Source organism: Triticum aestivum, chromosome 5D (genome assembly GCF_018294505.1).
Source record: "Triticum aestivum cultivar Chinese Spring chromosome 5D, IWGSC CS RefSeq v2.1, whole genome shotgun sequence".
Taxonomy (NCBI): Eukaryota; Viridiplantae; Streptophyta; class Magnoliopsida; order Poales; family Poaceae; genus Triticum; species Triticum aestivum.
In genome coordinates, this window is record NC_057808.1 from 397590413 (window position 1) to 397734591 (window position 144179).

Consider the following 144179-nt stretch of genomic DNA (forward strand, 5'->3'; position numbering starts at 1 on the left):
AAGTTTCTACGATCTGATCGTGGAGGTGAATATTTTAGTTACGAGTTTGGTCTTCATTTGAAACAATGTGGAATAGTTTCGCAACTCACGCCACCTGGACCACCACAGCATAATGGTGTATCCAAACGTCCTAACCGTACTTTATTAGATATGGTGCGATCTATGATGTCTCTTACCGATTTACCACTATTGTTTTGGGGTTATGCTTTAGAGACGACTGCATTCACATTAAATAGGGCACCATCTAAATCCGTTGAGACGACACCATATGAACTGTGGTTTAGCAAGAAACCTAAGCTGTCGTTTCTTAAAGTTTGGGGTTGCGATGCTTATGTGAAAAAGCTTCAACCTGATAAGCTCAAACCCAAATCGAAGAAGTGTGTCTTCATAGGATACCCAAACAAAACAGTTGGGCACACCTTCTATCACAGATCCGAAGGCAAGACATTTGTTGCTAAGAATGGATCCTTTCTAGAGAAGGAGTTTCTCTCGAAAGAAGTGACTAGGAGGAAAGTAGAACTTGATGAGGTAATTGTACCTTCTCACGAATTGGAAAGTAGCTCATCACAGAAAACTGTTCCCGTGATGCCTGCACCAACTAGTGAGGAAGCTAATGATAATGATCATGAAACTTCGGATCAAGTTACTACCGAACCTCGTAGGTCAACCAGAGCACGTTCCGCACCAAAGTGGTATGGTAATCCTGTTATGGAAGTCATGTTACTAGACCATGACAAACCTACGAACTATGAGGAAGCGATGATGAGCCCAAATTCCGATAAATGGCTTGAGGCCATGAAATCTGAAATGAGATCCATGTATGAGAACAAAGTATGGACTTTGATTGACTTGCCCAATGATCGGCGAGCCATTGAGAATAAATGGATCTTCAAGAGGAAGACAGATGCTGATAGTAGTGTTACTATCTACAAAGCTCGAATTGTCGCAAAAGGTTTTCGACAAGTTCAAGGTGTTGACTACGATGAGATTTTCTCACTCGTATCGATGCTTAAAGTCTGTCTGAATCATGTTAGCAATTGCCGCATTTTATGAAATCTGGCAAATTGATGTCAAAACTGCATTCCTTAATGGATTTATTAAAGAAGAGTTGTATATGATGCAACCAGAAGGTTTTTTCAAATCCTAAAGGTGCTAACAAAGTGTGCAAAGCTCCAGCAATCCATCTATGGACTGGTGCAAGCATCTCGGAGTTGGAATATACGCTTTGATGAGTTGATCAAAGCATATAGTTTTATACAGACTTGCGGTGAAGCCTGTATTTACAACAAACTGAGTGAGAGCACTACAGCCTTTCTGATAAGTATATGTGAATGACATATTGTTGATCGGAAATGATGTAAAATTTTCTGAAAAGCATAAAGGAGTGTTTGAAACGAGTTTTTCAAAGAAAGACCTCGGTGAAGCTACTTACATATTGGGCATCAAGATCTATAAAGATAGATCAAGACACTTGATAAGACTTTTGATGAGTACATACCTTGATAAGATTTTGAAGGAGTTCAAAATGGGTCAGTCAAAGAAGGAGTTCTTGCCTGAGTTGTAAGGTATGAAGTTGAGTAAGACTCAAAAACCCGACCACGGCAGAAGATAGAGAGAGAATGAAAGTCATTCCCTATGCCTCAGCCATAGGTTCTATAAAGTATGCTATGCTGTGTACCAGACCTACTGTGTACCTTTCCATGAGTTGGCAAGGGGGTACGATGGTGATCCAGGAGTGGACCACTGGACAACGGTCAAAGTTATCCTTAGTTACCTAAGAGGACTAAGGAAATATTTCTAGGTTATGGAGGTAATAAAGAGTTCGTCGTAAAGAGTTACGTCGATGCCAGCTTTTACACCAATTCGGATGACTCTGGGTCTCAATCTAGATACATATTGAAAGTGGGAGCAATTAGCTACAGTAGCTCCATGCAGAGCATTGTAGACACAGAAAATTTGCAAAATACATGCGGCTCTTAATGTGACAGACCCGCTGACTAAACTTCTCTCACAAGCAAAACATGATCACACCTTAGTACTCTTTGGGTGTTAATCACATGGCGATGTGAACTAGATTATTGACTCTAGTAAACCCTTTGGGTGTTGGTCACATGGCGATGTAAACTATGGGTGTTAATCACAGGGTGATGTGAACTATTGGTGTCACATGGCGGCATGAACTAGATTATTGACTCTAGTGCAAGTGGGAGACTGAAGGAAATATGCCCTAGAGGCAATAATAAAGTTGTTATTTTATATTTCCTTATTAATGATAAATGTTTATTATTCATGCTAGAATTGTATTAACCGGAAACTTGATACATGTGTGGATACATAGACAAAAACACCATGTCCCTAGTAAGCCTCTACTAGACTAGCTCGTTAATCAAAGATGGTTGAGTTTCCTAACCATAGACATGTGTTGTCATTTGATGAACGGGATCACATCATTAGGAGAATGATGTGATGGACAAGACCCATCTGTTACCTTGCCATAATGATCGTTAAGTTTTATTGCTATTGCTTTCTTCATGACTTATACATATTCCTTTGACTATGAGATTATGCAACTCCCGGATACCGGAGGAATACCTTGTGTGCTATCAAACGTCACAACGTAACTGGGTGATTATAAAGATGCTCTACAGGTATCTCCGAAGGTGTTTGTTGGGTTGGCATAGATCGAGATTAGGATTTGTCACTCCGACTATCGGAGAGGTATCTCTGGGCCCTCTCGGTAATGCACATCATGTTAAGCCTTGCAAGCAATGTAACTAATGAGTGAGTTACGGGATGATGCATTCCGGAACGAGTAAAGAGACTTGCCGGTAACGAGATTGAACTAGGTATGAAGATACCGACAATCGAATCTCGGGCAAGTAACATACCGATGACAAAGGGAATGACGTATGTTGTTATTGCGGTTTGACCGATAAAAGATCTTCGTAGAATATGTAGGAACCAATATGAGCATCCAGGTTCCGTTGTTGGTTATTGATCGGAGATATGTCTCAGTCATTTCTACATAGTTCTCGAACCCGTAGGATCCGTACGCTTAACGTTCGATGACGATTTTTATTACGGGTTATGTGTTTTGGTGACCGAAGTTTGTTCGGAGTCCCGGATGAGATGACGGACATGACGAGGAGTCTCGAAATGGTCGAGAGGTGAAGATTGATATATTGGAGGATAGTATTTGGACACCGGAATGGTTTCGAGACGTTTCGGATATTTATCGAAGTACCGAGGGGTTACCGGAACCCCCCGGGGAAGTAATGGGCCATAGTGGAGAGAGAGGGGAGCCCACAAGGGGTGGCGCGCGCCCCCCATGGGCTGTCTGAATTGGACAAGGGGAAGGGGGCGCGACCCCCTTTCCTTTCCCCCTCTCCCTCTCCTTCCCCCTTTCCCCCTCCATGAGAAGGAATAAGAGGGGGGAGGCGAATCCTACTAGGACTGGGAGTCCTAGTAGGACTCCCCCCTCATGGCGCGCCCCCTAGGGCCGGCCTCCTCCCTCTCCCTCCTTATATAAGTGGGCAGGACACCCCTTGGAGACACCTCAATTGTTCCAAGTCGTGTGCGGCGTCTCTCTCCACGGTTTACTCCTCCGGTCATATTCACGTAGTGCTTAGGCGAAGCCCTGCGCGGATCACCTCAGCATCACCGTCACCACGCCGTCGTGCTGACGAAACTCTCCCTCGACCCTCTGCTGGATCAAGAGTTCGAGGGACGTCATCGAGCTGAACATGTGTTGAACTCGGAGGTGCCGTACGTTCGGTACTTGGATCGATTGGATCGCGAAGACATTCAACTACATAAGTCGCGTTAACCTAACGCTTCCGCTTTCGGTCTACGAGGGTACGTGGACACACTCTCTCCCTCTCGTTGCTATGCATCTGCAAGATATATCTTGCGTTATTGTAGGATTTTTTTGAAATTGCATGCTACGTTCCTCAACAAAAAGTTCTAATTTTTTTGTGACATACTTCCACCAATGTTTGTTGCGCATGCAAAATTTTATGGCGAAATCACATTTGTGAAAGGCGTGCCAAAAATAAAATAAAATCAGAGTTCCAAAATTCTTTTGTAAGTAACATTTTCAGAGTATCGATTTTGTTTTTTTACCACACCTTCCACCAAAATGATTTTGCGACGAAATTTTGCATGCACAACAAACATTTGTGAAAGTATGCCAAAAAAAATTCAGATTTTTTTGAATTATTTTTGAATTTATTTGATGTTACTGTTCGTACCCGGAGCAAATGCTCCTGGGTGTAGAAACTCCACGTCCGTGAAGCAGAGAGTACTTCCGAGAACAATGAGATAGAAGAACAGAAGGAACACTTTAAGGACAATAATAACGTTTAGTACCCACTTATTACATGAACTCTATATCGAAATATCTATATCATAGAAACGGGACCCAGAAGAAAACATATAATACTTTAGCTCTATAACGAGAATACACATATATGAGAAACAATATACGCTTGCAGATCAACGGCTCACAATCCGCGCCCCCCGCACTTGCGTGCCGTAAACCCTCTCCCGTGCTTCCGCAGGACAATATTCGGAGATGAACTTAACAAAGCCGCTTGCCATATTCAAATGGGCAGTCCTCCTCCTACGTCGCCGCCGCTGCGCCCATGGAGTGACCGCGACGGATCGACGAGCAGCGGCCAGTCTCTTGGCGCCATGCGGCGCCAGAGCGAGAGGGCCATCGATCATCTGCTCGAGCGCGGGCAGCAGCCAACAGTCTCTCTCGTTACCATCCGCTGCGGCACCGTTTCACCCACGAAACGAATATATACGCGTGCGTACTGCGTACATGCAGCAGAGCAGAGCACAGTCCAGCAGCCGAGCTCTCCCCCGTGCCAGATGGAGCCAAGCCTCCGCGACTCCACGAGGCGGGCGAAGGAATCGTTGCCGCTGGCAGCTGGCTCGCCGCAGCGGCGCGCATGTGCTGGCCGGCCGGCCGGTTGCGGCAGAGAGAGAGCAGCAGCAGAGAGGGAGAGGGAGAGGGAGAGGTCGGAGACCGTGATGGCATCCTGGTTACCCGGACCGGCTCGCCCTGGGTAAGCGTGCTGCGCAGCGCAGGATGGTTACAAAACACCATAAATGCCCGCCATTAATACCAGAAGGTGTCTGTGCCCCCCACCCAACCCAACCCAGCCTCATCTCGCCACTGATCCACTCTACCCTGGCTAGCTGTGCTACGTCCCTAGCTGGACTGCCGGAGGGAGAGAGCGAGGGTGGAGCCGAGCACCGCAGACGCACAGATACAGATGTAGTAGTATACAGAGGCACAGACCACAGTATAGAGAGAGAGAGAGATGAAGGTCTGTACCCTCGCTTAAACACTATCGCCTACCCGGGCTCCATCCCCCCTTCTCTCTTCTCCCTCACCAAGAACACCGCCGCAGCCACCACGATCGATCTCTTCTTCCGTCTCGTGTGCGCTGGAGCGGCGGCTGGGGTGGGCGGTGGGCGCCATGATCCGATGAAGGAGGAGGAGAGGAGGGGATAGATAGGTGGCTGCGTAACAAAGGGTCCGGATCAATGTACAAGAACCAGCTGCAGGAGCTGGCGCAGAGGAGCTGCTTCAGCCTGCCGTCGTACGTGTGCACGCGGGAGGGGCCCGACCATGCGCCCCGCTTCAAGGCCACCGTCACCTTCAACGGCGAGACCTTCCACGGGCCCACCTGCTGCACCACGCTCCGCCAGGCCGAGCACGCCGCCGCCGAGGTCGCCCTCGCCCGCCTCTCCACCCGCGGGCCATCCACCTACCTCACCGCCAGAGTCCTCGTAAGCTGCTTCTTCTCCTCCTCCTCGATGCGCTTGCTTGCTCTGCATGTGTCGTTGATGATGCCAGTGGGGTACTCAAAACTCAACTGTGTTGGCTGGTGTGTCGTTGATGCCAATGGCGTGCAGGACGAGACCGGGGTCTACAAGAACCTGCTGCAGGAGACGGCGCACCGGGCGGGGCTGAAGCTGCCGGTCTACACCACCGTGCGCTCCGGCCCGGGCCACTCGCCGGTCTTCGCCTCCAGCGTGGAGCTCGCCGGCCTCAGCTTCTTCGGCGACGCTGCCAGGACCAAGAAGCAGGCGGAGAAGAACGCCGCCATGACCGCCTGGTCCGCCCTGAAGCAGAGTAAGCAACTCACCACGGCCCTCCCAATTCGCAATACCACCGGATCTTGGTAGATCACAGCTAACCATTGGTCCCACTGTTCCTGCTGCAGTGCCGGAGGCGCGCAAGGAGCCCGGCAACGGCTGCGGCGGCGAGGAGCAGGAGCACGTGGTCGTCGCCAGAGTGCTCGCCGCCCTGAAGCAGCGCTGCGACGGCAATGCGGCGTCGCCCTTGCCGAAGCAGCACTGCGTCGCGGGCTCTTCTTCCTCTGCACCGAACCCGTCGCTCTACAGACACCAATGGCTGCCTCTGAGCTCCCATGCCGCACACCCAAGGACGCGCCACGTGCAGCCGCAGCCGCAGCCGGCCGGCCCCAGGATACTGCCCCCGCTGCACATGCTGCAGCGACCGGCGCCGTCCACCTCCCGTCACGGCGGCGAGCTGGAGCGGCAGAGGAGGATCGATGCGGCCGAGCTGGTGCAGATGCTGGAGAGGGCCATGGTGACGAACAGAGAGGAGGCAATGCCGTCGGCGCCGTGCTACTACCCGCACGTCCCGGCGTACCACCACGCCGGCGCGGCGCCAAGATACTTCGCCGCGGGCGGGTTCCACTCGCCGGCGATGGCGGTGAGCGTGCGGTCGGTGATCCCCGTGTGCTCTGCGCCGCCGCAGCCGGCCGCGGCCACCAAGGATGACGATGACCGGAGCGACCCGGCAGCACCTGCGGAGCACTAGGCAAGGGCGCGTGAGCTCGCTCGCGGCCGCCAGCTTTTGAAGATGAAGAAGACGAGGAGAGATTCCGACGTTCAGTAGCTATATGATGAGATCAGTCCGGTTCTAGAAGGGAGTTTTGATCGCAAGTTCGTTCCTCTGTCTAAATTTGTGTAAGTGATCGATCACCTTTTGCTCCCCCTCTCTCTCCGGATGGCGAAGTCGCTAGGTGGTTTAGATGGAGATGGACATATGAATGAATATAGCTCTACTAGGGCTCCAGTAGAAGCCATGATCGATCCTTCCTGTGTCAAATACCTAGTTCATCACCATTTTCCTTGGCTCTGCCTGCCTTCACATGTGTCCTGTGGCTCGTTCGTTGCTCGATCAGTCCATTTCCCTTCCTTTTAATTGCGTCAGAAGCTAGTAGGAGTAGGATTACTTGAGTGCTTCTGATCTGATCTGATCAAAAATACAACCACACCATTGCCATGGACCATGGACGGACGGATGCTGCCCTGCTGCCGCAGAGCATCAATTAACCGGCCGTGCATTGCTTGATAAAAACTCTTTGCTTTGACTCTGCTCACGCGCGCATGAATGAGGGCACTGTTGCAAGCACGCATCCGAGGGAGACGACCGATCGGCCCGAGTGAAAGCACCGGCCGTACTCATCGACACCCTTATCAGGAGCTGCGCGCGCGTGCAGGAAGCTGCTTGCTGGTGCTTGGCAAAGCGATTTGCTTCCTGATTATGCACGCCGGAGGCATTCATGGGAGGAGACGGGTGCAGATTTCTTCGCATGCACAATGAGTGCCTTCATGGCGGCCGATCCTGACCGCCGAGCGAGCAGACGGGACGGCGCCATGACGCCACGGAGAGAACAAGTGGGTTGTTGCCATGGCAAGGCACGGGGGGCCGGCCATGAAGGAAGAGGGGCGACGAGAGAGAGAGAGAAGGCTGTGGCGTGGTCACGCCTCACGCATACAGAGACACAGAGACACTGTATTTCTTCAGCTGTGGACATTAATTGGCATGGCGCAGACATTTATGGCCTTGCGAGGGAGGAGATGAGATGGGTGGCAGGCATGCCTTAATGGAGGCCAGTGGCCGTTTAGTGGGCACTGCCTTGCTCCATCAATGCCCCCATCACTCCATCAGTAGGAGCATTGCTGCTATAGTCCACACAATAAAACAGGAGGAGAAACTACTGTAGTTCTACGTACGTCGAATTTGATCGAGCCTCACATTTACCCTGGGAAGGAATCTTGTGGAGAAGGAGCTGTGGTGTAGCTTCTGCGGGAGAGAGCAGCAGCGTTGCTTGATGGACCCGGACACCCGAGATCCATCCAGCGACGCTCGGTTCAGAGCAGAGAAAACGTTGCATAAATGTGAACCAGCAAGAGTGAGTTCAGTTCAGAACAGCAGTACGTACAGGATTCACGGCAGGACCGGCCGGAGCACGATCTATCTATAGACAGGAGCACGTCGCGTACGTGTGGCGTAAGCGAAGTGTCGACCCGGCCGTGGAAGAAACGCCACCCCAGGCCCCAACATCTGTTCGCGGGCGGATCGGAGCGGGCGGCAGGCCCACGGCGTCGACGCCCGGCCGGATGTTCGCGTGATCGCGTCTCGCCCTTGGCGCCGGCGCACGTACGCTCGCGGCGGCCGATGCCCCGTCATCCTCGTGGCCCGAACCAGCTCGTGCCGCTCGCCGTGCGGGAGGGATCGGTCCATGGATGCGTGCGTGCAGCCGGGCACGTGCGCGCCGGCCGGCCGCTTGGATCGGCGCGCAGGTCAGCCACTGCGTACGGCGCGAGCTCACGCGCGTAGTCAACCGCGCCGGCCATTTATGCCATTATGTTTTTCCGCGAGGAAGCGGTTGCGCGGCGGCGTGGGCTGTGACCGATCGGTCGCCGTATTTAAGGCGGCAATGACGGTGGTGGCACCTGGCAGCCTCCCGCGACGCGCACCGACGACGAACGGACGGGCCGACAGAGGTCGATCCTTCACCGTGCGAGCGGAGCCAACGGCTGACGTACTCCCTCCGTTTCAATTTACCAGTACTACGCGTATATCTCAATTTTATTATCGTAATATAAATTATATAACACAAAAATTATACCATGTGTAAATAGAAAATCTGAAGTTTATATTGATATGTTTTTTTTAATATACTAGGAAATTGCCCGTGCGTTGCAACGGGGCATATTCTAGTAGTTAAATACCAATCATGTCTAACATATATTGTTAGGATTCTCATGCACATAAGGTGGAATTATCGATTTCTTTTTTCCTGGCAAGTCACTTTTGTGTGGTTCAGTATCAATGATGACTTACATATATCATTATATCATTAGGATTCTCATGCACATTAGGCAAAATTGTCGGTTTCTTTTTTACCGACAAGCCTCCTCCTCTTATACCTACTTTTTTCTGCCTCTTCAATCCAAGCTTGACAACACTATTAATGTAGCATCCGACTTACACCCCCCACTTTGCAGTTTTTCCATTTCTCTTCTCCTTTCATAATACTCTAACAATAGCAACTATGTAGAAGGAATTAGCGTATTTAGAGGACTCCTTTATGCCTACATACCACCTCTCCGACCATGACTTCTCCAGCACTTACATGTTGCCACTCTCTCCCAACATTCCCTTTCTTCTTCCCCCGACTCCAATGAGACCGTCCCAATCCGAAGTTTTATGCCCATAGTTTTCATTTACATGTTTGCATTACTTCCAAACATTTTCTTCGTTGTTTTTATTTGCAAAGATTGGCCATCAAAAGTGAAATTAGCATACTACACATGAACACGTGTCATAAAAGTTAGTATAGTCGACACTACAGAGATAAAGTAACTTGACAAATAGAAGATCACTCCTCAAAAAATGGCGACTAAACTTACCGCCTCCTTGAGCACCTTTCACATCATATCCTTTCTACCATGTTGAGGGGCACTTCAAGGTGCCAATCTTCCCCGGAGCTCCTCCGATCCACAACAGAATTACATTCTCGTATGAAGGATCCCGAGGAAAACCTGAGCCCAACCAAAACTGGTAACTATGAATATATCACCAACATTGATGATGAACTGAAAAAAATATTATGATACACACATTTCTAGGAAATATAGTAAGCCACAACTCTCAAGAGATATGTAAAATATGCACAAGGATCATGCTTCTCGCTCCCATGCATGAGATTCTCTGAATCAAATCGAGAACTCGAGACAGATCACGTCATATATCTTTTTCATGCCACAACACATATATAGTAACCGCCAATCAAGTGTTGGCTACCTATTATATATATAGCTTGCTCTTTGTTTGTACCAAGTGATTACTTATCAGCTTGAAGTTAAATTCATCAAATGTGTGCATGATTTGTCACTTTCAGTTTTGAGGAATGTCATACATCTTACTCAATGCTTATTACAATCGGAGGAGTGAAAAATCATGAAATGTTGAGACAACGAACTCTGCCTTGCGGACTATAAATTATGTACTCCGTCAGGTTAACTGATCATAGATTTCTTGTTCCGTTATCCACTTCTGTAATAGTTTTAATTTCTATTATGGTCAATTTTAGTGAGAATAAATTTGTTCTATTATTGTCCCACACTGGTGGCAAACTACTACATTACTAAAAGCTGAGGGAAAGCTCAAAAAGGTGAAGAAGGAGCAGGCGTTGAAATTGGTATTGCTCTAATTCTTTTCCTCACACCAGAACCCAGGCACCGAGCCATATAAGACTTCAATTGGCAGAAACAACCTGATCATGTATTAGTACCGCATGCACAAAATGCCACAGCCTCCAGAGAAATAGAATTAGTTTGCCACAAAACTACAAGATATGCAGCATCTAGAGCCACCTATTTGAATAGCATACATCTCGCTGTCCACAAGAAACAACAAGTCTCCCTCACATATGTGAAACTCAAAACATGCCACGCGGCCCATGACGAGAACCAGGAAGTCTCTCTCACCTGATGTAATCGACGATGTGTAGCTGCTCCTCGTTGGTTTTGCCCCGGTTCTCCCCTCCCTACCCACCTCCTTCTCCCCGTCATCAGCGGCCGCGGGCAGCAAAGGCAGTGACCTGCAGCTACGCCCGGTAGTGCAGGAGGTGGTGCCCATCAGAGGGGTAGAGGCGACGACGGCGGCCATGGCGTGATGGAAAACGATGGTGATACAGGTTAGCCTAATTCGACAAAATCTACGGTGCGGGAGGGAGACCGCTGGGCTTAAGTTTTTTCTTTTCTTTTGGGAGCGATAGAAAACCGGATGGGGACGATAGAAAACCGGATGGGGAGGAAGAGTTCGTCGCGGTGGAGCGAGGGATCCGGACGTAAGAGAGAAAACCGATGAACCGTTGGGGGGGGGGGGGAAGAAAATCGCTACGGGGTGGAGGGGATCGCACGAGAGGTTGGACGAAGAGGAGCTAACGTAAGAGGGGAAACGGAACACTACATTTCTTTTAGGTAGTAGAGAAAGAGATGACTTCTATTAAGTTGGTCAAATCGACGACCTAAAGGTATGTGCACGCCTTGTAAACTGAGAGAGAATCCGAGCGCGGTGGGCGGGTCTGGCGCTGGGTGGAGCGTTGCGTCTGGGTAGCGTGGGTTGCGTTTAGAGGTTTCTAACATGATTCGCAGGGCTTTGGCCACCACGCCAAAGGATGGATACCCCCCCTCCCCGCGCTATGCTGATGATCTTGCCCAATTCATCAGTCCCTCACCGCAAAATCTTAGTTTTGTGAAAACAGCTTTTGACATATTCGGTGAAGCCTTTGGATTACGGATCAATTACAGCAAGTCTAACAAGATCCTCATCAGGCAAAACGAGCTGGATAAACAGAGAGTGAAGGTGAAGCTGCAATGCAAAATTGGATGCTTTCCCTGCCGCTACCTAGGCCTTCAACTTGGGATAAACTAGCTGACTAAAGCGGGGTGGCAGCCCCTCATCGATCAGGTGGATTCATTCAGAAGTCAGGAAGGCTAATCCTCGTCAAATCAGTGATCGCAACCAAGCCGATTCATCATTTACTAGTTCTTCTGGGCCGCGAAAGACAAGATCAACGGCGGTCAATGACTCGTCGCCTGGAATATGATTTGTCGTCCGACTCACTTTGGATGCCTCGGGATTAAAAACATGAGCTTAGAGGCGCTCGCGCTTCGAGTACGTTGGGAATGACTGAGAAGATCAGACCCGAATAGGCCTTGGCAAGGCCTGCACATGATGATGGACGAGCAAGCTCGAGGGGTTTTTGATAGCTTTGTCAAGATCACGGTGGGTGATGGATCGAAAGTGCTATGCTGGAAAGACCGCTGGATCCATGGCGTTGTGGTAGCGGACATTGCCCCTCTCCTATTGCAGTCTGTCAGGACCAGAAACCGCAACAGAAGAACTGTCCAGCATGCGCTCATCGATAATGCTTGGACAGACGACGTCCACGGCGAGCTATCCTTTCTGGGCCACATGCAAGTCTGAACTTTGCCAAGCCATCGTCACAGTTGACAGGAATACGGAGATGCCGGACCGTTCTGAGTGGCCTTGCGACGTGTCTGGGAAATACACTATCGCATCGACGTATAAGGGCATCTATAGCCGGGCGCCTCAAACCCGCCTCATACGCCCAGGCGGGCCGCCCGGTCACTGACCGGTCATGATTTTTTGACCGAGACGGGCTCCTTAAACGGGCCTCAAACGCCCGGGCTGACCGGCGCCCCTCATATCTAGCCCAAATATGGGGCGGATACGGGGGCGCCCGGGCACGCCCGCCACGTCGGACCCGACAGCCCGACCCCACCGCAAATTGCACCAAATCCACCCCAAGACCTGCCAGATCCATTTGTTATCTCCTCTCTTCTTCCTCCTCTGCGCCATCCGTCTCGCAGCTCCGTCGTGCACGCGCTCCGCAGCCGTTCCTAGCCTCTGCGCCGCCAGCTCTGATAGGGAAGTCCTCTCTCCCGTCCTCGCTGCGGGGGACGTCGTCGCCAGGCCGACGCCACCGTGGTACGTCCGGCAACTCTCTGGCTCCGCCTTGCGCTTGATGTGTTCGACACATTGTCCGACCGGATTTTTTGTGATTTCATTAGGGAAAACGATGGATTCCGATGCTTCATCGAAGGAGGAGTATGGACTAACGGAGCTTGATCAAATGATTCAAGATGGGTTCTTCGATTCCTCGGATTCGGATGAAGAAGTGGACATGATCATGCTCATGAGCATTCAAGAGGAAATGAACCGGTAAGTGGAGCATATTCTCAACTTCAAGGGCTCAATCAAAGGGAGAAGAGTGGTCAACCGTGATAGGGTGTCCGGAGCAAAGCTACTGCACAAGGACTACTTCGCTCCTAATCCTACTTTCTCGGATGAACCATGGTTTCGTCGCCGTTTTCGCATGCGGAAAGCATTGTTTTTGCGTGTTGTGGAGGGAGTGGAGGCACACGACGACTACTTCAAGCTCATAAGGGATTGCTGCGGGCATTTCTCTTTCTCTGCCAAGCAGAAGTGCATGGCTGCTCTGAGAATGTTTGCACTTGGTATTGCTGTAGATGCCGTTGGTGAGATGGTCAAGATGGGGGAGAGCACGTGCTTGAAGACTACTGTCAAGATTGCCCGCACCATGATGGAGGTGTTTGCACCTGAGTATCTCAGAGAACCAAATGCGCAGGACAAGGAGAGTTGTTGGCTATTGGTGAGGCAAGGGGGTTTCCAAGAATGCTCGAATCAATTGATTGCATGCATTGGCAATGGAAGAACTGCCGCAAAGGTTTGCGGGGAATGTATCAAGGTCACACCAGAGAGGCCACGATCATATTAGAAGCAGTGGCATCACATGACTCATGAATTTGGCATGCTTTCTTTGGAATGCCGGGTTCTCGCAACGACATCAACGCGCTTCAACGATCTCCGGTGTTCAAGAGGCTTTGCAATGGGAAATTACTGCCGTGCAACTACACCGTCAACGACCGAGACTACAACATGAGATACTATCTTGCCGATGGTATCTATCCTCAGTGGGCGGCGTTTGTGAAGACCATATCCGAACCGCATGGCAATAAACAGAGCCACTTTGTAACAATGCAGGAAGCGGTTAGGAAGGATGTTGAGAGGGCATTTGTTGTTCTTCAAGCTCGTTGGGGAATTGTGCGGAATGCTGCAATGATGTGGGAATCAGAAACTTTGTGGCAGCTGATGAGATGTTGTGTTATTCTGCACAATATGATTGTCGAGGATGAGGGTGATGTTGTAGCCCAAACCAATGATTTTGAAGCACCTGAAGAACAAGTTAAAATCCTGGAAGATCAAAATGCGGCTCAGCTTATGAACTTTGTGCAGATGCATCATAATCTTCGAGATCATCAGGTGCACATGCAGCTACTCAGTGATCTTGTGGAGCACATATGGACCCACAATGGAAACCAAGGAGCTAATGCTTGAGTTGTGCACTTAAAATAAATTGTATGTAAACACTATCTATGCTTCATAACAACATTTGTTATTTACGTGCGACATTGTCTTTTATGATTGACGTGCATGGATTTAAAGGTCCGGATTTAAGATATGTGGATGCCAGGAGGGAATACGAGGGCCCGTCCAGATACGCTAGCGGGCGCGCCGGCAAACGTATAGAGTGTCGGGTTTGCTAAGTCCGGTTGTAGATGCTCTAAGAGACTCTGTATGGGACACACCCAGTCCATCATAACTGGCTGCATTTGGCGTAGTTGGGCGCCACTAAAATGCAAAATTTCCATGTGGCTAGCTACCCAATACCGCTTATGGACGTCTGATCGTCGGGCATGCCATGGATTACAAGATGCCCCAGCACGTTGCTACACTTGCCTACAAGATGAAAACAACTTTGACTCTATCCTCGCCCACTGCGTTTACGGAAGAGAAGTATGGCATTCTTGCTTCCAAGCGCCGAGTATCAACACTCAAGGCCCATCCACAGATACAACATTCTTAGACTGGTGCATTGGTGCTATAGTCCACACAATAAAACTGGTGCCTATTCACTTTGGCTCGTAGGTGTATATGCATTCATTGTCTAAATGCATATTTAAAAAAGTTAACAAAATCAAGAAAAAACCCCGCGTGTAAATCCGGGCATTGTATGTGCATGCACCAAGTTTCGATGAAAAAGGACATTTTTGATGGCTTGTGTAAAAAAACATTTTTCGATACTTGATTACAGCTATTCACGAGACATTTTTATCTTTTTTATACATGCCACAAAAAAGGTCCTTTTCACCGAATTTTTGTGTGCGAACATAGGATGTTCGGATATACACGAGGTACTTTTTCTTGAATTTTTTTAACATTTTAAAATGTGTTTTATATACATATTTCATAACAGGTGTATCTACACCTAGAAGCCAAAAACGCCGCTCTCATGCTATAGTCCACACAATAAAACAGAGAAACTACTACTGTACTGGTACTACGTCAAATTTGATCAAGCCTCACATTTACCCTGGAAAAGAATCCTGTGGAGAAGGAGCTGTGGTGTAGCTTCTGCAGGAGCAGCAGCGTTGCTTGATGGACCCAGACATCCGAGATCCATCCAGCGAGGCAGCGACGTTCAGTTCGGAGCAAAGAAAACGTTGCATAGATGTGAACCAGCAAGAGTGAGTTCAGTTCAGAACAGCAGTACTACAAGATTCACGGCACGGCAGTACCGGAGCACGATCTAAGTTTTTTTTTTAGGTGAACTAGGGATTTTTATTCATGATGAACCGAAGAAGAAATACAAGTAATGTCCGGTAGGATCCCCAGCCACAAGTGGCGACCTGCAGGGAGCGATGAAGCAGCCTTAGCAATGGCATGAGCTTCAGAATTTGCTTCCCTACATTCATATCTATAACAAACTCTAGCAAAATCTCTCATAGTCTCTTTTATCTCCTCTAAGACAAGGGCATAAGAAGAAAGCACCCGTCCATTAATATCGGAGACGACTTGCAGGCAATCAGACGCGATGATGACGCGTGAGATGTTGAGATCTTTGGCAAGAGCCAGGGCTTCACTGCATGCATGAGCTTCGAGCCCTGCAGCGTCAACCAGGTCGTCAAAAGTGACTGCTGAAGCACCCAAATAATTTCCGTCCTTGTCCCTGCAAATCGCCGCCGCTGCACCTGCTCTGCCATTCCGCGAAACAGCTCCATCTACATTAATCTTTGCCGCTTCCTCTCCAGGAGAAATCCATCCCCTTGATCGCTGTTGAGGCAAACGTATATTAGCTGCAGGTTTCCTAACAGAGACGATGTCGAGGTCTTCCAAGTAGCGGTTTACAAAGCACATTGTGGACATAGGACTCTGAAATTCATCATCATGTATTGCCCTCCTCCTTGCCCACCAGATAGCCCACATAGTGACCAAAACCCTTGCCAGTTCTTGCTGTTTCAAGGAAGCGAAGAGCCAAAAAAGCCACAATCTGGGATCTTCAGTTCGGTTGGCCATCAAATGTTCAAGAGTCTCCTCATCGCCCAAGGCCCACACACATCGCGCCATATGACAATCAAATAGAGAGTGCCGCCAAGTATCCCTCTCTGCACCACATAGTGAGCATGCCGTCGTGTCTGCCATCTTCCTGGCATGTCGTGCAGTTCCTGTAGGCAGGGACATATGAGACAGTCTCCACACAAAAATCCCGACTTTCGAGGGTACCTTAACCTTCCACAACGAAGACCATGCCTTCTTGTCCCGTTCCTGGTTCGAGTGGCTTGCCCTGTGTTCGAGCCAATCCTCTCTCTGGAACTTGATCCCATTGATCATTCTGTATACCGATCGGACTGAGAAGAAGCCCTTTCTGTCATAGTGCCAAGCCCAGAAGTCTGGCTGCACCCTGGAGCTCAAAGGAATATTCAATATCACGTCAGCATCATGCGCAAGAAAGTGGTCATTAATCACTTGCTTGTTCCAGGTCCTGGAAACAGGGTCGATAAGTTCTGAAACTAATTGAGGCGGGTTTGTTGAAATAGGACAAATTGGCTTGAGTTTGTAATCACGCGGCAGCCAATTCTCCTCCCACACACGTGTGTCTGTTCCTGAACCAATCCTCTTAATGAGACCAAGTGCAAGGATGTCCCTCCCCTCGAGCAATGAACGCCACACCTGAGAAGGGTGACGACCCAAGCCTGCATCCAGAATGTTATCGTCTGGGTAGTACCTTGCTTTCAAAACTCGAGCAGTAAGTGTATCAGGTTCTTGAAGCAAGCGCCACACTTGTTTTGATAATAAAGCAAGGTTGAAAAGCTCAACATCCCGGAAGCCCAGACCACCCATGAACTTTGGTTTGCACATAGTTCTCCACGACACCCATGCCGGTTTCCTTTGTCCCTGCTTACTGCCCCACCAAAACTTCCGGAGAAGGCCATTGATATGTTCACATAAGCCACGGGGAAGCTTAAAACATGACATAGAGTAAGTCGGAATAGATTGGGCAACTGACTTGATCAAAACCTCCTTCCCTCCTGCCGACAAACACTTCTCCATCCAGCCCTGAATGTGCTTCCAGATCCTATCCTTCAAGTACCGAAAGCAGCCCTCTTTGGCCTTCCCAACATCAGTTGGAAGGCCTAGGTATTTTTCAGCCAAAGCCTCATTCTGAACATCAAGCATGTTCTTTATCTCAGTGCGCTGTGTAGCTGGAACCATTTTGCTGAAATAAATAGCAGACTTTTCGGTATTAATGCGCTGGCCAGATGCCTCGCAATATAGCTTCAAAAGATCACGGACCTTTTCTGTACTCGCACTTGTAGCTTCAAAAAACAAAAGGCTGTCATCGGCGAACAACAAATGATTGATTGCTGGAGCCGTCGGCGCAACAGTCAGTCCCTGTACTCCAACATTTTCTGACTTTAGCAGACAAGAAAGTCCTTCCGCTGCCAAAGAAACAAGTAGGGAGAGCTAGGATCCCCTTGACTTAGTCCCCTCAAGGGCCTGAAATCATCCATAATGCCACCATTAAATAGAACCGAAAAAGAAACAGACGTAACGCACCTCATGACGGTCTCTGTGAACCGAGGGCTTATCCCTAGCTTAAGCATAACTGCCTTAAAAAAAGGCCACTCTAGGCGGTCATAGGCCTTCATCATGTCTAATTTTAGGGCACAAAACCAGTTGCTCTTGATTCTTCTTGACTTCATGTAGTGTAAGCATTCATATGCGGTTATAAAATTATCCGTGATAAGACGGCCGGGAACGAAAGCCGATTGCTCTACAGAAATGACCTCTGGGAGAATAACCTTCAACCTGTTAGCTAAGACCTTCGACGTGATTTTGTATATCACGTTGCAAAGGCTTATAAGCCGAAACTGTCCTAGAATTTTTGGACTTGCTATCTTGGGAATAAGAACGATGAACGTGCGATTTATATCCTCCGCTGAATCTTCTCCATTGAGCACCCATATGATCATACCCGTGATCTCATCTCCACACAACTCCCAATGCCTCTGAAAAAAGTGTGCCGAAAACCCATCAGGGCCGGGAGCTTTAGTGAGGAACATTTGAAACAGAGCATCTTTTATTTCTTCCTTTGTATAAGCAGCATTTAGGCGGATATTCATGACAGCATCCACTCGAGATGGTATATGTGAGAGTACCTCCTCCATACCAATAGTTCCCTCCGAGGTGTACAACTGCTCGTAAAAGTTGCTCGCCATACCTGCAAGCTCCTCAGGATCGGTACTAAATGAGCCGTCATCCCTTTGCAACTGCGTGATGGTGTTTTTAGCCCTCCTCGCGCTCGCCTTCTTTTGGAAGTACTGAGTGTTACTATCTCCTTCAGAGAGCCACCGGATTCGTGATCGTTGACGCATCATTATCTCCTCCCTGTATGACACCTCGACAATGCGATCCTGGACCTTTTTCTCTTCTACCCCCGGTCCAACACGCGTCGGTTCAGCTCTCAACTCAGCCAGCTGCTTGCGCAGCTCTCGTAGCTCCTGGCGGACCGAACCGAAAGTTGTGCGTCCCCAACGCTTTAGCGACACCGCGACATGAGACAGTTTTGCAGCAAGCTCACTCACATTGGTGGCTGGCTGGTCCACACGCCATGCTTGCTCAACCATTGCAGAGAACGAGTCCTCCTGTTCCCACATACATTCGTAACGAAAAGGATTCTTTAGGGCCACCCTTAGATTGCTAGATTCCAGCTCATTCAATAGAAGAATAGGGCTATGGTCAGATTTCGCAGCTGTTAGATGTTCAAGCGAGGCAAAAGGAAACCTGGATGACCAACTAGGGGTAGCCAGGGCCCTATCAAGACGAACTCTGCAATAATCCCCACCAACAACTCTTTTCTCAAAAGTCCAGTCTAAACCCTTATAGCCAAGATCCGCCAGCTCGCAAACATCAACTGCTTCTCTAAAACCCGCAATCTGTGCACTGTCTCTCTCATTTGGGCCCAGCTGCTCCTCGGGCCTCAGGATCTCATTGAAATCACCTATGCACACCCCTGGTAAAGTGTTTTCTCCATGAAGAAACTTCATTGTATCCCATGTTTTATACCTCAGACTTCTGTTTGCCGCTCCATAGAAACATGACAGCCGCCAAGGTTCTTTACCCGTCTCTGTCACAACTGAGTCAATGTGATACTGAGAAAAGCTTTTTATATCAAGATTAATAGAATCCTTCCAGTACAAGCAAAGACCTCCACTTCTACCACTACTAGCTACTGCAAAACTACTAGAAAAACCTAGACTACCCGCCAAACCTTCCACCATGTACTTCGCAAGTTGAGTTTCAACAATACAAAGCAGCGTCGGCGCACATGCCTCCACTAGATCGCGGGAGCTCTCGAATCGTCGTGGGGTCGCCAATCCCGCGGCAGTTCCAGCATAGAGTCCTCATTGAGCTCGGCGGCTCTCCTCTAGGGAGGCCGCCAGAACAGAAGTGTCCATGTCTTCCACCGCATTCTCTCCATCCTGCCTTCTCCTTTTCACGATAGGATCCTTTTCCGGGGTAGATGCCATCACCCCACTTGTGCTCCCAGCCCCATTCTCCAACAGTAAAACTGTATCAGCCACCTTGCCCGCCAAGTTTGGTAAGTCCTGCCCGCGGACGTTAACGGTTCCATCAGCTGAGACCAACCTCTTACACGCAGACTTGTGATTTTCCGAGGGGTTCTGGCTGTACTCAGCTTCTTCTGCATAAATAGCATCAACAGGGGCTCCCCTCCCTGCAGCCGCTCCTCCTCCTCTGCCTTGACGGCCCCCTCTAGCTCCTCTTCCTCCTGTACTGCCTCCTAAACCTCCTCCCCCTCTACCTGCTCTCCCCTCCATGCCAAGCCTCATTCCTTCATTGCTCCACACCAGCCAATCCCCCATTCACATGACTCAATCTCGTGAATACCGTCGCCACACTCCTCCACCGTATGCCCAATCAGACAACAAAAATAATAGAACACTGGCAGCTTGTCATAAAACACGGGGTACCTTTTGCTCTTTTTGATTGTGATTGGCACGAAACGTGCCAAAGGCTTATTGATATCCACATAGACTCTGACCCTTAAAGTGCTTGCCGGATTGATCTTGCCCTCGTTCACAACCACAGTAAACGGTGGTTCCCCCACCTTAGCTGCCACCTTCTCTGCAAGTTCCTTCTTCGCCATTAGCCCATCCGGCAAGCCCTGCACCCTTGCCCATAATGGGATCTTGTTTAACTTGTACTCATTCACATTGCTGAAACCATCGTACTCATGTATGATAATTGGCGCAACGTTGCGAGAAAGCCACGGGCCTCCTTCCATGATTCTCTTCCAATCGCCAAGACAATGACACTGCACCAGGAAAAGGTTCGGGCCCTTAATGTTGAAAGTTACTCCTTGTGCCGACGACCACGCGTTCCTCATCTGCTTCAGAAGCGCAGCGTGGCTGAACGGCTTGGTTGTGTAAACCCTAAAGAGCCCAAGCCAGTGGACTCCTTTGATCAGTTCCTCAACCTCTCCGGACAGGTCCAAATCATCTCCTTCTTCCCCATGGAGCTGCAACCCCGCAAACTGATCTTCCAGATCCGCCTCCGGGCCATACGACTCCCAGGCTTCCTCCTCCCCGAGATTCTCCTCCTCCTCTCCCAAAGCACTAGCAGCCCTCCTGTGATCCGCCTCCCTCCTCACGTCCTGCGATCCCCCTGGTCGTCCATCTGTAACTCCTACTCCCGCTACTCCCGTCTGGACTGCTTCCCCCTTCCCTAACTCCCTCCTATCTCTCGATGCGTCTGGTAGGCTCGCCATGCAGATGGATCTTCGATGGTGGAACAAGATTACGATCTCGGACACCGGATAGAACCCGCCGCCGTGATAGATTTACGTGGACTCCGAGCGTCGCCGCCGGGGGAAAAGTGGTACTATTTGCATGGTTCCGGAGCACGATCTAAGTAGAGAGGAGCACGTCGCGTACGTGCGGCTTAAGCCAAGTGTCGACCCGGCCGTTGAAGAAACGCCACCCCAGGCCCCAACATCTGTTCGCGGGTGGATCGGAGCGGGCGGCAGGCCCACGGCATCGACGCCCGACCGGATGTCCGCGTGATCGCGTGCGGTGATTATGAGCACCCACCCCACGTACGCTCGCGGCGGCCGATGCCCCGTCGTCCTCGTGGCCCGAACCACCGTGTGCCACTCGCCGTGCAGGAGGGCTCGGTCCATGGATGCGTGCGTGGAGCCGGGCACGTGCGCGCCAGCCGGCAGCTTGGATCGGCGCGCCGGTCAGCAACTGCGTACGGGCGCACTCGAGCGCGTAGTCAACCGCGCCGGCCATTAGAGCATCTTCAGCCGCGGCCCAACAGGCACTCCCAGGCGCCTTTTAACGCCCCGGCGCCGAAAAATCCCCCCACTTGCGTCCCCAAGACATCGAAATCCGCCGGCTCGGTTCGTTTTTGGACCCGACGATCGCAGGCCGAGCCCAGCGCACTGGGGGCGCTCGGGGGCTCCGGCGCAAGGGGAAAACACGCCTGGGCCACACTGTCAGGCAAAAAGTTAAGTCAATCGTCCAGATTCGCCTCCCACCCCCGCGCGCTCGGCCACCATCCTGCCGATCCCGGCGCTGCCCACCGCCCTGCACCGCTAGATAGACCATTCCCCGCCGGAAAAGAGAGAAGGTTTCGCCGCGGCAGCCTCTCCACCACCGTCCGGGCGAGTTTTCCGGCGCTCTGGCCGCCCAGAGCGGTATACCGGCGGGTGTGCGCCCACCACGCCCGTCAGGTGTTCGGCGATTTGTCTACTCGGCGATGGACTCGGACGACGAGGAGGCGCTCGCCGTGCTGCTGGAGGAGGAAGCCGATGCCGACATCCAGGAAGAGGAACATCTCATGGTCCTCACCGCCCTCGCCGGCCTGCTCGCGAGCAATGAAAAGCCGCGATGAGGTGGCTTGGCGCCGGGGCGGCTGAAAGCAAAGAACCGACATCGTCTGGAAGGCTATTGCATGCTCCACTCCGACTACTTCGCCGACGCTCCACTGCATGGCGACAAAGTATTTCGGCACCGTTATCGGATGAGCCGAAAGCTTTTCCTCAGGATTGTGAATTCCATCCGGGAGTTCGACAGCTACTTCAAGTGTAAGAAGGATTGCACCGGCAAACTTGGATTCACCTCAATCCAGAAGTGCACGACAGCTATGAGGATGCTTGCAGACGGAGCTCCCGGTGATTCACTCGACGACTATGGGCGCATGGCCGAGTCCACGACCATTGAGTGTTTCTACAAGTTCTGCAGGGCAGTGGTGGCAGTGTTTGGACTGCAATACTTGCGAACACCCAATGCGGAAGACATTGCTCGGATCCTAGCACAGAATGCAGCAAGAGGATTTCCTGGGATGCTTGAAAGCATCGACTGCATGCATTGAAAATGGAAGAACTGCCCATTTGCTTGGCAGGGGATGTACAAAGGCGCCAAAGGCGGTTGCAGTGTGGTACTTGAGGCGGTGGCCACACAGGACCTCTGGATTTGTCACTCCTTCTTTGGTATGCCAGGAACTCACAATGACATCAACGTGCTGCAGTGCTCCCTTGTCTTTGCCAAGCTTGTTGAAGGTCATTCTCCTCCGGTGAACTTCGAGGTCAATGGGCGGCACTACAACAAGGGGTACTACCTAGCTGATGGCATCTATCCGAGATGGTCTACATTTGTGAAGACTATCTCAAACACTGTTCCAGGAGGCAAGAAGTCCCACTTTGCGAAGGTTCAGGAGGCTTGCAGGAAGGATGTCGAGCGGGCATTTGGTGCGTTCCAATATCGATTTGCTATTGTCCGGTACCCTGCTCAGACCTGGTCGAAAGATCATATGTGGGAGATCATGACTTGTTGTGTCATCTTGCACAACATGATCATTGAGAGCGAGTAGGAAGAGCCAGTGTTTGACACTGAACCATACTACAGGAAGGGTCCTCTTGCCCAAGTTGATCACCAGCTACCGACAACCTGGACTGCCTACCTCAATATGCATCAGGAGATCCGAGACGCACAGGTGCATCAACAACTGCAGCAGGATGGTGGAGCACCTATGGAGGCTCAAGGGCAACGCCTAGCTCGTCGTGTGATGAAATATGAATTTTTATTTGTTGAACTATATAATTTGTATTGAACTATTTGTTATTGAACTATTTGATTTCTATTGATTTTCTGTGATGAACTATGTGATAAAAAATACTTCTGTTGAATTCACGCTGAACCACGGTGAATATGGGCCGCTTCGCGTTGATATCGGGCCATTTTTCATCGAAAGTGGCCGAAAAGCGGGCACATTTACGCCAAAAATGGGCCGATATCCGCGCCTGGGGGCGATGGCAGGGTGCCCAACCGCCCCAGAGCCGATTATACTGCTGGCTCGCCCCAGGCGGCGATTTTTGTGCCTCATGAGGGGCCAATGGCTAGAGATGCTCTTAGCCCATTATGCCATTAGTATGTTTTCCCGCGTGCAAGCGGTTGCGCGACGACGTGGGCTTTGATCGGCCGGTCGCCGTATTTAAGGCGCTCCTGACGACGTTGGCACCTAGCAGCCTGCCGTGACACGCACTGACGATGACTTACGGGCCGACAGAGGTCGATCCTTCACCGTGCGAGCGGAGCCAACGGTTGGCGTATGTATCCGAGCACGGCGAGCGGGTCGGGCGCTGGGTGGATCGCTGCGTCTCGGTAGCGTGGGCCGGCTAATCCGTTGATGAGTGCTTTGCAACACGAGGCATGTTGCGTTTAGAGGTTTGTAACAACTAACACTAGTAGAATGCCAATACGTTGCTACGGGCTATAATGTATATAAATCAATTAAATAAATAATTATGATTGTCTTCAAGGTTGAAGCTCATTTCTTCCTCATATGCTCGGGCGTGTTTGACCATCAAACGAACGCCCCGTGGGCTCCCCAAAATTCAAACCCTCTGGACAGTCTAGGATCCCCAAATGTAGACCATGTGGGGGAGAAATGTTGTTGTCCGGACTGTCTGTCATGTTATTTTCAACAGAATAACCTAAACCCACGACGCACCCTTCCCTTTTCATGTCGAATCCTCCCCTTTTTTCAGTTTCCTTTGTAGCACGACATTTCTTGCTGGAGCCATCTCCTTTAAAGTAGGATGACGCCTACCTCACTTTCACCATGACACCCTCTCTCCTTCACTCATACTTCCCCACGAACCGTCAAGGAGGAGTCCTTACGCCAACTACCTCGCTCTCCGGACTGATCCCTTCCCATCGTCTCATGCCGATTTGCCAATGCCATCAAGGGGAAGGAGGTGTGTGCCTCACATGATGCCCCCCGAGCCGAGAAGACAGATCCGATGTCTTCCGAGTCATTGCCATATTGTAACATACAGTTGAATGTCTTGCATTACCATGAAACAAAAATATGATGATGTCCATTTTCTAGCATGCAACTATTACCTCACCGTGTCCATTATTAACTCTTGAAGCAACCAACCAATGCATTTACCCTTCTATCCTAACAATAAAATTGTACTGACTTGATGAAAAAATACATGAACCGGTCGCTCATGCAATTCACTACAAAGTCATCTCTAATGAATGCAATTTCCCACATTTTCTAAAGTAAAGAAATTATTCCGCTCAAACATCCTTAACTGAATAGACCAACACCAACCCCTATCCATATCCACATCTTTTTTATTTTTGAAACGGGGCAAAAGACTTGCCATTTTCATTGATTAAGAAGAAGAGAATTGCCTGATTAATTGACGGAAAACCGGGCTAAAACCGATACATCACAACCCACATGACATGGGCACCACCGGCCAACCTGGCCACCTGTTGGGGAATGTAGTAATTTCAAAAAAAATCCTACGCACACGCAAGACCATGGTGATGCATAGCAACGAGAGGGGAGAGTGTTGTCTATGTACCCTCGTAGACCGTAAGCGGAAGCGTTATGGCAACGCGGTTGATGTAGTCGTACGTCTTCACGATCGACCGATCCTAGTACCGAAAGTACGGCACCTCCGCGATCTGCACACGTTTGGCTCGGTGACGTCCCATGAACTCACGATCCAGCAGAGTGTCGAGGGAGAGCTTCGTCAGCACGACGGCGTGATGACGGTGATGATAAAGCTACCGGCGCAGGGCTTCGCCTAAGCACTACGACGATATGACCGAGGTGGATTATGGTGGATGGGGCACCACACACGGCTAAGGGATCAATGATCAACTTGTGTGTCTACGGGGTGCCCCCTGGCCACGTATATAAAGGATGGAGGGAGGAGGAGGCCGGCCCTCATAGGGCGCGCCCAAAGTGTGGAGTCCGACTAGGACTCCCTAGTCCTAGTAGGATTCCACCCCCACATGGAATAGGAAAAGGGGAAGCGAGAAGGAGAAGGAAGGAAGGGGGCGCCCCCTTTCCCTAGTCCAGTTCGGACAGTCCATGGGGAAGTGGCGCGGCCACCCTTGAGGCCTTTCTCTCCTTTCCCGTATGGCCCATTAAGGCCCAATACGAATTCCCGTAACTCTCTGGCACTCCGAAAAATACTCGAATCACTCGGAACATTTCCGATGTCCGAATATAGCCTTCCAATATATCTATCTTTACGGCTCGATCATTTCAAGACTCCTCGTCCTGTCCTTGATCTCACCCGGGACTCCGAACAACCTTCGGTCATCAAATCACATAAACTCATAATACAAATCGTCACCGAACATTAAGCATGCGGACCCTACGGGTTCGAGAACTATGTAGACATGACCGAGACACGTCTCCGGTCAATAACCAATAGCTGAACCTGGATGCTCATATTGGTTCCTACATATTCTACGAAGATCTTCATCGGTAAAACCGCATAATAACATATGTTGTTCCCTTTGTCATCGGTATGTTACTTGCCCGAGATTCGATCGTCGGTATCACCATACCTAGTTCAATCTCGTTACCGGCAAGTCTCTTTACTCGTTCCGTAATGCATCATCCTGCAACTAACTCATTAGTCACATTGCTTGCAAGGCTTATAGTGATGTGCATTACCGAGAGGGCCCAGAGATACCTCTCCGACAATCGGAGTGACAAATCCTAATCTCGATTTATGCCAACTCAACAAACAACATCGGAGACACCTGTAGAGCACCTTTATAATCACCCAGTTACGTTGTGACGTTTGGTAGCACACAAAGTGTTCCTCCGGTATTCGGGAGTTGCATAATCTCATAGTCATAGGAACATGTATAAGTCATGAAGAAAGCAATAGCAACATACTAAACGATCAAGTGCTAAGCTAACGGAATGGGTCAAGTCAATCACATCATTCTCTAATGATGTGATCCCGTAAATCAAATGACAACTCATGTCTATGGCTAGGAAACTTAACCATCTTTGATTCAACGAGCTAGTCAAGTAGAGGCATACTAGTGACACTCTATTTGTCTATGTATTCACACATGTACTAAGTTTCCGGTTAATACAATTCTAGCATGAATAATAAACATTTATCATGATATAAGGAAATATAAATAACAACTTTATTATTGCCTCTAGGGCATATTTCCTTCAGTCTCCCACTTGTACTAGAGTCAATAATCTAGTTCACATCGCCATGTGATTTAACACCAATAGTTCACATCGTCATTTGATTTAACACTCTATAGTTCACATCGTCATGTGACCAATGCCCAAAGGGTTTACTAGAGTTAATAATCTAGTTCACATCGCCATGTGATTAACACTCAAAGAGTACTAAGGTGTGATCATGTTTTGCTTATGAGAGAGGTTTAGTCAATGGGTCTGCCACATTCAAATCCGTATGTATTTTGCAAATTTCTATGTCTACAATGCTCTGCATGGAGCTACTCTAGCTAAATGCTCCCACTTTCAATATGTATCCAGATCGAGACTCAGAGTCATCTAGATCGGTCTCAAAGCTTGCATCGAGGTAACTCTTTACGACGAACTCTTTATCACTTCCCTAACCGAGAAATATTTCCTTAGTCCTCTAAGGATAATTTTGGCCAATGTCCAGTGAGCTACTCCTAGATCACTATTGTACTCCCTTGCCAAACTCAGGGCAGGGTATACAATAGGTCTGGTCCATAGCATGGCATACTTTATAGAACCTATGGCTGAGGCATAGGGAATGACTTTCATTCTCTCTCTATCTTCTGCTGTGGTCGGGCTTTGAGTCTTACTCAACTTCACACCTTGCAACACAGGCAAGAACTCCTTCTTTGACTGTTCCATTTTGAACTTACTTCAAAAACTTGTCAAGGTATGTACTCATTGAAAAACTTATCAAGCATCTTGACATATCTCTATAGATCTTTGATGCTAAATATGTAAGCAGCTTCACCGAGGTCTCTCTTTGAAAAACTCCTTTCAAACACTCCTTTATGCTTTCCAGAAAATTCTACATCATTTCCGATCAACAATATGTCATTCACATATACTTATCAGAAAGGCCGTAGTGCTCCCACTCACTTTCTTGTAAATACAGGCTTCCCCGCAAGTCTGTATAAAACTATATGCTTTGATCACACTATCAAAGCGTACATTCCAACTCCGAGATGCTTGCACCAGTCCATAAATGGATCACAGGAGCTTTGCACACTTTGTTAGCAACTTTAGGATCGACAAAACCTTCTGGTTGCATCATATACAACTCTTCTTTAAGAAATCCATTTAAGGAATGCAGGTTTGACATCCATTTGCCAAATTTCATAAAATGTGGCAATTCCTAACATGATTCGGACCGACTTTTAAGCACCGATACAAGTGAGAAAATCTCATTGTAGTCAACACCTTGAACTTGTCAAAAACCTTTATCGACAAGTCTAGCTTTGTAGATAGTAACACTACTATCAGCGTCCGTCTTCCTCTTGAAGATCCATTTATTTTCTATGGCTTGCCGATCATCGGGCAAGTCAACCAAAGTCCACACTTTGTTCTCATACATGGATCCATCTCAGATTTCATGGCCTCAAGCCATTTCGCGGAATCTGGGCTCATCATCGCTTCCTCATAGTTCGTAGGTTCGTCATGGTCAAGTAACATGACCTCCAGAACAGGATTACCGTACCACTCTGGTGCAGACCGTACTTTGGTTTACCTACGAGGTTCGGTAGTAACTTGATCTGAAGGTTCATGATCATCATCATTAATCTTCCTCACTAATTGGTGTAGGCATCACTGGAACTGATTTCTGTGATGAACTATTTTCCAATTCGGGAGAAGGTACAATTACCTCATCAAGTTCTACTTTCCTCCCACTCACTTTTTTCGAGAGAAACTCCTTCTCTAGAAAGGATCCATTCTTAGCAACAAAGATCTTGCCTTCGGATCTGTGATAGAAGGTGTACCCAACATTTTATTTTGGGTATCCTATGAAGACGCACTTCTCCGATTTGGGTTTGAGCTTATCAGGTTGAAACTTTTTCACATAAGCATTGCAACCTCAAACTTTAAGAAATGACAACTTAGGTTTCTTGCCAAACCATAGTTCATACGGTGTCGTCTCAACGGATTTAGACGGTGCCCTATTTAACGTGAATGTAGCTGTCTCTAATGCATAACCCCAAAATGATAATGGTAAATCGGTAAGAGACATCATAGATTGCTCTATATCCAATAAAGTACGGTTATGACGTTCGGACACACCATTATGCTGTGGTGTTCCAGGTGGCATGAGTTCGTGAAACTATTCCACATTGTTTTAATTGAAGGCCAAACTCGTAACTCAAATATTTGCCTCTGCAATCAGATCATAGAAACTTTATTTTCTTGTTACGATGATTCTCTACTTCACTCTGAAAATCTTTGAACTTTTCAAGTGTTTCAGACTTGTGTTTCATCAAGTAGATATACACATATCTGCTCAAATCATCTATGAAGGTCAGAAAACAATGATACCTGCCGTGAGCCTCAACACTCATTGGACCGCATACATCTGTATGTATTATTTCCAATAAGTTAGTGGTTCGCTCCCTTGTTCCGGAGAATGGAGTCTTAGTCATCTTGCCCATGAGGCATGGTTCGCGAGCATCAAGTGATTCATAATCAAGTGATTCCAAAAGCCCATCAGCATGGAGTTTCTTCATGCGCTTTACACCAATATGACCTAAACGGGAGTGCCACAAATATGTTGCACTATCATTATCAACTTTGCATCTTTTGGCATCAATATTATGAATATGTGTATCAACACGATCGAGATTCAATAAACCATTTATTTTGAGTGTATGACCATAGAAGGTTTTATTCACGTAAACAGAACAACAATTATTCTTTGACTTAAATGAATAACCGTATTGCAATAAACATGATCTAATCATATTCATGCTCAACGCAAACACCAAATAACATTTATTTTAGGTTCAACACTAATCCCGAAGGTAAAGGGAGTGTGCGATGGTGATCTTATCATCCTTGGAATCATTTCCAACACACATCGTCACCTCGCCCTTAACTAGTCTCTGTTTATTTTGCAACTCTTGTTTTGAGTTACTACTCTTAGCAATTGAACTAGTATCAAATACCGAGGGGTTGCTATAAACACTAGTAAAGTACACATCAATAACATGTATATCAAATATACCTTTGTTCACTTTGCCATCCTTCTTATCCGCCAAGAATCTAGGGGCAGTTCCACTTCCAGTGACCATTTCCTTTGCAGTAGAAGCACTCAGTTTTAGGCTTGAGTCTAGCTTTGGGTTTCTTCACGGGAGTGACAACTTGTTTGCCATTCTTTCTTGTAGTTACCTTTCTATTCCTTTGCCCTTTTCTTGAAACTAGTGGTCTTGTAAACCATCAACATTTGATGCTCTTTCCTGATTTCTACCTTCGCCGATTTCAGCATCGCGAAGAGCTCGGGAATTACTTTCGTCATCCCTTGCATATTATAGTTCATCACGAAGTTCTAGTAACTTGGTGATAGTGATGTCAATTACTATCTTATCTGAAAGATTAACTCGCACTTTATTCAAGCAATTGTAGTGCCCAGACAATCTGAGCACATGCTCACTGGTTGAGCTATTCTCCTCCATCTTGTAGGCAAAGTACTGTCAGAGATCTCATACCTCTCGACACGGGCATGAGTATGAAATACCAATTTCAACTCTTGGAACATTTTATATGCTCCGTGGCGTTCAAAACATTTTTGAAGTCCCGGTTCTAAGCTGTAAAGCATGGTGCACTTAAAATATCAAGTAGTCATCATACCGAGCTTTGTCAAACGTTCATAACGTCTGCATATGCTCCTACAATAGGTCTGTCACCTAGCGGTGCATCAAGGACATAATTCTTTTGTGCAGCAATGAGGATGATCCTCCGATCACGGACCAAGTCCTCATCATTGCTACTATCATCTTTCAACATAGTTTTTCTCTAGGAACATATCAAAATAAACGGGGAGCTACATCACGAGCTATTGATCTACAACATAGTTATGCAAATACTATCAGGACTAAGTTCACGATAAATTAAATTTCAATTAATCATATTACTTAAGAACTCCCACTTAGATAGACATCCCTCTAATCATCTAAGTGATCACGTGATCGATACCAACTAAACCATGTCCGATCATCACGTGAGATGGAGTAGTTTTCAATGGTGAACATCACTATGTTGATCATATCTACTATATGATTCATGCTTGACCTTTCGGTCTCAGTGTTCCGAGGCCATATCTGCATATGCTAGGCTCGTCAAGTTTAACCCGAGTATTCTGCGTGCAAAACTGGCTTGCACCCGTTGTATGTGAACGTAGAGCTTATCACACCCGATCATCACGTGGTGTCTTGGCACGACGAACTGTCGCAACGGTGCATACTCAGGGAGAACGCTTATACCTTGAAATTTAGTTAGAGATCATCTTATAATGCTACCGCCATACTAAGCAAAATAAGATGCATAAAAAAGATAAACATCACATGCAATCAATATAAGTGATATGATATGGCTATCATCATGTTGTGCTTTTGATCTCCATCTCCAAAGCACCGTCATGATCACCATTGTCACCGGCTTGACACCCTGATCTCTATCGAAGCATCGTTGTCGTCTCACCAACTATTGCTTCTACGACTATCGCTACCGCTTAGTGATAAATTAAAGCAATTACATGGCGATTGCATTTCATTCAATAAAGCGACAACCATATGGCTCCTGCCAGTTGCCGATAACTCCGTTACAAAACATGATCATCTCATACAATAAAATTTAGCATCATGCCTTGACCATATCACATCACAACATGCCCTGCAAAAACAAGTTAGACGTCCTCTACTTTGTTGTTGCAAGTTTTACGTGGCTGCTATGGGCTGAGCAAGAACCGTTCTTACCTACGCATCAAAACCACAACGATTTTTCGTCAAGTATGTGTTGTTTTAACCTTCAACAAGGATCGGGCGTAGTCACACTCGATTCAACTAAAGTTGGAGAAACTGACACCCGCCAGCCACCTGTGTGCGAAGCACGTCGGTAGAACCAGTCTCGCATAAGCGTACGCGTAATGTCGGTCCGAGCAGCTTCATCCAACAATACCGCCGAATCAAAGTATGACATGCTGGTAAGCAGTATGACTATTATCGCCCACAACTCACTTGTGTTCTACTCGTGCATATAACATCTACGCATAAACCTGGCTCGGATGCCACTGTTGGGGAACGTAGTAATTTCAAAAAATTCCTACGCACACGCAAGATCATGGTGATGCATAGCAACGAGAGGGGAGAGTGTTGTCTACGTACCCTCGTAGACAGTAAGCGGAAGCATTATGACAACGCGGTTGATGTAGTCGTACGTCTTCACGATCGACCGATCCTAGTACCGAAAGTACGACACCTACGCGATCTGCACACGTTCGGCTCGGTGACGTCCCACAAACTCACAATCCAACAGAGTGTCGAGGGAGAGCTTCGTCAGCACAACGACGTGATGACGGTGAGGATGAAGCTACCGGCGCAGGGCTTCGCCTAAGCACTACGACGATATGACCGAGGTGGATTATGGTGGAGGGGGACACCGCACATGGCTAAGGGATCAATGATCAACTTGTGTGTCTATGGGGTGCCCCCTGGCCACGTATATAAAGGATGGAGGGAGGAGGAGGCCGGCCCTCATAGGGCGCGCCCAATGTGTGGAGTCCTACTAGGACTCCCTAGTCCTAGTAGGATTCCACCACCGACATGGAATAGGAAAAGGGGAAGGGAAAAGGAGAAGGAAAGAAGGGGGCGCCTCCTTTCCCTAGTCCAATTCGGACCAGTCCATGGGGAAGGGGCGCGGCCCCCTTGAGGCCTTTCTCTCCTTTCCCGTATGGCCCCCAATACGAATTCCCGTAACTCTCCGGCACTCCGAAAAATACCTTAATCACTCGGAACCTTTCCGATGTCCGAATATAGCCTTCCAATATATCGATCTTTACGGCTCGATCATTTCGAGACTCCTCGTCATGTCCTTGATCTCATCCGGGACTCCGAACAACCTTCGGTCATCAAATCACATAAACTCATAATGCAAATCGTCACCGAACGTTAAGCATGCGGACCCTACGGGTTCTAGAACTATGTAGACATGACCGAGACACGTCTCCGGTCAATAACCAATAGCGGAACCTGGATGCTCATATTGACTCCTACATATTCTACGAAGATCTTCATCGGTCAAACCGCATAACAACATACGTTGTTCCCTTTGTCATCGGTATGTTACTTGCCCGAGATTCGATCGTCGGTATCACCATACCTAGTTCAATCTCGTTACCGGCAAGTCTCTTTACTCATTCCGTAATGCATCATCCCGCAACTAACTCATTGGTCACATTGCTTGCAAGGCTTATAGTGATGTGCATTACCGAGAGGGCCCAGAGATACCTCTCCGACAATCGGAGTGACAAATCCTAATCTCGATTTATGCCAACTCAACAAACACCATCGGAGACACCTGTAGAGCACCTTTATAATCACCCAGTTACGTTGTGACGTTTGGTAGCACACAAAGTGTTCCTCCGGTATTCGGGAGTTGCATAATCTCATAGTCATAGGAACATGTATAAGTCATGAAGAAAGCAATATCAACATACTAAACGATCAAGTGCTAAGCTAACGGAATGGGTCAAGTCAATCACATCATTTTCTAATGATGTGATCCCGTTAATCAAATGACAACTCATGTCTATGGCTAATAATAACCATTTATCATGATATAAGGAAATATAAATAACAACTTTATTATTGCCTCTAGGGCATATTTACTTCACCACCGACATGGAACAAGACACGACGGCACATGCCAACGGTTGGCCACACGCGCAAGCAACCGACTTTGACGACGAGCAACACAAGGGAAATATGCAGGACTTGCGCCGATCATGCCCACCGAAAACGGCCACCGAATGTCTGTTATCGTCACCAGTGAACACGCTCCGACGCAGCTCCGACTTCAAAGCAACCCAGCTACCACAGAAGAGCACCTCGGACACGCCGGGAAGAACCGACTACCGAAGACCACGCCACGACCCAAGCTCCTCTCAACGCCATCATCGTTGCCAAACAGAAACCAGCGCCCCGCCTCAGCCTCAGCAAACCACGCGACGAAGATGCCGCCATCGACGACGAAGATGCCATCATCCTCCAGACTCTCAGTCGTAGCCGGCTCCGAGACGATGCTCCCAAGGAGGAGAAAGACGCGAAGACGCCTCCATCGCCCGATCCAGCGGATCTGAGGTTTCCCTCCGGAGCCCAAGCCGTGGGGAGAAGGTTGAGCACCTCCACGACGATGCTTCCAAGAAAGACCGTGGGACCCGCGGGCGCCGCTGTCGCCGGCTCCGGTGAAGACCGGAGCAAGGATTTCTCCCGGAGATGTGCCGCCCACGAACCACCACCCCTGCCGAGGCCGACTCCAATCTAGCCACGGGACCCCTCGATCCGCCGCGTCCAGAAGCGCTCCGCCCCCTGGCCAAAGGCGCCACCACCGAACCCGGGGCCGCCGCCCCAGCAACCACTGCCCACCACCGCTGACGACATCACCACCAAAGGAGCCTGACCAGGCCCATCGGTCCGGAGCCCACATCACCAGATCCAGAGGCAAGGGAGGGCCTGACCAGATCGGAGACCTTGCTCCGGTCCTCGCTGCGAAATGGCCGGCAGACAGAGAAGCCATCGGGAAGTCGCAGCCTCACGCGACGCACAGTCCTCCGCCGTCAGATGTGGCCGGAGTCACATCGAAGGATGGGGAGGGGGGCGCCGCGGTCGCTGGGCCCCAACCACACTGCAAGGCATGGCCACGCTGACGCCGTGCAGCAGCCACGCGCCGCACCGCCAGCTCGAGCCACCGCCAGGGGAAGCCGCCGTCGCAGGGGCTCCAGATCCGCCACCACCTCCTGCCGCCGTCGGACAAGAGGAAGAGGATCGGGAAGACCCCGCCGCCGCCGTCCGCCGCCTGGGCTTAGCCCGGCGGCCTCCTCCGGCGACGGCGAGGGGAGGGAGGGGGGCGAGGGGGCGGCCCGGCGGCGCGGACGAGGGCTCCGCCTGAGTCACCAGAGAGGCGACGTCGGGGGACAAGTGGTAAGATGTTTTTTGCTATTCCGGCTTCATATCCACATCTGTTGCATAGTATAAGTGAGAGGGTCTAACTGAACTGTCAGCTCTCACCGGCTTGTTATTCACAATCTTTACAAAATCCAATATATATATTTATTGAAATATGATGCCCAAGAACAATCATGGATCAGATGGTTATGGTTGTATCTGATGCCGAAAATACTAACGCCCCTGTCCAAACAAAAAGAGTTTCCTTATTCAATAATTTTGTGGAGCAAGTATAATCCAAATAGAAATACGTACCACTAAAACTGATGAATAGTGAGCATGAACTGGAGGTCGGATGAGCCGGAGTTTTCTTGGAGCTAGAGTACCACCATCAAACCATATCATAACCGTATTATGTCATCCAATGATCCAGCACACTGGTTGAATCCATCCTGATTGATGTTATTGCTGCTGGATCGATGTCATCCTTGCCTAAAGAGCTGCATCTCAACCGAAAGTTTTCTCGTTGAATCCATGCCTTCCTGCCTATAGAGTCGCATCATGATCTGAAGTTCTAGCTTAATGCCCCCCTAAAGTCATATTTTCCTTTCCAGAAAATTAACCTAATAACCCTACATCTAAACGCAAAGTGTTCCTCGTTTTGCATTAGATATAACTGGAACCATCACACGTAGGTGTAATTGGAACGAATAAACAAACCGTTGTATCTTAAGAACGGAGGAATGGCCCTAATTCATGTTTGCAGACCATGTCATCACTTAATTTCCATTATATATATAAAAAACAGATGTTGAAAAATAGTATACCTATACTTCACAATTTGAAACAAATAAATCCAAAAATATAAATGGCAAATGATTCTACATAGCAAACCTCAGGACATGAGTGACCTCACCATGTTACATGAGACCTAACTTTTATTTTTTGCTTATGATAGGCTTAGATTCAGAGCACGGCCAACAATTTGGAATAGTTACAAAGTAGTACTTGCAGTCTTCATCCATGAGCCACAAACTAATGTTCGTTCAAAATGCATGGTTCCTCCTCTGACTTCTGCATCTTCACAAACAGAACAAAATCACATGACATCTCCATGTTACTTGTAGTAAGCAAAATAATAGAAATTGCAAAAAAGAAAAGATTTCTAGAAAATAAATATATATGCAGTGCAGAAGCAGAGGAACCAAGATTGCTGGCATGTGGATCTTTGCTGCTGGCTTTCATGAGGTCGCCTGCATTTCTTCTTCCTCCTACTTTCTTGCTGTACTTGTCCTAAACAAAGGGATGCGTACCCAACCACTCAGTCTAGTACAATAACAATAACTTGGAAATACAGAACTACTACATATATGTCAGGAAGGGGAAAACCACCCAAAGGCAGATGTACACATGTAGCAGGGTTAACTAAATAGGAGCCAAAAAGTATACTGAAATATTATGATTAGGAAGCACTACAGGCTAATTTTTTTAAGCATTTACAGTAATATATCCACCTACTTTCTCACAGATAGTTACTTAATCAAATCAAGGATGGTTAAGAACTTGCAGATTGCCCATTACTAAATTATGCAATGTTATTTATTTTTAACTTATTATTGAATTTGTTGCATTTGAGAAATATCACCGCCAAGTCGAAATCGCACAATGGCACTTAGAGCAGAAAGGTCTAAAATTAAGAAGTACACAATTTGCAGAGATACTCTCGCCATCTTGTGAAATTTATGTGGCCGGTGAGGCAGAGGACGACATCGTAGTGCTGCTAGAGCTCTGTACACTCCTTCGCTACATTGTGCTTGCCCTTCCAGGCGGAGGCTAGCTGCCCTTGTGCATCCACATCAGTCTCCGACCTTGTTACAATAAATATATTAATGCCCATGGCTAGAGAGGGAAATAAAATATATATCTATTGCAAAGAAACGAACTATCACCCCTCCATCCAAAGAAATTTAGCAAACCATAGTCTGGTTCTGTTAAGGAGCCATGTGACTGGAGAGACAAATTTCTGATGAAAGGAAAGATGGCCGTGTGACTCACCTCTCATGGTTGAATTGTGCATCCCTACCTTGATCACCGGCGTTGCCAAATAAAGATACCTTGGGGGGAGAACAGTGTTACACATGCTCCAAAGATACCAAGAGCTCATATTCTTCCAAATCACCTTCTCATTTATCGACCTTGGGGGTCAACGGGTAATCTTGAGAAGCTGAAGTCTACCTTGTGTGTGTACGAGGTAGCTTCCGGGCAAAAAGTGAACATGCACAAATCCTCCATGTTTTTGGGGAAGAGGTGCTCATCGAGGCAAAAGGAGGATCTCAAGAGGGCAATCGGGATTGAGTTGGAAGCTTTAAGTGAGAGATACTTGGGTCTACCAATTGTGGTTGGAAGAGCAAAAGATGGTGTTTTTAAATATGTAATAGAGAGCTCGAAGAAAAAGGTCATCGGATGGAAGGGGCAGGGCTTGTCTAAGAAAGCTAGGGAGGTCTTAGTGAAATCCGGGCTGCAGTCTACCCCTACGTTTACCATGAGTTGTTTCCACCTCACAAAGAAGATGTGTCAGAACTTGTCTTCAATCTCCTCAAAATTCTGGTGGGGTGCGATCAATGGTGAGCGGAAGGTACATTGGGTTGCTTGGGACAAGATGTGTGCTGCAAAGAGAGTGGGACGCATGGGCTTTCGAGATCTTGAAGCTTTCAACCAGGCCCTTTTGGCGAAACAAGCATGGCGTGTGCTGCAGGTTCCATCATCTTTATGTGCAAGGGTGCTAAAGGCTTGCTACTTTAGCGATGGGGGGATCTTGAATGCAAGCTGCCCGACGGTAGGATCTTACACCTTCCGAAGCATCATCCATGGGCGTGACTTGCTGCGAGTCGGCCTTGTATGGAGGATCTCGGGGATGGCAAGAAAGTCAACATTCACCATGATCAATGGATCCCGAGGAAGGGGAGCTTGGCACCACTGGGTGCAGAGTTTGTCCCGGGACTGATAAAAGTAGGCCACCGGCTGGACCGGTCTGGTTCGAGGTGGGATGAACCGAAAGTGGATGCTATGTTCTCTAGTGATGATGCAAGAGATATCAAACAGATCGATGTGGGGGGGGGCCGGGTGTTGAGGATTGCCTTGCTTGGAACTTCACGAAGAATGGACAGTTCACGGTTCAACCAGCCTACCACCTGTGGATGGAGACGAATAAGACTAAAACGGCTAGGGCGGAGACCTCCTCATCTGTTAGTAACCACAAGAGTTGGCTGGCATTATGGGATTCAGCGGCTCCAGGGAAGGCCAAGATTCACATGTGCCGATTGATGAGGAATGAATTGCAGTTGGTCATGAGCTGCGCAGGAGAAGTATCAATGCCGGTGTGTTTTGTGCAGCCTGTGGGCGGGAGGAGACTTTATACCATCGTTTTTGGGGATGCCCACACTCGGTCTTGTTCTGGAAGAGATTGTTCTTGGAAACGAGAATGAGGGTGGTGACCCCACCATGTCAAGCAGATTCCCGGAGTGCTCTAACTCGATGGCTGACGGACTGGTTTGCTGAAGCCCATGATGATGAGCGATCGTTGGTGATTCAACTTGTTTATGCGCTTTGGCTCGCTAGGAATGAAGCCAGGGTTGGGAAGCGGATCGAGGAACCCCATGCAATAGCTAAACGTGTGCTGACTCTAACGGAGGAGTGGAAGCGGACTCATGTGAAAACCTCACCACAGCCGAGGCAACATGATCGGTGCAGATGGGAAGCGCCAGAGGAGGGGTGGGTGAAGGCCAACACCGACGGGGCTCTGTCCATGCATCGGGGGAGAGGTGGTGCTGGAGTCGTTCTACGAGATCATAATGGTGGCTTCGTGGCTGCCGCGTGCCACTCCTATACCCATGTGGTGAGCCCCGAGATGGTAGAAGTTCTTGCATGCAAAAGTGCTATTCGACTAGCCACAATGGGTAGTAACATAGACTAGTAACATGCATGCAAAAGTATCTATGTTACTACCTCTATAGTAGGGAGTAACATGTTGAGAAACGTAGCATGCAATTTCAAAAATTTCCTACGCTCATGCAAGATCTATCTAGCAGATGCATAGCAACGAGAGGGGGAGAGTGTGTCCACCTACCCTCGTAGACCGAAAGCGGAAGCGTTTGTTAATGCAGTTGATGTAGTCGAACTTCTTCTCGTTCTGACCGATCAAGCACCGAACTGTCGGATTCTGGGTTCCGGCAAACCCTTGAGGTTCGAACTCTGGGGTGCGCACGAAGGACTTTCTCCCCTAGCTAGCTCGCTCAACGATCTCAAGGCCTAGCTCGTCGAACCCAAGGAACAAGAGACAAGAGACGCGAGAGTTTATACTGGTTCGGGCCACCGTTGCGGTGTAATACCCTACTCCAGTGTGGTGTGGTGGATTGCCTTGTAGGCTGAGGATGAACAAGTACAAGGTAGGAACAGCCTCCTGAGGAGAGGTGTTCTTGAGCTCGGCGAGCTGATGCGTATGAGGGTGGTATCGATGATCCATCCTTTTCTATGGTGGTGGCTAGTCCTATTTATAGAGGCCCTTGTCCTCTTCCCAAATGTTAGGCGGGAAGGGATCCCACAACGACCAATTTTGAAGGGAGACAACTAGTACAAGCTATCCTGACAAAAGGTGGTCTTCGCCTGCCAAAGGCTCTGGTGGTGATGTAGCTGTGGGCTCCGCGATGACCTCCGTCCTGCCTTCCTGCTGGTCTTGGTCTCGTTGCACCAATATGGAAACCTTTACCTGATGCCTCGGGACTCCTGCCCGCGCTTGCCTCTTTAGCACCAAAGAGGAAACTGGTACACTGCGCCCGCTGGCGCTCGCCTGGCCTTGGTCGTCACGGCTCACGTCACGTGAACCTCGCGAGGTGCCCCCTGCCTTGATATCTCCGCTCCTCGGGAACCAGCCTAGCGAGGCCGCTCCCAGGAAGGTCTTGGCGTCATCCGCCTCACGAGGCTTGGCCCCTCGTGAGGGTCTTGAGCAGTTGCTGATGAAGCTGGGCCGTACCGGGCCGTTGGTGGAGCCACGCCGTGGGCCGCAGGCTGGCAAGTCTGGGTACGCCCGTTCCCAAGACGCCGACAGTAGCCCTCGGGCCCAAGGCATGCTCGGACTTGGCTTCGAGGCGAAGCCAAGGGGCAAGTGCGGAGTGCCGCGGGCCCCAACCGCCTGCGGCCTTGGTCGACGCGTGGTGATTGATAGGTCGTGGGCGTCTCTGCTTCCCCACGCTACCTCGGCAACCGTTTGACTTGACGAGACTCTGCTGCATGCAGAAGAAAACCCTCATTACCTGCGATCGTGGAGGCCGGCGGTTGGCCTCGTTCTGGCTATAAATGAGGAGAGGGGCGGAGCCTCGTCGCTCATCTTCTCCTCCATTCCGCCTGCTTCTTCTTCTTCCTCCTTGCTTCACGGCCTTGCCGCGACACCCATGGCACCGATATGGAGGTTCTCCGCCGCCGAGAAGGGAAAAACCCCCCGCGAAGAGCTAGGGCCGCTCCCGCCGAAGAAGAGGCTGGCCCGCCCTCAAGACGACGGCGACGAGGCCTTGGTATGAGCGGCCTCACCCTGGCTACCCGCTGCCCTTGTACGCCCAGGCGCAAGGCTCCGGAGGAGGAGGCAGCAGCCTGCACCGCTCGCGCCACGGTCCCGGTGGCCAGGTCATGGTGGCGCGTGCCGCTGGCCCACGAACTCACGCCGAGGGCTCCTCGCGCGAGCTCGTGGTGTGGGCGGCGATGCCATCGTGCATGTGGATCCGAATCCCGTAGTTCTTCGCCAAAGTGATGCCGTCGAGGGGGCCGCTAGAGCTGTGGCTGCAGCATGCCGAATGCAGCACCCCGACGATGGGAGCGGAGGTCGAGGTCGTTTCTCCGGGTAAGATCTTCATGACCCATGGATGGGGCGAGGTGGCCCGCGCCTGCCGCACGGAGGGGGCCCTGCCATCCATTTCGAGTATGATGGCACCTCCATGCTGTTCTTCAAGGTCTTCTACGTGGAAGGCTGTCGCCTGGAGTGCTGCCCTGGAAGGGGCCGCCTGGCCGACGCTGAGCCCGCCCTTGGTCCTACCGACAGCCCCTCCAGCAGCAGCGACGGCTCCTGGGAGTCCAGCGGCTCTCCCAAGCCCGACGAGACTCCGGAGACGAGCGATGACAGCTACGTGCCCCCGAGCTCTCGTCGTGCCCGGAGCGCAGCAACGGTGTCCGCTCGTCGTCGTCGCTGATCTGGATGGGGTTGACGTCGGCCTCCCATGGCCCACTGTTGATGATGGCGTCGGCGGCGACACCTGTAGATACAACTTCTGATAGTCTACTTCTTTTGTTCCCTGCGAGGAATTGAGATGAACCCCATGGGGGTGTGTAAAGAATCCGCAGTGCCTTTAGTGTCAATATTATTCTCATTATGAAAATTTATGATTGCGCGTCTTGCTTCGGCTTGGTCCCCCCTTTCCATCCTCGCGGTAGCTTGGCGCTCTACGCTGACAGGTCCCAGTCCCCAGGCAGGCTTCAGCCGTCACTGGTATGCCAGGTTGCGATGCCATGGTCAAGGCCAGGAGGTGAGCGGCCCGAGGTCCGGTAAGAGCACTACAAAAAAAGAAACATCCGTGACATTTTGGGCCGAACGAATTTTTTTTCTGTCATACTTATGACACTTCTATGACGATAATTGTGACAAAACCCGGTATCATCATAGACGTGGTGGGCTCCTACTTCTATGACAAAAAATCATGACAGAAAATGGGCTTTTCGTCCTGGGCGGGCCGGAGACACAGCTGCATGACATTCTTTGGGCCGTCCATGACGGAAAAAACCATGGTAAAAGCGAGGGCGAGGAAAATATCGGGGTGTTCCCGGTTACGGTGGGTGGTCGGGGCCGAGCGATGCGCGTTTCTCTCGTATACGCACGCGCGTGGGTGCGAGACGTTGGGCTCTAACTGAACCCGAGCGAGGCGTTGGGCTCTAACTGAACCCGAGCGATTGCACTGCAGGCTACGCGTTACTGAACCCGAGCGATCGATCGATGGTTGTTAACTGAAGCCGATCGAGCGATTCCTCCGCTACTGCTGCTAACTGAAGCCCATCGATGCTGCCTCTGGATGAACAGTGAGCATTGCTGGGGTTTTTGGCTGAACAGTCCCCGGTGGGGTGGATGAACAGGACCCCGTAGTGTTGCCTCTCGATGAACAGGACCCCGATCGATCGAGCCGGTTGGGGCTGGATGAACAGGACCTCGTGGAGGGCTGGATGAATAGGACCACCCCGCGGAGGCCTGGATGAACAGTAGACGGTGGAGGGCTGGATAAATGGTAGCCCGTGGAGGGGTGGTTGAACAGTAGCCCGTGGAGAGGGCTGGTTGAACAGTAGCCGGTGGAGTAGCGCGTGGTGGAGCCTGGATGAACAGGAGCCCATGGATGAACAGTCGCAGGTGGAGGCTGGGGGAGGTCGACGGTGGATGTACAGTAGCCCGTGGAGGCTGGAGGGGGTCGATGGTGGAAATGAACAATATCGCGTGGAGTCCTGTTTTGCGGTACGCCACACCCCTCCCGATGAACAGGACCCCCTGTGACCGTAGCGCTCCAACACAAGTCTGTTTCCTCCGTTTTGCGGTACGCCACACCCCTCCCGATCAACAGGACCCCCGTTTCGACCGTAGGAGGTCCGTTTCCTCCGTTTTGCGGTACGCCAGACCCCTCCCGATGAACAGGATCCCGTTTCGAACGTGGCCGGTCGAACACAAGGCCGTTTCCTCCGTTCTATGATACGCCAAGCCTCCGGATGAACACGACGACGTATTCCGTTCTGACCCAGCCGGTTGCCTTCCCATGAACACGACGACGACGCTGTTTCTCTGTTTTGACCCAGTCATGTACACGAGCCCTGGCCATACGTACGCGCGAGTAGGCGTTCGAGACCCCGCCCGTATGTACGTACGTGGCCGTATTTACTTTCTTGCACCCTGGCCGCTGTACGTACGTGTACATGCTACGTGCGCGCCTCTACTACGACACGTGCGCGCCTCTACTACGACACGTGCGCGCCTCTACACCGACTAGTATGTACGTACACGTTCGCGACCAGAATGACAACGCTACGTACGCTTCGACCAGGTGGGTCCCGACTATCAGGCATTTCCTTGCGTGCGAAGATGTAGCTGGTGGGTCCCAGCAGTCAGGGGGCGAATCGTTTTTTTGCCCGGACGCACTTCCTTGCGTGCGAAGATGTCGCTGGTAGGTCCTAGCAGTCAGGGGGAAATGTTTTTTTCACGAAATACGGTTGCCCGTCCGGTGGGTCCCTGCTGTCAGGTGGAGGAATCATTATTTTCCGCATAATAAGGAGGCACTTCCTTGCTACGGCCGTGGACCCAGCTGTCAGCCTCTCCACGTACAATCCACATCCGATGGAAGCCGTTCCTTGACCATGTTGACCACGCCGCGCCGAGAGCACCAGGGCGGTGGACGACGGCGAGGCCTAGGAAGGGGACGACGCGGAGCCGGGGAAGACGCGGCAGTGGATGCCCATGCGTAGAGGAGTATGAGGGTTCACTGGTTCAATGCGGTGTGAGGCTGCCGTCGCTGCAGAATAACAGGGGTGTGGGTGAGTAGAGGGATGGCCTGGCCAGCGGTGGGAGTAGTAGGGGCGGTGAGGCCTCCGCAGTATCGCAGCCGGCCACGGGAGGCAGGAGCACGAGGCACGACCGGCGCTGCTTTGGGCGGGTGGAGCAAGAAGACCAGAGGTTAAAGAAGCACTACGGCCGTTGGATGGACATCGTACGGTCACTGGAGCTAGAATCGTTCATATTGACTAAGTTGACAAAGCCCTCCGTCCCCATCAACTTAGTTGGCCCACAAGTTAGCCTCCCACTATTGTGGGTCCCAGCTAGCAGGGGGTATTCATTTTTTGTGCGTAATAAGAAGGCACTTCCTTGCGTGCGAAGATATAGCTGGTGGGTCCGACCTGTCAGCGGTGGGAACGTTTTTCACGAAATACAGAGGCCCTTCTGGTGGGTCCCAGCTCTCAGGTGGAGGAATCATTATTTTGCACGTAATAAGGAGGCATTTTCTTGCGTGCGGCCGTGGACCCAGCTGTCAGCTTCTCCACGCACAGTCTACTTCCGATGTTGTCGTTCATTGACCATGTTGACCACTCCGCGCCGAGCGCATCCAAGGTGGTGGACGACGGCGAGGCCCCGGACAGCAACAAGCCGGAGATGGGAAGACGCGGGAGTAGAGTCCCAGACGGAGAGGTGTACGAGGGTTAACTGGTTCTGGTGCGGTGTGGTTCGGCAGTCGGTGGAGAAGAATAGGAGATGTGGAGGGGTGGAGGGATGGCCTGGCCAACGGTGGAGTAGCGCTTCACAGCGAAGCGTGCTAAGCAGAGCTGCTAGCAGCAGGAGGGGGGAGCAGGTGGTCCTGGTGGCGCTGGAGGAAGAAGACGAGAGATTGAAGATGGATGCCGGTCGTTGGATGTAAATCCAATGGCTAACGATGTCAGAATCATTTGTTGACTAAGTTCACAACGACTTGCATTGGCTTCGACCTATTGGCCCACATTTCAGCCTCCAAAAATGTGGCACGTATTCAACCCATTTTTTCAGAATTTGCAGTCTTTTTTTGCAGGGTAGAATTTACAGTCCATTTGACCTCTTTTTTTGAATTACAGTCCATTAGTTGGGCTGGGTGAACAAATAATGTAGCGTCCATGCGGTCATTTATATTTTTCTAAAAAATTACAGGCCATTTGCACTTTCTCGAAATACACGATTTTGCTGGGCTTATTCTAATTATAATGTTGGGGTGGGCGCAGCAATGTTATCAAAAAATAAACAGGGGCTGAGCATTTTGTTATATATATATATATATATATCTAAATAATAAGTGATTTATTATTACATTGGTCCTTAAATCTTACCAAGCTTTTGTACACAATCACCAGGATTTTCGTTGCCAAAAAATCCAGGATTTTATTGTTAAGAAATTATTTTTATAAGTTAATAAGATGCGGGATATTATTTTCTTACATATGTAAGTATCTGTTAAATATATGATGACAATAACAATAATAGATAATAACATACAAAATAATTTAAATATATATAATATAGTTAGAAGAGAAACATAAGTTGGACCAGGCGTTCCTATTCTTATATAGAAAAATAGAACAGACCTCTGCGTTTTCTTCAAAAAATAAATACATAAATTGGGCTGCCGATGTTTCAGGAAAAATAAAACCTCGGATGGGAGGCCCATAGGCCGGTTGATACATGACGGCCCTCAAGAAAATACAAACAGGCCTATGGACCTCCCATCCGAGGTCGTGGGCTGCGCATGTTAAAAAAGAAAGCCTAGACGGGGCAGCCCAAAACCCAGCTGATACTTGCTGCCCCAGTGATAATAAATGATACCTGCCAGCTCCCCGGCTTCGTTGTGAATTTATCTCCTATAGTAACTACGTTGAAGCACCTAAAAATGTAACTATGTTGACAAACCCATGGGCCCCAACATCAGTATAGCATTAGGAGGAAGTATTTTTTCGATGAGGCGCTTGCTTGCGTACGGCCATAGACCTGGTGGGTCCCGACTGTCCGCCTCTCCACGTACAGCCCTCTCCAGATTCCTCTCGTTTATTCAGCATGTTCACAACGGCAGACAGCGGCGTCGCGGCGAGCGCACAAAGGCGCAGGAGGAGATCCGACCACCTGAGGAAGTGCCTTATTAGTAACGAAACAACTGAACTAGCCTAGTGGCTGAGTGACACTACGCGACAGCTGTTCCGCCCGGGTTCGATTCCACCTGTGCAGAGAAAATATCTCCAAATTTTTTGCCTCTACCTTTATTGACATGTGGGTCCCAATTGTCATCTACGCACATCACGTCCAACACTTGCCAAAACTTCATCCCTTGTTTTCTCTGTTTTTCGCACACTCGACATTGCGTGGGCATCTTGAAAATAGCATATCTTTTTTACTGTGCATCATATGAAGATGTGCTATGCATGAATGTTGATCAGCATGATGTTAACTGGCTGGTAGTTCCAGTTTCGACCATGAATAAAACTTCCAGCATGATGTTAACACTGTTTGAAAAGGCCGTGTTAATATAAATGCTCTGCCTCTGAAAGTTGCAGTTTCTTATCTGAAACTGAACTTGGAGTTTCTTATCTGAAACTGAAACTTGCAGTTTCTTCTCTGAGAATCACATTGTCTGCTTTTATACTCCTATGAAACTACATTTTTTAAGTGCTAAAAATAGATCTCTAGAATTCATAAAATACTTCATATGCTCAATACTGCAAATCGGAAATTCAAAAGACATTCATATCTGAAAGTACTCTCAAAATACACAACACAAAACACAATTCACAACCTGCAAATACTAACAACCCTAAGCTCCTCCTGCCAATTCACAACCTGCCCGACTATTGGTCTGGGGGGGGGGGGCAATCCCTCCTATTCCTCGGCGACAGACAGCCGCCCTGTGAGACGATGTGAACGGCGAGGGAGAGGATGGCGGGGAAGCGTCGTCGGGCCAACTATTTTTCTCCTCTTGCAGTTGGGTTCGGTCGACGAAGACTCCACCGGCTCGCTCTGGCACGACACCCTCACAAACAGCACCCTGTAGATGCTCGATCCTTCAATCTCTGGTGGATGCTCCATTTGGGATCGATACTCCCACCACCGCTCCCTCACGATTGGATTCGGTGAATCTGTTTGCTCCATGGCCCAGAGGAGCAGCTCTATGTACTCCCGCGTGACTCCCTCCGGGAGTATCGCCGCCTTTTCGCTCTGTTGCAGATATTTGGCCATGGATGTCGCCGTCGCCGCTAGTTGGTCCTTGTTGTCAAACCAAGACTGTATCTCCAACATCCTAGCTAGCTTCACAGGGTCGCCGTCTGCGATCCTCATGTATCGGTTGTACTCCTCCATCGATCTACTTCTCCACAGCACCTTCACTCGTCGGCGGTGGTTTTTGAATGGAAGAGGAGAGGAGCAGCGCTGGTTTTGGTTTAGAACGGGAGAGGAGCGACGCTGGTGTTGGATTGGAATAGGAGAGGAGGGGCGGTGGTTTTGAAATGGAAGAGGAGAGGAGCGGCGCTGGATTTAGATTGGAACAGGAGAGGAGCGGCGGTGGTTTAAGAGGAGAAGAGCGGAAGAGCGGCGCTGGTCTTGGAAGTATTTTTTTGTTTTGCGTATTTTGGGTTAAAGTTTGACCATGTACTGTATTTGACAAGCAAAATGTGAATGCATGTCACCAAAAATTGTATCGTTTGGTTCGTATCTGAATGTACTTTCAAATTATATTATTTTTGCAACGTATAACATATATTTTATTTGCGAAAATCATGGTCAATTATGACCCAGAATAAAAGGGAGACTAGTTAATGTGGGGTCGCTTTCTTAATTGAAGGGTAAATTGATTTTGATTTTGATCCAGTCACAGCGCGCCGGCCCTCTCGTCCAATCCTAAATCGCTGCCGCACGCTCCTCTCCCTCTTCTCCATTGCAAAACCACCTCCTCTCCTCTCCATCATCTCCATTCCAAAACCACCGTGTCGCCTCTCCCTCTTCTCCATTGCAAAACCACCTCCTCTCCTCTCCATCATTTTCATTCCAAAACCACCGCCTTGCCTCCCCTCTTCTCTATTGCAAGACCACCGTTTCTCCTCCCATCTTCCAAAGCTAGCACCAAATCAGGCAGATCGCCGGCGGCGACCAGGCAAAGTTAGCCAGGTTGAAGGAGATCCTTACTTGGTTTGACAATGAGTGGGAGATTTCGAGGACGGTAGGGTTTAAGGTAAGCTTCGCACTAACCTAATCTTCCACCTGCTCATGCTTACAATCAGTGTGACAGCTAATGAAAATCATGGTTACAATCAGTCTCCGAGTACTACGCCAATCACCCTTAAATAGCTCTGGACCTTTGGGTCAAAGTTGTGACACTGTGTACAAATAAAGAAAAATAGATTGGTGCTTCTTTCAGAAAAGAGTACTCCCTAGAAAACTGCCAATATAAGCTACTAGTATTTGGTTAGAGGATTTGCTGCCGAGAAAGATCCGTCCACAGAGAGCGCCACACATCGCACTGGTGGTGGTGGATGCCAATGCGTGCATGGAGCATGGTTGGTGTCGGTAATTTTTACTTGGCACACCTCGCACTCTGCATATATGCCGGTTCCATCCGTACATTTGTGCAGTTCCACCAAAATGCAGCTGAATAACCCTGTTTGCACAGATAATGAAAAAGCGTGATTACATTATAGTGGCACTAGTTGATGAAACACGCAAAATAAATAGAAGAAAATATTGCGATAGTATCATAGTATGCCATGCTGCGAGGGCGAGATGGGCCCTGCGACGCCTCATACGGTACGCCACGCCTCATACTGGAAATCGTCCCAAGTCTCCCCGATACACCTTCTGCCAGTGATGAACATCAGTGTACAGCGGTAGTACAAGGAGGGGCCTTGAGACATTCAAATCTCTATTTTTGTGCAGATCAACTAAAATTAAGCACCCCAGTTTGCAGAAACGCTTAAACATTAACAATGGGACTAGTTGATGAAACATACATTAACAAAGAGAAGCACTTTCTTTATCTACATTGGAAATGAAATGATAGAGAGGACACTCGCTCTATTTTAACTGTATTATTACTTCATTTTATCAGTGACACTAGGGTCGAGCAGGTGGCAAACGAGGTGTACCGTGCGTCGCAAGGATGAAGGCCGGGGGTGCTTAGACTGGGATGCTGAAGCTGGCTCTTTCAGTCCCTATCTTCCCCCTGATGTTTCTGTGGTAGCATTTGGGTTGTAATCCAAACTTGGTCGAGCTGGTGCTGCGTCCCCCTACCTGCCTAGCTTATGTGGCGAACTTGTCTCCTGCTAGTACTCAGTCCGTTCTAGTAGTAGTTGCATAACTGCCCGTTTACACTGAGATGTTGTCGGATAATGGTTCTCTATGGTTGGGTTTCTTTAATGAAATCGGAGGGAACCCCCTCTTTCGATATATAAAAAAACAGTGGCACTAGCGGTGCCAAAACATTGCCTCAAATTAATAGTGCCACTAGATTAAGGTGCAAAATAATAACATTACTGCTTTATCATGGCAGTGCCAAAACAGTAGCACAAGAGCAGGATCAACATGCAGGATCTTTGGCAAACGGTCAGACCAAAAAGGAACATACCTCGTGATGGGAACCATATCTGCAGTCAACGCCATCGTAGAAGGGATGACACCAGTCACCAACATGGATGATTCAATTCATGGGACCTTTTGGTGCAGTTCACCTAAAATGAAGCAATGTCCCATGAGCTAGCAGCTTCTTCTTCTTTTTTTAAGAAAAGGGCTCCAGCCCCGGTTCCATTTCCATCAGAAAACGAAACCCACAGAGCTTCTTCTTCATTAGTTGCAATAAAATTGAGCAACATCAAGGTTGGTCGTGAAGCTCCTGGAGAGTAGGCGGACCAGGACAGTTGCATCTCTAACGAAAAGAAGCAACTTATCTTAATGGGAAATTTAGCAGGACATGAAAAAAGTGCCATTGATTCATATTACTGGAGGCATTACATTGAAAACAACATTGGTTTAACGTGTCCTTACTTTTAACAGTGCGACTGCTACATTTTACCAGTGGCATTACATAAGAGCGGCTCGGGGCAACAAACATCAGAAGAGGATATCTGGGTTGGTCCCATTTTTGTTCGGTATATAGCCACCTTATACTGTGTGAGGCTAGCAAATCTAGTGCTGGACTTACTCTGTTGACTTGTCCCCCAGTCCCCACTTTCTTTCCTTTTTCAACCAATAGATCGGGTTTATATTGAGTTTGTACTGCGTTCCCTTTATTTCCCTATTAGACCTAGAGACCAGTTGGATAGCCAGTCTCTGCTACTTTTCGCCCCCATTATTTCCTCTTTCGACCAAGTCCTAGATTCAGGTAACAAATCTTCCCCCACCCCACCCCCTTTCTTCCTTGTTTGAACCAAGTACTACTAGATTCGAGTGCATGAACTAGTTTTACCTCTTAACAGTAAAAAATTAGGTGGTTTTTGAACAGCCGATCGATCCTATCTACACGAGGGGGCCCTGAGAAATAGTAAAAGATACAAATGCAGCGACGTCAGAAGCCCGGGAAGTAGAGCAAGGCCGGTTTCGAAGGAAGTTATACCTGAGGGTCGCCGGGATGTCGCTAGGTGGGCGGCGGGAGGCCGGATCAGCCCACACTACGGCAGCGAGGAAGAAGGGGTGGGAGGCCCTCCCTCGCTAGCGATTCTTGGGAGAGAACGGCAAGGCACGCTAATCGGGACACGCCGGCAGTGGGTAAGAGCCGTCGCCGAGGACGACCGCGTGAACTTTGCACCTTCTCACCTTCCCCGACGGAGAGGATCCAGCTGGATCTGTGACCAGCGGTGAGTAGAGAGAGAGAGTGTGTGGCCACTGCTGTCGTGTTTAGATCGGGAGAGGACGAGACAGTGTGAAGAGAGCAACACTAGTAAGCAAGCGCGGAGGCTCCTGCCTATATAGTGGAGTACTAGTTTTCTTTTGTCTACCGGCCGGAGCCGGCTTGACCTCGGCAATGACTGTCGAGAAGTCTTCATGCACGTGCCCCGGAGGCGCAGTTGTCGTCATTTTGATCTGAAGCACCGGATTATAACATATAACACGAAAAAATGCCACATGACAAGAAGTCATAACCTCACTGCCCAAAGGAGACAAGATGAATCCCGACGGACAAACTAGACGAGGATCAAAGCTCAAATTAAAGATAAACTCGTAGAAAAGGGGTCCGTCGATAGATGTCCTAATTAACATAGCCGGCTTGACCTAGATGGCAGCCGAGTAGTCTTCGTGCATGTGCCCCCAATGACTAGCCCAACTCAGTTGTCCCTGTTTAACCCTCGCAGTGATCCGAAGCACATGACACCTAATTTTGCGAGATGACAAGAAACCTTTTTTTATATTTTTCACCAGAACTACAGCCCTGTACAACACAGCCTGCACGATATGTAGACGATAGCCAATCCAGGCGTGTCTACTGGAGTCTGGTCACATGCATGGACGAACCGATCTTTCGTGTCTTGCAGGGATCGTCCAGGTACCAACGTATGTACTTCTATTAACTCACCCGACTTGCGGGGCCGGGGAGTGTGCCTATGGTCGGTTCTCAATTGCGGTCCCACATGTGTGTGCAAACGCAATATGACCCGCGTTCCATTTGGAGAGCGGCGTGCCAGACCGACCGACCATCTGGGGTGCGACGCGAACGCGATGGGCGTACTGTATACTCCGTACATGTGTACCGCCATTTTCTTGAGGCTTTGCTCCATGGCGCAATCCATGGATACAAAATTAGTATACTGTACTATTTAAAAGTCGAGGGCGGGGCTTTTCCCGCGCGGTAGGCGGGGCAGTTCCGCCTAGTCGGTTCGACAGAGACGCGAGAAGATGAGGGAGTAGGCTGCTGCAAACGTAGGGCTGTGTGATTTGACAGTGAGTTACTGCTGGACAGGTGGGGCCCGGTGATTTGACTTGCCATTATCATTTTAACTTCGGCTCTACGACCGGCTTAAGTCTCCCTATTCCTGACCACCTCCATACAGGTGCCTCTCCCGATGCTCCACCATGTAGAGGCTGGCTCTTGCTTGAGAGCCCACTCCTCCACTTTTTCCTTGCCTCTTTCCCCCACATATGCAAAAATGCCATGTAAAGCGGGCTTATAGCCCACTATTGTACTTGATCCTATAGGTGCTAAGCCTGCCACATAGGCATAGAGTCTGATGTGGCAAGTTAATTAAGAAGAGATAGACTAGTTTGGTGACCCCAGAAAGAAACGGTGATAAGCGCGTGTACCTAGATGAAGCAAACTTAGCAACAAAAAACTAAGCACCTATGCATTGGGAATTTGAGTTGCTAAACCATTTAATGCCCATAGCACCTCATCTAAGCACCATTTCATTGGAAGAGGTCACTCCTTGGCAAATGCAATAAATACTACGAAGAAAGAGATAGAGAGAAGTAAACAAAAAATACTCTTATAGCTAACCTTGTTGTATGAGTGATTAAGTGATGACTATGTATGACATGCCAACATCAGATAGCCTAACGCACCGTGTTAAATCTCCAAGGGCGTGACCGCGCGAGCGAGGCGACGGTCGTGGTAGGCGCGACCATGATACGGGCTGCTGGCAGCCCTTGGATCTGAGATCGAACGGTCGCATGCTAAGTTGCTGAAAATTTGCAGAATAACCCTCCTGGATAGGATATTCACCCATAGGTCTAGAATCACGCCATGCAATCGTTCGATCACAGATCCAAGGGCTCTCGGAAGCCCGTATCATGGGAGAATGGAAAGCTTCATATCACCTGTAATTTTCCCGACGCTTGACATGACATCGAAAGCCATTTAATTGGGCGTCGAGTAGACATGACATCTAATTGGGCCCCCATACTATTGTGCATGAATCCATTTATCCACCAGACAAGCCACTACCCTGCCATTCACACGCGCCCCCACTCGACATTTTTACAATCGATAAACCGCTCCTAGTCGTCTCATCCTTTCACATTACGGCAGTTCCACTAATCCTAACCCTCCTCCCAAATCCATGGCATCCCAAATCTCCATGATCGGCAGTGAGTACAAGGTTAGAACCATCACCGGTGATGAGTTCAACGTCATCTACACCCGTTCTTCCGCAACGGTGAAAGAATGCCTTGCTCGCTTCAAATGCATGTTCGAAAACTCAAATGACGAGTGGTCGCTGGGCTAGATGTTGAGTACACCACAGTCCTGGGAAGCGAGAAGAAACTAAAGGAGGCAGAGAAGAAGAAGCCCACCGTGATCCAGGTTTGCGTGCATGACTTATGCTTGGTCTACCACATATGCCATGCCGACGTTGAGTGCAAGGAATTTAAGAAGTTCCTCAAGGGCGGCCGAGTTAAATTCGTTACTGTAGACTTAGGAATGACAAGGAAATCCTGGGTCGGATAGGCCTCGTTGTAGGCGACCCCTTCGACCTCCAGAAGGAAGGCCTGGTGCCCTCCCTTGATCAGCCTTCAATGCTGACCCTGGCAGGAGCCATGGTTCATCCTTTGTACGGTGAACTGAAGAAACCTCCGCACACGTTTCATCGTGCATGGCGGTGGACTGTACTAGATATAGACCACATCCACTACGCTCCAATGGATGGCTACCTTTGTTTCAATATCTACAAGGGTTGGATGAAGAGCAAGAGCCAAGTGTGCAGTTCAAGCAAAGATGTATCGCCCAAGAGGAAGAGGGACAAGGACGAAGTCGAGGACGTGGATGAGGACTCCGAGTAAGGTGGCAGTGTTGTTGCTCATGGTGGTTCTAATGCAGTGTCTACCGGATTAGTTGCTTAGTTTAATTTCTAGTGTGCTTAGTTTTATTTGAGGGGTGTGTTGTGCTGAGCCCCCAGCAGAACTATGTTATGTTTCTTCTCGTTATATTTCGTACATTTCATCTTTTAGTTGGTATAGTACTACCACTCGTTTCTTGACATTATATACGTACAATATATATGGCCAACATCATATAGCCAGCAGTTTAGTTGTCAAAGAATTTCAGGGTGCTTAGTTTTGCCAAAGAATTCCAGGGTGCTTAGTTTTATTTGAGGGGTGTGTTGTGCTGGACACCATTAACTTATCATTGTGAGAATCGGCTTATTTTGTCATGTAACATGGTCAACGGGTTTGACGTGAAAATAACAATGTCTAATGGCATTTCTGAGCAAACATATAACTTAACGATGGCATTATTTAGAGATCTAATTGCATTTTTGAGCAGGCATCTCACAGATCGATGGCATTTTTTGAGTAGTTGTAACTTCTAATGGCAAAACTGAGTAGTGATACACAACTAGTGGCATAAATAATAAGAACCCAAGAAGTAAATAGGTATGCTAATTTCTTTATTTCTTTATACCTTTGTGTGCGAAACAATATACGCTGCCTCCCCCCGGATTTTCTTTACAGAGGCAACATAGAACTATATGAGTGCCTTGTTAAATTTTGGAATTATTCTGGGTTCGTTTGGCCTTTTTTATACATTAATTGAGTTTCTGGTCATTTAATGTGCATAATTCAAATTTGAACTACAAGCACATGCTCCCGTGCACCAAAGTTGACTGAAAAATTACATGTGTGTCCTCGGGTGAATTTCTAGGTCCCATGCAAGAAATGGGAATGAAATTCAAACATCTGGGCATCGTGGTTCGGCCGATAACATTGAGAAGCTTGGTTTTAAAATTCTTGTAAATCCAAAACACGCCTGAAAATCATGAAACTTGGCATGGTGTCATGTCATGGTACTACCATGCTGTGGTAAAAAAATTTGCAGAATAGGAACAAGTTTTTGTATAAGTTTCTTGCAAACCGGAGCTTCTCTCAAGAAGGCTCGTGGTTCTGAGAGGGAACGTGTCACCTTTGTGTGCATAATTCAAATTTTAAATACAAGCACATGCTCCAGCACCCCTGATCACAAGCGTCGTCGCGACGGGCTGACGCTCGCGGCGGTTGGCGTGGAGGAGGAGAGTGTACCATGGCCGCAGCACCCCTGATCCTTCCTCCACTGGCATGCAGTGGCTCGATGGAGCGCCGACCCGAGGGCCCTGTCGGTCGCAGATCGTCTTTGTTGGCGATGGCGATGAGGCTCCGGATGGTGGCTCTCCATTCATCAAGTTTCTCCGCAGCAGGAGGGAAATCGAGGAGCAGCTGCGCGCGCCAAAGGTTCTGCTGGTGTGGGTGGTGGCGAAAGCTGCATGGACCGTGGGGCGCTCCGACTTCTAACCATGTTTGAAGGAGCTCCGTCACGGCCCAGCGGCTGCGTGCCACTTTCGCCAGCGCTTCGGCGGGTACGCAGGCCCCCTTCGTCTTGTGGATGAAGCACAGGGCTCTTCCCACGACGGCGTCCAGGGTCATCAGCATGGTGATGCTGCTCGTCGCGCGCACCGTGGGAAGAGCGCGCTGTGGGCGCCGGGACAGGCGTCTTGGAGGTCGCTGCACCGCCTGTGGGTGGCACAGCAACGTTTTTGGAGGGCCCCGCGCCGCCTGCATGGGGCCTGGCCCCGCCTTGGGGTTTAGTGGTGCGCGGCTCGTCATTCGGCGTACGAACAACAGCGCTCGCCAGGCTATGATCACCAGGGCGATGCTGATGCTCACGGGCTGCTGCCCGAGTTCTGTCCGCGACCGGTCCGCTGCTCGCTCGCACCGGATCGGTCCGCTTGGCTCCTGACGAGCCGACCACCGTGGTTGCCTTCTTGGGAGCCATGGCGATGGAGAACTGCGTTACTGGCTGTAGAACCAGATGCTCACTACTCCGCGCCCCCTACCTGGCGCGCCAAAGATGTCGGTGTGAAACGACACCTATGGGATCAAGGGGATCCCTTCTACGTTGCGGGGCGCTGGAAGTGGTGAGGATAGCAGGATCGACAGTCAGTGCAAACACACGGGTCGTTTACCCAGGTTTGCGCCGCAGAGACACATAATACCCAAGTCCTGCTTTGGTGGTTGTATATCTGAGTTCTTGAGGAGCTCGAACTAGCTACAGGGAGCGTAACTTGTCCCAGGGTTCGAATCCTTCTCCTGGATGCCTTGGGTCTCCTTTTATAGGCAAAGGGATCGCCACAGTGGTACCAGGAGGTGGCATCGAGGTACTGTGGCTAAGCTTATCGCTAGCCATTACGGGACAAAACGCATTTAATGCGCCGCCGACGTGTCCCCCTTGCTTTACTGCCGCTTCGCCCCATCTTAACACGCGCCTCGGCCAGTGGTGCATGCGGTGCCATGTCGGCAGGCAGGCAGCTGAGGTGGCGCGGTGGTGGAGCCTTCAAGAAGATCTGCATGTACCACGTAAGCACGTGATGAGTTGGCGAAGGAGCCCTTCGTTGACACGCAGGTGCCTGCCCGGCTGGTGGGCTGGCAGCTGCATGGGATTGGCGGTGGAAAGCTTGGCGGGCGCGGGCCTGGCTGTGGCCTCGCGGATGCTCCCGGCAAGGGCCTTGCCGGGGCCCCGGCAAGGGTCTTGCCGTGGCGTCGCGGTTGTCCCCGGCAGGGATCTTGCCGGGGGTCTTGTGGTCTTCCTCGGCAAGGATCTTGCCGAGGCTTGTCATATCTTACTCTTCTGATCAAGAGTGTAGTTCCTTGTCTTCACAAAGATCTGCATGCCATCATGGAGGTGCCTCCTGAGCCCTGACCCAATGCAATGGTGTTGGAAGCCGTGGGCTCAAGGCTGGCTCGCTCCATTGGTGTTTGGGGCTGGCTGCCCCGGCAAGAGTCTTGCCGGGGCCGCGGAGGCTGCCCGGCAAGGACCTTGCCGGGGAAACCTGCTCCGTCCCTCTGCTCTTTGTGGTCTTGGTCTTGGCGTCGCCTTGCCTTGTCTTGTGCTTCTGGTTCCACCTCGGTTTACCTCCCTTGCCTTGCCAAGTGTGGCCGCGGCGCATGGCTCTGACTGCCCGTGCACAAGTAAAGGGGTAGAAAAGGAGAGCCCCTACTTTTGTACACCAACAAAGACATCGATCAGATGTTATGTGACAGGAAGCCGAAGGACTGAGGAAGTCCCTGCAGAATTCACATGCATACTTTCTGGTGCAACAGCAAGTGCTGGAGGATTTAAGCACCAAACAAGAGAAAGTTAATAAGCTTGCTAAGCATCTTGCTAGCATTATGGGGTACCCAGGATATTGTTTCTTGAGCTCTTCTGAAGTGGTTTCAGTTATGGACTTGTTTTGCTGCGGCGTTTATATGCTGCTTTGTTCCCTATATTTGCACTGGTGGCGAACTTTGATGCCCAGTGGATGTAATATGTGTAATAGTCGTGATAGCCTAGCGTAAGTTGCTTGCCTATTTATTTCCTTATTGTCTTGTTTATTTGTTTTCTTGTAGTCAGTGCAGTTCTTTTTCCGCGGTTTGCTAGTGGCCGCAATAACCTATTTTTTAAAACTAGGCCACATTAATTATGGGCTACATATTTACTGTAGTTAACATGGGCCTCCTACCGGCCGTAGAAACAATGGGCCTTCTAAGGGCCGTAGAAACAATGGGCCTTCTAAGGGCCGTAGAAACAATGGGCCTTATACGGGCCGTAGACACAATGGGCCTTCTACGGGCCATATCATCAATGGGCCTTCTACGGGCCGTATGATCGGTTGGCCAAACATGGGCCAATAACAAACCACATTATGGCCGTAAATGGGCTAGAGTTGAAATCGTCCGTTCATGGGCCGACCATAATGGGCCGTCGTTAATCGGCCGTATTTGATGACGCTATGAAAATGGCCCAACGTATTAACGGGCCACAAACGAGTCGACTGTAACCACAGGTTGAATTTGGCCCACAAGCAGAAAATGATAGTAACGGGCCGAAAGTAAACGAATGCTGGAAATGAGCCCAAGAATAAATGGGCCCTGAGAAGGCCGAAAGATAACATGGGCTGGAAACGGCCCAATGGAATAATGGGCCGTTAATGGGTATAAAGTGATACACTGTTCATTACGGGCCAGTTTTACCACGGGCCGTTAATGGGCCGAGGGTTACTAAGGGCCTCATATGGGCCGAAAGACGTCATGGGCCATACATGGGCCGGAAGTTAAAACGGGCTAGAATTATATTGGACGGCCCAGATGACGCTACTGGGCCTAATTCGGATAGGCCGTAAACGGGCCCTAGGTTAGCGGGCTGTAAATGAGCTATATGCGAACAGGACGTTAACAGGCTTGCCGTGGGCCGGCCCGCCACCTTTTGACCAAGTCAAACGGGCCGGCCTTTTCACAGGAATGGGCCTCTGTTGGGTCGTGCCACATGTCGACGTATCATAGGCGCTTTGGGTCCAATGAGGGGATGACATCTGTCCCAACAGCGAGCCGACACGTGTTCCCTCCAGCCAATGATGATTTTACACGTGGAAAATCCCCATTGGTCGGGGCTGTTAACGGGTTATCGGATCCAAAACCGGACCCGATAGCTTAACGGTGTTCGTTACGGTGGATGCCACGTGTCCGTCACCCTTGACGAAAGCACTTCTGTGACACGTGATTTATCGTCATGGAAGTGGACACTTCCGTGATGATAATTTTGCTAATGTCATGGAACACTTCTACGACAGCACAGGTATGACTATCTTGATTCTGTCATAAAATTGTCATGGATGTACATGCATGACAGAAAACGTGACCTACTATGACAAACACGTATCATCACGGAAGTGTATTTTTTTGTAGTGGAGCTCCTGAGGCGCGATGCTCAAGGGGCCCCCTTTAGCGTGCAAGCAACTCCCTGAAGGCAGGAAAGGAAGGTGGCGTCGCCGTAGCAAGGCTGCAAGAGCTAGAAATCCTGTGTCTCAGCACTGTGCTGGCTCGAATGCGTGACTTATCTTTAGCGATCCTGGGTTGATTCCTTGTGTTGCGCCCGGTTTGTGCGTCTGTGGTGGTGGTACTACTAGGTCAGGCTCACGCCAGTTCCCCCCATTTTTTCATGCTCTTCTAAGTGCTATACGTTCTCGGGTCCTGACCCTCGAGCAGGGCTCAGCTGCCGCTGGTATGCCAGGTCGTGATGCCGTGGTCAAAGCCAGGGGTGAGGGCTGGAGAGTCAGTAAGAGGTTCTGAGACGCGATGCTCAGGAGCCCCCCTTTCACGCGCAAGCGAATCGCATGAGAGAAGGAATGAGCTGACGGGGCCTCCCATAGCTGGTGCTCCAGAGATTCCTGCGGGTTAGTTGAAGAGGAAATATAGCTCGTAATCATGCTGGCTGTCCTGCTGTTGATCGTCCCACAAGAAGATGAAGGCACTGAGGATCTGGTGAGGTGACATGCGCGGGGCGGGCCGCGAGCCAGAGCTCAATCTCTCAGGTTTTATCAACGTTGCCGGGACGGACCCGAGCACAAGAGTCGTGCAACATGTGGAGTCCTCGTCGCAGGGTGAGCAAGAGGCCGGTTAGCAACGCGGGATGCCGCGAGGTGCAACACGTAAGCGGGCAGTGATCATAGGTAACTTATGCAAGGAGGCAAGCTAGTTCGAATAGATGTAAGAATGATACATGCCACAAGGACGGACCCATGCGGCCTGGGGATGATGCAGCCCGAGGGGCGCCCCCAACAGAGTAAGCTAAAGATGCAAAAAGATACATGCCGCAGGGACAGGCCCGTGCGACCTGGGAATGATGCAGCCCGAGGGGTGTTCCCAGCTGAATGAACCGGAAAATGTCACCTGGCATCATTGTCAAAGGGGTGTTGGGGTAGATGAAGACATGTGTTGAAGGAGTCGCTCCTCAAGAGCCGCCAGGGTCCTGAGCCTCAGGAGGCTCTGGGGGCCTGAGCGGTTCTTGAAGAACCGTTGCCATCTCTGCCAGGACTGCGTGATGCCTGGCCTCCTAAGCCGCCAGAATGCTTCGCAAGTGGTGCTGGAAGGTGACAGCTGCGTTCGGCAAGTCGAAAGGCATGCGAACGTAGCTGTGAGGTGGACCCTCGCACCGACCAACACGCGAAGGCCAGAAACACTCCTGAGATGCGGCCCTGTTGAGCCTTGGGATGTGTACGCAAACGTGCAGCTCGTCGTCTGTGCTAGGACAAGGAGCTGCGTGATACGTCTCCAACGTATGTATAATTTTTGATTGTTCCATGCTATTATATTATCTGTTTTGGATGTTTAATGGGCTTTACTATGCACTTTTATATTATTTTTGGGACTAACCTACTAACCGGAGGCCCAGTGCAAATTGCTGTTTTTTTGCCTATTTCAGTGTTTCGCAGAAAAGGAATATCAAACGGAGTCCAAACGGAATGAAACCTTCGCGAGGATCGTTTTTGGAACAAACGCAATCCAAGAGACTTGGAGTGGACGTCATGGAAGCAACGAGGTGTCCACGAGATAGGGAGGCGCACCCAGGGGGTAGGTGCGCCCCCACCCTCATGGGCCCCTCGTGGCTCCACCGACCTACTTCCTTCGCCTATATATACTCTTATAACCTGAAAACATCTAGGAGCACCATGAAACACTTTTTCCACCACCGGAACCTTCTGTACCGGTGAGATCCCATCTTGGGGCCTTTTCCGGCGCTCCGCCGGAGGGGGAATCGATCACGGAGGGCTTCTACATCAACACCATAGCCTCTCCGATGATGTGTGAGTAGTTTACCACAGACCTTCGGGTCCATAGTTATGAGCTAGATAGCTTCTTCTCTCTCTTTGGATCTCAATACAAAGTTCTCCTCGATTCTCTTGGAGATCTATTCGATGTAATACTTTTTGCGGTGTGTTTGTGGAGATCCGATGAATTGTGGGTATATGATCAAAAATTATCTATGAACAATATTTGATTCTTCTTTTATTTTTTATACGTATGATTTGATATCTTTGCAAGTCTCTTCGAATTATTAGTTTGGTTTGGCCTACTAGATTGATCTTTCTTGCAATGGGAGAAGTGCTTAGCTTTGGGTTCAATCTTCCGGTTTCCTTTCCTAGTGACAGCAGGGGCAACAAGGCACGCATTGTATTGTTGCCATCGAGGATAAAAAGATGGGGTTTATATCGTATTGCTTGAGTTTATCCCTCGACATCATGTCATCTTGCTTAATGCATTACTCTGTTCTTATGAACTTAATACTCTAGATGCATGCTGGATAGCGGTCGATGTGTGGAGTAATAGTAGTAGATGCAGAATCGTTTCGGTCTACTTGTCACGGACGTGATGCCTATATACATGATCATGCCTAGATATTCTCATAACTATGCACTTTTCTATCAATTGCTCGACAGTAATTTGTTCACCCACCATAGAACATGCTATCTTGCGAGAAGCCACTAGTGAAACCTATGCCCCCCGGGTCTATTTTCTATCATATTAATCTCCCGCCAATGTGCTATTTTTGTCACCGTTTATTTTGCAATCTTTACTTTCCAATCTATACAACAAAATACCAAAAATATTTATCTTATTTTCTTTATCAGATCTGATTTTTGCAAGTGGTCGTGAAAGGATTGACAACCCCTTTATCGCGTTGGTTGTAAGGTTCTTATTTGTTTGTGCATGTACGAGGGATTTGTGTGTAGTCTCCTACTGGATTGATAACTTGGTTCTCAAAAACTAAGGCAAATACTTACGCTACTTCACTGCATCACCCTTTCCTCTTCAAGGGAAAACCAACGCATGCTCAAGAGGTAGCAAGAAGTATTTCTGGCGCCGTTGCCAAGGAGATCTACGCACAAGTCAAGACATACCAAGTACCCATCACAAACTCTTATCCCTAGCATTACATTATTTGCCATTTGCCTCTCGTTTTCCTCTCCCCCACTGCACCCTTGCTATTTTATTCGCCCTTTTTCCGTTCGTCTCTTTTCACTTGCTTTTTGTGAGCTTGTGTGTTGGATTATTTGCCCCGATGGCTTTACCTAAAAACGTTGATGCTCACCTTAGAAGGTTGGAAGAAATTGAAAACAACATTAGAAGCTTTATGACTTTGCAATTTGAGCATAATAATTTGTTCAGAAACGAGCTTAAGGAACAAAAAAGTTTTATGGAGTACATGAATAAAGAGCTTGATGATATGTCTAAGGAATTTTATGTTTTGAAATCTCAGTTTACCCATCTTGAAAATTTAGTAGGCCAAATTTCGGATAAGCAAGCCACCTTAGTTAATAAGATGGCCGCCAAGTCGGAACAGCTAGAGGGTAATAATAATGATGAAGATCTAAAAGTGATTGATGTGTCCCCTATTAAATCTTTGTTTTCCAATATGAATCTTGATAAAGATGGGACTAGAGATGAGTCAAATTTAGTTAGAAGGCGTCCCAATGATTCAGAGTTTTTAGATCTTGATGCAAAAATTGGTAAAAGTGGGATTGAAGAGGTCAAAACTTTACATAGCAATGAACCCACTATTTTGGATTTCAAGGATTAATTATGATAATTGCTCTTTGATAGATTGTATTTCCTTGTTGCAATCCGTGTTAAATTCTCCTCATGCTTATAGTCAAAATAAAGCTTTTACCAAACATATCGTTGATGCTTTAATGCAATCCTATGAAGAAAAACTTGAATTAGAAGTATCTATCCCTAGAAAACTTTATGATGAGTGGGAACCTATTATTAAAATTAAGATTAAAGATCATGAATGCTATGCTTTGTGTGATTTGGGTGCTAGTGTTTCCACGATTCCTAAAAATTTGTGTGATGTGCTAGGTTTCCATGAATTTGATGATTGTTCTTTAAATTTGCATGTTGCGGGTTCCACCATTAAGAAACCTATGGGAAGGATTAATGATGTTCTTATTGTTGCAAATAGGAATTATGTGCCCGTAGATTTCATTATTCTTGATATAGATTGCAATCCTACATGTCCTATTATTCTTGGTAGACCTTTCCGTAGAACGATTGGTGCAATTATTGATATGAAAGAAGGAAATATTAGATTCCAATTTCCATTAAGGAAAGGCATGGAACAATTTCCTAGGAAAAAATTAAATTACCATATGAATCTATTATGAGATCCACTTATGGATTGCATACTAAAGATGACAATACCTAGATCTATCCTTGTTTTTATGCCTAGCTAGGGGCGTTAAACGATAGCGCTTGTTGGGAGGCAACCCAATTTTATTTTTGTGCCTTGCTTTTTGTTCCTGTTTACTAATAAATATTTCATCTAGCCTCTAGTTATATGTGGTTTTATGTTTTAATTAGTGTTTGTGCCAAGTAAAACCTATAGGATCTTCTTGGGTGATAATTATTTGATCTTGCTGAAAAAGTCAGAAACTTTCTGCTCACGAAAACAATTGTTAAAAATCACCAGAAAGTGATAAAATACTGATTCCAATTGAAGTAGATCAACAATCGAATTATATAGGTCGTCCTATTTTGGTAGATGTTTCCGAGTTACAGAAGTTTGCGCTGGATACAGATTATTACAGACTGTTCTGTTTTTGACAGATTCTGTTTTTCGTGTGTTGTTTGCTTATTTTGATGAATCTATGGCTAGTATCGGGGGGGGGGGGGGTATGAACCATAGAGAAGTTGGAATACAGTAGGTTTAACACCAATATAAATAAAGAATGAGTTCATTACAATACTTTAATGTGGTGGTTTGTTTTATTTCGCTAACGGAGCTCATTAGATTTTCTGTTGAGTTTTGTGTTGTGAAGTTTTCAAGTTTGTGGGTAAAGATTTGATGGATTTTGGAACAAGGATTGGCAAGAGCCTAAGATTGGGGATTCCCAAGGCACCCCAAGGTAAAATTCAAGGACAACCAAAAGCCTAAGCTTGGGAATGCCCCGGAAGGCATCCCCTCTTTCGTCTTCGTCTATCGGTAACTTTACTCGATGCTATATTTTTATTCACCACATGATATGTGTTTTGCTTGGAGCGTCTTGGATGATTTGATTATTTTCTTTTTAGTTTACCACAATCATCCTTCCTGTACACACCTTTTGGAGAGACACACATGAATCGGAATTTATTAGAATACTCTATGTGCTTCACTTATATCTTTTGAGCTAGATAATTTTGCTCTAGTGCTTCGCTTATATCTTTTTAGAGCACGGTGGTGGTTTATTTTATAGAAATTATTGATCTCTCATGCTTCACTTATATTATTTTGAGTGCTTTTATAACAGCATGGTGTCAGGACCCCGATTCTAAGTCACACCGATCTAGCCTGTAACACCTCATATCACTTTGCGGCCTCACGCACGGTATTCCCATGGGTGTCGCCTTACCATGGCCCGGGACCGTTTGCGCCTTTTGGCTCACATATATGATAGTGTCGCTAGCATCCATATGACAGAGAACCCGGGCCGACATGGCTAGTCGTGAACCCAAAGCGGCACTAACTTACGGGGACATGCATACATGAATCAACATCGAGCATGTCGGTCAATAGCGTGTGAATCCGGGCTGTAGCACTGGGCTAACAGGACTCCGGGAACCCGGGCTGTAGCAGGCTAGGCAGGACTCCGGATGTCACCGCGTGACATTTCCCCAAAGGGACAGACACAGGAACGAAGTGAAACACATGCCGGCCAGTCAAGTGTTCCGGAGCAGTAGTGCTGGGCTAGCAGGACTCCGGTGAACCGGGCTGTAGCGGACTACTATGGCTCATGGAAGCACAAGACTACATTTCCCCATAAGAGTGGCTACCAAGGATAAACAACTAGATTGTCGGATCCCACACATACCAAGCATTTCAATCATACACACAATATGCTCGATATGTGCAAATACAACATGGCATCACAACAAGACTCTACGGCTCAGAGTATTTATTCACTAGGCTCCGAGGAGCGAGATATTACAAACATGGGTCTCTCGACCCAGCATTCAGAGCATACAAGTCAAACACATGCGGAAGCTTAACATGTTTGAGTACAGACAACTATAAATGAAAAAGGCTGAGAAGCCTGACTATCTACTAGATCCTGCCGAGGGCACAAGATCGTAGCTGAGGTAACAAGCTAAATGTCGAAGTCCACGCGGAACTACTAGCGAGACTGAAGTCTCTCTGCAAAACATAAATTAAGCAAACGTGAGTAAAAATGTACCCAGCAAGACTTACATCAGAACTAACTACTTATGCATCGGTATCAATAAAGGGGTGGTGGAGTTTAACTGCAGCAAGCCATCTTTGACTCGGTGGCTATCCTGAACTACGAATGCTGGTAACTCTTTTGAGGTGGCGCACACGAGTCCACATATTCACCATATCAATACACCACTATGGATCCGCTCCCGTCTCCCTACGAGAATGCCATCCATAGCACTCACGCTTATCTTGCGCATTTTAGAGTATCCACTTTCACTTGTCTATGAACTGTACAGGCAACTCAGAAGTCCTTTACCGCGGACACGACTATTCGAATAGATGATGTTAACCCTGCAGGGGTGTACTTCTTCACACACGCTCTCACCACTTACCGCCGTTTACACGACATGTACTCGGCAACCTTCAAGCGGAAGCCTAACGTGGGTGTCGGCCACAGCCTACCTAAACACTCAAGTCTCTAGTCCAGGTTTATCGCCTATTCAGGTTCCATCCGCAGGGAGTCCGGCTGAGGTTTCCACATACGGCCCCGAACGATGTGTACAGGGTTCCGCGACACCAAACGGGCGCCCGGCATACCCGGCCACGTGCCTACCGCATCACAGCCCACCCCTCGGGTCAGCGCTGCCCACGGCCTCCAGCATACTACAAACACCAGAAACTACTTGCAACTCCTGGACAGAGGACAAGGGTGATTAAGAAGCCGAGAGGGTCCATTGGTTTCAGGCCCAATGCGTGGTGGTAACTGTTTCATGGATCACAAACACAGAACTCAGTTCCTGAGGACGGCTTCAGTGAGACAACCCACCATGTACTCCTACATGGCCTCTCACCGCTACCTTTACCAAATCGTGTTCACACACTTAGCTCACACACAGTAGGACATGTTCATCACTGTTCCAATTCATCCCTGATGAATCAGACCTGACACAACTCTAAGCATAGCAGGCATGACAAACAAGCATGAATGAGTAGGCACATCAGGGCTCAAACAACTCCTACTCATGCTAGTGGGTTTCATCTATTTACTGTGGCAATGACAGGTCATGTAGAGGATAAAGGGGTTCAACTACCGCAGCAAGTAACAGATGAATTGTTGTTGTCCTAATGCAGTAAAAGAGAGCAGGAGCGAGAGAGTGGGATTGTATCAGAATCAACAAGGGGGTTATGCTTGCCTGGTGTCGGTGTCAAAACCGGCGGATCTCGGGTAGGGGGTCCCGATCTGTGCATCTAAGGCTAATGGTAACATGAGGCAAGGGACACGATGTTTTACCCAGGTTCGGGCCCTCTCGATGGAGGTAAAACCCTACTTCCTGCTTGATTGATCTTGATGATATGAGTATTACAAGAGTTGATCTACCACGAGATCGTAGAGGCTAAACCCTAGGAGCTAGCCTATGATGATTATGATTGTCCCTATACGGACCAAACCCTCCGGTTTATATAGACACCGGAGGGGGCTAGGGTTTACACAGAGTCGGTTACAAGGAAGGAAATCTAATATCGGGATCGCCAAGCTTGTCTTCCACGCAAAGGAGAGTCCCATCCGGACACGGGACGAAGTCTTGAGTCTTGTATCTTCACGGTCCATCAGTCCGACCAGAGAATATAGTCCGGCTGTCCGGATACCCCCTAATCCAGGACTCCCTCAGTAGCCCCTGAACCAGGCTTCAATGACGATGAGTCCGGCGCGCAGTTTGTCTTCGGCATTGCAAGGCGGGTTCCATCTCCGAATACTCCAAAGTATCTGTTGTAACGCCCAGTGTCCGGCTTCCCATCAATGTTGCACTCCTCGGCTTCTGTACCTTAATAATGGAAATCTCCACGTGTCGAGCGAATGCGAGAAGTCGGGGCATTTTTGCATTTGCCACCCTGACCATGTTAGTAAATCGTCTATTAAAGAGACGGGAATCCTCAGATCCAAATCACACCTTCTTCCCCAAGCGAGGAATCACCAGAGCGCACCCGAAAAGACCATCCTATCAGGGCCGGCCACCGCAGCTCCTCCTCTCTCTCCAGCAGCACTAAGACAGGCGAGTGGGTGAAGTGTACCGTATCCCACGGTCGATTAGTGGAGTTGCAGACCCAGGGGTTCCTCCCGCCCGCATACATGGTCCCCGTCCAAGCCGGACTAGCCACCTACAATGGAGGGAAGCAGGCGGAGAGTTTTTCCAACCCATCCAAGGGGAGCAGGTATGCCTTGTCCCTTACTAGCTGAGGGGGCTCGGATTTCCGATCCATCCATTCCTCCGAGGGCTCCTGGAGTACTACGGCCTCCAGCTGCATAATTTTACCCCCGCCTCCATACTACATATCGCAGGTTATGTCGCCCTATGTGAGCTATTTCTGGGCTGCGAAGCTCATTTCGAGCTATGGAAGAGGCTATTCTGCCTCGTCCCTCGCAATCAGGAGGGATCAATATATCAAGTGGGCGGAGCCGAAATATGGCGCATCATCGAAACCGGATACCTGTCCGGTACCCTGAAGAAGATGTCCGAAGACTGGCCTTCGGAGTGGTTTTATATAGAGGACGTCCCCCTTCCGGACCCTGTTAGGATGGGCCTCCCTGAGTTTGCTAATGCCCCGTTGAAGAAACGCCACAGCTGGCGCCCTTGGAGCCCCCAGGCGGAAGATAGCAGAGAAGTCCTTTATCTGATGGGCAGGATAAGAATGCTGGCCCAATCAGGACTGACAATAATCGAAGTTATGTCAATATGTATAATGCGGGGGGTGCAGCCACTTCAGTATCGGGGAAAACCCATGTGGCACTTCAATGGAGAAGACGATGCCACCCGCTGCGGTCGTAAAGGTCCGGACTCCGCCACTGCTCTGGCGGAGATACTGTCCGGTCTGTACAAAGGAGAGGAAGAGGAGTTTGCCCGTATCAAACCAAGGGATGGATTTTCCTTGTACAACCCCCCAAGCTTGGTGAGCCGCCATCTTTTACCCAACTCCATCCATTCCCGCATTCCTTATCACAAATATTCACCTTGCTAGTTCATAACAGGAACTGCGAAGGGCCGTGAAGGAGGTTCACAGCCCGGCTCCACAGCCAGAGGACCCCGACAGGGCCCTCGACCTCGGACTCGAAGAAGATCCGAAAATATTCGTAGAGCTCATCGACAAGACGTTTTACCAGGCAAGCCGTGACGGTACTCTGGTGCCTATCATAGCCGATTATCCCGGCCTACTCCCTGCATCGCATGTAAGTGAAACCGGAGTCCTGACTTCCAAGGAGGATCCTTTCTTTGCACTTTACCCACCGCACATGTATTGCGTTTCACAGGGAAGGCAATCGGGGTGCCGCGCCGAACCCGCGATGACTTGCCAACAAGGGGCACCGAAGCCGGGTAGGCTTAAGAGGAAGGCGGTCAGGACCGAGACGCCGTTACAAAGGTATGATTTAAAACCTGCTCCGTAATCGTCGTCTTTAAAATATAACAATATCCTTTGTCCCCGGCAGAAAAAGTGACCGCCGGACTGTAACCGGCGACCCTACCCACCACGTCTCCACCAGCCGAACTCCAGAGCCGGACTCAAGGGCGGAAGCCAACGTGGGGACAACGCCGGACCGTCCTCCTACAGAGGATGCGGATAGAATATCCGCCACAAATTCCGAGGTGGAGAGCGCCATGAATCACAGGCACCGTCGGGCCGTACTCCGCGACCCAAATTTCTCCGAAGAGGCGTTTAATGCCTTAAGCTCGGGAGAAGCATACATCCGAGCTGCTCAAGGTGGACTTGCTAGTGCCACAGATCAGTATTTACAGGATATACAGGTAAGAAAAATCTGACGAATATGTATATCAGTAGCCCCTGAGACTTGAAATAGTTGGCACAACTGATTTAAGGATCATTGTATGCCCAGGTTGTTACAGAGAAGAATACCCATTTGTCTCAAGAGCTGGAGGGGTGCAAAGCCCAGCTAAAGGCCGCTCTTGCCAAAATCGAGGAATCCAAGAAGACCTCTTCTGGTAATACTTGTCTTTGAGTCACAAGAATGTAATAATGTGTTCCAGTTAGTCTTCGGCATGTTCGCAAACCTAACAATAGATTATGCAGGCAATCCCGGAGTGAGTCCGGAGATAGCCCCAGGGGATGGGCCACATGTTCAACGACAGCTAGAGGCTGGTGAACGCATGCTTGCACGGGTTATTCAAGAGAAAAATAATCTCCAAGATGCCCACACCCGGCTGGGCGTTGAACTACAAGATGTTCGGGCCCAGCTTGCTGACTCCGTGAAGGAGAATAAAAGGCTTCGACGTGGCATTTTTAGTAAGTGCTCAAGCGAACCTCTATACAGTTCGGCGAAGAAGCGGGTTAACAAAGTTGTGTCTGTAGGTATGCTGACAGGCCGCCCCGAAGAGGAGATGCCCGGGTCCACGGGCGATTTACTGCAGGACCTCTCACAGCTACACGAACAAGTCCGGCAGGTGATGCAGGGTATTGCCCAAGCCTTGTGGCCATCCGCCTCCCTGCCAGGAGGTATGGAAGAGCTATTAGAGATGCTCCAGGGAGCGCGGCGGCACTTCCAATTGTGGAAGATGTCAGCCTGCCGACAAGGTGCAAGGGAAGCCTGGGCCATGGTGAAGACGCGCTACAACAAGCTTGACCCGAACCATATGGCCGAAGTCGGACCGGCGGGGCCAGATGGGCAAGAAATTCCCGTGAGTCTGGTGTATGACCAGGTAGCGTTAGCCGCAAAGTATTCCCAACAGGACTGCAAGCTAGATAGCCTGTTGGACGGTATAGAGGAAGAATACAGTCAGTCCAAGTGACTATGTAATTTAATGGACATATGTAGTCCCTAGCCGGATTAAAAATCATTTGTCATGGCGGACCTTTTCGCTTCAGCCCCCGGATCCGACAGTCCGGGGTGTACCCGAATACCCGCTTAGTTATGCAGAACCGGGGTATGCATGGAAACCAGGCATAGGGGTCATAAGTGCGTGAACAGACAAGTACCCAACTAGTTATGTTATATTACATGGGTAGTAAGAAACATCTTCCAGGGAGAATAGTTCCGTTAGGGGTTCCTTTCCCTGGGTACGCATGCATCGATGTACATGTCCGGATTGCGAACAGAAACGCAGGATACAAAACATCTGGGGATTCACGTTGTAATAAATGAAAGAAATATCTTTTGTTCACCGACCGAATATTCCCTTAAGAACGCTAGCTTTCGGCTTCACCCAGTCTGAGGTACACATCCGGCTCAACCGGTAGTAACAATCGCAGAGGTGCTCCCCTTATGCCCTAGCTGAATTAACGGGAACATAGGGCATAAGCACAAGAGCCAGGCAACCCAGCATGGCCACATCTTAAGTCATATCGATGCATATAATGGTGAAGAAAAGGCACATGGAGAAAGAACGCATATGTGATAGGCAATATGCCATGAAAGTAATTATATTTAGCTTCCGTATGGGAAGCCCCCAGGTATGGTTTGCACACATGGTGCGGCCGGAGTAATCCGAACATCCGCACTGTATTGAATACATTGTGTGAAAAAAGAAAAAAGGCGAGAAAGGAAAGAAACAAGGGAGGAGCATAATTGAAAGGGGCGGGGTTAAGGAGACGGACACTGAGTTCGACACTTAGGCGTAGAATCTCCGGAGTCTGGCCGCATTCCATGGGTTCGGCTCGAGTCTGTTATCGGAAGCATTACGTAGGCAGTACGCTCCTCCGGTGAGAACTTTATCAATAATGAAGGGACCCTCCCATTTAGGTTTGAGCTTGTCCTTCTTCTTCTCCGGTAGGCGTAAAACAAGTTCGCCAATATTATAAGTTTTGGCCCGCACTTCTCTGCTTTGATATCGTCGAGCCTGCTGCTGATAGAATGCGGAACGGGCTTTGGCGATGTCGCGCTCCTCCTCCAGGGCATCTAAGTTGTCCTGCTGATCTAACTCGGCTTCCTTCTCTTCGTACAGGCGCACGCGAGGTGAGTCGTGTATTATGTCGCAGGGTAGTACTGCTTCTGCGCCGTACACCATAAAAATGGTGTGTATCCGGTGGTGCAATTTGGCGTGGTCCGCAGCCCCCAGAGTATGGAGTCGAGCTCCTCGACCCAGTGCGTGTCCGATTCTGTCAAGGACCGCACTAGTCTGGGTTTGATGCCGCTCATAATGAGACCATTTGCACGTTCGACCTGGCCGTTTGTTTGGGGATGGTAGACGGAGGCGTAATCGAGCTTAATGCCTATGTTGCCGCACCAAGTTTTCACTTCATCGGCTGTGAAGTTTGAGCCATTGTCAGTGATGATGCTATGGGGGACGCCGTAACGGTGTACAACCCCTGATATGAAGTCTATCACTGGTCCGGATTTGGCCGTTTTGACTGGTTTGGCTTCTATCCATTTGGTGAACTTGTCCACCATGACCAATAAGTATTTTTTCTTATGGCTTCCCCCTTTAAGAGGTCCTACCATATCCAGCCCCTAGACCGCGAAAGGCCAAGTAATGGGGATTGTTTGGAGAGCGGTAGGGGGCATATGGCTCTGATTAGCAAAGAGCTGGCAACCGACGCAGTGTTGGACAAGGTCTTGTGCATCTGCTTGGGCTGTCGGCCAATAGAAACCTGTACGGAAGGCCTTGCTGACAAGTGCCCAAGCCGTAGCGTGGTGCCCGCCGAGTCCGGCATGGATTTCTGCCAAGAGCTTCCGCCCTTCATCTTTGGAGATGCATCTTTGAAGCACTCCGGTTGCACTTTTCTTGTAGAGTTCTCCTTCATGGACTTTGTAGGCCTTTGAACGCCGCACAATACAACGTGCTTCATTTTGGTCCTCGGGGAGCTCCTGCCTATTTAGGTAGGCCAAGAAAGGCTCGGTCCACAAGGCAATTACAGCCATGATTTCGTGGGCCGAAGGTGTTATTTCGGTGGCAGAGCCCCCGATTACATCAGATGGTTCAGAATCTTGGGTTGTGTTCGGAGCCAGGCTAGCGTTGCCGGACTCCCCTTCCCATACCACGGATGGCTTGAACAGCCTTTCCAGGAATATATTAGGTGGGACAGGGTCGCGTTTAGCGCTGATGCGGGCGAGGATATCCGCCGCTTGATTGTTTTCTCGAGCCACATGGTGGAATTCGAGCCCCTCGAACCAGGCTGATATTTTGAGGACGGCATTACGGTAGGCCGCCATTTTCGGATCCTTGGCATCAAAGTCTCCGTTTATTTGTGATATTGCGAGGTTTGAATCCCTGCGCACCTCTAGGCGTTGAATGCCCATAGAGACTGCCATCTGAAGACCATGTAATAGAGCCTCGTATTCGGCTGCGTTGTTGGAGTCTGTGTATAATATTTGGAGTACGTACTGGACCGCGTCCCCGGTGGGGGAAGTCAGGACTACACCTGCCCCCAATCCAGCCAGCATTTTAGAGCCGTCGAAGTGCATGATCCAATTAGAGTACGTGCCGTACTCTTTAGGGAGTTCGGCTTCTGTCCATTCGGCGACGAAGTCGGCCAATACTTGCGACTTAAGGGCCCGCCGTGGTTTATATGTTATGTCGAACGGAAGGAGCTTGATGGCCCATTTAGCAATCCGTCACGTGGCATCGCGGTTGTTGATTATGTCGTTGAGGGGTACTTCAGAGGCCACCGTAATCGAACACTCTTGAAAATAGTGTCATAGCTTCCGGGATGCCATGAAGACTGCGTACGCTATCTTTTGATAGTGTGGGTATCGGGATTTGCATGGAGTGAGGACGGTGGACACATAATATACCGGCTTTTGGAGTGGGAACTTGTATCCGTCTGCTTCTCGTTCGGCGGTGAGCACTGCACTTACAACCTGATGTGTCGCAGCTATGTATAGTAGCATAGGTTCGCCAATATTTGGTGCTGTCAGGACTGGATTACTGGCCAATAGGGTCTTTATTTCGTCCAGTCCAGCCGCAGTTGCATCCGTCCACACGAAGTGTTCGGTTCGTCGAAGAAGGCGATAAAGAGGCAGTGCTTTTTCTCCTAATCTGGAGATAAAGCGGCTTAATGCAGCCACGCATCCAGCTAGTTTCTGGATATGCTTGAGGTCTGTTGGTATAGCCAACTGTGACAGAGCTCGGATTTTTGCCGGATTTGCTTCAATTCCTCTATTGGAAACAATGAAGCCGAGCAACTTCCCGGAGGGTACGCCGAAAACACATTTTTCCGGGTTTAGCTTGATCTCATATGTTCGGAGGTTATCGAATGTAAGCCTCAAGTCATCTATCAGGGTTTCGACATGTCTTGTTTTAATGACCACGTCGTCCACATATGCCTCCACTGTTTTGCCGATTTGCTTCTCCAGGCATGTTTGAATCATGCGCTGATAGGTTGCGCCGGCATTTTTAAGCCCGAAAGGCATAGTGTTGAAGCAGAAAGGACCATATGGCGTTATGAAGGCCGTTGCGGCTTGGTCGGGCTCTGCCATCTTTATTTGATGGTATCCGGAGTATGCGTCGAGAAAGCATAGTGAATCGTGTCCTGCAGTGGTGTCGATGATTTGGTCGATGTGAGGGAGGGGGAAGGGGTCCTTGGGGCAAGCCTTGTTGAGGTCTTTGAAATCGACGCATATGCGCCAGGATTTGTCCTTCTTTGGTACCATTACCAGATTTGCCAGCCAATCCGGATGTTTGATATCTCTGATGAATCCGGCCTTGAGTAGCTTGGCTAGCTCTTCTCCCATGGCTTGCCGTTTAGGCTCTGAGTAGCGCCTAAGAGTCTGCTTGACTGGCTTGTATCATTTCAATATATTGAGGCTGTGTTCGGCCAGCCTGCATGGGATGCCTGACATGTCCGGAGGATGCCAGGCGAAAATGTCCCGATTCTCGCATAGGAAGTCTCGCAGTGCGGCGTCCATTGTGGGGCTCAACTGTGTCCCGATGGAAGCCATCTTCGTGGGGTCCGTTGGATGGACCTGAAATTTGACTATCTCATCTGCGGGTTTAAATGAGGTGGACTTGGGTCGTTTGTCGAGTATCACATCGTCCCTGTCCACTGTGGCGCGCAGCGTTGTTAGCTCTTCGGCTGCTAGGGCTTCGGATAATGCTTCCAGGGCTAGTGCTGTAGTTTTATTTTCGGCGCGGAGTGCGACGTCCGGATCACTGGCTAGAGTGATGATTCCATTGGGTCCGGGCATTTTAAGCTTCATGTACCCGTAATGTGGTATAGCTTGAAAGCTAGAGAATGCGTGCCGCCCTAAAAGGGCGTGGTATCCGCTGCTGAAAGGAGCCACTTGGAATGTGATTTCTTCGGACCTGTAATTCTCCGGGGTGCCGAATACCACATCGAGTGTGATTTTTCCCGCACACCGCGCCTCCCGACTAGGGATGATTCCCCTGAAGGTTGTGCCGCTCTGTTCGATGCGGCTTTTATCAATTTCCATCTTGTTGAGTGTTTCCTCATAGATCAATTTTAATCCGCTTCCGCCGTCCATGAGTACTTTAGTGAGTCGGAAGCCGTCCACGATTGGGCTAAGGACCAAAGCGGCTGGTACCCGGACTGTATGGAATTGAGGTTCGTCACTAGAATTGAAAGTTATAGCAGTGTCGTTCCATGGATTTATTTTTGCCACATGGCGGATTTCGGCGATACTTCGATGAGCTCGCTTGCGCCTATTATTTGAGGCGAAAGTCTCGAAGACTGTCAATACTGCATTGTTATCTTCGGCGAGATGTTGTTCTTCTTTATGATTTACCAGAAGATCCTCGCCGCTTTTTGCTACCTGCCGGAGTATCCAACATGCTCTAAGGCTATGCGTTGGCATAGCGTCCGACGTGCTGTGAATTTTGCATGGCCCATCGAGCCATTCTTCCAATACGGTTCCACGCCCTGGGGTGGGCTTTGGTTTTTTGGGAATTGGATCGGGTAACTTACGAGAGTTTGCCCTGTTAGTTCAGAGGAAGGGTTTAGTGAGAGCCGGATTGTCCAAAAGTCTGTTTGGGTTTTCCAGGCGCTTTCCATCGCACAGTACTTCTGTACTATGGCTGCTAAGTCGGCAAAGTGTACTATGTCACGGCGACTTATAGCATTAAGGATCCCCTTGCTCGTGCAATTTTTGCAAAAAAGCGAGATTGCATCTTCCTGGCTACAGTCCTCAACCTTGTTCATCACAAGGAGGAATCTGGCCCAGTAGCGATGTACTGTCTCTTGGGGCTCTTGTCTTATATGGGAGAGACGGCTTAAGTCTGGGTGGGCGGGATTAGTTGAATCTAGATTCTGATCCGATCTAACGCCCAGGGGTAGAGGAGCTTCCGGGCCTGACAGCTCGGGCTTCGGGGTGCTGCCCAATTTTTCTGGCCCGTTGGCCGATTGTGAGTTCGGGGCCTGGGTCATGTCCTGCCGCGAACGGGTATCCGGCTCAGAGAGCTCGGCAATCCGGACATAGTTCGTCCTCAAAATAGAGGGATAATCCATGTCCGGCTCTTCCACTACTGCTATCTCGTGGGTGACCGGTGGGGATTTAATATCCCTTTGGTCGGGTTTAAGCCCAATCCGATCATAGTCTGTAGCGACCACTACTAGGAAAAGGGCTACACATGAAATAGCCACTAATGGCGCACCAGACATGTGGTGCGCCACTACTATATAGCAGTGGCGCACCATGTGCTGGTGCGCCATTAGTGTGAAAGACACTAATGGCGCACCAGACACACGATGCGCCACTAGTAACAATTTTTTTATTTTTCCAAACATACTAATGGCGCACCAGGGCACAGTGCGCCATTACTAGTTCTAACTAGTAATGGCGCACCAGCCACATAGTGCGCCACTAGTATATTTTTTATATTTTTTATTTTGCAAAACTACTAATGGCGCACTAGGGAATAGTGCGCCATTACTAGTTTAAACTATTAATGGCGCACTGTGCCCCGGTGCGCCATTAGTATATATTTTTTATTTTTTTGCAAAACTACTAATGGCGCACCACCAGCAGGTGCGCCATTAGTAACCAGGGTTACTAATGGCGCATTTGTAGGTGGTGCGCCATTAGTAACCTGCGACCAGCTAGATATTTTGTACAGCCATACCTACCCACTCACTTTCCCCACTTCATTCTCTCCACCTCCTCCTCCAAGCTTGTCTCGGCTGCCTCCTCCTCCTCACCTCATTTGCACCATAGATTCATCCAAATTAAGTGGTTAAATTACCTTTTTTGATAGGTAAGTAAGGGGGAAGCTATCTTTATGTTGTTCTCCCTCCAACAACGTGCACATGCACTTTTTATGGCCTAGCTAGATCTATGTATGTTTGTGGTGTTGCATATGTTTGTGGTGTTGCATATATGTTTGTGTTTGCAGGTACCGGTATTTGAAATGTGATAGTTGCCAATATTTTGCCAGAATGTTGATTCATTTCCGTTTCGGCGAGAATTTTGGCACTATGCATTCTTTTTGGTCCTATTTTTAGGGAAAGTCATGCCAAATTTTTTCTTGGTTCTAAAATATCGTTTTGCTCTACCCCGCAGGCGACCATGGTCCGCACGATGACCGAAGGCATCGTGAATAGGTTTTCGAGCTCCGCGAAGGCGGAGATGCTTCAAAAGAACGAGACGGAGATGAGATGTCCGTGTCAAACATGCAAGCTGAAGAGCCTTATTGCGGACCCGGATTCCGGGCAGGTGCGGGACCACCTGCTCTTGCGTGGTTTCATGGATGGGTATCGGTGGCAAGGTGATGAAGATGACTATGAAGTCGTCCATGGGGGCCGGGCAAGAAATGAGGAAGGGCAGCAAGACAACCACCGCGGCTCGGGCGGGCGAGAAGACGAAGAATCTCCAGGACATGATCACGACGGTGATGTTGTACACAGTCATCATGTAGAAGATGCAGAACATGATGATGAGGAAGATGCCGGAGCAGACAAAGGGCATGATCATGAAGATGAAGATGCCGGCGGAGCAGACGACGATGGACCATCGATGGGCTGGGTGCAGGACCCTCATATTCAAGAGCTGCTTCTCAAGCAGACGGATAACGCAAGAGCTGCCGCCCGAGAGAAAGCCAAGCTGGATCAACTGGAGATAGACGTGGTTACTCCATTGTATGAAGGATGCAGGCCCGAGAATACCCGCCTGAAAGTAACGCTCATGGCTCTAGAGATGAAGGTAAAACACAAAATGACCGACGCATGCTTCGACGAGAACATGTCATTCTGGCACGAACGTCTTCCCAAGGGGAACAAGTACCCGACCAGTTTCGAGGAGGCGAAGAAAATCGTGTGTCCTCTGGATTTACCGCACGTGAAATACCATGTGTGCATGAACAATTGCATCATTTATCAGGACGAGCACGCGGAGTCTACCATATGTCCGGTGTGCGGCGTCACTCGATACAAGAAGAGGAAGAAAGCTCCTCGAAAAGTGGTGTGGTACTTTCCGATCACTCCTCGTCTGCAGCGGTATTTCACGGACCCTAAGGTAGCAAAGCTCCTGCGTTGGCACGCGGATAGGGAGGAGAAGAAGCGAGAAGATGACGCAAATGATCCGGAGATAAATAAAAAAGACAAGATGCTGAGTCACCCTAAGGATGGGAGCCAGTGGCAAGCGTTGAACTTCGAACACCCAGAATTTGGGAAGGATCCAAGGAACATCGTGCTGGGCGCGAGCACCGATGGAGTCAATCCGTTTGGCAGCCAGAGAATCACACACAGCACCTGGCCTGTGTTTGTGTGGATGTACAACCTTCCCCCCTGGTTGTGCATGAAGAGGAAGTACATTCACATGAGTATGCTAATTGAAGGGCTGAAACAACCAGGGAACGACATCAATCTGTATCTAGGGCTGCTGAAAGAGGAGCTAGACACGCTGTGGAAAATGCCAGCCAATACATGGGACGCCGCAGAGAAAGAATATTTCCCTATGAGGGCCGCACTGCTCACGACGGTACACGACTATCTCGGTTACGGATATCTTGCGGGGCAGGTGGTCCACGGATTTTCTAGATGCGTCAGGTGCATGGATGACACAACGTATCACCAGCTAGATAGAGATCCCGGGTCTTCGAAAACCGTGTTCATGGGACATCGAAGGTGGCTTCGCGACGATGACCCTTGGAGGAAACGCAAGGATCTGTTCGATGGTGAAACCGAACCCCGAAGACGCCCGCATACGAGGAGCGGCGAGGAAATAGACGAGCTGTTGAAAAATTGGAAAGATTGCCCACTACCGGGAAAGATGCAAAAGGCGCCAGAGCCGGGAAAGAAGCGAAAGGCGCCAGAGCCGCTGGTGAAGGTATGGAAAACGAGGTCTGTTTTCTGGGACTTGCCGTACTGGAAGATCCACCGTGTGCCTCACAGCCTTGATGTCATGCATATCACGAAGAACGTGTGCGAGAGTCTGCTTGGTACCCTGCTCAACATGCCAGAGAGGACCAAAGATGGGCCGAAAGCAAGGGCAGACTTGAAGCAATGGGCATCAGGGAGGAGCTTCACGCTAATGAAGATGATGATGATGATGAGGCGAAGCAGGACACGGAAAGTCGTCGCAAAGGCAAAAAGGCCAAGAAGACCGGAAATGACTACCCTCCCGCGTGCTTCACTCTAAGTCAGGAGGAGATCGATCAGTTTTTCACCTACCTCGTAGGAGTAAAACTTCCTTACGGTTACGCGGGGAAGATAAGCAGATACCTAGACCCAGCGAAGCAGAAGTTCAGCGGGATGAAGTCTCACGACTGTCACGTGCTGATGACGCAGATACTTCCAGTTGCAATCCGTGGGATCATGGACGCGCACGTCCGTGAAACGCTATTTGGCCTATGCAACTTTTTCGACGTCATCTCTCGGAAGTCGGTTGGCGTGAGGCAACTCAGAAGGCTACAGGAAGAGATCGTGGTGATACTATGCGAGCTTGAGATGTACTTCCCGCCCGCATACTTCGACGTTATGGTGCATCTGCTGGTCCATATCGTGGAGGATATCATCCAACTCGGGCCGACGTTCCTGCACAGCATGATGCCGTTCGAAAGGATGAATGGTGTCATCAAAGGATACATTCACAACATGTCACGTCCAGAGGGAACCATAGCCAGGGGCTTTCTGACCGAAGAGTGCATCTCCTACTGCACGAATTATCTAGGCATCGAGAACCCCGTTGGTCTGCCCGTCAACAGGCACCTCGGCAGGCTCGCTGGATGGGGTCACCGTGAGGGTCGCCGCGAAATGCATGTCGACTTCGAGGGCCGACTCGCCGACTTTGAAAGAGCAAACCTAGTCGCACTACAACACATAGACGTGGTCGATCCTTGGGTGGTAGAGCACAAAACCTTTATTGAGAAGACGTACAATGACCGAGGCCAACAGAGGATGGACGGAGATATAATCAAAGAGCACAACTCATGTTTCACGCGTTGGTTCAAGCAGAAGCTTCTGTCGTACCCTTTACATGAAGATTCTTTCGCGGAAGAACAACTCATATTCGCCTTGTCACAGGGCGCCGAGCACAACCTGATGACGTATGAGGCGTACGATATCAACGGCTACACATTCTACACCGAGGGAAAGGACATGAAGAGCGATGGTTATCAGAACTCCGGGGGTAACGATGGAATCCTACACCGGTAACGACAAGGACAGATACTACAGAAGGATCGAGGAGATCTGGGAACTGAGCTACGCTGGAGAGAAGGTCCCGATGTTCCGTGTCAGATGGGCCAAGAGCGTCATAAAAGAAGACCAGTATTTCACCACCATGGTTATACCCAAAGCCAAATCCAAGACCGCGGGCGCAAACGTCACCGCGAAAAATGAGCCATGGGTACTGGCTTCCCAAGTGGACCAATGCTTCTTCATTACCGACCCGCCAAAGCCCAGTCGTGTTGTCGTGAGGAGAGGCAAAAGAAAGATCATCGAAATGGATGGAGTCGCCAATGAGCAAGACTTCGACAAGTACGGCGACCCGAAGATGGAACATGACGACGACGATGAAGTATCAGCATACACCACAAGAAGAAGCAGGATCACCCTACCTAAAGGACATCCGTTCAAAAGAAGAACTCCATTTACGAAAAATAAGGGCAAGAAGATTGTGAACAGATAGCTAGCTAAGATCGATCGTATTTAAATTGTACCCTTCATTTCTCGATTGTATTTCATGGGCACTTTTTGAACTCAAGAAAAAATATTGAATATTCATGAGGACACTCGATCTCGATCCCCCTCCATCTCGATCTCGATCCCCCTCCATCTTGATCGCTATCCCCCTCCATCTCGATCTCGATCCCCCCCGCACACTCCCCCGCTAGCTCCACCACCGCCGACGACCCACCGCACCCTCCCCCGCTCCACCGCCGCCGACAATCCCCCGCACCCTCCCTGGCCCGCTCCACCGCCGCCGAGCACCCCCGCACCCTCCCCCGCTCCACCGCCGCCGCCGACCCCCCGCACCCTCCCCGGCCCGCTCCACCGCCGCCGAGCACCCCCTGCACCCTCCCCCGCTCCACCGCCGCCGACGACCTACCGCACCCTCCCCTGCTCCACCGCCGCCGCCGACCCCCCGCACCCTCCCCGGCCCGCTCCACCGCCGCCGAGCACCCCCATTTGATGATATTTTCAAATAACAAATTTGATGATATTTTTTCATATTCCAAAAAAAATTTATTACTGTTTGTATAAAAAATATTAAAAAATAGCAACAAATAATAATAATAATAATAACATACTAATGGCGCACCGCTCGGGTGGTGCGCCATTGCTATCTAAAAAAAAGATTTCTAATGGCGCACCGCCAGGGAGTGCACCATTGCTATCTAAAAAAAGATTTCTAATGGCGCACCGCTTGGGGGTGCGCCATTTGTAATCTTCCCCCTAGCTCTAACTCGCCCGACCCCTTCTCCCTCTCGCCAGATCTACTCCCCCCCGGGCACTGCCCCGACGACCCACGATGTCGGCGCCCCTACGTGCGCCGCCGCCCCCGCGCCCCCGCGCCATCGCCGACGCCTCTGCGACCTCGCCGTCGCCTCCGTGACCTCGTCGTCGCTGACAGCCTCCCCGCGTCGGCCCCTGCCCTGCGCCGCCTCTACCTCAGTCCGGGCATGGGGTGCAGGACGACGACCGCCGCCGACCCCGACCCCAACTCCTTCGACGCCGCCGCCGCCGCCGACCCCGACCCCAACCCCTTCGACCTCGAGCCATCCCTTCGACGCCGCCGTCGCCGCCGACCCCGACCCCTCCGGCGACCAGCCGCGCCCGCCCAGGTACCCCTCCTCCTTCCTCCGTCCTCCCTCTCCACCCTTCCTCCCCATTCCCTCCCTCCCTCCCCTCGACCGTGGTACACAATCTGTGCGTGCAAGTGCAATCTCTGGAGCCCTTTTTTTAATTCAGTTTCGTCAGAGTATGGCCTTGATCGATTGCAGCTAGCTACCTAGGGTTAATTAACTAAATAAAGGGGTTAGTCTGGAAAGGTAGGAGAAGAGAAAAGCATTTCTTTGCAGCTAGGATTGTACTAAATAAAGGGGTTGTTCTGCTCCTCTTGTCCTACTCCTAGAAACATATTCAAAAACACTAGGAGTACAAAATATTTAGAAACACTGGGAGTAATTTGTTTACAAACATACTCAAAAACACTTATAGTAATCTGTTTACAAACATACTCAGAAACACTAGGAGTATGTTAGGAGTACTGTACAAATTATTCTAGGAGTACAAAATCCTGTACAGAGTAAACATGCTAGAAGTACAAAATATTCTACTCCTACGAGTACTATAATTTTATTATTCCTGTTTGATTGTAATTTTAAATAATTAACACATGAAGCATTTTGTTACTTGCATGTTTGTGTCCTGGAACACAAGGTGACAATATTGATGTCAATTTATATAGTTACTCCAGAAGTAAATTTCAGTTGCACATCAAATTTCCTGGAGTACTGTACTGTTCCAAACAATTTCAGCTAAAAATTTCAGTTGAACAAATTGACATAAATTTCAACTGAAAATTTCAGTTGAATAAATTAAGGCTGCTGTAATCAATTGTCAGTCCAATTCTTGCTGAATTATTAAACGTTTGGAGTTTATTTCAGTTGATCTGTACCTTGTCCTTGTAATCAATTCCTCCGCAATCACCATGTTTGCAACATACTAACTCTCTCACTCACCTCTCACCAGGTTTTGACTACAGAATCTGTGGTGACCCACACTCTGTTGGTTCACACTCATTGAGTTCGCTCGTGAAGGTATTATATGTTCACATGGTACATTTATGGCATCACAATGTTTGGAGTTCCTGATGAAGCACCTGAGATGAATGATAGCATCCATGTCATCATGCTCTAGTCGCTTTCTGTTCATGTGGTCTGTTGTTATGTGTTTTGCGTCTGTGGGGTTGGTTGAGGTCATCTTGGGCTATTGTTGTTTATGCTTTGCTACCTGAACTAGATGGTAGGATGAGGGGAGAGAGTTAGAGAGATGTCGTTTTTAGCTTCTTATAACTGCTGAACTACTGTATTTGTGGGTTTCGTTTCCATGAGAGAGTTAGAGAGATGTTGTTTTAGCTTCTTATAACTGCTGAACTACTGTATTTGATAATAAGCAGTTAATTGATGGCATGGATTAAGCTGTTTCTTTGCTGTAACATACTGTATATCACTCCACAATGAAATACAGTACATATTGATGTGCTTTGTAAAACTTGTTCATGTACTGAACTACTAATGCCTTGTGATGCTCTGAATTACTTGTGATCACATTGAGAAAGACTTGTAAAGATGATGATCATCTTTTACAGAAAACAATTTCTGTAAACACGTCAGTAACTTTGCTAGGTTGCTGGGTTTTGTCTCCGACCATCGTGTCGTGATGATTTTGCAGGTACCCCGAGAGGCCCTTGAGTTTGGTGGAATGTCGATTAACTTCCGTTCCGGCAAATTCGGGTACTCCATATGTCCTATTTTCAGAAAAGATCATGCTGAAATTTTCCGTGAATTTTAGCATGACTTTGCTAAAAATAGGACATATGGGGTACTTGCGACTAATGCATGGGCCGGGGTATCTTAGTACTTAATTAAGTAGGATCAACTGCCCCGCCATTCTTGCTGCATTAAACCATAGGTGGCAATAGAGCCAAGTGATTAGGCCCAACTTATAATTCTCCTTCCCTTTTCTTGATAGGGTATATTATTAGAAGATACCCATATATATGAGTCAACCTAGGGTGCCTCGGCATCGATAAATCCTAAATGATGAAAACTTAACTTAGCATTTAGGGTGCCTCGGCGTCGAAAAACCCTAAATGATAAAACCTTGGCTTTTAGGGTGCCTCGGTGTCGATGAGAACCTAAATGATGTACGCTTAGGCTTTTAGGGTGCCTCGGCGTCGACAAACCCTAAATGATAAAAGCTTAGCTTTTAGGATGCCTCGGTGTCGACAAACCCTAAATGATGAGACCATGATCTTGTTCCTTGACAATAACCAACTTTTTGACCAAACTTTTTTGCTATTTAGAGCAAAACATGGCCCACAATGATGAGGCCGGCGGTTCGGGCGGCAAGCAATTCTGGGAGCTGTGCCAGGAGATGCAGGAAGAACCTCACCGCTATGAGGACACTGCGGAAGACACCGATCCTGACTACACAACCCCTAGTGGCGTCGGGGATGACACCACTGATGGTGCCGCCGAGTATGCCACCACTGATGATGGCGGCGCATGCACAGATGGCAGCCAACCGAAGAGGCAACGGAAGGACCGGTGCCCGAACGTGCTCGGCACCGTCAACGAGGAATTTACTGAAGTGAACTCCGACGGGCAGCCAACGGCGCCCAAAGAATTAGTCAAGGGGTACTCGGTTCAGCTCGGGTGCATTCTCCGGAGCACCGTCTCGTTCAACACCGAGAACCTAAGGCATAAGGACCGAGGGAATTTGCGCAGCCTCCTCTTCACGAAGCTGCACGAACGATACAAGTTCCCCGCTGACTTTGCAAACACACGCCTCTGAGGGAATAAAGTGAATAGTACCGCCCTCACGAGGATGAGCACGACCCTGTCTACTTGGAGAAGCACGGTGAAGGCAATGATTGAAAAAGGTGATAGTTATGAGAAGATCAAGGCGAATTATCCTTTGATCAGCGAAGATGACTACAAGGAGTTCAAGATCAAGTGCGAGAGCAGCGCAACCTCCGAATCAAGTCAGTGGGGGAAAGAAAAGCGGCAGTTGAACTTAGGGGTCCACCAACTCGGTCCCGGCGGTTACAGAGTGGCGGAGCCTATATGGGACAAGGAGGACGCGGAGCGTGCCGAGCACGGCCTACCGCCCCGCTTCGAGAAATACCGTGACAAGAAGACCAGGAACTTTCTCAGGGCCCGGTACAAGGAGGACCCGGTAACAAAGGAGCTTACCACGGATCCGAAGACCAGGGCGCTTGAGCTTGTTCTGGTAAGGAATACACCCCCGCGTAATTAGCTCCATATGGTTGCGTTCTAATTAATCCCCAATATTTCTAAATGGTTCACGTTCCTTCCGCAGGAGACTGAAAGCAGTAGCGCGGGGTCGTCTCAGAGCTCCCCTTTCGACACCCCTTTAAATAGGGCGTTGAACATAATGAAAAACAAGGATAAGCTCACTAAGCCGTCGTCAGCTGGTCGTGTGGCCGGCAAAGGCTTGTCCACAAAATGGTCGTCATACTATACTGCTGGTGGGCGAAAGGAGAAAAAGACCAGCTCAGAAAGCCAGTCGCGCGAGGTTCAAGAACTCAAGGCACAAGTGGCGCGGATTCCGTAGATTGTCCAAGAGCAAGTGCAACAACAACTGGGAACGACGCTCACCGCCATGGTGCCTACCTTGATTCAGGGGCTGCAGACGTGGATTGTAGGCGGCCAACAGGGGCCACCCCCGGTTCCCAGCTTCACGGCCAGCAACTCGCACAATGCGCAGGCAGTGCCATTGGTGTCTCCGGTTGAGGCGGTATTGGTGTCTCCGACGCCGGCACGGGCATTGGAGCTTAATGCACCCGGGTGTACGCCGGCCGGCACCTCGCCAGCAAGCGGCCCCTCCGTCAGTTGCACGCCCGCCGTTGGCGGTGCCTCGACATTAGCCGAGCTCGATGGCATCACGGTAACTAAGCCTCTCAGCCGATGACTTCATCTCCTTGCCTTTGACTGGGCATCCCTGACGCCCTACATGTTTTCGCAGGGAGCCGCCGACGTTCCGTGCACTCTCCTGCACTTCGTGGGCGGCGAGTTGGTCGATGTGGCCAAGGGCAGAATCGTTCAACCGGGCAACCCCGTGTTCCACGGTAATCCGATGCCACCCACCGTGTATAGGGTTGAAGTGGTTCGGGTGCTGCCAGGCTGCGACGAGTTGTTACCTCCGATTCGACCCGCTGGGGCCGACGAAGATGATGTGATGACCCTCAGCGCCTGCGTAAGCGAGCCCCTGCTTTGGCCAAAGAGCCAGATTCATTTGGGGGCGGGGGACACCACCCCACAGACAAGACCGCCAGTCATGTCGGCACCAAGCCGTGGCAAGACCGCCGCAACGCTACCGGACATGCCGGACATCCCTATGGCACAGGATCCGGACATGCATATGGCACAGGATCTGGACGACAACGACAACGATGCCGGTACATTTACCAACGTCGATAAGTACTTTGCCGAACATGGGTACGATGACGAATTCTGCGGGCCTCCTTCTCAAGAACCCAACCCTGAAAAGACGACCGCAATCTAGCTGGTACCATGGAGAAACCCAATTGCAACAAGCGTCGTCTGGCGTTTAGTTCTTAGGAGACGCCTCTAGCTGCCGCCTTCACCGAGCGTCAGATAGCCGAGGTCCGAAATATTATCAGCCCCAACACTCTCAAGAAGGCGGTCTGTGAGCAGAACTCGATCCCATTACAGCAGATTAAGAAGAAGGGACGGAAATGAAAGACTAACAAGGGCGCCGGTGCGAGCCAGCTGGCACCGAGTACGATCCGTGCTCAGGACGGGCCACCTTCACCTAAGGATATCTCGAGGAGGGTGCATGTGGTGGGTAGGGCGATGCTACCGACAAATATGCTCAATGCTGCAACCGGTGCTATGCGGAGTCTGCATGACAGTGTTCTTTCTTTGGAGAAGCGGCGTCTCTCCCAGAATGACGAGGCATACCCGGTTTTCGTGGCCAAGGTGCCAGAGGGCAAGGGCTTTGTGAATAGCGCCATCGGGGGTACGATCGTCCTGCGGTTTGATGTCATCTTCGCTATGTTTAACCTTCATCCGCTGCACTACACCTTCGTTCGGCTGCTTTCACTGAGTATGGAGATGCGGATCATTAGAGACAAGACCCCGGACATTGTGATAGTCGACCCCTTCTACATGCGTGCCAAGATCTTGGGCAGCGCTGGGGACCGGCAAGTCGCGAGTTCATACCTCGAAGGCGTCATTCTGGCAAACCCAGATAAGGATAACTTCCTCGTGCCTTACTTTCCCGAGTAAGTCATCCCCTCACTGCCCCGTAACATATGATTTCTTAGATTTCGATCGTTCTTTTTTTTTTCTAACATTCCGTGTTTTGTGCAGTGACACACATTGCACACTCATCCTCTTAAGCCCGAAATATTCCATGGCCACGTATTTTGACCCGGACCGTGAGTCAAAGATAGACTACACAAATATCAAGAAAGTTCTTGATGATGCTCTCCCCGGCTACGCCAGATCTGGAGGCACCTTCAAGAGGCCAGTTCGTAGGTACGGCAAGCACGTGTTCACCCACAATACGACGTTCCCCTGCGTCAAGCAGCCGCCTGGCGGTCAGAAGGATGCCTACTATGCCCTCCATCACATGCGGGCGATCGTACGGGACCATAATCACCTTCTGCTACCAAATAATCTCAAAGATTGGGCCGCAAGCTTGTCGGCAATCCAGGACGCGGACATCTGACAAGAATTCTTTCGCATCCAGTTGGAGTTTGCAGAAATCATCCATCAAGATGTCCTTCGTACCTCAAGGCAGTTCTACCTCAGAAATCAACCGTCCAACAGTGAGATAGACACAACGCTACAAATGCAGGCTGATAACGCCGCGACTTCATGACCATCACGAAAGACGGCGGCTTCATCCACGCTCCGGTCCCATGAGTCGAGTCGAAAGTAGTGACGCTATGTGTAGTCCTGAAACATCGATTAGCTTATGTTGTAATTAAACTTTAATCAACTTGTATGTCTCTTTGGTTTGGACAGTCGTTCAACTTAGATGTAATCGATGCTATTTATTAGTAGGTCCATGAATCGTGCTATTAATGTCTTGCTTTTCTCTTCCGATCCTTTTGTTGCATACTTATATATTGCTTATGTATTGTCTGTGAATTGCTACTAACGTTTTGTTTGGCTAGTGCATAGAGATGCCGTCGTATGTCGTGTACAAGGGTAAGGTTCCCAGAGTCTACGACGACTGGGAGGAGTGTCGGAGACAGGTTCACCATTTCAGCGGTAACAGTTACAAAGGGTACACCACTAGGGCAGAGGCGGAATCTAGATACGCGCGCTATCTAGCGGGAGAGAGGAGGGAGCATTGGAGGAACCGGATGAAGACCAGTTTCATCGCGAGGATGCTCATCATGATGACCGCAACTCTCTTCTATGTGATGGTAGTTTAGATGATCGATATCGACTTGTAATGTGAAGACAAACTCGCAACTCGCGGTCTCGAGACTTGTAATGTTCTATCTGAAGGAAATATGCCCTAGAGGCAATAATAAAGTTATTATTTATTTCCTTATTTCATGATAAATGTTTATTATTCATGCTAGAATTGTATTAACCGGAAACATAATATATTTGTGAATACATAGACAAACAGAGTGTCACTAGTATGCCTCTACTTAACTAGCTTGCTGATCAAAGATGGTTATGTTTCCTAGCCATGGACAAAGAGTTGTCATTTGATTAACAGGATCACATCATTAGGAGAATGATGTGATTGACTTGACCCATTCCGTTAGCTTAGCACTCGATCGTTTAGTATGTTGCTATTGCTTTCTTCATGACTTATACATGTTCCTATGACTATGAGATTATGCAACTCCCGTTTACCGGAGGAACACTTTGTGTGCTACCAAACGTCACAACGTAACTGGGAGATTATAAAGGTGCTCTACAGGTGTCTCCGAAGGTACATGTTGGGTTGGCGTATTTCGAGATTAGGATTTGTCACTCCGATTGTCGGAGAAGGTATCTCTGGGCCCTCTCGGTAATGCACATCACTTAAGCCTTGCAAGCATTGCAACTAATGAGTTAGTTGTGCGATGATGTATTACAATACGAGTAAAGAGACTTGCCGGTAACGAGATTGAACTAGGTATTGAGATACCGACGATCGAATCTCGGGCAAGTAACATACCGATGACAAAGGGAACAACGTATGTTGTTATGCGGTCTGACCGATAAAGATCTTCGTAGAATATGTAGGAGCCAATATGAGCATCCAGGTTCCGCTATTGGTTATTGACCGGAGACGTGTCTCAGTCATGTCTACATAGTTCTCGAACTCACAGGGTCCGCACGCTTAACGTTTCGATGACAGTTATATTATGAGTTTCTATGATTGATGTACCGAAGGTTGTTCGGAGTCCCGGATGTGATCACGGGCATGACGAGGAGTCTCGAAATGGTCGAGACATGAAGATTGATATATTGGAAGCCTATGTTTGGATATCGGAAGTGTTCCGGGTGAAATCGGGATTTTACCGGAGTACCGGGAGGTTACCGGAACCCCTCGGGAACATGATGGGCCTTAGTGGGCCTAGGTGGAAGAGAGGAGAGGCGGCTAGGGCTGGGCCGCGTGCCCCTTCCCCCCCAGTCCGAATAGGACAAGGAGAGGGGGGCGGCGCCCCCCCTTTCCTTCCTCCCCTGCACCTCTTCCCCCTCTCTCTCCTAGTCCAACATGGAAAAGGGGGGAGTCCTACTCCCGGTAGGAGTAGGACTCCTCCGGCGCACCTCTCCCCTTGGCCGGCCGCACCCCCCCTTGCTCCTTTATATACGGGGGCAGGGGCACCCCATAGACACACAAGTTGATCAGTTGATCTCTCCCAACCGTGTGCGGTGCCCCCCTCCACCATAGTCCACCTCGATAATACTGTAGCGGTGCTTAGGCGAAGCCCTGCGTCGGTAGAACATCAACATCGTCACCACGCCATCGTGCTGACGAAACTCTCCCTCAGCACTCGGCTGGATCGGAGTTCGAGGGACGTCATCAGGCTGAACGTGTGCTAAACTCGGAGGTGCCGTCCGTTCGGTACTTGATCGGTCGGATCGTGAAGACGTACGACTACATCAACCGCGTTGTGCTAACGCTTCCGCTTTCGGTCTATGAGGGTACATGGACAACACTCTCCCCTCTCGTTGCTATGCATCACCATGATCTTGCGTGTGCGTAGGAATTTTTGTGAAATTACTACGTTCCCCAACAGTGGCATCCGAGCCTGATTTTATGCGTAGATGTCATATGCACGAGTAGAACACAAGTGAGTTGTGGGCGATATAAGTCATACTACTTACCAGCATGTCATACTTTGGTTTGGCGGTATTGTTGGATGAAGTGGCCCGGACCGACATTACGCATACGCTTACGCAAGACTGGTTCTACCGATGTGCTTTGCACACAGGTGGCTGGCGGGTGTCAGTTTCTCCAACTTTAGTTGAACTGAGTGTGGCTACGCCCGGTCCTTGCGAAGGTTAAAACAGCACCAACTTGACAAACTATCGTTGTGGTTTTGATGCGTAGGTAAGAACGGTTCTTGCTAAGCCCGTAGCAGCCACGTAAAACTTGCAACAACAAAGTAGAGGACGTCTAACTTGTTTTTGCACGGCATGTTGTGATGTGATATGGTCAAGACATGATGCTATATTTTATTGTATGAGATGATCATGTTTTGTAATCAAGTTATCGGCAACTGGCAGGAGCCATATGGTTGTCGCTTTATTGTATGCAATGCAATCGCCCTGTAATGCTTTACTTTATCACTAAGCGGTAGCGATAGTCGTAGAAGCATAAGATTGGCGAGACGACAACGATGCTACGATGGAGATCAAGGTGTCGCGCCGGTGACGATGGTGATCATGACGGTGCTTCGGAGATGGAGATCACAAGCACAAGATGATGATGGCCATATCATATCACTTATATTGATTGCATGTGATGTTTATCTTTGATGCATCTTATCTTGCTTTGATTGACGGTACCATTATAAGATGATCTCTCACTAAATTATCAAAGTATAAGTGTTCTCCCTGAGTATGCACCGTTGCGAAAGTTCTTCGTGCTGAGACACCACGTGATGATCGGGTGTGATAGGCTCTACGTTCAAATACAACGGGTGCAAAATTGTTGCACACGCGGAATACTCAGGTTAAACTTGACGAGCCTAGCATATAACAGATATGGCCTCGGAACACGGAGACCGAAAGGTCGAGCGTGAATCATATAGTAGATATGATCAACATAGTGATGTTCACCATTGAAACTACTCCATCTCACGTGATGATCGGACATGGTTTAGTTGATTTGGATCACGTGATCACTTAGAGGATTAGAGGGATGTCTATCTAAGTGGGAGTTCTTAAGTAATATGATTAATTGAACTTTAATTTATCATGAACTTAGTCCTGGTAGTATTTTGCAAATTATGTTGTAGATCAATAGCTCGCGTTGTTGCTTTCATATGTAAATTTTGATATGTTCCTAGAGAAAACTATGTTGAAAGATGTTAGTAGCAATGATGCGGACTTGGTCCGTGATCTGAGGATTAACCTCATTGCTGCACAGAAGAATTATGTCCTTGATGCACCGCTAGGTGACAGACCTATTGCAGGAGCAGACGTTATGAATGTTTGGCTAGCTCAATATGATAACTACTTGATAGTTTAGTGCACCATGCTTAACGGCTTAGAATCGGGACTTCAAAGACGTTTTTGAACGTCATGGACCATATGAGATGTTCCAAGAGTTGAAGTTAATATGTCATGCAAATACCCGAGTTGAGAGATATAAAGTCTCCAACATGTTCTATAGCTAAAAGATGGAGGAGAATTGCTCAACTAGTGAGCATGTGCTCAGATTGTCTGAGTACTACAATCGCTTGAATCAAGTAGGAGTTAATCTTCGAGATAAGATAGTGATTGACAGAATTCTCTAAGTCACCATCACCAAGTTAGTAGAACTTCGTGATGAACTATAATATGCAAGGGATAACAGAAACAATTCCCAAGCTCTTCGTGATGCTGAAATCGACGAAGGTAGAAATCAAGAAAAACATCAAGTGTTGATGGTTGACGAGACCACTAGTTTCAAGAAAAGGGCAAAGGGAAGAAGGGGAACTTCAAGAAGAACGGCAAGCAAGTTGCTGCTCAAGTGAAGAAGCCCAAGTATGGACCTAAGCCTGAGACTAAGTGCTTCTACTGCAAAGGGACTGGTTGCTAGAAGCGGAACTACCCCAAGTATTTGGCGGATAAGAAGTATGGCAAAGTGAACAAAAGTATATTTGATATACATGTTATTGATGTGTATTTTACTAGTGTTTATAGCAACACCTCAGTATTTGATACTGGTTCAGTTGCTAAGATTAGTAACTCGAATCGGGAGTTGCAGAACGAACAGAGACTAGTTAAGGGTGAAGTGATGATGTGTGTTGGAAGTGGTTCCAAGATTGATATGATCATCATCGCACACTCCCTATATTTTCGGGATAAGTGTTGAACCTAAATAAGTGTTATTTGGCGTTTGCGTTGAGCATGAATATGATTTGATCATGTTTATTGCACTACGGTTATTCATTTAAGTTAGAGAACAATTGTTGTTCTATTTACATGAATAAAACCTTTTATGGTCATACACAACAACGAAAATGGTTTGTTGGATCTCGATCGTAGTGATACACATATTCATAATATTGAAGCCAAAAGATGCAAAGTTAATAATGATAGTGCAACTTATTTGTGGCACCGCCGTTTAGGTCATATTGGTGTAAAGCGCATGAAGAAACTCCATGCTGATGGGCTTTTTGAATCACTTGATTATGAATCACTTGATGCTTGCGAACCATGCCTCTTGGGCAAGATGACTAAAACGCCGTTCTCCAGAATAATGGAGAGAGCAACAGATTTGTTGGAAATCATACATACCGATGTATGTGGTCCGACGAATATTGAGGCTCACAGCGGGTATCGTTATTTTCTGACCTTCACAGATGATTTGAGCAGATATGGGTATATCTACTTGATGAAACACAAGTCTGAAACATTTGAAACGTTCAAAAAATTTAGAGTGAAGTGAAGAATCTTTGTAACAAGAAAATTAAGTTTCTACGATCTGATCACAGAGGCGAATATTTGAGTTACGAGTTTGGTCTTCAATTAAAACAATGTGGAATAGTTTCACAAACTCATGCCACCCGGAACACCACAGCGTAATGGTGTGTCCGAACGTCGTAACCGTACTTGTCGTGGAATTGTCACGGCAGATGTCCTCGTGCTAGGACTTAGTCGTGGAGCCATCGCTGCTAGGAAGCTTAAAGGGGTTAAACGGGACAAGGAACACGAGGGTTATACTGGTTCGGCCCCTTACGGTGAAGGTAAAAGCCTACGTCCAGTTGAGGTGGAATTGATTAGGGTTTCGACCACCAGGAGCTAAACCGTCCTGCCTGGTTATCGATTTGGTCTTACTCGTCCCTAAACCGCCGCCGGGTCGTCCCTTTATATAGAGAGGTTGATGCCCAGTGGCTCTTAGAGTCCCGGCCGGCTCATAACAGTGTCCGGCTCGGACTCTCAACTATTCTTGCCTTACACTACAAGTTTCACCATAACGGCGGTTATCACTACGGGCCGTCAGCCATCTCCGGGTCTTAAGCCCATTATTGACCCGCCGTCTTCAAGTTTGGTATTGGGCTTCGCGTGATGACCATTATGATGTAACCTGGACCCTCCTAGGCGGGTGACTCTAATGGTTATATCCTCAACATTAGGCCCCAGATTGATTTGAACCGGTTCATGTCAATCTTCAATCCCTTTGAGAGAAAATCTTCCGGCTTATATTTGTGCGAAGATTATAACCCGCCGTGATGTCATCTTCTGGATTCCTGGTAATCCGCCATGATGTCATCTTCCATTAATTTCATTTTTTATTCTGTCATATCCCAACGGATCTTATCTTTAATGGCTATCCCAAAAATCGAGGCACTTCTGTAGCGAGATAATCACGTCTTGGCCTCCTCGTTTCTTGCGCCCACTTATCAGTCCGGCCCTTATAAATAGGCCCGACCCTTATGTCTTCGTCATCTTCCTCCTCTCGCTACTGTACTGCCGCTCGAGCTCCGCCGCCGCCGCGCATCTCATCTTCCTCAACCTCGGCCGATGCATCAACCTGAGCCAGTCCAGAGGATGGCGGCGACTCTCCGCAGCAAACCTGCAGCCGTAAGTCTCCTCCTTCTCAAATGTCAGATCTGCATTAGGGTTTCCAAGTTCTTCCCTGTTCTTCGCAGTTCATCGCGATCTCCTTGTAGTTCTTCCACTACAGTCATATTTGATCCAAAAGTAGTACGGAGCTTCTGCGGTAGTTGTTTCGCATCCATTTTTTATGCTAGTAGATCCCCTTTGTCCGCAAAAGACCTCGTTCTGAACCCATGAACTTCTCTGTATCTGTTTTCTAGGTCTAGAAATTTTTCCTTTCTAGACGATCATCTGATCCAAAATAATTACTGCGATCTGTGAAACTTGTTTGTGCCTCACTTAGTCAAAAATTGCATCTGGTAGCTATGGCGGCTCATACCTCCGGCTTAAAAGAGGCCATGCACTATGAAATTTCCGGCTCATTTATGATAGAGTTTTAAACAACTTGAATTGCTCATGATGCCTACAGCGGCTTAGATAACCCGACACAATTAGCTATATGTCATTAGACCCCTTCATAAGCCACCATCTTGGATACTGAACTGTAAACTTCCTCCGGCTTATAGTTGAACCGGACATTTCCTTTTGTCATAGGCTTTCGTCTTTCACGATGCCGCCCAAGGCTCCCAAGGCACCCATCACATGCAACTGGATGAGATCCAATGTTACTGATGATACTTTAGCTGATTTCGTGAAGACGGGTTACCTGCCAGAAAAGGAGGTCATGTCCTATCGTGCCCCTGACCCGTCCGAAGAAAGACCTCAACCAAGAGACGGAGAGATTGTGATATTTGCTGATCACATGAGCCGGGGCTTTGCTCCTCCCGGCTCAAAATTCTTCAGAGACGTTCTGAACTTCTTCGATCTGCGGCCGCAAGACATAGGACCCAATTCCGTGTCAAATATTTGCAACTTTCAAGTGTTTGTGAGGTATACCTTGGAGAGGAACCCAGCCTGCTACTCTTTAGGGAGTTATTTTACTTGAACCGCCAGAATGAATGCGCCAACGGGCCTAGCCTGGAACTTGGCGGAATCTCCATTCAACGACGAAGAGATTGCCTCTTTCCTTATGCTGAGCCGCCAAGTCACCCAAAGGACTGGAACCAGACATGGTTCTACTGCCAGGATACTTCTCCGGCTGACGAGAACCCTCTGCCCGGCTTTCGTGCCCTGCGTCTGGAGCCAAATCACCCCCTGCCAGACAAACTATCTCGAGCTGAGCGTCAGCCACTGATCCCACCATCAACAAGATTAAGGCTCTTCTAGGAAATGGCCTCAACGGCATTGATCTAGTCCGGGTCTGGATTTCTTGGCGGGTGATTCCCTTGAGCCGCCGCCCCGGCTTAATGTGTGATTATACGGGCCGGAAGGATGACCCTCTGCGGCACAGACCCAACGACTTACCTGAGGACGTCGTTGACGACATGAACAAATCCCTCCTGAACGAGAGCTTGGCAGACTGCGGGAGGACAGGATTAAACCCCTTCTGCAAAGCTAACCCGGCTCCCGCGGTAAGCCACTGACCTGAGCACCTTGCTTTCCCTTTTAATAGTTTTCATCTGAACCATAAGAAATCTTTGTTGTATCTTTCAAGCTAATGATAAATTCTGGAAGGTCAAGTACGATCATGAGGTGGCTAAAAAAGCCAGGAAGGCTAAGAAAGCCGCCAGGAGAGCCGCTCCCCGCAAGAAGGGGACTAACCTAGCGCTTCAGACCTGCTTCATCTGGAGGACACCTCCGAGTCAGAGGTAACCCTTCATTCTTATGCTCTTCTTTTGTTATTTTGTTGTTCTTAACCACCTTATCGACACTGATTAACAGCAGGAGGACACTGGAGTGAGTAACCCGGTGGTTGAAGAGGTAACTATACTTTCCTCCGACTCGGAGCTCTTGCCAAGGCTGAAAGTCCGAAGAGTAACCCGGAAAGTAAGATTTTCCCATCCTTTAGCTTATCAAGATCCTCAATTTCTTTTGAAGCAACAGATTCATGAGAGCCGGAGACAAACCCGGGCCAACAAGGATGCAGACCTCTCCTCCGGCTTACGTGAAGCATCAAGAAAGCGCCGGACCAAGGTTATCTCCAACTTATACCCTTTTCCTCCTTTAGCGGGCGTCACTCGTCAACCGCTCAATTCGTCTGATTCAAATTATCAGGAGACTTCACCTTCCTCTGGTGACTCTATGCAATCTAACCTGCCGGCTTTCAAGACCGCACCCGGGTAATGATGATCATCTTATGTCGTGCTTATCTTACTCATGATTTTGTACTAACATTTTGTCCTTTCAGTGCTCAAGCAAAGCTCAGCAAGAGAGCGAAGAAAAATAAACCGGTCGAAGATCCGGTCTTGACTGAACCGGAGGCTTCTGCTCATGAGCCGCCATCCTCCTTAGCTCCTGAAACCGCCGCGCCAGCAGACGAGCAAGTCATAGAGGGTTCTAATAATACGGAGATCCCCAGCCCAGCTCAACCGGCCGATGACCCGGACGTTGTAATCACCCGGACTTAATATGTTGAGCCGGGGAGACCCACTGTGCTGGCCAGATGCTCTGCCAAAGAAGAACTGCTGGAGCGCCGCAGGGCCAGATTGGAGATCACTGACTATGCTAACTTGAGCATTGGAGACATTGTTTCTGGTTACATTGGTCAAGTGCACAACAGCCGGGACCTGGAGATTGACATGGTGAAGCAGATACAGCAAAAATCTGAGGTACAACTCTCTTGCTTACTCCATAGTCATCCTTGCCGTGCTAGCCCCCAAGTCTATTACTTATGATAGAATATGTTGTAGACTTAACTTCCGGCCTACCTTCATGAACCGGCAATTGTAAATAGAACCTTTCAGCATACATTAGCCCCCAAGTGCCAATTGTCTTTGCTTGCAAAGTGCTTGGGACTTTAATGTTGTATGATAACTACTCAAACTATAACCCGGAATTTGTACAGGCTGCCTGCAAGAAATTGGAATCTGAAATCTCTGAGCTGAAGAACCGCCTGAAGACTCAGGAAACTGAGACCCGGAAGGCCAATTCCAAATTTGAGTTCAGTGTTGCTGCACAGGAAAAGCTGAAGAAGAAATTTGAAACAGAAAGAAAGACTTGGGCCGAGGAGAGAACTGCCTTGCTCAGCCGGGCCGAAAAAGCAGAGGCTGCTCTGACTGAGAGAACCGCCGAACTCTCCGGCTTAAAACACCATGTGTCACAGATGGTCTCCGCAATCTTCGGTGAGTCATTCTGCCAGCCTTTAACAAGTTTACATTTTTTATGTCTTATAAGTCCCACCATTGCCATTTAGCTCACCTGACCTTGTTAAACAGGTCCCAGAGGCTCCAACCTTAATCAAAATGTTCTGACCAAGCTGAAGGCCGTGTACACCTTGGTGGAGCAACTCTACACCGGGTCACAGCATGCGTTAGCCGTTGTGGCTCTGTCCAACGAGGTTCCGACTCACCTGGCAGACGTACTCAGGCGGCTTGCCGTTCTTCCTCAGTGCTTCCAAGAGCTAAGACGGGCCTCTGCAAGAGCCGGAGCTATAGCTGTGCTGAGCCGGGCCAAGGCTTTTCTCCCGAAGCTAGACCCGGCCGACATCGCTCTTGGATACCCCAGCCTGAAGGAAGACGGCACCCCCTTTGATCAGAAAGACTTTGCTTCCTGTGTGAAGAGCGTGCGCCCGGTGGCCACCTTGATTGGGAATGACACCGACCTCACCAAGTATCAGCCGGGCTATGACGCGGAAAATCAAAGGATTCCCACTCCACGCTATGAAGCAATCAGCTTGATCCCTCCGACTCGTAAGCATACCTTTGCCCCAGAAATTGACCCGGCCGGGTTAATTGATGACGAGGCTCAATTTGAAGCGTTGAGCGGCATTGACTGGAAATCATCAACCTTCCAGGTCATGGGAACAGCTGGAGGAGTGGAGAGGGATGAGCCGGAAGCTTCGACCCAACAAGCATCTTGATATTTTAGGCGGCTCATGGTTACACCTTATAAACAATGCCTCACCTTTTAGACTCGGGGAGTCTTGTAATAGAGTAGGACAAATACTTAATTTTGTCGTGCCATCGTGCACGTGTTGAATGCTTAACTCCATTGAAGCTGCTTCTTTATATTCCTCCGGGTTATGTTTGATCATTTACCTTCCTTAAGCTTAAAGAGTTGTCTTTAATTGTCTTGCCAGCCTTCGAGTACACTTCCGGTTCATGTAACCCAAACAACAAGGTTGAGAAACGCAAGTCCGGCTCAACAGCATCGATAATGCTTATTGTGTGCTATCAACATTGTTAATTAAATTTAAGCCGGCAGAGTAAGAACCGCCCTTGCACACTGTTGTTATGACCAGAAGGACTTGTTGCAAATCAGAAGATCAAAACTTAGGGGCTTCCGGTTCGAATACGACCAGAGAACCGTCCCAAAGGGGTTAAGCTAAGATTCGAATGCGATCATAAAGCCCCCAGTGGGTTTGGCGTTGCCGATTAAGAGGGTACCGACAGCTATGTTCTCTTTGGTTCGAATACGACCCATGTTTGAACAGGAAGCACCCAAATGACCTTAAGAGTTGTTTAACGACGCTGATTCAAATACGATCCATGTCGGTTCCCAAAGGGGGTTGAGCTATGATTCAAATATGATCAAGGAAACTCCCCAATGAGCTCGGCAGTTTGCCAATCAAGTGGGTATCGACAGCTATGTTCTCTTTGGTTCGAATACGACCTATGTTTGAACAGGAAGCCCCCAGGTGATTATATTGTTAACGGCTAGATTCGAATACGATTGTAAGCCGGACCCACCTCCAAGTGATGGAAATAACACGTTTACCTTTGGAGGAGAAAAGGACAGAGGTCCTGCTTTATTATTTATCATAATATAGGTGGCTCAAGTGTAATAAGGCCGAAGCTGAGCTATGTTCCACGGCCGACGGGTCTCTTCCTCCGACTTACGTGAATCTTTGTACTCCCGAACATCGATAAGGTAGTATAACCCGTTGTGCAAGTTCTTGCTGACCACAAAGGGCCCTTCCCAAGGCGGGGATAACTTGTGTGCATCTGTTTGATCTTGGATAAGCCGGAGCACCAGATCACCTTCCTGGAAGACCCGGGACTTAACCCGGCGGCTGTGATAACGGCGCAAGTCTTGTTGGTAAATCGCCGAGCGAGCTGCTGCCACATCACGCTGTTCGTCCAACAAGTCAAGAGCATCTTGGCGCGCCCGCTCATTGCCCGCCTCAACATAAGCCGCCACTCGAGGCGAGTCATGACGGATGTCGCTAGGGAGGACTGCTTCCGCTCCATAAACCATGAAGAAAGGCGTGTAACCCGTATATCTGTTAGGAGTAGTATTGATGCTCCATAATACAGAGGGTAACTCCTCCACCCAACAACCCGGCGTCCGTTGCAAAGGGACCAAAAGCCGGGGCTTGATACCCTTCAAAATCTCCTGATTAGCTCTCTCAGCTTGACCATTGGATTGAGGGTGAGCCATTGATGAAACATCAAGTCGAATATGCTCTCGCTGACAAAACTCCTCCATGGCGCCTTTAGACAGATTGGTCCCATTGTCAGTTATAATGCTGTGTGGATACCCAAAGAGAAATATCACCCTTTTCATGAACTGAACCGCTGTGGCTGCATCACACTTGCTAACGGGCTCTGCCTCAACCCACTTTGTGAACTTGTCAACTGCCACCAAGAGGTGGGTCTTCTTATCCTTGGATCTTTTAAAAGGCCCAACCATATCAAGCCCCCAGACCGCAAATGGCCAAGTAATTGGAATCATCCTCAGCTCCCGAGCCGGCACGTGAGCCCGTCGCGAGAACCTCTGACAACCGTCACATTTACTGACCAAGTCCTCCACATCAGCATGAGCCGTTAGCCAATAAAAACCATGACGAAAAGCCTTGGCCACAAGGGATTTTGAGCCGGCATGATGGCCACAATCCCCTTCATGAATCTCACGTAAGATTTCATGACCCTCCTCAGGGGAAACACAACGCTGGAAAGTTCCAGTAACACTGCGACGATGCAGCTCACCATTGATAATGACCATTGACTTAGACCGCCGGGTTATTTGTCTGGCCAAAGTTTCATCCTTAGGCAAATCTCCCCGGGTCATGTAAGCCAAGTATGGTACTGTCCAGTCTGAGGTGATTTGGAGAGCCGCCACCAACTGTGCCTCCGGGTCAGGAACGACCAAGTCTTCCTCTGTAGGCAACTTGACAGAAGGGTTATGCAAAATGTCCAGGATAGTATTAGGCGGCACCGGCTTTCGCTGAGAACCCAGCCGGCTTAAAGCATCAGCCGCCTCGTTCTTCCTGCGATCGATGTGCTCTACTTGGTAACCCTGAAAGTGTCCAGCAATGGCATCAACTTCGCGGCGATAAGCCGCCATGAGAGGGTCCTTGGAGTCCCACTTGCCTGAACCTTGTTGAGCCATTAAATCTGAGTCGCCAAAGCACCTTACCCGGCTCAAACTCATCTCCTTAGCCATCCGAAGACCATGGAGCAAGGCCTCGTACTCAGCTGCATTGTTAGTACAAGGAAACATCAACCGTAACACATAGCAAAACTTGTCACCTCGAGGGGAAGCTAATACAACTCCAGCCCCCGAGCCCTCCAATTGCCTAGACCCGTCAAAGTGAATATTCCAGTATGTATTATCCGGTTTCTCTTCAGGTACCTGCAGCTCCGTCCAATCATTGATGAAGTCCACCAATGCTTGGGATTTGACAGCAGTGCGTGGCACATATTTCAGACCATGAGGCCCAAGCTCTATAGCCCACTTAGCCACTCTCCCTGTAGCTTCTCTGTTTTGGATGATATCTCCTAAAGGAGCAGAACTAACCACAGTGATAGGGTGACCCTGGAAATAATGCTTAAGCTTCCGGCTTGCCATGAATACCCCGTAAACAAGCTTCTGCCAATGTGGATACCGTTGTTTGGACTCAATGAGCACTTCACTTACATAGTAAACCGGCCGCTGAACCGGATACTCCTTACCCTCTTCCTTGCGCTCCACCACCACAGCCACACTGACGGCTCGTGTGTTAGCGGCTACATACAGCAATAAGGGCTCCTTGTCAACAGGAGCAGCAAGAATTGGGGGCTCAGCCATCTGTCTCTTCAAATCCTCAAAAGCAGCATTGGCAGCATCATTCCAGACAAAGTCATCTGTTTTCTTCATCATCTGGTACAGTGGCATGGCCTTTTCACCCAAACGGCTTATAAACCGGCTTAAAGCAGCGATGCGACCCGCCAGACGCTGGACGTCGTTTATACACGCCGGCTTAGCCAGAGAGGTGATTGCCTTGATCTTTTCCGGGTTAGGTTCAATGCCTCTGTGAGAAACCAGAAAACCCAAGAGCTTGCCTGCAGGAACACCAAAAACACACTAGGCCGGGTTAAGCATCATCTTGTAGACCCGGAGATTATCAAAGGTTTCTCTCAGATCATCTATCAAGGTCTCCTTCTCCCTGGATTTAACCACGATATCATCCACATAAGCATGAACATTGCGCCCAATCTGGTTATGAAGACAATTCTGCACGCAACGCTGGTAAGTCGCCTGTGCACTCTTAAGCCCAAAAGGCATAGATACATAACAGAAGGCTCCAAAAGGAGTGATGAACGCTGTCTTCTCCTGGTCCTTAACTGCCAGTTTAATCTGATGGTATCCTGAATAAGCATCCAAAAAACTTAAGCGCTCACAACTCGCCGTAGCATCAATAATCTGATCAATACGGGGGAGAGCAAAAGGATTAGCCGGACAAGCCTTGTTTAAGTCCGTGTAGTCCACACACATCCGCCAGGTGCCGTTCTTCTTGAGTACGAGCACCGGGTTAGCTAACCATTCTGGATGAAAAACTTCAACGATAAACCCGGCCGCCTAGAGCCGGGCTACCTCCTCACCAATAGCTTTCTGCCTCTCCTCATTAAACCGCCGGAGGAATTGCCTGACCGGCTTAAACTTCAGATCAATATTGAGAGTGTGCTCAGCAAGTTCTCTAGGTACACCCGGCATGTCAAAAGGTTTCCATGCAAAGATGTCCCTGTTCTCACGGATGAACTCGATGAGCGCGCCTTCCTATTTCGGGTCCAGATTGGCACTGATGCTGAATTGTTGAGATGAGTCACCTGGAACAAAATCAACAAGTTTAGTCTCATCAGCAGACTTAAATTTCATTACCGGCTCATGCTCCGTGGTTGGCTTCCTTAAAGACGTCATATCTGCCGGGTCAACATTGTCCTTGTAAAACTTCAACTCCTCTGTTGCACAAACAGATTCAGCGTAAGCCGCGTCACCTTCCTCACACTCCAAGGCTATCTTTCGGCTGCCATGAACCGTAATGGTCCCATTGTGACCCGGCATCTTGAGCTGCAAATATACGTAACACGGCCGTGCCATGAACTTGGCGTAAGCCGGCCGCCCAAATAAAGCATGATACGGGCTTCTTATCTTAACCACCTCAAAGGTTAATTTTTCCGCCCTGTAGTTGTACTCATCTCCAAAAGCCACTTCCAGCTCGATCTTACCAACTGGATACGCCGACTTACCAGGCACCACACCATGGAAAACAGTGTTGGACAGGTTGAGATTCTTATCAATCAATCCCATACGACGGAAAGTCTCATAATAGAGGATGTTGATGCTGCTGCCTCCGTCCATGAGCACTTTAGTGAATTTATATCCCACCACCTGAGGAGCCACCACCAGGGCCAGGTGACCCGGATTGTCAACCCGGGGAGGGTGATCTTCCCTACTCCACACAATAGGCTGCTCAGACCACCTTAAATAGCGTGGCACCGCCGGCTCAACAGCATTCACGGCCCTCTTATGAAGCTTCTGATCTCGCTTGCACAGGCTGGTGGTAAACACATGATACTGTCAACCATTAAGCTGCTTTGGATTGGTCTGGTATCCCCCTGCTGCTGTTGATGACCCTGGCTGGACTGCTGATTAAAGCCCCCTTGAACATTCTGAGGATTGGAATTTGAGCCGCCGCCCGGGCCATGAAAGCCGCCGGTGCCTGAGCCGCCGCCCGGGCCATTGTTGCCATTAAAAGCATTGGAATTCTTAAAGGCCTTCATGATTGCACAATCTTTCCACAGATGAGTAGCCGGCTTCTCCCTAGAGCCGTGCCTTGGACAAGGCTCATTCAACAACTGCTCAAGCGTTGGGCCGGACCCGCCGGCTCGGGGAGGTGGCCTCCCCTTACGTCGCTGGTTGTTACCCTGTGAGCTAGCGTTGGCCACAAACTCTATGCTGCCATCGGCCTTACGCTTGATTCCTCCTTGGTTCGCCGTGTTATGTTGGGGACCCTTCCCATTGTCGTTCTTCTTTCCCTTCCCTGTCCTTTCATCATCCGACGCGGGGTCCTTGGTACTATCAGAGTCGGCGTACTTGGCGAGAGCCGCCATCAGCGTACCCATATCATTGCAATCACGCTTGAGCCGCCCGAGTTTCATCTTTAGGGGCATGAAACGACAATTCTGCTCCAAGATTAAGACTGGAGAGCCGGCATCCATCTTATCAGATGAATGTATTATCTCTTTGACTCGGCGAACCCAATGGGTTGTAGACTCACCCTCCTGCTGCTTACAGTTAGTCAAATCCACAATGGACATAGACTGCCTACAGGTATCTTTGAAGTTTTGGATGAACCGGGCTTTTAGCTCAGCCCAAGACCCGATAGAATTCGGTGGCAGCCCTTTCAACCAAGTGCGGGCAGTCCCATCTAACATCATGGTGAAGTACTTGGCCATTGCCGCTTCACTGACCACTAGCAACTCCATAGCCATCTCATAACTCTCGATCCATGCTCCGGGTTGCAAATCAGCTGTGTAATTAGGCACTTTCCTTGGCCCTTTGAAATCCTTGGGCAGACGTTCGTTACGGAGAGCCGGCACCAGACAAGGAACACCTCCAGTCCTCGTAGGTATACCCACGTCGATGGAAGCCGTCGGATAAGCCGGGGGTGGCTGGTAAGCCGTCAACTGAGGCACCTGCTCCGCCTCTTGCCGTGCTCTGTCTTGGTCTACCGCGTGAAAGGCTCCGTTATGAGCCGGGCCGTGGCCAGGAGGCAAGTCATGGTGTCGGACATTGCTTGAACCGGTCGCTGAGACCATGTGTCTGCTATAACTCGGGCTCCGGCCTGGACGAGGGGTTGAATGAATCCTGTCCCGGCTATAAGAATATGCCTCTTGCTGTGCCAGAGCCGTCTGAAGGAGTTCTCTGACCCGGCGGGTTTCAACCGCCGTTGGAGAGTCACCATCGATTGGGAGAGCCGCCAGCCGCGGCGACCATGTTTTCCAACGGGTTGGCATAATGACCCGGTGGTATTGGCACGTACTGAGGCGGGGCAGGGTTCACCCGGGGAGGCCCCATCACTTGGGGTTGAATTGGCGTTCCAGCCCCGGGCGCTATGATCTCTGGCGGGTTACTAAGCCCTGCACCGGGCGTGTTGAAGAGGTTTCGAGGATCGTAAACCGGAGGGAGTCGAGATTGGGCCTTTTGATGCCTCCTTCTCATGACCTCATTGGACGCGTTTTGATCCATCGTGAGCCGGAAGGACTGTGCCTGAATCAGCTGAGTCTGGGCGTCGAGAGCCGCCCTCTCTGCAGCCATCCTGATCCCTTCCGCCGCCAGATCCTCCTTGGCTTTTGTTAGATCCAACTTTAACTGTGCCAACTCCGCGTCATGCTGAACTTGATCCGCCGGGGCAACCGTAGCGGTCAACAGGACCGTCATCTTGTCTGTGAGATCCATCAGCACCTGAGCCGGCGAGGGCACAGGGCTTCCTGACCCGGCGGCGGGGTTTTGAACAGGTTGTGCGCCGGCCATGAAGATTCCAACCCGGCTCGGCGGCTCAAAGGGGTCCGGAATGCTGTCGCGATCGGAACAGCCCCTGAGCCTGCCATCTTGAAGTTGATACAACGAGTTTGACTCATCCATAGATGACTCGCCGTCAGAGCCGGCGGCCGTCTCATCACCAGATCCAGATCCTTCAGAGAGTCCTCCATGGACACATCCCACGAAAGCATGTTTCAAGGTAGGTAGAGCCCGGGCGGGTCGTGCACGCTGAGCCGTCTCGATGAGATCGGCGCAGAGGTCCGGCTCAGGGCCCGGCTCACCAATCTTGCCAATGAAGACATGGATTCCGCCGAAGGGGACCCGGTACCCGTACTCGATTGAGCCAGCGTCGGGGCCCCAGTTTGCATCGTCGATGTAGAGCTTGCCGCGACGACTCTTGGTCATCCGGCCCACAGCGTATCCCCCCTTCGAAGCTGCCCTTCAAGAACTCAAATCCACCGTGCGCTGGCCCCACGGTGGGCGCCAACTGTCGTGGAATTGTCACGGCAGATGTCCTCGTGCTAGGACTTAGTCGTGGAGCCATCGCTGCTAGGAAGCTTAAAGGGGTTAAACGGGACAAGGAACACGAGGGTTATACTGGTTCGGCCCCTTACGGTGAAGGTAAAAGCCTACGTCCAGTTGAGGTGGAATTGATTAGGGTTTCTAGGACCAGGAGCTAAACCGTCCTGCCTGGTTATCGATTTGGTCTTACTCGTCCCTAAACTGCCGCCGGGTCGTCCCTTTATATAGAGAGGTTGACGCCCAGCGGCTCTCAGAGTCCCAGCCGGCTCATAACAGTGTCCGGCTCGGACTCTCAACTATTCTTTCCTTACACTACAAGTTTCACCATAACGGCGGTTATCACTACGGGCCGTCAGCCATCTCCGGGTCTTAAGCCCATTATTGACCCGCCGTCTTCAAGTTTGGTACTGGGCTTCGCGTGATGACCATTATGACGTAACCCGGCCCCTCCTGGGCGGGTGACTATAATGGTTATATCCTCAACAGTACTTTATTAGATATGGTGCGATCTATGATGTCTCTTACCGATCTACCACTATCGTTTTGGGGTTTTGCATTAGAGACAGTTACATTCACGTTAAATAGGGCACCATCTAAATCCGTGGAGACGACACCGTATGAACTGTGGTTTGGCGAGAAACCTAAGCTGTCGTTTCTTAAAGTTTGGGGTTGCGATGCTTATAAGAAAAAGTTTCATCCTGATAAGCTCAAACCCAAATCGGAGAAGTGCGTCTTCATAGGATACCCAAAATGTTGGGTACACCTTCTATCACAGATCCGAAGGCAAGATCTTTTTTGCTAAGTTTGGATCCTTTCTAGAGAAGGAGTTTCTCTCGAAAGAAGTGAGTGGAAGGAAAGTAGAACTTGATGAGGTAACTGTACCTGCTCCCTTATTGGAAAGTAGTTCATCATAGAAACTGGTTCCTGTGACGTCTACACCAATTAGTGAGGAATTTAATGATGATGATCATGAAACTTCAGATCAAGTTATTGCTGAACCTCGTAGGTCAAACAGAATAAGATCCGCACCAGAGTGGTACGGTAATCCTGTTCTGGAGGTTATGTTACTAGACCATGACGAACCTACGAACTATGAGGAATCGATGATGAGCCCAGATTCCGAAAAATGGCTTGAGGCCATGAAATCTGAGATGGGATCCATGTATGAGAAAAAAGTATGGACTTTGATTGACTTTCCCAATGATCGGCGAGCCATTGAGATTAAATGGATCTTCAAGAGGAAGACGGACGCTGATAGTAGTGTTACTATCTACAAAGCTAGAATTGTCGCAAAAGGGTTTCGACAAGTTCAAGGTGTTGACTACGATGAGAGTTTCTCACTCTTATCTATGCTTAAGTCTGTCCGAATCATGTTAGCAAACTGCCGAATTTTATGAAATCTGGCAAATGGATAAACAAAACTGCATTCCTTAATGGATTTGTTAAAGAAGAGTTGTATATGATGCAACCAGAAGGTTTTGTCAATCCTAAAGTTGCTAACAAAATATGCAAGCTCGAGCGATCCATCTATGGACTGGTGCAAGCATCTCAGAGTTGGAATATACGCTTTGATGAGTTGATCAAAGCATATAGTTTTATATAGACTTGCGGTGAAGCCTGTATTTACAAAAAGGTGAGTGGGAGCACTACATCATTTTTGATAAGTATATGTGAATGACATATTGTTGATCGGAAATAATGTAGAATTATTCTGCAAAGCATAAAGGAGTGTTTGAAAGGAATTTTTCAAAGAAAGACCTCGGTGAAGCTGCTTACATATTGAGCATCAAGATCTATGGAGATAGATCAAGACGCTTGATAAGTTTTTTCAATGAGTACATACCTTGACAAGATTTTGAAATAGTTCAAAATGGAAAAGTCAAAGAAAGAGTTCTTGCCTATGTTACAAGGTGTGAAATTGAGTAAGACTCAAAGCCCGACCACGGCAGAAGATAGAAAGAGAATGAAAGTCATTCACTATGCCTCAACCATAGGTTCTGTGAAGTATGCCATGCTGTGTACCAGATCTATTGTGTACCTCACCAAGAGTTTGGCAAGAGGGTACAATAGTGATCTAGGAGTAGATCACTGAACAGCGGTCAAAATTATCATTAGTGGAATAAGGAAATATTTCTCGATTATGGAGGTGACAAAAGAGCTCGTCGTAAAGAGTTACGTCGATGCAAGCTTTTACACCGATCCAGATGACTCTAAGTCTCAATCTGGATACATATTGAAAATGGGAGCAATTAGCTAGAGTAGCTCAGTGTAGAGCATTGTAGACATAGAAATTTGCAAAATACTTACGGATCTGAATGTGACAGACCCGTTGACTAAACTTCTCTCATGAGCAAAACATGATCACACCTTAGTACTCTTTGGGTGTTAATCACATATCGATGTGAACTAGATTATTGACTCTAGTAAACTCTTTGGGTGTTGGTCACATGTCGATGTGAACTATGGGTGGTAACCACATAAAGATGTGAACTATTGATGTTAAATCACATGGCGATGTGAACTATATTATTGACTCTAGTGCAAGTGGGAGACTGAAGGAAATATGCCCTAGAGGCAATAATAGAGTTATTATTTATTTCCTTATTTCATGATAAATGTTTATTATTCATGCTAGAATTGTATTAATCGGAAACATAATACATGTGTGAATACATAGACAAACAGAGTGTCACTAGTATGCCTCTACTTAACTAGCTTGTTGATCAAAGATGGTTATGTTTCCTAGCCATGGACAAAGAGTTGTCATTTGATTAACGGGATCACATCATTAGGAGAATGATGTGATTGACTTGACCCATTCCGTTCGCTTAGCACTCGATCGTTTAGTATGTTGCTATTGCTTTCTTCATGACTTATACATGTTCCTATGACTATGAGATTATGCAACTCCCGTTTACCGGAGGAACACTTTGTGTGCTACCAAACGTCACAACGTAACTGGGTGATTATAAAGGTGCTCTACAGGTGTCTCCGAAGGTACATGTTGGGTTTGCGTATTTCGAGATTAGGATTTGTCACTCCGATTGTCGGAGAAGGTATCTCTGGGCCCTCTCGGTAATGCACATCACTTAAGCCTTGCAAGCATTGCAACTAATGAGTTAGTTGTGGGATGATGTATTACAGTACGAGTAAAGAGACTTGCCGGTAACGAGATTGAACTAGGTATTGAGATACCGACGATCGAATCTCGGGCAAGTAACATACCAATGACAAAGGGAGCAACGTATGTTGTTATGCGGTCTGACCGATAAAGATCTTCGTAGAATATGTAGGAGCCAATATGAGCATCCAGGTTCTGCTATTTGTTATTGACCGGAGACATGTCTCGGTCATGTCTACATAGTTCTCGAACCCGTAGGATCCGCACGCTTAACGTTTCGATGACAGTTATATTATGAGTTTATATGATTGATGTACCGAAGGTTGTTCGGAGTCCCGGATGTGATCACGGGCATGACGAGGAGTCTCGAAATGGTCGAGACATGAAGATTGATATATTGGAAGCCTATGTTTGGATATCGGAAGTGTTCCGGGTGAAATCAGGATTTTACCGGAGTACCGGGAGGTTACCGGAACCCCCCGGGAACATGATGGGCCTTAGTGGGCCTAGGTGGAAGAGAGGAGAGGCGGCTAGGGTTGGGCCGCGCGCCCCTCCCCCCCCAGTCCGAATAGGACAAGGAGAGGGGGGCGGCGCCCCCCCTTTCCTTCCTCCCCTCCACCTCTTCCCCCTCTCTCTCCTAGTCCAACATGGAAAAGTTGGGAGTCCTACTCCCGGTAGGAGTAGGACTCCTCCGGCGCACCTCTCCCCATGGCCGGACGCAACCCCCCCTTGCTCCTTTATATACGGGGGCACGGGGGCACCCAATAGACACACAAGTTGATCAGTTGATCTCTCCCAACCGTGTGCGGTGCCCCCTCCACCATAGTCCACCTCGATAATACTGTAGCGGTGCTTAGGCGAAGCCCTGCATCATTAGAACATCAACATCATCACCACGCCGTCGTGCTGACGAAACTCTCCCTCAACACTCGGCTGGATCGGAGTTCGAGGGACGCCATCGGGCTGAACGTGTGCTAAACTCGGAGGTGCCGTGCGTTCGGTACTTGATCGGTCGGATCGTGAAGACGTACGACTACATCAACTGCGTTGTGCTAACGCTTCCGCTTTCGGTCTACGAGGGTACGTGGACAACACTCTCCCCTCTCGTTGCTATGCATCACCATGATCTTGCGTGTGCGTAGGAATTTTTTTGAAATTACTACGTTCCCCAACACTATCTTTGTTCGGTCTTTTGAATTCGGAGACTAATATGATGAATTGTATTCGGAGACTAATCTTCTATTGTATTCGATGAATCTGCTATTGCTGTGTGGTGCTGTCTATATTCTGTCTAATAATATGTTTTGTAACCTGTGCAAAAATCAGAAAAGAAAAAAATAATCCCTAATATTCATACTAATGGCGCACCACTCAGCACTCTAATGGCGCACTGTAGAAAGGATACTAATGGCGCATCACCCCAAAGTGCGCCATTAGTATGCCAAAGCACATGGGTAAATATGGCCCCCTGGGAGGCATACTAATGGCGCATGTTGGGCTATACTAATGGCGCACTGCGTGGTGCGCCATTAGTATACCAGATACTAATGGCGCACCAGTGGTGCGCCATTAGTATTTAATACTAGTGGCGCACCAGTAGTGCGCCATTAGTAGGCAAAACTGGTGCGCCACTAGCAGGCGTTTTCCTTGTAGTGGACTCCCAAAGCGGCGATGCGATCCAAGAGCTCATTGAGGGAGGAGAGCTCCGTTGGATCCATCTGTTCAGCGAGTTCCGAGTGGACGTGGAGGCCATTTTTGATGGCCCGAGAGGTCATTGTCGGCGCAGAAGCCGATCGGGCGGCCATGAAGAAGCTGCCTAGTCGGAGAGTTTGGCCTACCACCAGCGCTCCCCCAGAGGTGATGTTGTCCTTGACAACGAGGCTGGCCATCGAGCCTTGCAGCGACGACACAGAGGAACTCTCAATGAAAGCACCAATGTTGGTGTCAAAACCGGCAGATCTCGGGTAGGGGGTCCCGATCTGTGCATCTAAGGCTAATGGTAACAGGAGGCAAGGGACACGATGTTTTACCCAGGTTTGAGCCCTCTCGATGGAGGTAAAACCCTACTTCCTGCTTGATTGATCTTGATGATATGAGTATTACAAGAGTTGTTCTACCACGAGATCGTAGAGGCTAAACCCTAGGAGCTAGCCTATGATGATTATGATTGTCCCTATACGGACCAAACCCTCCAGTTTATATAGACACCGGAGGGGGCTAGGGTTTACACAGAGTCGATTACAAGGAAGGAAATCTAATATCCGGATCGCCAAGCTTGTCTTCCACGCAAAGGAGAGTCCCATCCGAACACGGGACGAAGTCTTGAGTCTTGTATCTTCACGGTCCATCAGTCCGGCCAGAGTATATAGTCCGGCTGTCCGGATACCCCCTAATCCAGGACTCCCTCACCTGGCACTTCTGAAGATAGTATATCTCTTCATCGGTGTCATCGATCACGTCGTCGGAACACGTCTATCGAGAGGGAACAACCACCGACAAACAAAGAAGAAACACAATCAATGCCATGCAACAATATGATGCATGAATGTGACATGGCAATATGCTATTGATTGGCCTAATGCAACTAGCAACGAGTTAAATGGAGTTGGTTTGAACACTAGGTTCAAATTCAAACTCCATATGTGCTTTCTTAAATGCCATTTAATTGAATTGTCCTAAACAGAGGACATAAGTTGCTCTAACATGCATGCAAATGTCATAAACAGATTCTTTGGATTTTTTTGATCATTTTTCATATATAAATTATTTCCATTGGAGTTATAGATTATTTTCTATGGATTTTTGAAGTTTAAGTCATTTTCTGGAATTTCCTGGATTATTTTTAATCCAAAAAATGACTTATTGCGTCAGCATTGCGCCAGGGTGATGTCAGCGGGTCAACTGGGTCGTCCAGGTCAACCCTGACCGGTGGGACCCACGGGTCAGTGACATAACTAACTAACTCTGTTAGTTAGTGTTAAGTTAAATACTAACCTAACTTAATTAGGGACTGGGCCCACATGTCAGTGACTCATTAGATTAACAGGGATAGTCAATGCTAACATAATTCCTAAACTAGATTAAGTCAGAGGCTAGCCCCACATGTCATGGACTGAGGGTGGGGTCCAGCCATGGTCAAACCCGGGTCAACTCGCCGGAGTTGACCCGCGGCTCGTCGCCGGCGGAGCCAGAGACGGCGGAGAGCGTCGGGTTTCGCCCTCCGGCGACCAAACAAGCGGCGGTTTGGCTTGGCGTGATGCTGGTCCTCGTCCGCATCCAACGGAGCCATCCTCTCGCGCCGGAGAGGACCAGAACGACGGCGACGAAGGGAAGTGCGGTGGCCGGAGTTCGGCCGGCAATGGTTTGGGCAATGCCGAGTAAGGGAGGAGCCGTGGTTGGTCGTGTTCGACTCTAGGATGTGCGGTGAGTGCAGCGGTGAGCTCGGATGTGAGCTTGCGCGGCCGTAGCCACGGTGGCGACAGGGCCGGCGGCGGGGAGCTCTCGGGCCCGACGGAAACGATGACTACGGTGACATTCGAGAAAAAGGAGGGGGTTTCGGGGAGAGGAGTTCACGGTGGTCACGTCGAGAAGCTCAGCGGGCTCGAGGAGGGGTTGGTGACGGCGTGTGGTCGCCGGCGATCTCCGGTGGCCGACAAGGGAAACGGCGGTGCTGGTGGCGTCCAGGGGCTTCCCGCGTCATGAGGATCGGTGAGGAGGAAGAGGGCAACGGGGTGGAGCTCGTAGACTTCTCGGGGTGTCGTCGGGTCGGCGGTGGTGGCGAGCGGCGGCGACGAACCCATTCGGGTGGGTGAGAGAGAGAGAGGTCCAGGGGAGGGGATGAGCGTGGGGGAGAGTGGGAGGGGCCAAGGGGAGTGCGTGGCGCTCACAGCTGCGTCGGGGAAGCGGCGGAAGTAGGAGGTGGCGCGGCGTGTGGCCAGCGCGCAGCAAGCACGCGCCCCAGTCCTCTTGGCGGGAGGTTGGGGATGACTGGCAGTGGCCAGTGGGCTTGGCCTGTCTGCTGGGCTGCTGCTACAGGTAAGTGGCCCAGGTTAGTTCTCTCTCTCTGCCTATTTCTATTTCTTTCTGTTTTCTATTTTTCTGCTGTTTGTTTTGATTTAGTAGAAATACTAAACCAGTTTATTAAATGTTGAAATAATCATGGGCACTTCTGAAATTAATTCCAACAGCCCAAAAATACTTTCAAGATTATTTGGACATTTAAAATATTTATAGGATTTTAAATGTCCAAATTCAAATACTTATGAATTTAATTCAAGAATCCAGAGTGTCCTAGAAAAGTGTGCACCATTTTTGGCAGAGTTTCTGGACCAATTCAAAAATGAGGAACATTTATGAAGGGCATTTCAGGTTCATCAAAATTATTTTAGGTTGAGCCTATTTGAATTGCTTTGGTGCTAGGGTTTGGACATCCCCATTTCAAGTTTCAAAAATTTAAACATGATGCATGGAACTCACTGGTGCATCTAGTTACAAACTAATTCTGGGGTTGTGACACATGGTAATTTGCTTTGGTTAAAATTTTAGTCCTAAAGTGATGAGCATCCAAGATAGGTATAATAAAAACTATCATATAAAGTGCATTGAATACTATGAGAAGTTTGATTCTTTATGATTGTTTTGAGATATGAAGATGGTGATATAAGAGTCATGCTAGTTGAGTAGTTGTGAATTTGAGAAATAATTGTGCTAAAGTTTGTGATTCACGTAGCATGCACGTATGGTGAACCGTTATGTGATGAAGTCAGCGCATGATTTATTTATTGATTGTCTTCCTTATGAGTGGCCGTCGGGGACGAGCGATGGTCTTTTCCTACCAATCTATCCCCCTAGGAGCATGCACGTAATACTTCGTTTCGATAACTAATAGATTTTTGCAATAAGTATGTGAGTTCTTTATGACTAATGTTGAGTCCATGTCGCCGGTATTATACACCCACCATATACCTTCCTCAAAACAGCCACCATACCTACTTATTATGGCATTTCCATAGCCATTCCGAGATATATCGCCATGCAACTTTCCACCGTTCCGTTTATCATGACACGCTCCATCATTGTCATATTGCTTTGCATGATCATGTAGTTGACATCGTATTTGTGGCAAAGCCACCGTTCATGATTTTCATACATGTCACTCTTGATTCATTGCACATCCCGGTACACCGCCGGAGGCATTCACATAGAGTCATATTTTGTTCTAAGCATTGAGTTGTAATTTTTGAGTTGTAAGTAAATAAAAGTGTGATGATCATCATTATTAGAGCGTTGTCCCAAGTGAGGAAAGGATGATGGAGTCTATGATTCCCCCACAAGTCGGGATGAGACTCCGGACTGAAAAAATAGGCCATAAAAAAAGAGAAAGGCCCAAACAAAAAAAAGAAAAAATGAGAGAAAAATAGAGAAGGGACAATGTTACTATCATTTTACCACACTTGTGCTTCAAAGTAGCATCGTGATCTTCATGATAGAGAGTCTCCTATGTTATCACTTTCATATACTAGTGGGAATTTTACATTATAGAACTTGGCTTGTATATTCCAATGACGGGCTTCCTCAAAATGCCTTAGGTCTTCATGAGCAAGCGAGTTGGATGCACACCCACTTAGTTTCTTTTGTGGAGCTTTCATACACTTAGAGCTCTAGTGCATCCGTTGCATGGCAATCCCTACTCACTCACATTGATATCTATTGATGGGCATCTGCATAGCTCGTTGATACGCCTAGTTTATGTGAGACTATCTTCTCCTTTTTGTCTTCTCCACAACCACCATTCTATTCCACATATAGTGCTATTTCTCATGGCTCACGCTCATGTATTGCGTGAAGATTGAAAAAGTTTGAGAACATCAAAAGTATGAAACAATTGCTTGGCTTGTCATCGGGGTTGTGCATGATTTAAATATTTTGTGTGATGAAGATAGAGCATAGCCAGACTATATGATTTTGTAGGGATAGCTTTCTTTGGCCATGTTATTTTGAGAAGACATGATTGCTTTGTTAGTATGCTTGAAGTATTATTATTTTTATGTCAATATTAAACTTTTGTTTTGAATCTTATGGATCTGAATATTCTTGCCACAATAAAGAAGATTACATTGATAAATATGTTAGGTAGCATTCCACATCAAAAATTCTGTTTTTATCATTTACCTACTCAAGGACGAGCAGGAATTAAGCTTGGGGATGCTCTCGCCTCTTGAAGCTCCTGTGTGGTCTTCGTGATGAACTCCTGAGCACCAGGCGCTCCTCGCCTTCTGCCCTCTTGGGGGAAACGTGCGGCAAAGCACACCTCCACATGGTGCCCGAGCACCTCCCTCGTGATGTATGCTAGGTCTGAGGCCCTGCAGAAGAGAGCCACCGAGGCCAGCCTGACGAGGGCGCCGGGCGCGCCTTCCTATGCGAGAGAGGGAGGCACCCCATCTGCGGGCGCTAGTCCTGAAGTGGTGCCGCTAGAAACGCTGCTCTCCTGAGGCCCTTGGTGGACCAGCTGCTTCTTCTTCTTGGGGATGGCCTCAGGAGGGCAGACTGCGCCTTCTTGTCTGGGTCTTCGGTTGCTGCCGCCTGGTAAGCACGCTCGAGAGAGCACACCGCGTCCATTTCCTCACAGGCGACCATGATGGTGTCGCTGCTTCCTGGCACTAGCCGTGATGTGTCACCGCCATAAACTTGGCCAACGCTGGATACCCGAGGATGGCATTGTATGACAGGCGAATGTGGGCGACGTCGAAGTCGATGAGCTCGGTGTGGTAGTTATCGCGCTTGTCAAAGGTGACAGGGAGGCGGACCTGCCCTATAGGGGTGGTGGAGCCGTCGGTCACTCCTGAGAAGGGCTTGGTAGGCTGTAGCTGATCGTATGCCACTTGGAGATGGTCGAACGTCTCGACGGACAGGACATTGAGCCCTACGCCGCCGTCGATGAGGGTCCTGGTGACTTGGACATTGCTGATGATGGGCGAGCAGAGCATCGGGAGGGCGCCAGCCGTCACTACGCACTTGAGCTGGTCTGCCGAGTTGAAGGTAATGGCGCACTTGGACCACCTGAGCGGGCGCGTGGCCTCGAGCCTGGGGAGAGCCACCTTCACCTCATGGGCGAATTGCTTGAAGATGCGCTGGGAGGCTGGGGCCTGAGCACCACCCAGGATGCAGGCGATGGCGCGCGGTCCTGGAAGCCCCCAGCCCCCTCATCCTAATGGTGGTCATCGTTCCTCCTTGGTGGTGGTGGCAGCGGAGGGAGGCCAGCGTTGCCCTGAGGATGGTCCTCACGAGGCTCGTCCCTCCAGGCGCCCTCACGAGGCTGATCCTACCAGCGGTCCTCACGAGGCCAGTCGCGCCACTCCTGGCGGGGGCCGCGGTCATCCCAGCGTCCTCCACTTCGTCCTCCTCCTCAGCCATAGCCCCGGTCGTTGCGCTCGGGGTGTCGACCGAAGCACCCATCACGGATGGCCCAGAGCTCTTGGCAATCATTGGTGTTGTGGCTGTGTACGTTGTGGAAGGCGCAGAATGGACGGCTGCCCTTGGACGACTCGGGGTGGTCCTGAAGGGAATATGCCCTAGAGGCAATAATAAAGTATTATTTATTTCCTTCTCTCATGATAAATGTTTATTATTCATGCTAGAATTGTATTAACCGGAAACATAATACATGTGTGAATACATAGACAAACAGAGTGTCACTATTATGCCTCTACTTGACTAGTTCGTTAATCAAAGATGGTTATGTTTCCTAGCCATAGACATGAGTTGTCATTTGATTAACGAGATCACCACATTGGAGAATGACGTGATTGACTTGACCCATTCCGTTAGCTTAGCACTCGATCGTTTAGTATGCTGTTATTGCTTTCTTCATGACTTATACATGTTCCTATGACTATGAGATTATGCAACTCCCGTTTACCGGAGGAACACTTTGTGTGCTACCAAACGTCACAACGTAACTGGGTGATTATAAAGGTGCTCTAGAGGTGTCTCCAAAGGTACTTGTTGGGTTGGCGTATTTCGAGATTAGGATTTGTCACTCCGATTGTCGGAGAGGTATCTCTGGGCCCACTCAGTAATGCACATCACTATAAGCCTTGCAAGCATTGTAACTAATGAGTTAGTTGCGGGATGATGTATTACAGAACGAGTAAAGAGACTTGCCGGTAACGAGATTGAACTAGGTATCGAGATACCGACGATCGAATCTCGGGCAAGTAACATACCGATGACAAAGGGAACAACGTATGTTGTTATGCGGTTTGACCGATACAGATCTTCGTAGAATATGTGGGAACCAATATGAGCATCCAGGTTCCGCTATTGGTTATTGACCGGAGAGGTGTCTCGGTCATGTCTACATAGTTCTCGAACCCGTAGGGTCCACACGCTTAACGCTACGATGACAGTTTTATTATGAGTTTATATGTTTTGATGTACCGAAGGTTGTTCGGAGTCCCGGATGTGGTCACGGACATGACGAGGGGTCTCTAAATGGTCGAGACATAAAGATTGATATATTGGACGACTATATTCGGACACCGGAAGTGTTCCGGAGAAGTTTCGGATAAAACCGGAGTGCCGGAGGGGTTACCGGAACCCCCCGGGGAAGTATTGGGCCTTAGTGGGCCTGAGGGGAGAGAGAGGGCAGCAGCCAGGAGGTGGCGCGCCCCCTCCCATGAGGAGTCCTAATTGGACTAGGGGAGGGGGGCGCAGCCCCTCTTTCCCTCTCCCTCTCCCTCTCTTTCCTTCCCCCCTCTCTTCCTAGTAGGACTAGGAAAGGGGAGTCCTACTCCTACTAGGAGGAGGACTCCCCCTCTCCTTGGCGTGCCCAAGGCAGCCGGCCTCCCCCTTGCTCCTTTATATACGGGGGCAGGGGGGCACTCTATACACACAATTGATATACGATATTTTAGCTGTGTGCGGTGCCCCCCTCCACCATATTACACCTCGATAATATCGTTGCGGAGCTTAGGCGAAGCCTTGCGTCGGTAGAACATCATCATCGTCACCACGCCGTCATGCTGACGAAACTCTCCCTCAACACTCGGCTGGATCGGAGTTCGAGGGACGTCATCGAGCTGAACGTGTGCTGAACTCGGAGGTGCCGTGCGTTCGGTACTTGATCGGTCGGATCGTGAAGATGTACGACTACATCAACCGCGTTGTGTTAACGCTTCCGCTTTCGGTCTACGAGGGTACGTGGACAACACTCTCCCCTCTCGTTGCTATGGATCACCATGATCTTGCGTGTTCGTAGGAATTTTTTTGAAATTACTACGTTACCCAACAGTGGCATCCGAGCCTGGTTTTATGCGTTGATACTATGCACGAGTAGAACACAAGTGAGTTGTGGGTGATATAAGTCATACTGCTTACCAGCATGTCATACTTTGGTTTAGCGGTATTGTGAGATGAAGCGGCCCGGACCGACATTATGCGTACGCTTACGCGAGACTGGTTTCACCGTTATGAGCACTCGTTGCTTAAAGGTGAACGGCGGGTGTCTGTCTCTCTCACTTTAGTTGAACCGAGTGTGGCGACGCCCGGTCCTTGCGAAGGTTAAAACAGCACCAACTTGACAAACTATCATTGTGGTTTTGATGCGTAGGTAAGAACGGTTCTTGCTAAGCCCGTAGCAGCCACGTAAAACTTGCAACAACAAAGTAGAGGACGTCTAACTTGTTTTTGCAGGGCATGTTGTGATGTGATATGGTCAAGACATGATGCTATATTTTATTGTATGAGATGATCATGTTTTGTAACCGAGTTATCGGCAACTGGCAGGAGCCATATGGTTGTCACTTTATTGTATGAAATGCAATCGCCATGTAATTGTTTTACTTTATCACTAAGCGGTAGCGATAGTCGTAAAAGCAATAGTTGGCGAGACGACAACGATGCTACGATGGAGATCAAGGTGTCGAGCCGGTGATGATGGTGATCATGACGGTGCTTCGGAGATGGAGATCACAAGCACAAGATGATGATGGCCATATCATATCACTGATATTGATTGCATGTGATGTTTATCTTTTATGCATCTTATCTTGCTTTGATTGACGGTAGCATTATAAGATGATCTCTCACTAAAATTTCAAGATAAAAGTGTTCTCCCTGAGTATGCACCGTTGCGAAAGTTCTTCGTGCTGAGACACCACGTGATGATCGGGTGTGATAGGCTCTACGTTCAAATACAACGGGTGCAAAACAGTTGCACACGCGGAATACTCAGGTTAAACTTGACGAGCCTAGCATATGCAGATATGGCCTCGGAACACGGAGACCGAAAGGTCGAGCGTGAATCATATAGTAGATATGATCAACATAGTGATGTTCACCGTTGAAACTAGTCCATCTCACGTGATGATCGGACATGGTTAGTTGATATGGATCACGTGATCACTTAGAGGATTAGAGGGATGTCTATCTAAGTGGGAGTTCTTAAGTAATATGATTAATTGAACTTAAATTTATCATGAACTTAGTCCTGATAGTATTTTGCAAATTATGTTGTAGATCAATAGCTCGCGTTGTTGCTTCCCTGTGTTTATTTTTGATATGTTCCTAGAGAAAAATTATGTTGAAAGATGTTAGTAACCAAGACGCGGATTGGATCCGTGATCTGAGGATTATCCTCATTGCTGCACAGAAGAATTATGTCCTTGATGCACCGCTAGGTGACAGACCTATTGCAGGAGCAGATGCAGACGTTATGAACGTTTGGCCAGCTCAATATGATGACTACTTGATAGTTTAGTGCATCATGCTTAACGGCTTAGAATCGGGACTTGAAAGACGTTTTGAACGTCATGGACCATATGAGATGTTCCAGGAGTTGAAGTTAATATTTCAAGCAAATACCCGAGTTGAGAGATATGAAGTCTCCAACAAGTTCTATAGCTGAAAGATGGAGGAGAATCGCTCAACTAGTGAGCATGTGCTCAGATTGTCTGGGTACTACAATCGCTTGAATCAAGTGGGAGTTAATCTTCCAGATAAAATAGTGATTGACAGAATTCTCTAGTCACCATCACCAAGTTAGTAGAACTTCGTGATGAACTATAGTATGCAAGGGATGACGAAAGTAATTCCTGAGCTCTTCGTGATGCTGAAATCGACGAAGGTAGAAATCAAGAAAAACATCAAGTGTTGATGGTTGACGAGACCACTAGTTTCAAGAAAAGGGCAAAGGGAAGAAGGGGAACTTCAAGAACGGCAAGCAAGTTGCTGCTCAAGTGAAGAAGCCTAAGTCTGGTCCTAAGCCTGAGACTAAGTGCTTCTACTGCAAAGGGACTGGTCACTGGAAGCGGAACTACCCCAACTATTTGGTGGATAAGAAGGATGGCAAAGTGAACAAAGGTATATTGGATATACATGTTATTGATGTGTACTTTACTAGTGTTTATAGCAACCCCTCGGTATTTGATACTGGTTCAGTTGCTAAGATTAGTAACTCGAAACGGGAGTTGCAGAATAAACAGAGACTAGTAAAAGGCGAGGTGACGATGTGTGTTGGAAGTAGTTCCAAGATTGATATGATCATCATCGCACACTCCCTATACTTTCGGGATTAGTGTTGAAACTAAATAAGTGTTATTTGGTGTTTGCGTTGAGCATGAATATGATTCGATCATGTTTGTTGCAATACGGTTATTCATTTAAATTAGAGAATAATTGTTGTTCTGTTTACATGAATTAAACCTTCTATGGTCATACACCCAATAAAATTGTTTGTTGGATCTCGATCGTAGTGATACACATATTCATAATATTGAAGCCAAAAGATGCAAAGTTAATAATGATAGTGCAACTTATTTGTGGCACTACCGTTTAGGTCATATTGGTGTAAAGCGCATGAAGAAACTCCATGCTGATGGGTTTTGGAATCACTTGATTATGAATCACTTGATGCTTGCGAACCATGCCTTATGGGCAAGATGACTAAGACTCCGTTCTCCGGAACGATGGAGCGAGCAACTGACTTATTGGAAATAATACATACTGATGTATGCGATCCGATGAGTGTTGAGGCTCGCGGCGGGTATCGTTATTTTCTGACCTTCACAGATGATTTGAGCAGATATGGGTATATCTACTTGATGAAACATAAGTCTGAAGCTTTTGAAAAGTTCAAAGAATTTCAGAGTGAAGTGGAAAATCATCGTGACAAGAAAATAAGGTTTCTACGATCTGATCGCGGAGACAAATATTTGAGTTACGAGTTTGGTCTTCAATTAAAACAATGTGGAATAGTTTCACAAATTCGTGCCACCTGGAACACCATAGCATAATGGTGTGTCCGAACATCGTAACCGTACTTTATTCGATATGGTGCAATATATGATGTCTCTTACCGATCTACCACTATCGCTTTGGGGTTATGCATTAGAGACAACTGCATTCACGTTAAATAGGGTACCATCTAAATCCGTTGAGACTACATCTTATGAACTGTGGTTTGGCAAGAAACCAAAGTTGTCGTTTCTTAAAGTTTGGGGTTGCGATGCTTATGTGAAAAAGTTTCATCCTGATAAGCTCAAACCCAAATCGGAGAAATGTGTCTTCATAGGATACCCAAAGGAGACAGTTGGGTACACCTTCTATCACAGATCCGAAGGCAAGACATTCGTTGCTAAGTATGGATCCTTTCTAGAGAAGGAGTTTCTCTCGAAAGAAGTGAGTGGGAGGAAAGTAGAACTTGATGAGGTAATTGTACCTACTCCCTTATTGGAAAGTAGTTCATCGCAGAAACCAGTTTCTGTGACGCCTATACCAATTAGTGAGGAAGTTAATGATGATGATCATGAAACTTCAGATCAAGTTATTACCAAACCTTGTAGGTAAAACAGAGTAAGATCGGCACCAGAGTGGTACGGTAATCCTGTTCTGGAGGTCATGTTATTTGACCATGACGAACCTACGAACTATGAGGAAGCGATGATGAGCCCAGATTCCGCGAAATGGCTTGAGGCCATGAAATCTGAGATAAGATCCATATATAAGAACAAAGTATGGACTTTGATTGACTTGCCAATGATCGGCGAGCCATTGAGATTAAATGGATCTTCAAGAGGAAGACAGACAGCGATAGTAGTGTTACTGTCTACAAAGCTAGAATTGTCGCAAAAAGGTTTTCGACAAGTTCAAGGTGTTGACTACGATGAGAGTTTCTCACTCGTATCTATGCTTAAATCTGTCTGAATCATGTTAGCAATTGCCGCATTTTATGAAATATGGCAAATGGATAAACAAAACTGCATTCCTTAATGGATTTATGTAAGAAGAGTTGTATATGATGGAACCGGAAGGTTTTGTCGATACAAAGGGAGCTAACAAAGTGTGCAAGCTCCAGCGATCCATTTATGGACTGGTGCAAGCCTCTCGGAGTTGGAATAAACGCTTTGATAGTGTGATCAAAGCATTTGGTTTTATACAGACTTTTGGAGAAGCCTGTATTTACAAGAAAGTGAGTGGGAGCACTACAACATTTCTGATAAGTATATGTGAATGACATATTGTTGATCATAAATAATGTAGAATTATTCTGCAAAGCATAAAGGAGTGTTTGAAAGGAGTTTTTCAAAGAAAGACCTCGGTGAAGCTGCTTACATATTGAGCATCAAGATCTATAGATATAGATCAAGACGCTTGATAAGTTTTTTTTCAATGAGTACATACCTTAACAAGATTTTGAAGTAGTTCAAAATAGAACAATCAAAGAAAGAGTTCTCGCCTGTGTTACAAGGTGTGAAATTGAGTAAGACTCAAAGCCCGACCACGACAGAAGATAGAAAGAGAATGAAAGTCATTCCCTATGCCTTGGCCATAGGTTCTATAAAGTATGCCATGCTGTGTACCAGATCTCTTGTATACCCTACACTGATTTTGGCAAGAGAGTACAATAGTGATCTAGGAGTAGATCACTGGACAGCGGTCGAAATTATCCTTAGTGGAATAAGGATATATTTCTCGATTATGGAAGTGACAAAAGGTTCGTCGTAAAGGGTTACGTCGATGCAAGTTTTGACACTAATCTAGATGACTCTAAGTCTCGGTCTAGATACATATTGAAAGTGGAAGCAATTAGCTAGAGTAGCTCCGTGCAGAGCATTGTAGACATAGAAATTTGCAAAATACTTACGGATCTGAATGTGACAGACCCGTTGACTAAAATTATCTCACAATAAAAACATGATCACACCTTAGTACTCTTTGGGTGTTAATCACATAGCGATGTGAACTAGATTCTTGACTCTAGTAAACCCTTTGGGTGTTGGTCACATGACGATGTGAACTATGGGTGTTAATCACATGGTGATGTGAACTATTGATGTTAAATCACATGGCGATGTGAACTAGATTATTGACTCTAGTGCAAGTGGGAGACTGAAGGAAATATGCCCTAGAGGCAATAATAAAGTATTATTTATTTCCTTATATCATGATAAATGTTTATTAGAATTGTATTAACGGGAAACATAATACATGTGTGAATACATAGACAAACAGAGTGTCACTAGTATGCCTCTACTTGACTAGCTCGTTAATCAAAGATGGTTATGTTTCCTAGCCATAGACATGAGTTGTCATTTGATTAACGGGATCACCTCATTGGAGAATGACGTGATTGACTTGACCCATTCCGTTAGCTTAGCACTCGATCGTTTAGTATGCTGCTATTGCTTTCTTCATGACTTATACATGTTCCTATGATTATGAGATTATGCAACTCCCGTTTACCGGAGGAACACTTTGTGTGCTACCAAACGTCACAACGTAACTGGGTGATTATAAAGGTGCTCTACAGGTGTCTCCAAAGGTACTTGTTGGGTTGGCGTATTTCGAGATTAGGATTTGTCACTCCGATTGTCGGAAAGGTATCTCTGGGCCCACTCGGTAATGCACATCACTATAAGCCTTGCAAGCATTGTAACTAATGAGTTAGTTGCGGGATGATGTATTACAGAACGAGTAAAGAGACTTGCCGGTAACGAGATTGAACTAGGTATCGAGATACCAACGATCGAATCTCAAGCAAGTAACATACCGATGACAAAGGGAACAACGTATGTTGTTATGCGGTTTGACCGATACAGATCTTTGTAGAATATGTGGGAACCAATATGAGCATCCAGGTTCCGCTATTGGTTATTGACCGGAGAGGTGTCTCGGTCATGTCTACATAGTTCTCGAACCCGTAGGGTCCGCACGCTTAACGCTACGATGACAGTTTTATTATGAGTTTATATGTTTTGATGTACCGAAGGTTGTTCGGAGTCCCGGATGTGATCACGGACATGACGAGGAGTCTCGAAATGGTCGAGACATAAAGATTGATATATTGGACGACTATATTTGGACACCGGAAGTGTTCCGGAGAAGTTTCGGATAAAACCGGAGTGCCGGAGGGGTTACCGGAACCCCCCGGGGAAGTATTGGGCCTTAGTGGGCCTGAGGGGAGAGAGAGGGCAGCAGCCAGGAGGTGGCGCGCCCCCTCCCATGAGGAGTCCTAATTGGACTAGGGGAGGGGGGCGCAGCCCCTCTTTCCCTCTCCCTCTCCCTCTCTTTCCTTCCCCCCCTCTCTTCCTAGTAGGACTAGGAAAGGGGAGTCCTACTCCTACTAGGAGGAGGACTCCCCCCTCTCCTTGGTGCGCCCAAGGCAGCCGGCCTCCCCCTTGCTCCTTTATATACGGGGGCAGGGGGGCACTCTATACACACAATTGATATACGATATTTTAGCCGTGTGCGGTGCCCCCCTCCACCATATTACACCTCGATAATATCGTTGCGGAGCTTAGGCGAAGCCCTGCGTCGGTAGAACATCATCATCGTCACCACGCCGTCGTGCTGACGAAACTCTCCCTCAACACTCGGCTGGATCGGAGTTCGAGGGACGTCATCAAGCTGAACGTGTGCTGAACTCAGAGGTGCCGTGCGTTCGGTACTTGATCGGTCAGATCGTGAAGATGTAGGACTACATCAACCGCGTTGTGTTAACGCTTCCGCTTTCGGTCTATGAGGGTACGTGGACAACACTCTCCCCTCTCGTTGCTATGCATCACCATGATCTTGCGTGTTCGTAGGAATTTTTTTGAAATTACTACGTTACCCAACAGGTCCCGGCCATGCTTCATCTCAGGCTCAGCCGCAAGCATGGCTACTCCCTTGCGCTTCACGTCCTTGGCCTTCTTGTCTTCTGGGTCGGCAGCTGGGAGCTCGAGGAGGGAGATGCGCCCCTCCTCAGCTCTTGAGCACTTGGTTGCCATGTTGAACATCTCCAGAGCCGTGCATAGGTCTTCGTGGATGGCGAGCTCCTCCTTCATCTTGACGTCGCGGACGCCGTCAGTGAACGCGGAGATGATGGCCTCGTCCGTCACCTTGGGGATCTTGAGGCGGACGCTGTTGAAGCACTGGATGTACTTCTGCAGGGTCTCTCCCGACTGCTGCTTGATGCACCATAGGTCACCCGCGGCCGGTGGGTAGTCGCGGGTGCCCTGAAAGTTGGCGACGAAGCGCTCGCGCATCTCGCCCCAGGAGGAGATCGATCCTGCGGGCAAGTTCAAGAGCCACGAGCGCACGCCATCTTTCTCGTCGCCGTTGGCCGCCTTGATGCTCAGCTCGTAGAGCTGCAGGAACTCAGCGGGGTCGGGGGTGCCGTCGTAGCGCGGAGGCAGGTCTGGCTTGAACATGCCGGGCCAGACGATGCTGCGTAGCTCGGGAGTGAAGGCGCGGCAGCCTGGCGTGGCCACCGGTGCCCACCGCAGAGGCGGAACCTGATCCTGGTACCCACGCGCCGCCACCGCAGGCGGCGCGCGGTCTTGACGCGGTGGTGCTAGGAGCGCAGGAGCGTTTTCTTGCGGCCAAGGGACTTCTTGGCAGCTTCCTTCTTTGTGCGTGGGTGCCCGGCGCGGTGGGTCGCGCCGCGGGGCCGCGCGTCTTGGTGTGAGGGCGTCGTCTTGATGCGGAGGTGATGGAGGCGCTCCGTGAGCTATGTCGCCCGCAGCTGGAGGTGGGCGAGGCAGCGAGAGAGACGGTGCGGGAGAGCCCCCAGCGGCGCTGACGAGCTCAGCGATGCGGTCCAACCAGTCATCGTAGAGGTCGTCGACGGGGCAGTAACGCAGGAGATCACGCGCCATGAGCAGCGCGACCTGTGCGTCCGTGGGCGCGCGACAAGCATGGGACGAAGAGCCGGCCGGAGTCAGCGAAGGGGTGGCGGTGCGGCCGTCCCGCTGCACAGAGGGGTGCAACAATGAAGCCTGCTGCTCGTTTCCTGTCGGGCCGGTGGCGGCGTTGGCAGCAGGCGATGGGGAGCGAAGGGGAGGCCCGCCGACGGGCGCCATCTGAGTGACGTGAGCATTGAGAGCGGCTTGGCGCTTGGCTTGGGCTCGACGTGCATCAGCCAAGAAACTGGCAGAGCGGCGGAACGTGGATCGACGAAGGGAAAGCTTCGGTGCACCCCTACCTGGCGCGCCAAATGTCAGATTCTAGGTTCCAGCAAACCCTTGAGGTTCGAACTCTGGGGTGCGCACGAAGGACTTTCTCCCCCTAGCTAGCTCGCTCAACGATCTCAAGGCCTAGCTCGTCGAACCCAAGGAACAAGAGACAAGAGACGCGAGAGTTTATACTGGTTCAGGCCACCGTTGCGGTGTAATACCCTACTCCAGTGTGGTGTGGTGGATTGCCTTCTAGGCTGAGGATGAACAAGTACAAGGTAGGAACAGCCTCCTGAGGAGAGGTGTTCTCGAGCTCGACGAGCTGATGCGTATGAGCGTGGTCTTGATGATCTATCCTTTTCTATGGTGGTGGCTAGTTCTATTTATGAAGGCCCTGGTCCTCTTCCCAAATGTTAGGTGGGAAGGGATCCCACAACGGCCAATTTTGAAGGGAGACAACTAGTACAAGCTATCCTGACAAAAGGTGGTCTTTGCCTGCCAAAGGCTCTGGTGGTGATGCAGTTGTGGGCTCCACGATGACCTCCGTCCTGCCTTCCTGCTGGTCTTGGTCTCGTTGCACCGATATGAAAACCTTTGCCTGATGAATCGGGACTCCTCTCCTGCGCTTGCCTCTTTAGCACCAAAGAGGAAACTGGTACACTGCGCTCGCTGGCGCCCTCCTGGCCTTGGCTGTCACGGCTCAGGTCATGTGAACCTCGCGAGGTGCCCCCTTGTCGGTGTCAAAATCAGCGGATATCGGGTAGGGGGTCCCGAACTGTGCGTCTAAGGTCGATGGTAACAAGAGACGGGGGACACGATGTTTACCCAGGTTCGGGCCCTCTCTATGGAGGTAATACCCTACTTCCTGCTTGATTGATCCAGATGAATATGAGTGTTACAAGAGTTGATCTACCACGAGATCATAATGGCTAAACCCTAGAGGCCTAGCCTGTATGACTATGATAATGAGTATCCGCCTATCCGGACTACGCTCTCCGGTTTATATAGACACCGGAGAGATCTAGGGTTACATGGAGTCGGTTACATACAAAGGAATCTGCACGATTGATCGCCAAGCTTGCCTTCCACGCCAAGGAGAGTCCTGTCCGGACACGAGTGCGGTCTTCGGTCTTCACATCTTCACGGCCCATCAGTCCGGACCATGGCTAACAGGCCAGACGCCCGAGGACCCTTAGTCCAGGACTCCCTCAGTAGCCCCTGAACCTGGCTTCAATGACGAGTCCGACGCGCAGATTTGTCTTCAGCATTGCAAGGCGGGTTCCCTTCTTCCGAACTTCAGAATAGTCTTTGAATGTAGTAAGTATATCCGGACCTGTGTATGCAATTGCAGAGAATACAATATTTCACGATCCCAATCCGCTGACAATTGTTTGCGACATTACGTCACGCCCGCCCGGTTATTATTTCGAACCGTTGGCTAGCCCGCCGTCCCACGTCTCGCGACGCGGTTTTACTGGCACATCTTGTCAAAGTAGAGATCGTGTCCCCTTATTCATGAGATTTTCATCGATGTGAGCGTGGATAACCCAACCGTCCCCTGGGTACAACTCTTCGAAGATAGGTAAGTCTCGAGACCCAGGAGGAGGCGCTCAGTCTTCGGGGTCTTTATATAGGGACCCAGACTCGTCTTTTTCCTTTGCGCTTTCTTCTTCCTCAACCCCAGCCACCTCGAGTTCTAACCCTCGGGTTCCAATCACCACCAGCCCCAATCATGTCCGGATCCAGCCGTCCAGGCCGGTGGGTGGCTTCTTCTGTCACGGAGGAGGATATTGCGAACCTCCGCGCGGCGAGGTATCTGACCCCAGAGATCCTTCATCGGCTCCCTGCAGTAGGGCAGGTTGTACCTACCCCCAGATCCGACGAGAGGGTAGTATTTGTGGCCCACTTCCTCCATGGGTTAGGGTTCGCGCTTAACCCTTTCGTCCAGAGGATCATGTTTTACTATGGGCTAGATTTTCACGATCTGGCCCCGAACTCTATTCTTCTCATCTCGACATTTATCGTTACATGTGAAGCCTTCCTCCAGACTCCTCCGCACTTTGGTTTGTGGCTCAAGACCTTTGACATGAGGCCGCAGGTGACAGAGGAGGAGCAGGCAGAATGCGGCAGCGCCATAATAGGCAAGCTTGCCAGCACAGTTTGGTTTGAAGGATCTTTCGCCGAGTCTTCCAACCTATGGCAGCAGGGGTGGTTTTATATCAACGAGCCACGTGGCTCCAAGTGGGCGGCTACGCCTGCGTTTCGACCCGGCCCTCCAATCTAGCTTACTTCATGGATCAATAAGGGATTGGACCGGGGATCCGTCAATGAAGTGCAGACTCTGCAGAGTCGCATCTGACGCCTTACCGAGAAGGGCATCGATCTTGTGAACGTCGTTCAAGTAATGCTAGTCCGCCGGACCTTGCCATGTCAGCGGCGGCCTCTCCGTATGTGGGAGTTTAATCCAGAAGGGCGGCAGATTCTTCAGCACTTCTTCGGCACCACGCACGAAGGAATGTGGAAATTATATTTCGAGGAACGAGAGCAATGGCCGGACACCACCGAAGATGTTGGCCTTGACTGCAATCATCTAGACACTGCGGGAAGTATTCACTCTCCGCACACCTTCCATTCAAGCATCTCTTGACAAGATACTGAACAATCCGTCCCAGTACAGGGCTGGATAAAGAAAGCGGTATTAATCTGGTGTCCGGCGCCCCATCCCGAAGACTCTGCGACTGCACTGCTGACTCCGACACTGTATCAGGTGTGTGCAGAGGAGGGCAAGAATAGGGAGACCAGAGGTGATCTCGGCCCTAAGGATAAATTAGACGTTGTGTTCGGGGAAACCGAAACCCTTTTGCCCGAGGGCAAAGGTGCAGAGGAAGCCCTCCATGGCAAGAAGAGGGCCGCTTCCAAAGATCGGGAGGGGAAACCTTCCAAGCGAGGAAAAATGCCATCATCGGGCGGCTCGGGCCGGGCAAGTGATCTTGCCGTAGAGCTTTATGATGAGGACAAACCTCTGGCCAAACCGTAAGTGAAGCAGGGCACTTTAAACGTACCTCATTCTTTTCCTATTAGTGAAGTAATCATCCGATATATGGATATCCTCGTAGGTTAACGCCCGGTGTTTCTCAACTGTCCTCTTCCTCGGGAGACCTTCTTCCGGAGATGATGGAGAGTGGTACGCCTTCTCCGGCTTCCTCGCCCAACAGGGCGGATGATTCTGAGGTATCGTCCCGGAGGGCTCCTCCCGATCGACAAGCAGTGCAGGGAACGAAGAAGGCATTACCCGAAGGTGGTGCCTTTGTCACTCAGGGTTTGGAAGTCAAGAATGATGCCCCGAACTATCCGGTTTACAGCCGGAAACAATTCTGGAGGCGAGCAAGCGGATTCCTTCAAAGGAATGCCGTACTTCGGCGGCGGTTTCCGAAGACCCCGGAGCGCTGGAAATGCTGACGGACATGCTGCGACAAGCGTCCATTTCAGAGCAGCACCGTGCCTTGATGGTTACGGTGGTCGAAAAGGTTCTATCCGTGAAGAGCGGATTGAACGAGGCCTTCACGAGCCTTCTAAGAGGTTTCGAGGTTTGTGATGTAATTTTGCCAATTGAATTTTATTGACAGAATGCACCTGTTGTATATGCAGTAGCCCCTGAGACTCGGATTGCCTGCCGAAGGAAGCGATCGGAGGATCAAAAAGATATGCTAAGGTACTAACCTTGATTTAATTTTGAATACAGGCTACCTCCCCCCCGGCAGCTACTTGACATATGGAAGTGGCCGAACTGCAGCGAAAGCTGGATATTGCGGGGGATGACATTGCATTGATCAACAGGCGTCTTGACGACTCGCAAGGTATATATTTTGAGCATTCCTTACACCAATGTGCTTGTAATTGATGCCTGACGCGGAAGAGAGTTTTATATTAAATGTGCATGAATGCAGATGGTGCTATCGCCGTTGAAGCTCTTCGGGCGGAGCTAGCCTGGGCCAAGGAGCAGGCCCGGTGTAGTAATGCGGCTGCCGAAAAGGCATCGGCTGATCTTAGAGCCGAACAAGCCGTTCGGCGCCAAAATGAGGGGAAAATTTCTGCACTGCCACTTGAACTGAAGAATGATGCCAGCCGCTGTGAATATCTTAAGAAGGAGAGTAAAGCCAAAACGGCTGAACTTGATAAGGCCTTACAAGAGGCGAGTGAAGCTCGGTCTGAATCCAGGGCAGCTCGTGAAGAGATTCGGCAGGCTAAGGAGATAGCGGCCGGTAAGCCCTTTTTGCTTCAGACTAAGTTTGGCGACCCGGACTATGCTCAGCTGAACCAAGTATGGAGTTCTCCGGCTGAATTTTTGGACTTGCCGAAGAGTTCTTCCGATGCGGCGTTGTTTTACCAAGCGCAAGAGGGGTATGCAACGAAGAAGCTTTTCTAGTCACAATTTGGCGCATCAAAGCGCACTCTGTTGCTGAATGAACAGATGTCCCAATGGGCCGAACTTCATAGGATATCCGGCGACGCCATGAAGAACGTCATAATCCGGTTGTGGCCAAATGAGCCTATTCCAAAGAGTTACTTTGGCTTGGTGCAGCATCTTGTTGACGTGGTGCCGCGTATCGGTGCCGTGAAGCGGTTGGCGTGCATTGAAGGTGCACGGATGGCTTTTGCCCGAGTCAAGACATTCTGGGGTAAGATGAAGGTCATCAATGTTGCGACGAAGAGTCCGCCCAAGGGCAAGGACCGTAATGAGCCGGAGCATTATTTTGAAGACGTCCTGGAAGCCGCCTGCCTGATAGAGGGCCAATGCTCGAAGAACATAATGTTCAAGTGAGGTGTATTAGATTTGTAAAAGACAACTTTAAAATTAATATATTTTTATATTTTGCTCAAAAGCTTGTGCTCCTTCTGTGCGGCCGTTTGAATATAATCTGAAAGTTTTCCAGTCGTCGGCTTCAGCCCCCTCGTAGGAAGTATGGGGGTGTTCGGAAAAAGCAAGTAATCACTCTTGATCCAACGTCTTGGTCCATAAAGGAGGTGACAATGCGGCGAACCAGGCAATCGGACTATAGGGCATTAGCACTTTCACTTAGCCATAGGAGTTTTATAGTTGGGGCTACGACATAGCCCCTGGTATGTATACGAGTTATTCCGATGTGATGCGTTACATATATGACCAAAAAAGGAGGTCCTTCGTGTTACACGGAGGAATCGCGACAGATTCCGATAAGTCATCGAGTGGTTGACCAGCTCGCGCAGCATCATGACAGTCGGTTTTCGGCTTTCTCTACTGAGGTGCTTGACCAGATGAACCAGAAGCACAATCGCAGTAGTTCTCCCTTTACTACCCTAGCCGATAGAGCGGAACATAGGGTAGCAAGCACAGGAGTTGGGCAACCCAACCATTGACCCAAGACATGATTCGGAGCTGATGAATATAAGGCCAAAACTCATGACGCCGAAGTACGCTATAAAGCTGTTCGGACTTTGCTGGCAACTCATTTGTTCCCATACCGAGCCCCTGGCAGGTGATGCCGAGGTGCATCTGTAAAGCGGCCGCTAAGGCCGTACTCATTGTTGAGAGGGTATGGAAGATTAGTTCGGATAAAGTTTTACGGGGAGCGGAGCAATGTGCCAATGATAAATTCATATATATAAAAAACCACAAACCCGGCTATTTGACATGCTCGGGGTTGGGAACGGAGGAAAAAAGGCATAATACAGGCTCAAAAATAAAGAGTCACTACAAAAAAAGACACATCCGTGACATTTTGGGCCGAACGAAATTTTTTTCTATCATACATATGACACTTCTATGACGATAATTGTCACAAAACCCCGTATCATCATAGATGTGGTGGGCTCCCACTTCTATGACAAAAAATCATGACAGAAAATGGGCTTTTCGTCCTGGGCGGGCCGGAGACGCAGCTGCATGACATTCTTTGGGCCGTCCATGACGGAAAAAACCATGGTAGAAGCAAGGGCGAGAAAAATTTCGGGGAGTTCGCGGTTACGGTGGGAGGTCGGGGGCCGAGCGATGCGCGTTTCTCTCGTACACGTACGCGCGTGTGTGCGAGGCGTTGGCTCTAACTGAACCCGAGCGAGGCGTTGGGCTCTAACTGAACCCGAGCGATTGCACTGTAGGCTACGCGTTACTGAACCCGAGCGATCGATCAATGGCTGTTAACTGAACCCGATCGAGCGATTCCTTCGCTACTGCTGCTAACTTGAGCCGATCGATTGGATGAACAGTGAGCGTTGCGGGGGGGTTGGATGAACAGTGAGTGGTGGGGGTGGATGCAGGACCCCGTGGCGTTGCCTCTGGATGAACAGGACCCCGTGGTGTGGAGGGCTGGATGAACACTAGACAGTGGAGGGGTGCCCGTGGAGGGGTGGTTGAACAGTAGCCGGTGGAGTAGCGCGCGGTGGAGGCTGGATGAACAGGAGCCCGTGGAGGCTGGAGGAGGTCGACGGTGGAGATGAACAGTATCCTGTGGAGTCCCATTTTGCGGTATGCCACACCCCTCCCGATGAATAGGACCCCCGCTTCGACCGTAGCACTCCAACACAAGTCCGTTTCGTCCATTTTGCGGTACGCCACACCCCTCCCGATCAACAGGACCCCCGTTTCGACCGTAGGAGGTCCGTTTCCTCCGTTTTGCGGTACGCCACACCCCTCCCTATGAATAGGATCCCGTTTCGAACGTGGCCAGTCGAACACAAGGCCGTTTCCTCCGTTGTGCGGTACGCCAGGCCTCGTTTCCATCGCCTTTTCCGTCCAAGCCCTCCCGATGAACACGACCACGCATTCCGTTCTGACCCAGCCGGTTGGCTCCCCATGAACACGACGACGACGCTGTTTCTCCTTTCCGACCCAGCCATGTACACGAGCCCTGGCCGTACATATGCGCGAGTAGGCGTTCGAGACCCCGCCCGTATGTACATACGTGGCCGTATTTTCTTTCTTGAACCCTGGCCGTTGTACGTACGTGTACATGCTACATGCGCGCCTCTACTATGACACGTGCGCGCCTCTACTACGACACGTGCGTGCCTCTACATCCACCAGTATGTACGTACACGTTCGCGACCAGAATGACAATGCTATGTACGCTTCGTCCAGGTGGATCCCGACTGTCAGGCACTTCCTTGCGTGCGAAGATGTAGCTGGTGGGTCCCAACAGTCAGGGGGGCGAATCGTTTTTTTTTTGCCCGGACGCACTTCCTTGCGTGCGAAGATGTAGCTGGTGGGTCCCAGCAGTCAGGGGGTGAATCGTTTTTTTTGCCTGGACGCACTTCCTTGCGTGCAAAGATGTAGCTGGTGGGTCCCAGCAGTCAGGGGGAATCGTTTTTTTTTTGCCCGGACGCACTTCCTTGCGTGCGAAGATGTAGCTGGTGGGTCCCAGCAGTCAGGGGGGTCCCCGCTGTCAGGTGGAGGAATCATTATTTTCCGCGTAATAAGGAGGCACTTCCTTGCTGTGGCCGTGGACCCAGCTGTCAGCCTCTCCACGTACAGTCCACGTCCGATGGAAGCCGTTCCTTGACCACGCTGCGTCGAGAGCACCAGGGCGGTGGACGACGGCGAGGCCTAGGAAGGGGACGACGCGGAGCCGCGGAAGACGCGGCAGTGGATGCCCACGCGTAGAGGAGTACAAGGGTTCACTGGCTCGCTGTGGTGTGAGGCTGCCGTCGCCGCAGAATAACAGGGGGTGTGGGTGAGTAAAGGGATGGCCTGGCCAGCGGTGGGAGTAGTAGGGGGCGGTGAGGCCTCCGCCGCATCACAGCCAGCCACGGGAGGCAGGAGCACGAGGCACGACCGGCGCTGGTTTGGGCGGCTGGAGAAAGAAGACCAGAGGTTGAAGAAGCACTACGGCCGTTGGATGGACATCGTACGGTCACTGGAGCTAGAATCATGCATATTGACTAAGTTGACAAAGCCCTCCGTCCCCGTCAACTTAGTAGGCCCACAAGTCAGCCTGCCACTATACTGGGTCCCAGCTAACAGGGGGAGCATTCATTTTTTTGTGCGTAATAAGGAGGCACTTCCTTGCGTGCGAAGATATAGCTGGTGGGTCCGAGCTGTCAGCGGCGGTAACGATTTTTTCGCGAAATACAGAGGCCCTTTCGGTGGGTCCCTGATGTCAGGTGGAGGAATCATTATTTTGCACGTAATAAGGAGACATTTCCTTGCGTGCGGCCGTAGACCCAGCTGTCGGCCTCTCCACGTACAGTCCACTTCAGATGCATGTCGGTCGTTGACCACGTTGACCAGGCCGCACCGAGAGCACCAGGACGGTGGACGACGGCGAGGCCTAGGAAGGGAACAACACGGAGGCAGGGAAGACTCGGCAGTTGTTTCCCACGCGGAGGGGAGTACGACTGTACGAGGGTTTACTGGTTCGTCTGCCGTCGCCGGAGAATAACAGCAGGTGTGGGTGAGTAGAGGGATGGCTAGGCCAGCCTTGGGAGTACGGTGGGGCGGTGAGGCCTGCGCGGCAGCACAGCCGGCTGCGGGGAGGAGGGAGCAAGCAGTCCCGCCGGCGCTTGTTTGAGCGGCTAGAGCAGGAAGAGCAGAGCTTGAAGAAGCACGACGACCGTTGGATGGACATCCAACAGTCACTGCTTGTGCGTCAACCTTTTTTTAGGAAAGCCTCAAATCTTTGGAAAATAGCATACAACCCATCTGCCATTATTTCTAATAATTTACAACCCATTTGCTAATTCTTAAGGTTTTTTTTGGAGCCCATATTCTTTTTGTTAGCATTACAGCCCATATTGTGGCCACGGTTAAAAAATTATACGAAATTTTGCATATTTCGGTGCGGTCCGAACTGTTTTTAATCCCGAAATTTTGACTCACATTCAAATTGATTTTAAAAATAAATGTATATCAATATAAAATCCAACAAATTCTCCATGCATAAAAATTAATGTAATTTAAAATCTCGAAATGAAAAAAAGATATTTGAAACTAATTGCCGGTTTGATGTGTTTTAAAAATGTACAGCCCATTTCTCATTACTGATAGGCCATTTTCTCGGCCAGCCGAATGAAGCTCTCCTCGTCTTGAAAGATTTGCAGCCCAACAGGCCTGACAAAGCGACTTACTTGGCAAATCAGAAAAAAACTGGGCTGTGGCCGTGGACCCAGCTGTCAGCCTCTCCACGTACATTACTCTTCCGATGGAAGTCGGTCGTTGACCACATTGACCACGCCGCGCCGAGACCCGAGAGCACCAAGGCGGTGGATGACAGCGAGGCCTAGGAAGGGGACGACGTGGAGCCAGGGAAGACGCGGCAGTGGATGCCCACGCGGAGAGGAGTACGAGGGTTCACTGGTTCGGCTGCGGCGTGAGGCTGCCGTCGCCGCAGAATAACAGGGGGTGTGGGTGAGTAGAGGGATGCCCTAGGCCAGCGGTGGGAGTAGTAGGGGCGGTGAGGCCTCCGCGGCATCACAGCCGGCCACGAGAGGCAGGAGCACGCGACACGACCGGCGCTGCTTTGGGCGGCTGGAGCAAGAAGACCAGAGGTTGAAGAAGCACTATGGCCGTTGGATGGACATCATACGGTCACTCGAGCTAGAATCGTTCATATTGACTAAGTTGACAAAGCCCTCCGTCCTCGTCAACTTAGTAGGCCCACAAGTCAGCCACCCACTGTGGTGGGTCCCAGCTAGCAGGGGGTATTCATTTTTTTGTGCGTAATAAGGAGGCACTTCCTTGCGTGCGAAGATATAGCTGGTGGGTCCGACCTGTCAGCGGGGGGGACGTTTTTTCGCGAAATACAGAAGCCCTTCCCACGTACAGTGCACGTATAGTGCGTAATAAGGAGGAACTTTCCTTGTGTGCGACCATGGACCTCGTGGGTCCCAACCGTCAGGCTCTCCACGTACAGTCCTCTTCCGATGGCTCTCGTATGTTGAGCACGTCGCGCCGAGCGCACCGAGGCGGTGGACGACGGCGAGGCCCCAGACTAGAACGACCCAGAGATGGGTAAGACGCGGCAGTGGAGTCGCAGACGGAGAGGAGTGGGAAACTTGACTGGTTCGGGTGCGGGGTGGGCCTACAGTCGGCAGAGAATAACAGGAGGTGCGGAGTGGAGGGATGGCCTGGCCGTCAGCGCGGTAGCGTTTCGCTGAGGAGGGCAAAACAACGTCGCTGGACGCCGAAGGCTGGAGCAGGCAGTTCCGGCAGCGCTGGGGGGGAGAAGACGAGAGATTGAAGAAGAATGTCGGCCGTTGGATGTAAATCCAACGCCTTCTTAGGCTTCGACCTACTGGCCCACATGTCAGCCAGTCCATTTGTTTTTTTAGTCCATTTGGTTGGTTGGGTGAAACAATGATGTAGCATCTATGCAGCCCGTTTAAATCCCATTTGCATTTTTCTCGAAATCCGCGGACTTGCTGGGCTGGGTGAAAATATCATGTTGGGCTAGACGGAGAAATGTTATAAAAACATAAACACATGATTGCACGTCTATTACTGCATTGGTCAGTAAAATCTTTGCAAGCTTATGTACGCAATCACTAGGAGTTAACTTGCCAAGTTATATATAAACAATTATTATTATTATTTTGTAAGAACTTTCAACTTACGAAATAAAATATCATTTTAATTTGATGAGTTAATAGTACGTGGGGTATTATTATTGTTTAGGCTAGACGTGGGACAGTTGAGTTGGTTCTAGGGAAAAGTACTGGGAGAAAACTCAGTTTACATCGAAAAAGAAAGTGGGAGAAAATTCAGAGACCTGCTGGGTCCACCTGCGGAGGGGAATATGTTGGGAGGAAGGAGATTCAAAGCACGGCAGCCGAGTGAACTAGTTTTTTTTAACGGACAAGTGAACTAGTTACATACATAAGCAAATAGCCACTAAAAAGCAATCAGGTTAATGGGTTCTTAAAAGAAATATTTCGGACAAAACAGATAATTAAGACACATAGGCTAATGCATGAAACACTCAGATGATAAAGGTGCTTATAAACAGATAAAGTACAACATCTAGACCTTCCTGGCACGCTTGATCACGATGTTGTGGCTGTCCGTGTACTCGTCGGTTACGGGAAGCAGACATGCCCTCATGTCCAAGATCTGCCTGTACATGTCGTAGCATGTGTATGCGTCCTTGGCCGCGTAGGTTATGTAGGCTAGATTCAGAGGTACCTCCCACGTGTTCAGGTCGTCTTCTTTCATGTTGGCGTATCAGGGGTCGATGATGGTCTCAGCGAGGTCAACCACGGAGTCCTTCTCCTGCCCGTTGCTGATGATCTTGTATTGCTTCTGGATGTCGACAAGCTTGTTGCACCAGATGGCCGAATCGTCATGTTCTTCCTTCTCTCCACCGTAGGGAAGGTGCAGTCGGCGCTGCTGATGAAACGAGCGAATGCTCTAGAACCTGGTGCAGCCATAGGACTGAGGCGAGGCAGAGCTTCACCGAGTCTGTATCGTTGGTGTACATCACATTCAACTTGGTGCAGCCATAGGACTGAACAGCGAACTCAAAGGGGAACTCCTTGCTGAAGTCCATATCCAGCAGGCTCACCCCTCGGATCGCCATTGGAGTCTCTTCGAGTGAACGAGTGTGTAGGCGGCGGCGGCAGTTCCTTTTTCAGCTCTTGGGGAACTGGATTCAACAGTAAGCTGAGTGTGTATAGGCGACAACAGTTGCTACCCCTCCCTCGTCCGCTGCACGCCCGGCAGAAGATGCACCCTCGGCGCATTCAAACGCCTCCGGCCACACGTCGGTTCACGAGCGGGTCTGTATTGGTACTGTAATAACAGGAGTTAGTGGTCACTTTACTTAAATTTAATTAGCTTTAATAGAAATTTATACTTAAAACAAGCAATGCATTGGCTCATTCTATCAGTGCCACAGGATCAACATGCACAACAATTAGAATTATTATTCTCAGGACGCACACGATCAGCACATTTGTCGCACTTTCACAAAGATAATACTACCAAGTTTGAACTGTTTGTTATGGTTGTTGTCCTCTGCATCATCATGTCGTGTTTCCCAGCTTGCAAGATTCAGAACCAACAAATAAGATCCAAATAATAACTACAACAAAGATGCCTACACATCTCATTGATTCCCAGCTTGCAAGATTCAGAACCAACAAATAAGATCCAAATAATAAGTACAACAAAGATGCCTACACATCTCATTGATTCCCAGCTTGCAAGATTCAGAACCAACAAATAAGATTCAAATAATAAGTACAACAAAGATGCTTACACATCTCATTGATTCCCAGCTTGCAAGATTCCGAACCAACCCATTAGAGCCTTTTGATAAAGTGAATATCGGGATTAAATCCATCTTGGCTAGCCATGTCATACAATCGAAGAACTTGGCGAATGCTCTTGACCGTCACAACATCTGTAGTTGAGTATTCCTGTTTGCACAGCACAAACAAGGAGAGCATGATTTTGCTTTAATAGTGGCCTCCTTGAACTCAACCTGCAGCTCCACTAGGATGAGGTCTGCCTCGAGTTCCATGATTCAATTCATGCACCTTTTTCTGTAGTTCACCTGAAATGAAGCAAAGATTGCATCATTCAGCTAGCAAGAAGTACTTGCTCTTGTGAGCTGGCAGGTTCATCTTTAGTAGTTGCACTAAAATTGAGGAACATTAAGGTTGGCTGTCCGGCTCATGTAAGGTGCAACTATAATTTTCGTATCCTTTTGTGCAGTTCCACTAAAATAAAGTGCCATTGTGGTGACGGTGACAGCTCCATCTTGCAAAGGCTAATAAAATGTTGCACGAGATTACCAGCAGAACTTGACAGAGATTTTGGAAACTCCAATCACCATTTTGTGCAGTTCCACCAAAATTGAGACATGTTGCCCACGTGAAATTTTAGTTGAACTGCACAAGACACTCATTCCAAAAAAAGTGTTTTGTGCAGGTCACCAAAAGGTCACAATAGCAACAAGGTGAAATGGATATCCCTATCTGCACAAAAAGATAGAAAGTAAACAGTTGCTGGTCAATAAGAATATACGAAACATATACAAAATGAAAAGAAGCATCTTAATTATGTTCATGGCAATCACGCAAGGACAGTAGAAATTTTAAAACGTCAGCAATGCTTCATGTTACCAGAAGCATTACGATCAACAATGAGATTCCTCAAATATGGGATTACTTTAATGGTGGCATTGCTTGTTTACCAGACACAGTAAATCAACAGCAGCTAAAGAGTTGGTTTAAGGGCATGGGACCGTGGGGACACCAGGACACTCAGCAGCGTAAAGGAGCAACTTACTTATCATACTGGGGAAAACAGCAGGAGTGCCATTTGTAACACAGTTTAATTGCATCTTATCACTGGAGGCATTAGATTAACAATAACACTGGTTAGACATGTCCCTAAGGTAACAGTGTGATCGCTTCATTTTACATGCGCCCTTACATTAACAACAGCAAAAGGTTGGTATAAGGACATGCGACAGTGGATGCATCAGCACAATGTACCTACAAGGAGGCATAAAGTGGTGATGCCGAGTTTGTTCATGCTATGTGAGGGCAGCAAACCTAATCCTGGAGACCTTGTACTATGTGAGGGCAGCAAATCTAATCCTGGAGACCTTTTACTATGTGAGGGCAGCAAATCTAATCCTGGAGACCTTTTACTATGTGAGGGCAGCAAATCTAATCCTGGAGACCTTTTACTATGTGAGGGCAGCAAATCTAATCCTGAGACCTTTTACTATGTGAGGGCAGCAAATCTAATCCTGAGACCTTTTACTATGTGAGGGCAGCAAATCTAATCCTGGAGACCTTTTACTATGTGATGGCAGCAAATCTAATCCTGGACATACTCTGTTGACTTGTCCACCAGCCGCCACTTTCTATCCTTTTTTCAACCAATAATAGATATGTTCCTTATCCAGTTTGTACTGCGTTTTCCCATTATTTCCCTTTTCAACCAAGAGACCGGTTGGGTATCCGGTCTCTACTACTTTCACCATATTATTTCCTCTTTGAATCAAGTCCTAGATTCATGCTACAACTTTCCCCCTTTCTTCGTTGTTTGAACAAAGCCCTAGATTCGAATGCATGAAGTAGCTTTACCTCTAATAATACTAAAAATTTAGGTGGCTTTGGAAGAGCTGATGGGAGTAGAAAAAGATGCACATGCAGACACGTGGGGAGCTGGGGCAGTAGAGCAAGGCCGCTTTCGAAGAACTTATACCTGAGGGTCGCCGGGATGTCGGCGGCGGCAGGTCGGATCTGCGGACAATACGGCAGGGAGGAAGAAGGGTCGGAGGACCTCCCGAGCCGGCGCTGTGTCGGAGAGAACGGCACGGGCAGAGGATCGGGCCCCTCCGGCAGCTGTGGGTTTCCTCCCTCGGCGGCGATGACCGCGTGAACGATGCACCTTTTAGTCCTCTACACACACCGGCCGAAGGGATCCGGCCGGATCTGTGACCAGCGGTGAGCAGAGAGAAAATGTCGCTACCGCTGTCTTGTTTATATCTGGAGAGGATGAGAGAATGAAGAGAGAAACCCTAGTAAAGCAAGCGCTCAGGCCCCTGCGTCCATATATAGTGGAGTGATTATCTTTTTTCTCTCCACAACAAGCGTTTCAATTTGTGTATGTGGCATTAATGAAAAGAAACTCTCTATTTAAGGTGACTACTGTATGACTCCTACTTACTACTAGTAGTACTACAGTATTGTTCACTTGTGTTCCCCACCCCTCCATTCATTGAACAACCCCACGGGTGGATAAACATATAGTAAGTACTGTATTTATATAGAACGAACAAGCTCGAACTATTTTCGCGTAGTTAAAAGTTGAGGGTGGGGCTTTTCCCGGGCAGTACGCGCGGCAGTTTTCGGGTAGGCGGTTTGACAGAGAGGCGAGGAGGGTGAGCGAGTGGCGGATTCTCAAACATACTGCTGGAAAGGTCGGGCTATGCAATTTGACAGCGCGTTACTGCTGGAAAGACTTGTGATATGACCACACTATAGTCATGAATTATTGGCGCTCCGACCGGGGTGATGCCCCCCTTCCGTTCCGCGCTCTAATCTGGTGCATGACACGTCGACCCGGATGCTGGCTCTCCCACATGTCGGAGTAGTAAGAAGGAGCAAAGAATGATGCGGTATATACTACTACTATACTACTCCCTCCGTTCATAAATATAAGTCTTTGGAGAGATTTCACTATGGACCACATACGGAGAAAAATGAGTGAATCTACACATAAAATGCATCTATATACATCCGTATGTGGTCCACAGTGAAAAATCTACGAAGACTTATATTTAGGAACGGAGGGAGTACTACTCAGGTCGGAGGAGTGCGAACCATGGTAGCCCAGTGAACCAGCAGCGCGAACCACGGCAGCCCAGTGAACCAGCAGTGCGAACCACGGTAGCCCAGTGAACCAGCAGTAGAAAACAATGTGGTGATATGGCCATAAAAAACAATGTGCTACGGTCCACACTGTAGCATGTACAGTAACACTCCTCTTTGTTTGGATCCCTAAGTTAGAGCTAGTTTGGGTTGAAATAGCCTCAAATTATCGAAACAAGAGGGGTTAGTTTGAGCTAGTTTGCTCTAACCCAGCTAAAAAAACTAGCCCGGTGGAGAGGTTCTAATTGGGTTAGTTATCCTCGGGCCCACTAAAAGAGAACTAAAAAAATCTCCCCTGCCCACACCAGATCGCTCCCCCCTCTCGCACGACTCCTCTCTGTTCCCCATAGGGACGCCCGCCCAAGCGCCGCTCGCCCTCTCTCTCCTCCGGCCGCCCTCTCCTTCCGGCCTCCGCCGCCCTACTCCGGCCGCCCTCTCCCTCTGTCCTCCGAAGGTCGCCCCGCTCCCCCTTCACCAGTCGTTTTTCTCCCTTTGTCGTGCGCAGCGGCGGTGCATCTACCAGGGAGGTCGCGAGAGGGGTGAGTTTGTTCGTTCCTTCTCTGTCTCACGGCCATATCATTGATCTTGCTTGCTCTAGCGCTAATTCTGATTTGGAAAAGTAAATCCTGATCAAATTTGGTATAGATTTGTGGTGCACGCATGGAATTGTTTGATGCTGCTTGAGGAGGCAATAAATCTTTCTAGAGGCCCAAAGATTCAGTTCACCTTTCTAGGTATTTCAATTTCAGGCTTGCATTATTTCTAGAGGCCCAAAGATTCAGTTCACCTTTCTAGGTATTTCAGTTTCATGCTTGCATTATTTCTAGAGGCCCAAAGATTCAGTTCACCTTTCTAGGTATTTCAATTTCAGGCTTGCATTATTTCTAAAGGCCCAAAGATTCAGTTCACCTTTCTAGGTATTTCAGTTTCAGGCTTGCATTATTTCTAGAGGCCCAAAGATTCAGTTCACCTTTCTAGGTATTTTAGTTACAGGCTTGCATTATTTCTAGAGGCCCAAAGATTAAGTTCCCAGTCGGCGGCAAGCGGCCCTTCTACCCATGCCGGTGTCGACCTCAACTCGCAAGGGCCGGCGTCGGAGGGGTTCCCGGGGCTTGGGCTCTACAGAGCCTTCCTCCAGAGCGACGATGGCGAGCTCCTCCCTCGGTGCGTGAGGGGCTCCGGGCTCCCTCCCTATCGTGAATGACTTCCGTGATGAGTTAGCTCATGCTTTGTTTCATGAAGTGTTTTTTTATTTTGTGAAGCTTGATTGATGACTTGTATGTTTAAGTGGGATATCTCATTTGTATGGACAAAGTAAAAAATTATCATGTTTTGCATGCTTGATTTGTATAGATGGTTCGTTTATGTCAATTGTGAGCGGGAGGAGGCCACAGAAGAGCCGGCCACACCAAATCTGGCAGGAAATAGGGTCCAAAGTAGTCAAATGATTGAGAAAGAGCATTTATTGTCAATCTAACCCTGCCATCCATACACCTCTTTGGTTTAGAGTTAGTTCAGGGTTAGAATCTAACTCTAACCTCTAACTAAGTTAGAGTTCTCCTCGTCTCGGTTCATCGCCATCATACTTTCCCCATTCCTGTGTTTTCAGTATCCTGCGAATCAAAGAGGCCCTTTTTTTGCGCGAAAAATCAAAGAGGCCCTTAGACTGGTTTAGGTCCGGTCATTTTTTATAAACGTGTTATGTCCAAAATTTAATGAACGTGCTCCGGTTTCCATGAAATAATCCGGTTTCATGTAGTAATTCATTTATTATTCTTCTACGGGGGGTTTGCATGTAATTCGTGAGGTCTGAAATGTAAAGTACCCCGGCATATGCTCCGAGTCGTGCATGCACTACGACCCAGATGCTCTATGTCCCACATGTCGGCGAATGGGAGCACGTGGAAATAGCCTAGGAGTACATATAGGAGGATAAATGCGTGAAAAAATATGTACTGTGAAGCGTAGCCGCGGTTCGAAAAGGAGACCTAAAGTGATGACAGCTATAGGTCGCACGCACCCAACTAGTGGTACTAGACATACGACTAATTTTTCCCTCAAAAAAAAGAGGCACGAGTGCTCAGTACTCCTATTCTATAAACACGAGTCCCATATGACAACAGCGTCCGTGCTACAGCTAGCTCTCCAGCCTCGTTTCTCTCTTCTAATTCTAAACTCGGCCGACGCCCGGTCGGCGGGGTGGGTTTGCTCAACTGCGGCCCCACCTCACAGTGAAAATGTTACGACTGGAATAAAAATGCCATATACTCCCTCCGTTCATAAATATAAGCCTTTTTAGATACTATTTCAAATGGAATACAGCATACAGATGTATGTAGACATAGTTTAGAGTGTAGATTCACTCATTTTGCTCCGTATGTAGTAGTCACTTGCTAGAATCTTTAGAAAGACTTATATTTGGGAACGGAGGGAGTACTATACTAATAAAACATTAAGGCCATGAGGCAATGCAGTGCTGGTTACAGGAGGCAAGAAGAAGAGAAGCATCCATCGACGACGTCCACCTCCTCGACTCAAGGCGCCGGCCCACCGAACGGCGCCTAAGTAGCAGCGGCTTTCGTGGCCAGGTCGACGTGCTTCTGAACAATGGCGTCCAAAGATTCCAGCCGCTGGAAGAAGGCCAACGTCTTTCTGTCCTCGCTTGCCTTGTAGTGGCCTATGTAGACGATTTCCTCGTAGACGTGGATGTGCAGGTCGACGGTTTCATGCATGGCGAGGCGCTGCGTGGCGAGCGCGGCCTCGAGGTGCACATTCTTCGTCGCGACCTCCGGCACCTGCAGGGCCAACAGGGCTTGAAAGAGTTCGTCACCATGGAGGCCGATGAGGGTGGCAGGCAATGAGGAGCCTGGGCGCGCGGGCTGGAGCAGTACGGCAAGGTCGTCTGCGCGCTTCTTGATGGCGGTGAACTTGCGGATGGAGTTGACCATCATGTCGTCCATGCGAGAGGCGAAGCCGGCGTTGGAGAGGGCTACGATGCCTGTGGTCGCCAGCACCGTCTGGAAACGTTGCACCTTGGATGATTTGGCACAGCCGACTACCGCTCGCGTCCATCGCCTCCATAGGTGCTTTGTGGCTTCTGGTCACTTGGTCTTGGATTGGAGTGAGCAGTGTTGCGCAGAGACTTGGGAGTAGATGGATTGGAGTGGTGGGGCGCCTTTATTATATGAGAGTCCAAACTCTGTTGCATTCACATCGTGCTGGCTCTATTCTGCTTCTCCAATTAATTCCCTATGCATGTAATTGAGGATGCATCATTGACTGTTCAACGTCTCGGGAACCGCTACCCTCTCCCTCCTTGGCATTCAAGCACCTATGGACCCGTCGACGACGAGGTGCCTATGGTGACTTCGTAAATTTCAAGATGATAGTGCCGTGCGTGTGTGCGTTCATAGGGGTGAGTGTATGCGTGTGTATATGAGCGCTTGCATCTGTACTGTGTCAAAAAAAACGTAAATGCGTGTCAAAAAGAGACTAGTCAGTATACTCAATATTGTGCACCTCGGAGAGGAAAACGATAGAACTAGTACATATTTATTTACGGTGCAGATTCACTCATTTTGCTCCATATGTACTCCGTCTCGGTGTAGTCTAGTCACTTGTTGAAATCTCTAGAAGGGCAAATACTCCTTTCTGGTTTACAGGGCTATACTAGCAAGTAGTTGTACGTACTAGTACAATAGTGGGCTCACATAGCAATTTTGTCTCATGCAAGAGCCTGGCTATATGCGTGCTCCAATGTTCGCAACTGCAACGTTCGGTTTGCGCTTGGCTCTTCGCCTCTTCGAGAAGACGAACAATGATGTTACTACTACTGCTTCTACAGTGTCGAATCCACTGCTGCATGTCCGTCCACCGCGAGCGGGACGGATAGCTTGTTGTAGAAGTACTACTAAGCAAAAGCTGTCCTCGTTTGCGAGCAACCGCGCATGGGCGAGGGAGAAGGCGTGTAGTAAAATCAAGCTTCTCCTCGTTGTACGAGTTGACGCGACACATCATAGCACTGGCCCCACATGCTTGCCTCTAAACTTGGCTGAAAGACCCGCAGTGTACAATATATTTGCTGCAACCTCTAACATTTACCCACCACAAATTAAAATATATGTGGCCGTATGCATCGTTCTGATGCAGAGGCCGGGGAGTCCCCCCTTTTCAAAAAAAACAAATTAAAAAATATATTCCTGTCTTGACCAGATGAGCGTGCAAACTA

General features: G+C 49.0%; 1 protein-coding gene across 1 annotated transcript; it reads left to right on the forward strand.

Moving 5' to 3' along the window:
• The first annotated feature begins 5152 nt into the window (after positions 1 to 5152).
• On the forward strand, positions 5153 to 7249 carry LOC123122092 (double-stranded RNA-binding protein 3). The gene is made up of 3 exons (XM_044542228.1): positions 5153 to 5802; positions 5929 to 6148; positions 6240 to 7249. Exons 1-3 carry the CDS (start codon positions 5557 to 5559, stop codon positions 6860 to 6862), a joined length of 1089 nt encoding a protein of 362 aa, XP_044398163.1. The 5' UTR covers positions 5153 to 5556; the 3' UTR covers positions 6863 to 7249.
• The last annotated feature ends 136930 nt before the right edge of the window (positions 7250 to 144179 follow it).

Bases quoted from the DNA above. Each gene is read 5' to 3' on its own strand.
- LOC123122092 (XM_044542228.1), top strand. From the start codon at position 5,557: ATGTACAAGAACCAGCTGCAGGAGCTGGCGCAGAGGAGCTGCTTCAGC. The intron at 5,803-5,928 runs GTAAGCTGCTTC...AATGGCGTGCAG, and splicing joins ACCTCACCGCCAGAGTCCTC to GACGAGACCGGGGTCTACAA. The intron at 6,149-6,239 runs GTAAGCAACTCA...TTCCTGCTGCAG, and splicing joins CTGGTCCGCCCTGAAGCAGA to TGCCGGAGGCGCGCAAGGAG.